General features: G+C 37.1%; 19 protein-coding genes across 27 annotated transcripts; 11 read left to right on the forward strand and 8 right to left on the reverse strand.

Moving 5' to 3' along the window:
* Window positions 1-25,812: 25,812 nt before the first annotated feature.
* On the forward strand, window positions 25,813-28,518 carry LOC137720369 (transcription factor MTB1-like). The gene is made up of 2 exons (XM_068459428.1): window positions 25,813-26,102; window positions 26,354-28,518. The coding sequence occupies exon 2, from the start codon at window positions 26,381-26,383 to the stop codon at window positions 28,220-28,222; it is 1,842 nt and encodes a 613-aa protein (XP_068315529.1). The 5' UTR covers window positions 25,813-26,102; window positions 26,354-26,380; the 3' UTR covers window positions 28,223-28,518.
* A 4,764-nt stretch (window positions 28,519-33,282) lies between these two features.
* Window positions 33,283-37,447, forward strand: LOC137721459 (protein DEFECTIVE IN MERISTEM SILENCING 3-like). Its single transcript, XM_068460555.1, has 7 exons — window positions 33,283-33,393; window positions 34,701-34,791; window positions 35,015-35,258; window positions 36,118-36,309; window positions 36,382-36,702; window positions 36,790-36,994; window positions 37,148-37,447. Exons 1-6 carry the CDS (start codon window positions 33,373-33,375, stop codon window positions 36,968-36,970), a joined length of 1,050 nt encoding a protein of 349 aa, XP_068316656.1. The 5' UTR covers window positions 33,283-33,372; the 3' UTR covers window positions 36,971-36,994; window positions 37,148-37,447.
* Window positions 37,448-37,535: 88 nt separating this feature from the next.
* Window positions 37,536-40,636, reverse strand: LOC137720927 (retrovirus-related Pol polyprotein from transposon TNT 1-94). Its single transcript, XM_068460047.1, has 4 exons — window positions 40,190-40,636; window positions 39,549-39,654; window positions 39,105-39,195; window positions 37,536-38,942 (listed from the first exon to the last, which is right to left on the reverse strand). The coding sequence occupies exons 1-4, from the start codon at window positions 40,487-40,489 to the stop codon at window positions 37,898-37,900; spliced, it is 1,542 nt and encodes a 513-aa protein (XP_068316148.1). The 5' UTR covers window positions 40,490-40,636; the 3' UTR covers window positions 37,536-37,897.
* Window positions 40,637-42,093: 1,457 nt separating this feature from the next.
* Window positions 42,094-43,875, forward strand: LOC137719775 (cytochrome P450 703A2). Its single transcript, XM_068458798.1, has 2 exons — window positions 42,094-43,014; window positions 43,237-43,875. Exons 1-2 carry the CDS (start codon window positions 42,094-42,096, stop codon window positions 43,873-43,875), a joined length of 1,560 nt encoding a protein of 519 aa, XP_068314899.1.
* A 761-nt stretch (window positions 43,876-44,636) lies between these two features.
* Window positions 44,637-54,805, forward strand: LOC137720024 (lysine-specific demethylase JMJ27). 4 transcript variants are annotated; one of them, XR_011066459.1, is made up of 14 exons: window positions 44,637-44,936; window positions 45,042-45,508; window positions 45,962-46,058; window positions 46,165-46,297; window positions 46,394-46,457; window positions 46,995-47,775; window positions 47,875-48,213; window positions 49,123-49,866; window positions 49,954-50,026; window positions 50,117-50,202; window positions 50,313-50,432; window positions 51,373-51,443; window positions 52,919-53,870; window positions 54,548-54,805. XR_011066459.1 is itself a non-coding variant. In XM_068459016.1 (14 exons), the coding sequence occupies exons 1-14, from the start codon at window positions 44,739-44,741 to the stop codon at window positions 54,576-54,578; spliced, it is 3,117 nt and encodes a 1,038-aa protein (XP_068315117.1). In that variant the 5' UTR covers window positions 44,637-44,738; the 3' UTR covers window positions 54,579-54,805. The 4 variants fall into 4 exon arrangements, 2 of the variants coding, with proteins under 2 accessions (XP_068315117.1, XP_068315115.1); XM_068459016.1 differs by lacking the exon at window positions 52,919-53,870 and having other exon boundaries at window positions 46,995-47,337; window positions 47,425-47,775; XR_011066458.1 differs by having other exon boundaries at window positions 51,373-53,870.
* A 6,763-nt stretch (window positions 54,806-61,568) lies between these two features.
* LOC137719681 (aspartyl protease family protein 2-like) lies at window positions 61,569-63,394 on the forward strand. The gene has a single exon (XM_068458726.1). It carries the CDS (start codon window positions 61,664-61,666, stop codon window positions 63,119-63,121), a length of 1,458 nt encoding a protein of 485 aa, XP_068314827.1. The 5' UTR covers window positions 61,569-61,663; the 3' UTR covers window positions 63,122-63,394.
* A 3,459-nt stretch (window positions 63,395-66,853) lies between these two features.
* LOC137721015 (UV-stimulated scaffold protein A homolog) lies at window positions 66,854-69,517 on the forward strand. The gene is made up of 2 exons (XM_068460139.1): window positions 66,854-67,147; window positions 67,524-69,517. Exons 1-2 carry the CDS (start codon window positions 66,968-66,970, stop codon window positions 68,481-68,483), a joined length of 1,140 nt encoding a protein of 379 aa, XP_068316240.1. The 5' UTR covers window positions 66,854-66,967; the 3' UTR covers window positions 68,484-69,517.
* A 2,249-nt stretch (window positions 69,518-71,766) lies between these two features.
* On the forward strand, window positions 71,767-75,027 carry LOC137720186 (E3 ubiquitin-protein ligase SINAT3-like). Of its 2 annotated transcripts, none has more exons than XM_068459204.1 (4): window positions 71,767-72,112; window positions 73,172-73,558; window positions 74,024-74,387; window positions 74,873-75,027. In XM_068459204.1, exons 1-3 carry the CDS (start codon window positions 71,912-71,914, stop codon window positions 74,381-74,383), a joined length of 948 nt encoding a protein of 315 aa, XP_068315305.1. In that variant the 5' UTR covers window positions 71,767-71,911; the 3' UTR covers window positions 74,384-74,387; window positions 74,873-75,027. The 2 variants fall into 2 exon arrangements, with proteins under 2 accessions (XP_068315305.1, XP_068315304.1); XM_068459203.1 differs by having other exon boundaries at window positions 74,024-74,354.
* Window positions 75,028-76,574: 1,547 nt separating this feature from the next.
* LOC137719777 (aspartic proteinase nepenthesin-1-like) lies at window positions 76,575-77,903 on the reverse strand. The gene has a single exon (XM_068458799.1). It carries the CDS (start codon window positions 77,901-77,903, stop codon window positions 76,575-76,577), a length of 1,329 nt encoding a protein of 442 aa, XP_068314900.1.
* A 6,094-nt stretch (window positions 77,904-83,997) lies between these two features.
* LOC137719778 (aspartic proteinase CDR1-like) lies at window positions 83,998-85,338 on the reverse strand. Its single transcript, XM_068458800.1, has one exon. It carries the CDS (start codon window positions 85,336-85,338, stop codon window positions 83,998-84,000), a length of 1,341 nt encoding a protein of 446 aa, XP_068314901.1.
* A 1,221-nt stretch (window positions 85,339-86,559) lies between these two features.
* On the reverse strand, window positions 86,560-87,579 carry LOC137719779 (aspartic proteinase nepenthesin-1-like). Its single transcript, XM_068458801.1, has 4 exons — window positions 87,336-87,579; window positions 87,151-87,243; window positions 86,833-86,911; window positions 86,560-86,755 (listed from the first exon to the last, which is right to left on the reverse strand). The coding sequence occupies exons 1-4, from the start codon at window positions 87,577-87,579 to the stop codon at window positions 86,560-86,562; spliced, it is 612 nt and encodes a 203-aa protein (XP_068314902.1).
* A 931-nt stretch (window positions 87,580-88,510) lies between these two features.
* LOC137719650 (uncharacterized) lies at window positions 88,511-93,832 on the forward strand. Its single transcript, XM_068458686.1, has 6 exons — window positions 88,511-90,910; window positions 91,282-91,910; window positions 92,169-92,378; window positions 92,739-92,956; window positions 93,080-93,139; window positions 93,284-93,832. The coding sequence occupies exons 1-6, from the start codon at window positions 88,576-88,578 to the stop codon at window positions 93,330-93,332; spliced, it is 3,501 nt and encodes a 1,166-aa protein (XP_068314787.1). The 5' UTR covers window positions 88,511-88,575; the 3' UTR covers window positions 93,333-93,832.
* A 261-nt stretch (window positions 93,833-94,093) lies between these two features.
* LOC137719651 (phosphatidylinositol 4-kinase gamma 4-like) lies at window positions 94,094-96,961 on the reverse strand. The gene is made up of 2 exons (XM_068458687.1): window positions 94,997-96,961; window positions 94,094-94,780 (listed from the first exon to the last, which is right to left on the reverse strand). The coding sequence occupies exons 1-2, from the start codon at window positions 96,368-96,370 to the stop codon at window positions 94,394-94,396; spliced, it is 1,761 nt and encodes a 586-aa protein (XP_068314788.1). The 5' UTR covers window positions 96,371-96,961; the 3' UTR covers window positions 94,094-94,393.
* Window positions 96,962-98,914: 1,953 nt separating this feature from the next.
* On the reverse strand, window positions 98,915-100,796 carry LOC137719780 (calcineurin B-like protein 7). Its single transcript, XM_068458803.1, has 8 exons — window positions 100,710-100,796; window positions 100,371-100,418; window positions 100,168-100,227; window positions 99,774-99,876; window positions 99,586-99,638; window positions 99,392-99,472; window positions 99,193-99,296; window positions 98,915-98,978 (listed from the first exon to the last, which is right to left on the reverse strand). The coding sequence occupies exons 1-8, from the start codon at window positions 100,794-100,796 to the stop codon at window positions 98,915-98,917; spliced, it is 600 nt and encodes a 199-aa protein (XP_068314904.1).
* Window positions 100,797-101,795: 999 nt separating this feature from the next.
* On the reverse strand, window positions 101,796-104,157 carry LOC137721135 (uncharacterized). Its single transcript, XM_068460248.1, has 2 exons — window positions 103,392-104,157; window positions 101,796-102,338 (listed from the first exon to the last, which is right to left on the reverse strand). Exons 1-2 carry the CDS (start codon window positions 104,103-104,105, stop codon window positions 102,177-102,179), a joined length of 876 nt encoding a protein of 291 aa, XP_068316349.1. The 5' UTR covers window positions 104,106-104,157; the 3' UTR covers window positions 101,796-102,176.
* A 1,884-nt stretch (window positions 104,158-106,041) lies between these two features.
* On the forward strand, window positions 106,042-110,668 carry LOC137721016 (phragmoplastin DRP1B). Of its 3 annotated transcripts, none has more exons than XM_068460143.1 (16): window positions 106,042-106,173; window positions 106,264-106,327; window positions 106,417-106,521; window positions 106,626-106,727; window positions 106,898-106,948; window positions 107,054-107,115; window positions 107,266-107,356; window positions 107,713-107,777; window positions 108,099-108,293; window positions 108,471-108,590; window positions 108,756-108,826; window positions 108,940-109,165; window positions 109,478-109,528; window positions 109,672-109,900; window positions 110,107-110,246; window positions 110,371-110,668. In XM_068460143.1, the coding sequence occupies exons 1-16, from the start codon at window positions 106,045-106,047 to the stop codon at window positions 110,497-110,499; spliced, it is 1,830 nt and encodes a 609-aa protein (XP_068316244.1). In that variant the 5' UTR covers window positions 106,042-106,044; the 3' UTR covers window positions 110,500-110,668. The 3 variants fall into 3 exon arrangements, with proteins under 3 accessions (XP_068316244.1, XP_068316242.1, XP_068316243.1); XM_068460141.1 differs by having other exon boundaries at window positions 106,045-106,173; window positions 109,496-109,528; XM_068460142.1 differs by lacking the exon at window positions 106,898-106,948 and having other exon boundaries at window positions 106,045-106,173.
* Window positions 110,669-114,796: 4,128 nt separating this feature from the next.
* Window positions 114,797-116,406, forward strand: LOC137719781 (uncharacterized). Its single transcript, XM_068458804.1, has 2 exons — window positions 114,797-114,859; window positions 115,768-116,406. The coding sequence occupies exons 1-2, from the start codon at window positions 114,797-114,799 to the stop codon at window positions 116,404-116,406; spliced, it is 702 nt and encodes a 233-aa protein (XP_068314905.1).
* A 1,667-nt stretch (window positions 116,407-118,073) lies between these two features.
* LOC137719515 (cytochrome b561 and DOMON domain-containing protein At3g61750-like) lies at window positions 118,074-119,984 on the forward strand. Its single transcript, XM_068458560.1, has 3 exons — window positions 118,074-118,354; window positions 118,618-119,307; window positions 119,597-119,984. The coding sequence occupies exons 1-3, from the start codon at window positions 118,097-118,099 to the stop codon at window positions 119,879-119,881; spliced, it is 1,233 nt and encodes a 410-aa protein (XP_068314661.1). The 5' UTR covers window positions 118,074-118,096; the 3' UTR covers window positions 119,882-119,984.
* Window positions 119,985-122,095: 2,111 nt separating this feature from the next.
* Window positions 122,096-133,496, reverse strand: LOC137719607 (protein REDUCED CHLOROPLAST COVERAGE 1-like). 3 transcript variants are annotated; one of them, XM_068458642.1, is made up of 25 exons: window positions 133,188-133,496; window positions 132,863-132,975; window positions 132,687-132,748; window positions 132,252-132,344; window positions 131,917-131,989; window positions 131,393-131,743; window positions 131,202-131,269; window positions 130,966-131,097; window positions 130,822-130,863; window positions 130,209-130,733; window positions 129,938-130,095; window positions 129,242-129,773; window positions 129,093-129,155; window positions 128,899-129,000; window positions 128,101-128,418; window positions 127,860-127,952; window positions 127,642-127,743; window positions 127,451-127,555; window positions 127,095-127,228; window positions 126,553-126,736; window positions 126,151-126,282; window positions 125,942-126,054; window positions 125,509-125,596; window positions 122,767-124,998; window positions 122,096-122,447 (listed from the first exon to the last, which is right to left on the reverse strand). In XM_068458642.1, exons 2-24 carry the CDS (start codon window positions 132,921-132,923, stop codon window positions 122,917-122,919), a joined length of 5,613 nt encoding a protein of 1,870 aa, XP_068314743.1. In that variant the 5' UTR covers window positions 132,924-132,975; window positions 133,188-133,496; the 3' UTR covers window positions 122,096-122,447; window positions 122,767-122,916. The 3 variants fall into 3 exon arrangements, with proteins under 3 accessions (XP_068314743.1, XP_068314742.1, XP_068314744.1); XM_068458641.1 differs by having other exon boundaries at window positions 132,863-132,980; XM_068458643.1 differs by having other exon boundaries at window positions 122,760-124,998; window positions 132,863-132,980.
* Window positions 133,497-138,598: the final 5,102 nt, after the last annotated feature.

Raw genomic sequence — 138,598 nt, forward strand, 5'->3', positions numbered from 1 at the left:
ATTGTGATAAGAATAGCATTATTGAAACTTTATTAGTTAAAGTTCACAACAACATTGGGTTATGCATCTATTTAAACTCTATCCGTCTCCTCCAAGGAGTGGTCCACGATTGTCACAAGTGCATATCAATACAATGACCAATCTACCCTTTAAAGCAAACATCATTATCAAATGCTCAAAAGGCTTAGCCATTGATTTTGGTTCCTATGTCCTATTGGTTTTGGCCGGTTTGCAAATCACATGGTGGATTAATCAGCACAGGATTTTGATGATTTTTCTAGCTTTTGTCCTTTTTTGTTAATTTAATTTTTTTTGGCACTTTTTAATATGGGATATTTTGCATGATAATTTGGTGCGTTTTAGTAGCTTTGGTGTGAGTTTTGACATAGGCCCAAGAAAAGTAGTAGAAATGCTCCCATCATGAAAGGGCGGTCCTCTAACTCACGATAAATGTTTCAATCCGTTGTGAGTACGATAATGTAGTCTAAGTTAGTACTTAAAAAAATTCATATATATATTATAAAATTTGATATACCAAAATGCGTACCATTATCCTCAAAAATATCTCTTAATTGATATCGATGTAGATAAAAGAGTTTGATTGAGGACCACAAATTTAATTGCACTGTGAAACTTCTAATCACAACTGCTTTATTTGATTACTTTTTTCATTCAATTATTATTATGATACATGTGTTGTCACAAGAAAAGTTAAGAAACGTAGACAATGTAATATTCATATGATACTTAACGCTATTTAGTGATACAAAAGTAGTCTGCCCTACAAGATGCTACTACTTTATCGGACATTTTTATTCCATCTTTAATATGACATAATGATCTCATTTATCAAAGAAATTATTATTAGCATTTTAAAAATTTCATTCGATATTCTTTATAATTGTATTTTTCTTTGTAATTATAGAAAGTTTGAAATATTAAATATGATTTTTAGAGTGTTAATAAGAATTCTCTATCAAAATTAAGAAAGACTATAATATCATTATCTTGATACATGGGAAAAGGTATAACGGTCTTGCTCCACATGGTTAAGGTTTTTTTTTTTTGTTGCTAAATTGTAAAATAAATTAATGTCATTTTTATTTCATGAATATTTCTTTTAAATTATTTCGCCCTAATATATGTTTTTTCATATTTATTTAGTGTTTAGAACAATGTTTAAAATATCAGTATATGCAATATACAAATTTATGAAAATATCAATAAATATATCGAAATTGATATCGGTTGCTTTTGGTGAAAATAATGAAAATTTAAAATGAAATTTTAGGAATTTTCAAGCATTAGTTTGAATGAAATATCAGAGCTTCTTCCCTATTTAACAGATGTGTCAGAAAAATCGTTAATATATGTCGATTTTAGCCTAAACTTAATAGTTTCTCCGATATAAGGTGAACTTTAGACTTTACCCCCTATTTTCATATCTTTCGACGATTTTTTGGATATTTCCATGAAAATATCAATTGGATCGAAGAAATTTTAAACCCTGATTTAGGATGTTTCTATTGCATAAAGTAATGCTTTTAGAGTTGCATTAAGACATGCACTTCTTGTTGTTCGTGTGGACTACTATTGTATCATGGATGAAGTTGACCTAAAAATAATATTAACTGTATTCAAGGAAAATGCTCTATTCCATGCTATGTTCCTAGAAATAGTTCGTACTACATTAACATTGTATTTGAATGAGGAAATTTAAAATTATTTGAGAATTATAAAATAACGGAAATTGAAATGACATAATATTTTTTTTTATTTGTGATTTTTTTTATTTGATTAACCTAAAAGAACAATAAAATTTAAATTTGTAGTTTAATGTGTGTATAGAGTCATTAAAATATAAATGAGAGAGAGTAGTTAGGAAATGTGCTAGTAATGGTGGTGGAGATGGTTGTAATGAAGGTGGCTGGTGGTGATGGCGTTAAGGACGGTGAGGACAGTGGGTGGTGGCAGGTGGCATCAGAGGGGGAGACAACAATATGTGGTGGTGGCTGTTAACGCATGGTTATTTTCGACCCTGATAGGCCCAAAGGAAAGTCAAAATCCGATGAGCATGGAAAGGTGAGGCCGAACGCTGCATAGAGCTTGAGGCCTCCGAGTGTTTAGTTGGCAGTTATGCCAAGCACTTCCAATAAAGCGTTTTCCGAGCACTAGATGGTAAGGTAGCCTCTGACAACTTTTAGGCATGGGGGTCTAGGAGCAGAGGAGGCAAGCCTACTCAGATGTCAACTCTGGGCTATGCGGTAACTAAAAGAGGAAACAAAAGACCTAAGAATTGGCATAACAACTGACATGTAGGGCACTCAGGTACGAACTCGTCAGACAAATTAAGAGAGAAAAGCATACTGTTATAGCATAGCGCTGTTTGTAACTCGATCCTCCATTAATATAAAAAATTCAGTCAACGTAACCCAGATTTGAGGGATGAATCACTTAAATGTGTTATTTCTATTCACTTGAGAAGCCTAAGTTCATCAAGGATCAACACTTGATTCATTCAACTTTTGTTAGCCTCACCATTTTTGAGTTCTAATAGTGTCGGCATCCATGATGGTGGTTGGTGGTCGCTTATAGTTGAGTTTTTTTTGTACTTTTTATTTTTACTCTCACTCGTGAATATTTGGGTAGTACAACTATTACATGGAATTTAAATTTGGAGATCCCAGATTTCAAGTTTTTCTTTTCATACAAGAGATCTAAATTTTTATGTTTATAAATCTAAACAAGAGAGTTGGTGCATGCCAATTTATAAATACTCATTGTTGTCCAAATCCAAATTTATTTTCCTCATTCAAACATAGTCTAAGAGAACATCATGTATTTGGCTTCTTTGTTTCAACTAGTCTAGCTTCGCCAGTTTCAAAGAGAGGTCGCGAACCACCAATGCATTGATATTGTTCCCACTTAATCATCCGTACAATTAATAAGTGTAGGTTTTTATGCCAAAGTCTCACTGTAATTAGAAGTAGAACCATTTAATATATGTTGTGATTTGTTTTGTATGATGGCCGATGTGAGCCTTTTTACTTTATTCAACGTATGCATTTGTTAACATAAGTGATTACTGGTTATGCACGAAATCTTGAATTCAATTTTTCGCCTATTAAGGTATCTTCTTAACCGAAAAAGGCTGGAGAGAGAAAAGGTTTCCTTGTTTTTAAGGTACTCCCGAGAATAAATTGTTCCGGCTTTCAACCTTAACCGGTTAGAACTAGGTTGTTTTCGCGGCTTCTCCTTGTAACACTCAAGCCTAACGAGAATGGAAAAGGTGTGGTTGATTCTTTTGTGAACAGAGACATCTTTCTTTGTATCATTTCAAAAAAAGTTGCTAAACTGGGTGGGTACGTAAAAGATATTCTTTCTTTTCCATCACTTTGGCATGTAGAAAAAAAATATTATGACATTTCATTTCTTACGGACTTTTCAAATTGACTGTTTTTTATATATCGTAACGGACGGTTCCAACGTTACTTTCACTTCATTTTCTAGGGTGGGAAGGTAAGAGAGTAGTATCTACGAGACCGCTCAAATTTCCAAGTCTCGTTTCAACATATATCCATCAGAAAACAAAGTAAGAAACAAAACATGAATTGGAAGGAAGTGCGAATCTCATGAGATCCATATGCAAACCAACAAAGAAAGGAACAAATAATATGCACTGGACAAATTAAGAAGAATCTTTAGGGTGAAAGAGTTCACATATCTACATATAATTGTACATCCATGTTGGAAATTTCCTGCTACTAAAATCTTATCCGTGCTTTTGAAGGGAATTTTTTTTATGGAAATGATAATTCATTATCACAATTAAGGTAGATAAAATAGTCCAAATACAAAGTTAAGCATTAATAAAAGATATAGACCAGCCAAACAACAAAATAAATGGTTCAAAACAAGGATTTAGGCCCAAAACAGAATAAATCCTAGGAAACCTAACTACTCTTCCGCCGCAAGAACCACCACCCCCGCCATCAACGACCGAGGAATACATAAAGAGCAAGCATGGACAAGAGATCTGTAGAGGTTTGAGGTTGGCGCTTCGTACTCGATTCAACCTGCGTCATTTTCAATCGATCCGAGCAAGGGTCAAAGTTGACCTTCGATCCACCTAACCGACCACCATAGACTCAGTGTACACAAGTGTGGTAAGAATAGGGATGAGCACCAACAACAATCTGAAGTAATGAGTGAGCAAAAATTGAAAAATCTAAGGCATGAGATCTGAGATTTTTTTTCCCCTAAGTGAGGAGTTTTCGAACTTGAGATATTTTCAAAAGAAATGATAAACATACACCTTTTTTCTCCTTCTTACACTCTTGTTTAATTCTATTAATTGTTTTCATTTTAGTTTATTCACATCAATGACCACAAATAAGGAGAGATGTCTGAGAGCTAAAAATAGTGAAAATCAGCTCTGTTTTTCAACACTGAGAAGCAAAATACCACCATATTATTTCTCCTAGATTAGTTACTAGCTTCTTATTATTAGGAAATGAATGAATTCAAACCAAGAACCTCGAGTTCCGAAGTAAATTTCTTAACGCTTGAGGTGAACTCCTTACACACATGTATATGCACATGTGAAGCTAAGTGTTATTATCAAAGAGGCTATGTGTATCAATCATATTGGTATACCTGCTTTGTCAATCCCTTTAGGTATAATTCATGGTGCAGCGACCAACTAGTTTCTAAACCACACCATCAAGATAGAACTAGAAAAACATTCATAAATGTCACAATTAATTAATACATGAACTAATCAATTATTAAACAGAAGGTAGCTAGAAAAACAATAGCCAATAGCTTTGCGGCTAGAGGCAGGTGTACATTGCGTGGATAACACTCTACAAATTCTATCGATATTACTCATCAAGTGTTCGACAAAATGCCTTAGCGAATAAATTGAAAAAAAAATTTCGCACTCTATTTTTATTTAAAAAATTTCGACCTTTAACACTAAGACCATCCGAGATTCAAATCCTAAATTCGCCATTTGCGGCCATCCACAAATTTGGTTACTTGATAACTGATTAATTTATAAGAAAATGTGACGCTCCTAGCTATGAAATGGTCCAGTTGTTGAAAGAGAAGAGTTTGGCTTCTTAACAACACGTCAGTACCGACCCTACATATTAAGATGTCGAACTATAAAAGCATCTTCAACAGAGATGTCAAATCTTCAACAGAGATGTCAAAGCGTATGTGGCATTTTGACATCTTTTAAATTTTTTATTGTCTATCCGATATGTCAAATTAAATTATTATTTTATTATATTATAAAATAAACCATTAAATTAATAAAAACTTAATTGCAACATTAATTGCAAAAGGGGACCGTTTCCCTTATATATTAACTAGAGCGTGTTAAAAATAAAAGAAGAGTTAACAATAACATTAATTGCAATGATGATTAAACTAATAAAAAATTAATAAAAAAAACATTAATAATTAATTTTGAAGCTGCTATTAAATTTGTCAACAACTCTCTTACTGCCAATCCATGTCATCGTCATATAGGATTTGACATTTCGGTTGGAGAACATTAGTGTGGGTTTTTTTTTATTGTGATAGCTTATATGGATATTTTGACATCTCATTTGAAGATGCACTAATATGTTTTTGTTATTATTTTTATTTATTATGCACGCGTCTCTACCATTAAACTCGAACATAGCAAATACATCAAAAGGTAATTGCAAAAGAGTAAATCAAGTTGTTTCACGCATGGGTGTTCAATGCATTGAAAATTAGATATTATTATTGAGATTGAAATAGTCTTAGTACGCATTCACTTAATACTACATCTTAGTCGTATTCTGTTTTACTTGTAAGTGAGATGTCTTATATTGAAATTTCAAGAATAACGTTGTTGTAACCAATTTATTCCCTTATTGTAAATGATATCATTATAAAAAAGAGTTTTAATACGTAAAAAAGCTAAAGTTTGTATGTAATATAATTTTGAAGTTGATGTATGGCTTTGGTAGTTACGGTCTTGTTATGCAATTATTTCATGGCGTGTGCTATCCACACACCTTTTTTTACTTCATACACACCTTGTTAATTTACGGGCGTCAAAACAACTAAATCAAAGAAGATTAAAGGATAAAAATTAACAAAAAGTGTGTTAGAAGTAAAAAAATGTGTATTGATAGCTCTCCCCTTATTTCATTTCATCAAAGTACTGATCCAAGCCCATTCAAAACCCTATCAGGACCCTCCAAATGTGATTTTGTTGACACTCATCTGAGTATTGGGCCTAAATCATCATCGGCACAAAATATGTGGGTCAGATCACGTTGATATGGTTCAAGATAAAAAGGAGTAATAAATTAAGGAATAAGATAAAATCAAGGGAGTTTTAACGAAAAGTTCGCGGTACTGTTCATTTTAATGAAAAATCACATTTTTACACTAAAAAGTCAATCCTGGTACTATTCACTTTACCCTTTATATTTTCTTTATCGTTAAAACTCAAGATTTTCAAATCATTTTCATTAGTTTTCCTTAAAATTAATTGGCTCTAACTAAGATAATATACCATCATTTTGTTGTCTTAATGCCAATTCAATCCAAACAAAAATCTAAATTTTAGTCAAATTACCATTGAGAGAAAAGCAGTAACAAGTGAGTATGTTTCATCTTATACGCGATACATTATTTCAAATAAGAAAGTTTGTGGTCGGATTCGGAGTCCATACGGAATTTAAATACGAAACTTCTAATATATGTACTTTGTTCGTATTGTCATTGCCACCGTCACTGCTCTTTTCTCGTTGTTGTATGCACTGACATTATCGTCGTGGTTCTCGCGAAATGACAAGCAGGATTGTCATAGTAGATTCATATCAAAACTCCAGCCTAAATGACAAGTTTGTACAGCTTACAAGATGTCAGGTGTCAAAAATTTTTAGGTCAATTTGTTATTAGATCTTGTGTTTTGTCCTTAATTAACACATTTGGAAACATAAATATGCCCTAACACAAATTATTAGACGACAACATGTCTACAATTTATTTAATTTTAATATTTTTGAAGTTCAGGTGGCTGGATCTGGATGTCACATGTTTAGCTAGCAATTAACTAGTCTCGTGGACTAATAAAAAAATTGAGCAAATAAAAGGTATCAATGCTACCTAATCTAAAGAAAACCAATCTATGAGAATTGAATTTACAAAAATGTCAAAATTTTGTAACGGATTATACCCTGAAAAGAATCCATGAGTATGTTTCTTGAACTTGCTGCAATTTATGGCAACGTTTTTTTATTTGACAACTGCGTTTAACTCTCACTAAAATAAAAAGTTTGAAGAGCAAATAAAGAATAAAAGACCTAATAAATTGCCCGAAATGGTCGTTGTTCAATATTGACGAATTTTTAATTCATATACTAGATCTCTAATTAGAACTGTAAATCAATTGACTAATTTTTTTTTTTTTTTTTTATGAATAAAATCTAAATATAGTTAGGCGGAGGGGGGGAGAGAGAGAGAGAAGCAGAACGTGGGGGATTCACACGATGCATGTTGTAAACATGCAGACTTTTCAATTACGTTGTGATCATCACCTTAGAGCACTTCCACCGGAAGCAAAAGAGGCTGGCACCTAGTAGAAAAAACAAGCTGAGACTCAGCCAATCCACTCCAGCCGGTGGAATAGAATGGCACCCAGTCCAAGCCAGTCCACAGGTCGGCCTAAAATCGACAGAGGAAGGAGACGGCTCATTTGACGCCTTGCTAACGTCATGGCTACAATCTCTCTCAACCCCATCCGACTCCTGGAACCCCACCCCGATCCCTGGAACCCATCCCAATCCCTGGAACCCCATCAACCCCCTTCCCCTGATAAATCCATATATTCAACACCATGTCCCCCTTCCAAATCATGATCCTCCTGCAACTCAGATCGTCGTCGATTGGTTGATTAACTCGAATCTTGCTGCAATTGGAATTTTTTTTCCGTTTTGTATATTTTTGATGAATTTTTGAATATGAAGGTGTTGATTTTTTGGGGTTTACGGTGTGCGCATGTCCATGTTTAGAATAGGGTAGATTCGATGATGTGGTGTACAGAGAGGAGAAAAAAAAGGAAGAACAAGAAGAAGAAGAAGATGGTGTACATAGAGAAGAAAAAACTGGGAAAAGTGGGAAGAATAAGAAGAAGAGGAAGAAGAAGACGGGAGGGGGTGTCAGATGAAGACAAAAATTAAAACACCAAATTATTATTTTATAATAAAAATTAATAATATTTTAATAAAATTGACTAGGCTATTTTTTGTTAGGGGTGGAGATGCTTTGGCCTATTACTGTTCATTATGGTCTATTACTGTTTACCTGAGTGGATAAATGAGCTGAGTGCTGGTGCAAAGTCTTTAGGGGTGGAATTGCTCTTATATCAGGCACCCACCTTCCACCTTCCACCTTCCACTGCATTCTATTTGGTGCGCATGAGTCCCATTGACCAAGCAAGGAGTTTCACCTTTTCCTTGCACATGCAAGCCACTAGGTACTTAGTAGATAGTTCGTACAAGTTTTTTAAGTAAGACTATGCATGAATTCTCTGATAGTTTAACCTATATTTTCTTATCAATATTATAAAAAATTATGCTTAAAACATGAAGTTGCAAAGAGTTCATGAAAAGTTTCACTTTTTAGAGAATTTTTCTTTTGAAAGAGTTTCCTTAACATTTGTCATATACTAATCATGTCGACGAGGTTTGATAATTTGTTCCAAGCATAACAAAACGTAAACAAGAATTTCAAATTTAGATTGGTTCGATTTAGGCCACAAACTATAGTAGCATGACTGAATCAAACAATCGATTTAGAGACAGATTTGGTTGTGTTATTTATCGTCTAAGTAATTAAGCAAATGTCGTATTGTATTACATATATCAAAAGGGAGGCTTCATACTGCAATGTGAACAATTGGGAAGAAAGCTTCGAGAGAAAACGTAAAATTCAAAGGGTTTATGGGTTTAAATTTTTAGTATCATATGATCGGTGTCAATATGTAAAAAGAAACACATTCAATTTGAAAATTATGATAAGTGTGTTCAAGGATTTGGACTTTCCGACTAAGACAAACCCTACAAATTACTCACTCAACACTCAGCCAATTACGCTAAGGCCGACAGTGGCAGTGGTAACGGTGACGGCTATGATTGCCTGCAGTCGATTGTTTGTTTAGTTTGGTTGGAGCCTCTCACTACTAACAAGTAGGGCCTCAACAACATCAACGTCTCTTTATGAGTACATGAACTGTGTAACTTTTGCTGTTGCACACCGATCCAGTTCGGTAAGGAAATTTTGTGCGGGTGAAGAGAAAAAATTATTTTTATTATTTGACATGAGTTAATAGACGTTTCACTTTCCAACATGTGTGAGAAATAATTTCTTCTTCAATTACTATTGATTAAAAAAAAAAAAATACAATTGATCAGATCAGTAACTTAATACACTGATTCTTAGATTATTATTTAAGCGTTGACAAACGTATTCATTTATATTAATGAACATTAGTTAGTTTGTAAATTTTGTCCTTCTAACATTGTTAATGAACATTTTTTGCTGCTTAGTATTACGGTCTAGTGGTGTTCCTCTTCACTTGTAAGTGAGAGGTCGTATGTTTGTTTTTTGACAAAGGCAAATTTGAATCACATTATTGATAAACCATTGTGAGACTAAGTTCACTCCTTAGTGTAGATAATATCATTTGCTCAAAACCCACTCTAACCCATGACCTAAACCTAACATAAAACTAACCCAAATACCAGCCCAAATTTAGGCCACAAAGCAAAGTAAACCCTAACAAATGAGATTGAAACCATGCTGTGAAGCCCACTGCCCAATTCATGACTTGCCCACGCGCCCACACGCTAGGCCTTTCCCATCAAAAAACATACCCATGTAGGGTTGTTCCCCCAATGTCAGATCCATAAGTAGGCCAACGACTACTTTTCTTCATCCAATGGCTCCATTTAAATGGGCCATTGGTTAATCCAACGGTCCATGTTAAAATTATTATTTTTTTTGTTTTATATTTATATGTTTATTGAATCCAACGGCTTAGATCGAATATAATCAAATCTAAAGGTCCAAATTTAAATCCAACGGCTAAAATAATTTTAAAAAATTATTTAACTTAAAATTCAACCAAAAACTCTATAAATACCTATGTATTTGTTCAAACATCCACAAAAAACTCACTTTTCTCCTACAATTCTTCCAATTTTTCTTTCTACCATTTCTTCTCATTTCCAAAATTTTCAAGATGGCAAAAGAGCATGTTAGAGGTCGTAATTGGACCTTTGACGAAAATATTGTTTTATGTTTGACATAGATTTCTGGGGTTAGAGGTCGTAATTGGACCTTTGACGAAGATATTGTTTTATGTTAGAGGTCGTAATTGGACCGTCGGCATGAATCAAAATAGAAAGGTTTTGTGGGGTAAAATCGTTGATAAGTTCCATGAAAACTCCAACGCCGGTTAAAGGGAAGTTGGTGGTGTTTATGATCGGTGGAAGATTATCAATAAAGCGTGCACTTTGTGGAAGAGAAGCTTGGAAAGAGCCATGGTTGACATGCCTAATGGAATGGGCGCCTCAGAAATTGTGAGTTTCTTTGTTGATATTTTATTTGTCATGTACATAATAGTATTTTGCAACTAATTGTTTTTATGTATTTGTTGCGTAGGGTGACAAAGCAATGTCAATTTACAAGACAAGAACTACACCAAAAAATCAAGTTTTTAAGTTGAATCATGCTTGGAACATCCTCAAGGATTGTCCAAGGTGGGGAACCGATGTGGACCAACAATGGAGAAGATTATTTCATAATGAAGCCCCACCCCCAAATGATGTCAATGAAGGTGTTGAACAAATGACCCCAACTTCTTTTGCAAGGCCCCTGGGTAGAGATAAGCAAAAGGAAGCAAAGAGAAAAGGGAAGTCCCAAGATCCAATACGTGCACAATTTGCTAGCAAAATGGTAAGAATGAATGAAAACCATATCTCTCGGCAAGAAGGACCGGCTAAAATGCATTTGGCCATGAAGGAACGAGGGGATAGAGAGCAAGAAAGGTTCAAAATTAATTTGATGATGGATGACCTTGACAAATATACTCCAGAGATGAAGAAATACTTACGTGGTAAGCAAAATGACATTTTACGAATGAATGCCACAAGGAGTATATTTTAAGATGACGATTCATCTTAAGACTATCACCCAAGTCCATCAGCAAGTCAAGATGGTAGATATCATTATTAAGTTTATATGGTTTATTAATTGTCTTTTTTTTTTCTTTTTTTTTTTTTAAGTTTATGTGGTTTATTAATTGTCATTTGTATTAAGTTTATGTAGTTTATCATGATTTTCATGTATTAATTTAGTGATTTTTCAAAATTTATCAGAATTTAAATATTTTTAGGTTAAAATGTTTATATAATTAATTTAGGATAGTCTACATAATTTTTTTTAAGTTAATTTAAAAAAAAAATTAGCCTTAATTCATTCTTTGATAATTTGGGGCTAAAATTTTAGGCCAGAATGATTGAAACAGAAAAAATATTTCTAGGCTAAATATTTTTAGGTTTTAGGTCATCATTGGAAATGATCTAAAAGTCAATAAAACCCAAAAAAAAACTCTAGACTTTTATTGTCACAAGAGTTTACGCAGCAGAAATCAAGCCACACGCCAAACACGTTATAACAAACATTTTCCTAAAAACCAAAATTATAAGAAACGCGGTCACGTGCGTCTTACATGCATGACACCCCCACCACCTTTTCCTCTCCTCGGTTCAAGATAATGTCACGTGCCCTTCACGAGCTCCATCGCTGTTCTCCAGCGCCTACTTTATCACCGAAGCTTTTATCTATTGTTCGATAAGACCGATGATCGATCAGACCAGGCCACGTGTTGTGCCGACATATATGTTGACACGTGCCGGGTATGCGATAGTTGGTGTTGTAGGCAAAACGCGTGAAAGGACGAGCTGGCTGGCGGTCTGCATGTTTAATGAGTGAATTGAGATTCTCGTGAGAGATAATAACTCACGCATGTGAGAGTGCGTGAAAGGTGTGAGTCCGTGAATGATGTGGCTATGTGTGCACCACGCCCTTCGAATGCGGCACTGAGTGTTTTGTTTTCTCTTGGTCCCGTTGTTTTTTCTCTCGTGCCAAATAGCGGGACCACCTCAATTTATTTATTTTATGTTCAGTAGAATACTCGTTTAGTGTTGTGGCCCATATTTAATAGATAGGGGAGAAGGGGTTGCCAGCATAGAAAAAATATAAAAAGAGATGTATTTGTAGGATTGTGTAAAGAATGTGTTATTTTCTGTATTTATTTATAATAATAAGAGAGAGAATAAATCATTCACCTCTGAGAAATACAAATCCTAATAGGATATAATAACTACAATAAAATCTAATGAAGTTTATAACACTCCTCCTTGAGTGTGTAAATACTCAAGTAGATTCGGTATCATGTAGAGTTAAGGAAGTCAACTGGTTGGCACTGATTCTAAGAACACGATATTCTAAGTCTCACAAAAAATCCTAAGGCTATGGTAAAAACTTGAGTAGGGAAAAAACGCATAGTCTAAAGAAAAATGTGTGAGTAATGCAAAGTCAAATGAAACGTCAACGGGACGTCATCAGGGATATGATCAACCCAAGGTGGGTGCCTCATCAAAACCTCGTTAAGTAGCAAAAACCCAATAGGAAAAATGCTCCTAATCGTAGGGAAAAACGGTCCATTAAGATCAAGCAAGTATACTTCAGGATTAGGATTGTAATTTTTTCCCGAAAATCCCAAACCAAATAAAAAACTCTCGATCCCATACCGAAAAAGTCCCAAATCGATAATACTGAAATTTTTGGGATCCATACCGAATCTATCCCAAACCAAACCAAACCGAAAATATATATATGTATATGTATATTTATTTTGGTTGCATGCATGTTGAATGTTGAATTTAAGTAATTTGAGAGTAGACTATATTAGAAATAAAGGTATGAAATTAAGTAGTCTAGAACTTTGGAACGTCAATTTGACTTTGTAAGAATGATTTGGTATTTCAATTTGTAAGAAATTTTAAATTGGTAAAGGTGAAAAGCCTAAATTTCAATTGATATGAAATTTGGCAACAAAATTTTAAGCCAAATGCTCAAATTTTAGCCCATAACCCAAAAATCTCAAATATCGAAAACGTAATCCCGATCCATCCTAAAATACCGAAATTTCAGTTCAGGATTGGTTTTCAAATTCTCGTCCCAAAAATTTTTGGTATGGGATTCGAATCCCATTTTCGGTTTAGGATCCCATACTAAATCACCCATATTCAGGATACTCTTCATGAGTTTGACACAATTCCAAAAAGAACTAGCAATGTTATAACTCATAAAGTTTACACATACCAATTCCTTGAACAAGATTCTAAAACATTGCATTCGGTAGTGATTTGGTGAAAAGGTCGGCCAAATTGTCTTATGAACGGATTTACGTGACTTCAATCTTCTGATACTCTTCTTGTTGATGTGAGAAGAAGAATTTCGGCGCAATGTGCTTGGTGTTGTCTACTTTGATGTAACCCTTCTTAAGTTGTTCGATGCATGTTGCGTTGTCTTCATATATTGTTGTCGGGACATTAATGACAAGGTAAAGATTGCAAAAGCTTCGAATATAGTCCACAACTGCTCTCAACCAAAAGAATTCCCGAGTTGCTTTGTGTAAGGCAATAATTTTAGCATGGTTAGACGAAGTGGCAACTAAGGTCTGTTTAGTTGACATCCAAGAGATTGCAGTGCCTTCAATGGTAAAGACATAACGCGCCTTTGTGCAGATCAGATAAATATTATTCGTCGGCATAACCAACAAGGTGATAATTGACTCGAGATAAGGGGTGAGACATCACTCAAGGATCCGTAGGGATAGAACAAGCTCAGATCCGTAGTACCCTTAAGGAAACAGAAGATGTCTTTAACACCAGTCGAGTATTTGCGTGTTGATGCATTACTGTATCTTGCCAAAAAATTAACAAGGAAAAAGATGTCAGATCTAGTGCATTGAGCTAAGTACAATAAAGCGTCTATCGCACTTAGATAAGGAACTTCAGCTCCAAAATTTCTTCATCATCCTCATTCGGATGGAAGGGATCTTATTTTGCATCTAGCGATCGAACGACTATATGAGTACTCGAAGGCTTCGTTTTATCTTTGTTAAAGCGGCGCAACACCTTCTAGGTGTAGTTCGATTAATGTATTAAGATTATATCCGAACGGTGCTCTATCTTGAGACCGAGACAGTATCAAGTCTTTCATAGAACTTTCAAATCAAATTCTGACTTCAGGTGCGGGACAGTTCTCGTGAGCTCTTCAGGAGTTCTGATGAGATTCGTGTCATCGACATATATTGCAACAATTGCAAAAAACCAGAATGTGACTTCTTAATGAACACACAAGGGCATAGTTTGTTGTTCACATATCCCTGACTAGTCAAATACTCACTCAAACGGTTATACCACATTCTTCCAGACTGCTTTAAATCGTAGAGTGAACGCCTCAGCTGAATTGAGAGCGTATTTCGGGGTTTGGAAATATTTGATTTAATCAATGTAAGTCATTCGGGAACTTTCATATAAATTTCCGTATCAAGATCCCCACAGAGATATGCAGTTACCATGTCCATCAATTGCATACTCAATTTTTCGAAAACTACCAAATTGATAAGGTAGTGAAAAGTAATCACATCCATAACGAGTGAATAAGTTTTGTCATAGTCAATCCTAGGGAGTTGTGAGAAACCTTGCGCAACAAGACGAGTTTTGTAACGCACAATTCCGTTCTTCTTATTACGTTTTTGAACGAAAACCCACTTGTAGCCAACGGGCTACACATATGGAAGAGTATGAGTTATAGGTCCAAACACCTTACGTTTTGCAAGCGAATCGAGTTTAAGTTGGATTGCTTATTTCCAGTTTGACCAATCAGTTCTATGTTGACATTCATTAGCAAAACAAGGTTCAATGTTATCACTCAACATGATCTCAGTAGTTACTGCATATGCTAATGCATCGTTGACGATCATTTCATTTCTACACCAAACATCATCCAAGCTAGCATAATGGATCGAAATCTCACGATTCTCGGGAAGTGGATTCATCTTTTCAATGACACTTTTGTAATCTAGAATTTCTTCTTGAGTTTGATAGAATGAATAAGCGACAGTCGGATTCATGATAGGCTCTTCAGGGGCTTGTGCCATGAGTTTCTTCATCCGGGGGTATGAATCCTTTGAACCAAGTGGTATTCCATGCTTATGTGTAGGGGCAGATGATTGACTAGCCGCTAATGTATGTGGATCGGCCAAAGTGGCATCTTAGGCATCCAGAATTGAGTTTTACATTTGGCACATCTATCTTTGCAGACACATTCGTAGCTGGAATATGTGATCTTATCACTCGCGCTAGATTTGTGAAAGCATCTGGCATGCTCTGAGCTACGCTCGGAAGATCTAATTTACGTTGTACTTCAGTTTCAGATTGAGCAGTGCGGGGGCCTAAATGAGACAAAGTGGGAGTCGTCCACGATAATTCGCGTCGTTCTTCTCTCCCCCTAATGGCGAGAAGACTGTCTCATAGAAGTGACAATCCGTGAAACGAGCGGTAAACAAATCGCATGTCAAAGGTTCTAAGTACCAAATGATCAAAGGAGAATCATATCCGACATAGATTCACATCATTCGCTAAGGCCTCATTTTTGTACATAAAGGCGGTGAAATCGGCACATAGACCACACAACCAAAAACACGCATATGTGATATGTCGGGTTTTTATCCGGTAAGCAATTGAAGGGCTTTATATGGTTGGGTAGCAACAGGCCTCAGGCGGACCAACATGGTTGCATGCAATATTGCATAACCCCAAGCAACTATCGAGATATTGATACGTATGACCAACGATCGAGCAATCATTTGTAAGCAGTTAATGAATGCCTCTGCCAAGCCGTTTTGGGTGTGAACATTGGGTACTGGATGTTCAACTTCAAAGCCCAACCGACATGTAATAGTCATCAAAAGTTTGAGATGTGAATCCTCCAACATTATCCAGTCAAATAAATTTGATCGGGTAATTAGGGTGGTGAGCCCTAAGCTTGATAACTTGAGCCAACAGTTTGGAGTGCAGCGTTCCTTGTGGACAACAAGCACACATGTGACGAACGTGTGGAAGCGTTAACCCAAACCATAAAATATCTAAATAGTCTGTAGGGAGGGTGAATCGATCCACAAATGTCCCCCTGAATCCTTTGTAGAAAAATAGGAGGATTCAAACGAATCTTGTCATAAGAAGGCTTAATAATAAGATTTCCCATAGAGCAGGTTTAACATGCGATTCCTTGAATCGAACCTAAATTTCGGGTTAGTGGATGCATGTGTGATGATTTGAGGATATAACGTATCGTTGTTCGTCCAGGGTGTCTCAAACGAACATGCCAAAGTGTAATTTTGTGCGCGGTCCTAGAGGTAGGGCCGACCACATAGTGGCTTTCTGTAGGACGTATGGTCGTAGTATACAGAACACTCAGGATATGCTCTATCTTATCTAGAATACACTTCTGGCTATATTCGTAGAAACTGATGCACATAAATTCAATTCTGTTTTCTACATAGGTTTTAGCATGGTAATTGTTATCTCTAATATCCTTGAAACTCGACAACGTTCTTCCAGAATGCCAAGAATAGATGCCTCATCAACGGTCAAGATTATACCATTGGACAACATTATACGTGTCTTACCATATCCTTCGATCATATTGGATGGTCCTGAGAGGGTTTCAAAGGTGCATTTTTAGGTATGAAGTTAGTGAAATAGATGCGTTCACACAAAACGGTGTGCATGGTTGCATTATCTGACAGACAACTAACTTTCCCACTAGTCATACCTAGAAATAAAAATTAATTTGAATCGGTCACATGAAAAAAAATTCTTAAAACAAATATCCATTCAAAATAGTTTAAGTATTCAAGGATGGTAATTAAAAAAAAAAAAACTTAATATCCAAAAAACAAATCACTAACAAATAATACAAACATAAAAGAAAATTGTTCAAAATTAAAAACAAGGGGGGTTCAGCCACTATATGAAATTCGGCCCCATTATTCTAAAATTTAATTAGAAATAGTTCATGTCTAAGATTCTAATCTTCCATAGGGGTGGTATCCTCCTGAAAGTCAAAAACCTCTATCTTGGTACTTTCTGGTTCATTCACTTGCACAAAGGTTGATTCAAACTTCTTACGACGAGAATGATATTCAGCAACAACCTTCTGGGGAGCACGGCAAACACAGGACCAATGGTCATTTGAACCACATCAGTAACACATGTCCGCATCTATGGTTTCAGGTGCTTTGCCCTTATTCTTGATGTTTGGGGCCTTGAGAGCAAAGTTATGGAGGTTATGGGCTTGGTTTCCTCCCTTAGATGAGCCTTAGCTCTGTTGACTTTGACGAGGTGGCTTCTGGCCGCCCCTACCACCCCTATGTTGGCGTTTTAGGCGTTGGTTTGTGCTATAATATGTTTCAGGCACATCAGTCACCCCAGTAGGTCGAGCTTGATGATTTTTCATCAATAGCTGATTCTGTTTTCCAACGAGAAGTAAAACAGAGATCAAATTTGAAAACTTAGTGAACTTCTAAGTCCTATATTATTGCTGCAAGACAATATTAGTAGCAGGGAAGGTTGAATAGGTCTTCTCCAGGAGATCCTCTTCGGTCAAGGTCTCGTTATAGAACACAAGAAGTGATCGGATTCGACAAACTTTAGAATTATATTCATTCACTGAATTTTAAAGTCTTGGAAGCATAAATGCTACCAGTCATGTCTTGCTTCATGCAAGAATATGTCATTTTGGTGATCAAAATGATCAACCAAAGCGACCCAGAATGCTCCTGGATCCTTCTCAGTAAGGTACTCGATTTGCAGTGCATCATAAATGTGTCTTCGGATAAAGATCATGGCAGTGACTTTCTCAGCTTCGCCAACCGTGTTGTCCATCTCATCTTCAATGGCGGGACGCAAATTCTTTGCAGTGAGGTGAAGCTTCACATCTTGGACCCACTTGAGGTAGTTTCTTCTAGAATCCTCTTAAGCGGTGAAGTCGAGTTTGTTTAAATTTAACATGTTCCTATCACAAAATAAATGGAGAAGATGTGGTTAGTGTAATGAAGAAAAAAAATTAGTCCATTCACATAGGAGTAGAACATTTAGGTTCTAATAGACATGTATTGGTTTAAATTTACATGAAAAAACTTCGGGTTTTCATAGGTGATGTTTTTAAGGAAAACTTCAGGTTTTCAAATAAGGCATGTTTCTAGAAACTTCAAGTTTCGAAATAATTATGAACTTCAGGTTCATATGTTCCTGCAGACAAACACAAATATATATATACACACACAGAAATATGCAACAAGAAAATATGCAAATAGAACATCAGGTCTACAATTATAATTGAATAATTATTTGGAGTTCGGGCCAAATTTAAAGTGTGGGGGAAAATAATAAAACCCATATGGCCTAACAAATAATTAGGCAATTAAATTTGGGGCCCAAAATAAGGGGCCAAAGCCCCCACGGGTGGGCTAATCAAATTTATACCGTGGACTAGGGCCAAAAACTGGGTTTAGATAAACGTGGGTTGATCAGGCCCCAAATAGAATCTGGGTTACGAGCCGAGTAGCAGCAAACGGGTTGCAATAACTGGGTCCAAAAAACAGAGGCCCAGGTGCACTGATGCACTAACTGTAGGCTGGGATCGTGTGTATGCGGAACATGGATGCACCATCACAAGGCTGGGATCCGGTACATCACGGGCGCAGAGTCACCATAGCCTTAGGGGTTGGTGTCGCCCTTTGGGTCAAGTCGTGAACTTAGGCCCATCAAGTGAGTCCAGTCTGAACAAATTTTCATTGCAGGCCAAGAAGGCCAACCCAATTAGGCTTGGGTTTCAACCAAAAGAACACCCTAGCTTCATTTGGTGTGGTCACCGGGGACGAAGGCCGGCGTCACCACTTCAGGCGACCGTGTTCTGGGCAAAAGAACTTGGTGCAAGTCAAGGGTTTGACATGGAATTCGATGGTGTGATGGAGAAAAAAGGGAAATCTCGACGTCCATAAACCAAAAAAACCCTCGGATTCAAATTTGGGGTTTTCGAATCCATGGAGATTCATACGAATCTCGACCAAAATCAAAGTTGACTACGACTGCAAGTCATCGAGGATGGCAAGGCATGGCTACAGGCCATGCATGGGATGCCATAAAGGGTGTCAAAGTTTGGCAGGTGGACGACGTCGAAATGACATCGTGGATCTGGGTTCCAAAGGCGTGGAGCTTCTAGCTCCAGTGTAAGCTTAGGTCATGGGTTCGAAAAACCCTAAAAAAATTTTGATTTTTTTTTCAATCAATTCAATGTATATTTAATTAAATAATTTAATGAATGAATATATATATAGAGGATGCAATTCATGTTATTCAACAATTATGGATATAATGCATACATAGTTTATGTAGAATCTAAAATTTGAAAAACATAAAGTTGGGTCATGCATTATGATGAATGTTCAAGTTATCATGGTTACAAAAATATCGAGATAAAAACCGTTGTTTTGAAAGAACCTGATTGCATAATGATATTGGTGAACTGGTTTGCTGTAGAAAACTTCCACGTCAGATCCTAAGCGCAACGGTATAAGCGTGTTGATAACGTATTGTGGCCTATATTTAACTGACAGGGGAAAGGGGGTTGGCGACACAGAGAAAATATAGAGAAATATGTGTTTGTAAGGTTGGTAATAAGAGAGAGAAGAAATCCTTATCCTCCAAGGAATACAAGTCCTAATAGGGTAGAATAACTAGAATCAAATCTAATCTAGAATTTACACAATCACACTTCAATAAAAAGTTTATAACATTTAGTTTCTTTTTTATATAATTTTATGTTTTATCCAAAAGTTTCTTCGATACTACTTGAGAATAATGCGGAAATGAATAGGTAGGATTCAAAACCAAAGATTTAAAGCAAGTGGCCCTTTATCATGGTGGTGGAAATGTGTTAAGTCCTTACATGACGGTGTGTGTTTAAATTTCATCGATAACTAATCTAACATCTAACATAACAAAATCTATTTTTTTTACCAAAACCAAAAAAACCAAAAAGAACAAAAAAAAAAAAAAGACAAAAAAACAAAAAAAACAAAACAAAACAAAACAAAACAAAACAAAACAAAACAAAAGATTTTTAAACAATTATGATACTCAAGACTTAATATAACAAAATTTATCTTTCGACAAAAAAAAAAAACAAAAGATTTAAGCAATTATGAAACTCAAGACTTAACATCTACAACACTCAGTATTTAATTACCTACAACATTTGCATATGTTAGATACAATTATTATCTGATGGTCGTATATAATTTTTGTGAATATATATATAGTTAATTATTTGACCGTCAAGATGATAAGTATATTAAATACATAATAATGTAGTCAAACCCTACGTGGCATTAAAAACACACCTATTTTATTCATGGATTTTTGAATTAAAACTCATTTAACTCTTGTATGTGGTTCAATATCCTAGTAAATAGAATGTTCGATTTTTGCCTATGCATTATGGATTCGAAACTCCTCCTCTTCTAATGTAACAGTTTCAAAGCCTTTCCCCTTTTGTAATAATAATAAATTTTTTAAATAAAAAAAATCTCGTTTAACCCTAATAAGCTAATTAATTGTCTCCAGTTCACATGACATTATGTTGAATCCAGTAAAGTAAGATTGTAACTAAGTGATTGGTTGCATGGTTGAGTTTGGCTCTAAGCCTACAAGGCAAACCCTAGCCACCATGGTTCGGTAGCAAAAAATCACAGTACAGTAGTACTCATGCTCTCTCCTTTAATTGTTTGGTACACCCTAATAAGTTCCTCTACACTACATTAAGGTGCATTTGTATTAGAACCATAAAGAATGTGGAATTGATTTTCTGTGCGACTTCGGAGTAAAAATTGTAGAATCGAGTTTTGTAAATTACGTGTTTGATATCAAATTATTGTGATTGATCTATTGTGTAAAAAGAAAAGGAGAAACAGTGACAATAAACCCATCATTGAGGTATTTAGCTAGGAATCGCTTTCAATTTTCATCTTCCTTTGATTCTACTCAATTAAGGCCCACCAACGTCATTATTGTGCCTCCTAATCTTAATAAACCTTATAACCTCAATCGAATGAGGATCCTCTCTGGATCATCTTTATGAAGATTTCAAGGATTTTCTAATCACATACGCTCATTGTACATCGTGTGGTTAGAAATCATTGTAAATTATTTTTATTTAAAATTAAATATAAACAGTACATGACAAAAAATGATCGCACGATATACAATAAATGGATGTGATTGGAGGATCTCTGGAATCCTCACAAAGAGTATCCTCATTCACCTTAAACATATAAAAGAAATCATTATGAATATCTGATGCCCAATCACGAAACACAATCCAATGATTTTGTTTTTCGTAAAAATAGTCTTTGATATTAACATAACTTCTCACTTTGATTTTTGAGATTGAAAGTCGATAACTATTTTGTTTTTCGTAAATGGTTATTGAGTGTTCATCGACAACTATGTTGGTCCCTCCGTTTAAAATCTTTGTTAATTGATTGTATCTTTGTCTAATCAAACCCTCCACTTGCATTTCCATTTAGTGAAGATTTTTATAAACAAAATGATTGACAATAGAGAAACTCAAGAACCACTTCACTAAAGTAAATTTTTTTTTTTTTTCAATCTCAAAGATCATTTTGATTAAAAAGCCAATCAAAACAACCAACAATGTCTGCTTTGAAAAGTCGATCTACTGTCCCCCAACTATCAACATGTGCGAAGAAGGTAATGGGTCCTCTTTAAGAAATGTGCATCATGAGAACAGTCATTGCCTAGGGTGGATGGAAGACTATAATTTTATAAGGTTTCGGGGGCCGTGCGTTGGTTTTTCCACTGTTGGATTGTGCTTTCTTTTGGTAATGAGAAATGTTAATGAGACTCTCTTAATAGTGGGATTCTCCTTGACATCTCTGTCACTTCATGTTTTTGACACAATATTATATAATATCGCACGAGAATTGACTTAAATAATAAGGTGGAGGTAATTTTCTTGTGTTGTTCATGTCTTGGGGGACCTACACGCGTCAACCTCCTTTAACTTTCTTGATGTACCCCACTAAGAACTGTTAAGCACATGAGTGAAGATAATTTAATCGCATTGGAGGAGACAACATTGTCATCACACACCACACTTTTTTCCTTAAAAATAGTTTACCTATGATATTAAAGAAAGTTTTTACAAAAAAAAAAAAAATTGATATTAAAGAAAGTTGAGTTTCATGCCTAACTACTTATAAACTTATGTGATGTTTTTCTTTTCTTTGATATGGAATTGATTTTCTCAACAAGCCTCTTATGTGTGCGAACTTTCAAGCTTAGTACGTGGACAACATAAATTGAGTGTTGTGGAGCATGTGTGACCATTGAACTTCATACACGGGACAACCTGCTCTGATACTATGAAAACAGTTGAGTTTCCACCACAAAACCAAGGCTATATGACGAATAACCCAACTACGTATAAGCACATATAATGTCACTCCCTTTTCAATTTGTGCCATAGATATTCTCAACATGTACTTATATCAATTAATTTCAAAGTAAAAAATGATAATACCTTTTCATTCTATTTTGTCGCTCTTCATTACATCTTGAAATATTACACGATAATTAAACTGTCTATTGAATCTCAAGTCCGAAATCCTTAACTATTATCTAGGTTAAATTTAGTTTTGTAACTTATAATATGTCTACAAATTTTAATGAGTGGCTCTAATAATTTATTTGTTTTGATAATGTAGACACGTCTATGTTAAGCTAAGGACGTAAGGACTTTCAACATGATGAATTTATTCATTTGTGTTTTATGAAAAACAGAAAAGCATGATGTTACTTAAGACAAAGACTCCTAATGCGATTGAAACTTTCCACCTGATTCGTTTCATATCACAGCAGAAATCTTTTAAACCATAATTTTTTTATTTCCCAATTTTAAATTAATAACGGAAGGTGACCAAAATTTTAAACCACAATCACCTTCTTCAACCTCCAAAAATGTTTTTCTAATCATTGGTTTAACACTAACCACAACAATTGACTCAGTAGAAAAGTGTGAACAACAGCTTTTTAAAAAGAAAAAACTGGAGGTGTGGGTTTGATATTTTGTAAGCCGTGAATTTGCTTGATTGTGATCACATGTATAGTGCAATTCCCAACTAATCTCATTCAAACTCGGAAGAGATAGATAATTGTGGTTCACCAGTTGTCTCCTTTTTTTCTTTTTTTTTCTTTTTTTTCTTTTCAAATAGAGTAAATTGTAATAGTGGTCCCTTAACTTTAACTCAATTAGAGCAACGATCTCTCAACTGAAAATCCATTACCATTGATTCCTCAACTCATCAAAACGTGCATTCATGGTCCCTTAACTAAAAATCTATTACCATTGGTCCCTCAACTTTAATCCAACTGGAGAAATGATTTTTCAACTTTAACCCAATTGTAGCAAAGGTCATTCCAACATAACTCATTTTGACTCATTTTGACAAAATTCTGACAAAGTTGACGAAAAAGACCATAGCTAAGTTAAGGGCTCCCAATTGTAGTTTGACAAAATTTTGACGAAGTTGACAAAATTACCATAGCCACACATTTTGATGAATTGAGGGACCAATAGTAAAAGATTTTTAATTGAGAGACCATTGCTCCAATTTAATTAAAGTTGATGGACCATTGCTACAATTTACTCTTTCAAATAATAATAATAATTTTTGAAAACTAATGTTTAATCTATGATATAAATTAAACCTATTGGCATATTGGTAAGTACCTAGAAGTCAGTAAATCCTGAATTACAAGATTGACAATGGTAAAACAACCAGATTAATATGGAAAATAAGTTTCGATTCAGGTTTATCTTAACCGTTGGATCACGAAGTCACGTGTATAAAATTTCATGACGGTGCACTACACGGTAAGAATATCAAATAATAAATCAACAAATATATAATAAATTATAAGCTCAAACGTCTTAGTTCAACATACATATTGGTTTGTCCAACATGTCGTTGATTACTTGGTTTTTGATTAGTCCTATTGCAGTGGATTATGTCACATCCCGGCCCGGAGCGGATTACTTCCCGATCCCGCTTCACCACCGTAGCACGATATTGTCCGCTTTGAGCTTACCATTCCCTCACGGTTTTGTTTTTGGGAACTCACGAGCAACTTCCCAGTGGGTCACCCATCATAGGATTGCTCTAGCCCCTTCTCGCTTAACTTCCCAGTGGGTCACCCATCATGGGATTGCTCTAGCCCCCTTCTCGCTTAACTTCGGAGTTCTTACGGAACCCGAAGCCAGTGAGCTCCCAAAAGGCCTCGTGCTAGGTAGAGATGAGAATATACATTTAAGGATCACTCCCCTGGACGATGTGAGATGTCACAATCCACCCCCCTTAGGGGTCCGACGTCCTCGTCGGCACACCACGGCCAAGGTTAGGCTCTGATACCAAATTGTCATATTCCGTCCCGGATCGGGATGTGACAGATTACGAGGCAAGAATATCAGTCGTAAAACAACAAATATAGAATAAGTAGTAAGCTCAAACGTCTTTGTTTTCTGCATGAATTTATTTCATATATAATGAGATAAGAATATCCTAGTAAATAACTAATTTAATATAAGTAGTAAGTTCAAACGTCTTCCTTTTGTGCTTGAATCTGTCTCGTATGTATGCATTGTCAATAATCACATGTGCAAACACTATCACGAAAATAAATCACGAGATATAAATATCAATAGTAAAACGACAAATATAAAACAAGCAGTAAGTTCAAATGTCTTTCTCTCAGGTCTTATCTCATATAATAATAGTAAAACAATATATGTAGATTATTTAGAAAGCTCAAACATTTTCCTTTCGAAAGCTCAATCATTTCTATCGTGTTTTTTCCTTTGGACCAAGAAATTAAAAGCTGTTACTAACTAAACTTACCATAATTAATTACATGAGATAATTGTAAATATAAATAGATTAGCTTTAAGTCCTTTAATTATAAACAAAATGACTTATATAAAACGGATTTTAATAGACATGTTACAATTGAATAATTTTTTGTTAAAAACGATATATTATTAGACCAGAACCCAAATAAGTATAATAAGCTTGTTTTTGTAAATTAGAAATATAACCAAAATTTGAACATCATATAAAATATAGTCACACTTTTTGAGTTTTTGATATTAATAACTAAAAGTTGATAAAAAGAAAAAGTATTAATATACCCTCAAAGTTCAAAATGGATAAATCGAAAGTTGATATGAAGTCATCGCTTGCAATTATATCAGTAATTTCATATTAACTTTTAATTATGATTAATACAACTTAAAAGCGTGACTTTAATTCTATCAGAAATCTTAATTTTTAATTATTTTCAAATTTCCCATTCTTTTGCATGTGCTTCTCATTTGTCAAACATACACACACAAAAGAATCTCTGCCGACTACTTCTCAAACCCTGAAGCCGAAAGCTTCAACCACGGTTCAAAACTAACCCCAAATCAGAGCTTAAGCTTTTAACCACGGTTCACTCGTGCTGTTAGGATTTTGGAGGAAGAGAGTCCAACAACAAAGAAAACAGAGATCAAACGTTGTAAAACCCAGTTTCTAATTCTCTCTCTCTCTCTGTCTCTCTCTCTCTAACCACCACACTTTTGCTTTTACACAAACCAAAGGCCGAACCTTTTTTTATGGTATTTTTTCTGGGCTGTCGTTATTGTTCGTGACATCGCTGCCTGTTTGGTTTCCGGGAAAATTTTTGTTTTTTCTCTCACTTTCCGGGAATGGTTGCTGTGCCCAACACTCTTCTTTCTTCGCTGCCTTGCGCAATCATGTCCTCATGATCTCATTTGTTTTGCCGAAGCTGGTGTGTGTAGTTTTTTCCTAACCCTTTGTGTTTTCTGGATTTATTTTGTTGTATTTTTTCTGGGTTTTGCTTTTTACTTAGAATTATCGGCTTTTGAGATTTGAAATTGTAGTCCTGGTGGGAGTGTTTGATTTGGTTGAATGTATAAAGTTTTGGTTTTAGTAAAAAAAGTCGGGATTTTTCATGGTTTAGGGGGTATTTGGGGCTGAGATTTGATCTGGGGTTTGAAAATTTTAGCTCGATTTTTATAGGGTGGTTGATTTTTCTGGATTTTGGAGATGAAGATTGAGATGGGTTTAGGAGGAGGGGTTTGGGATGATGAAGATAAAGCCATGGTTGCTGCAGTTTTAGGAACCAGAGCTTTCGATTACTTGATTTCGAGCGCGGTTTCCTCGAATGAGAATTCATGTATGGGTATAGGGACTGATGAGAATTTGCACAACAAGCTCTCGGATCTCGTGGAGCGTCCGAATGCATCGAATTTTAGCTGGAATTATGCCATTTTCTGGCAGATTTCTAGGTCCAAGTCTGGGGATTGGGTTCTGTGTTGGGGTGATGGTTCTTGTAGAGAACCTAAGGAAGGTGAAGTGTCCGAAACCACGAGGATTCTCGGTCTTAGGCTTGATGATGGGACCCAGCAGAGGATGAGGAAGATAGTGCTGCAAAAGTTGCACAATTTGTTTGGGAGCTCAGATGAGTATAATGGTGCTCTTGGATTAGACCGAGTCACCGATATGGAGATGTTCTTGCTTGCGTCCATGTATTTTTCGTTTCCAAGAGGAGAGGAGGGTCCTGGCAAGTGCTTTGCATCTGGGGAGCATGTCTGGCTCTTGGACTTGTTGAAATCAGGGTCGGAGTATTGCGTTCGATCGTTTCTTGCTAAGTCTGCTGGAATTCAGACCATTGTTTTAGTCCCAACAGATGTTGGTGTAGTTGAATTGGGTTCAGTGAGATGCATAGGGGAGCGTTTAGAGTTGTTGCAGTCCATAAGGTCACTGTTCCCTACACAGTCCTCACACATGAGGGCTAAGCCAGTGGCAGGTGTGCCGATGATTGGAAGGAGGAGAGATGAAAATGTCCACCTAACTAATCTGAGCCCTGTGGAGAGAGGGGAAGCAGTTCCCAAGATTTTCGGGCAAGATTTGAACTCAGGAAACTCAGTTCGGCCTCGTTATAGAGAAAAACTTGCTGTTAGAAAGTTGGAGGAGAGGCCCTGGGATGTGTACTCAAATGGGAATAGGATTGCATTTTCAAGTCCTCGAAATGGTATTCATGGTTCGAATTGGCCGCACAATCATGATGTGAAACAGGGGAGCCCAACTGAGATGTATGCTTCGCAAAGTCCGGTGAATAATTTACAGGAGCTTGTCGATGGGGTCAGGGATGATTTTCGTCATAACCATTATCAACCACAGAAGCAGGTGCCGATGCAAATCGACTTTTCAGGGGCCACTTCAAGGCCTTCCGTGGCTCCCCGGCCCATTGGTGTGGATTCTGAAAATTCAGACGCTGAAGCTCCATGCAAGGAAGACCAGCCAGGCACAGCTGATGAAAGGAGGCCACGGAAAAGGGGTAGGAAGCCTGCAAATGGAAGAGAAGAGCCACTCAATCATGTGGAGGCAGAGAGGCAGCGGCGGGAGAAGCTAAATCAGCGGTTTTATGCTTTAAGAGCTGTTGTGCCCAATATATCCAAGATGGACAAGGCATCCTTGTTGGGAGATGCCATTGCTTACATCAACGAGCTCCAGGCGAAGCTTAAAGTCATGGAAGCAGAGAGGGAGAACCTCGGGGGCACTTCAAGAGACGCTTCAGCCTTGGGGGCTAGCTCAGGTATGGAAATTCAGAACCAGGCACCTGAGGTTGATATTCAAGCTGTTAATGACGAGGTTATTGTAAGGGTGAGCTGCCCTTTGGATTCACACCCTGCATCAAGAGTCGTCGAAGCATTCAAAGAGGCACAAATCACGGTTGTTGAGTCAAAACTTGCAGCAGCAGACGACACTGTGCTCCATACATTTGTTGTCAAGTCTCAAGGATCGGAGCGGTTGACGAAGGAGAAGTTGATTGCAGCATTTTCCCGTGAATCCAACTCGTTACAGTCATTGTCATCAGTCGGGTAGTGCGAGCACTGCAGTTAACATAGTCCATAGGTATAGTACTGAAAGAACCCATTTAAAAGTTTCTTCAGATGTTTTTGATATACAGCAGGGAATCCGAAAAGGAATCGCATTGCTAGCTAGAATTAGAGACAAATAACTACCTAATGACCAAGTAGGGGACCAAATTCTCTGTGATTATTTTATAGCATACATAGTTTGTGATAAGTATTCATGCAAGTTCGATTACATTTGTAAGTTTAACCGACCCTCAAATTGTTGGTTATGAAGAAACTGATAGATTTATTTTGTTTCTTGAATCTTAGTTTCATTGCCTTCTCTCCATTTGCATTCTTACCATCCATCATCACTACTGTTTTTTTTACTGGATGATATCGTCGATATATATATATATATATATATATGTATATGTATATGTAGTATATTCTTCTGTTGTCTGAGGAGGATTAGATGAATTCTTACCCAGATTCGACATTTGAATTCAGTTATCTTGTTTAGGCTTTTGGCCCTCTCTTTCATTTTCCTTTCCTTTTTGAACTGTGAATCGATACGATGAATAACTGTGATAGAAAGTTTTGAGGGCTTCTCCATAAAATTCTTGGTTGAATGCATCTGAAACTTAGAGCTAGTTTACTTTCTTCTTGCTCTTCTTCCAAATTTTGGGTTACCTTGTTTTCTGCATGGGGATTGTAACCCATTATCTACCCCCTGTCAGTATCTCTCTCTTCTCGTGATGAGTTGACAAATAACTTGATTTGAGAGATACGGAATGAAAGATAAATATCCGGTTACACTTCAGATTTTTGCCTTTTCCGTGGGGGCGGAGTTGATTTTGGGAGATTTTTCAACGGGAAAAAAAAATAGACGCATGTTCCCTTGTGCCATGTGATTTCCTATGCGAATTTTTCAACATGGAGAAAAAAGTCTTCAAATTAGAATTGTCAATTGGTGGGGATGTGACAATACGTGTGTAGTCTTGTGGTTGAGGGACCAGAGCAGAGGTGGACTCTTGGTATGCATATGTTTCGTACTTGCATAATTGAGATCACATGGCATTGGTGTGGTGCCTTCACAGCCCTTGTTCACATTTTCCTTGTTTGTTCCTGCAATTGTAACTGCTGTCACGGGTAGGTACCTCAACACGCTTTTCACAAGGGGCAGCTACTCAACTGTTTTCGTACTTATTTTCAGCGTTTTACTTATGTAGTTTTTAATATCTGGCCCACCAATGTTGGGAGAATGGTGGGTCAATTTGAACACAGAATTTCCGGTGCAGAGATGAATGCTAGCCAGTGCTTAACCGCTTTTAGTTTGGTTGTTGGATGACGGTGGTTTTGATTTGTATTTTGCAAATTGAATCTACTGGATGCAACTGCCTTAGCAAAATGTAGGAACATTCTTAGATTTAGTTTCTCATTTTTTTCTCACTTTCCTTGGTAGGGATTTTTTAGTATGCTTCCAAGTATATTATACACTGAGATTTTTTATTGTTAAATATTTAACATGGAGTCCAATATCAAAGATTTTAACTGCTAAATACATCGAAACATAATAGAACTTTGATATCAGCAAGTCGAAGTGAGATTTGCATAAATGCACATGAAAAGGAGCAAAGGAATAGATCATGTCCTCCAAATTTAGGCCATCCCTTTTCACACTTCTACTTTCTATAAAGCAATTGAGGTGTCTAAACCTTTACCATAAAAGAATTTGAGGAGAAAAAAAGCAAGAAAATTGGGGCCATGGATCCAATAAATCAGCATACATAATTAGCAAAAAAACTTAGATGAGTAAAAGAATAAAAGTCACTTGGTTCTCAAGAGTAATAGAACAATGTGGTCCAAATGGTATCTGAATTCTACAATTGGCTTGACCAGTGGGCAGTGACCAGTGAAGCAGATTTTGACAGAAGGCATGTGCTCCATGCGTGCTGAAAAAAAGGCCACGGACTATGAAGAGTTAAAAGAAAACTTAGAGAAAAAGCAATAACAATGACATCAAGGGGAATTTTTTGTGCGCTACTGGTTTGTAGTATCTATTTCGAATGTTTAGTCGTTGCATTCTTGTTGTTTAGCTTCTAAATTGCACATTCAATCATGCATTGCTTTGGTGCAATGTCATACACAGGAGCACAATAAAATTTTCAAACATTGTGATTAATCACGTCGAGAACAAATAGTTTTAATGAGAAACGCTCAAACAATCTAACAGTTAGGTGCAATGATAATAGTGAAGTTCACAAGAATTTTTTTTTTTCAAAACAGATATTAAAGTGTGTTTCTTTTTCACTATAATATTAAATGCCATCTTCCATGGTTAGGGTTAGGAATTTGGATAAATTTGAACCCTAAAACAGAGACACACCCCTGCCCACTTTTGTGCTTTTATGTGCCTAACTTGTTCTGCTTTATATATAATAATATATAGATATGTAATATGTATGGTTGCAAAATGCAAAAATACTAAAAACATGTGGCCAAAAGCGGAGGATTGACAAGAAGTCCAACCGCCCATGTGTTGTTTAGGCATTTCCTTTTGTGCCCATTTCTCTTTGGCCTTTGCAGTGTTTGCCCCAAATTTGGAACTTGCTTCTCTGGCTCCCTCAAATGTATTGAAAGTTCCAAAATAACAAAAGCATGTCGTTTGTGGTGTGCTTGTAGCATTTTTAGAGCATTTAAGAGGCAGTGCATGTCTTGTGAAGATCGTGGTGCATGCATGCTGGTTAAGTACATTTGTTTGAAGTAGTTTGTGTAGGGACGGGATTATGCATGCAACTCCCTTATGTATCACTCACATCACGTGATGAGGTCCGGGAGAGTGGAGTTGCATGAACTTGTGAAAACTTACGTGAAACGATTCATACAACTCATCTGTCTATCGATTTCATAGTGTCGAAGTTGCACTGATCTTCTCGTTATCACTCTCTATCACTATCATCACTTGAGTAGAAAGAACGACTAGGAATTTCAGAAACCCGTAAATGGTAAGTTTTCCTCCTAATTATGTGGTTCCACTTGATAAAAACAAATGGAACCTACTCAATTCCGTCATATGTGTCCTGCATAGTCGTAGATTATATTCTCACGAGAACTTGTAGCTTGAATTCAATAGTCAAATGCATGCATGCCTACCACTGGTCCACAAGGCAATTGGTTGAGAGGAATAAAGAAAGGGCTACCAAATATTTCAAAGATATTGAAGATTTTGACTGATTTCATCCAGACTTTTACTTAGCAACTAAGTTGAAATTTGACGAGCAAGTTTCATACTTTTTTACTTATCTGCCCCGTTAGCGTGTTTGAACTGTTTCCACGGTCTGAAAAATAAAAAAAATATCATTATCTTGATTATACTTAAAATACTAAACACTTAAATACAAAATGGAAAATACCAATTTTCTTTCAAACTAAACGAGGATAAAATTGACCCCAAAAAGATACGCATTTTGAGTTCTCTCATAAAGAGGACACATTAGCATCTCGTGCGATGCTATAATGTTGTATTATTGATAGGTCGAAACATCTTTATAACAAACATCACGATGATAGTATACACGAACCATAGAAATTACTCTCTTTGGTAAGAGTTACGACCTTATTAGGATTAGACTAGGCCAAGCTTTCGAATTTCGAAGAGTTGGTTGAGTAAAGCGACAAAAGTTTGGAGCCATGAAGAGATTGTTCAAATGACCATTGCATTTTCTAAATTGAACTGACCACCCATGAAAGAAGCTATGAGCCTGTAAAATGCTTTGGGCCCAACTATAAGATTAGAAGCTATGGGCGGCCTGGGCCTAAGAAGTAGCGTCCCTTGCCTTGCCCGACCCTAAACATTTTGGCCGTAAGAGTAAAATTGGCTAGGCCGGACTGACCCTTTATGAAATTTGTAAAGCCCAAGCCTAGCTGAAGGCCCAATTCAACTCGAACCTATGAGGCCGACCCATGGCTCAATATGCAGAGTCCAAGCCCTACCCATTTTGAAAAGGGTCGAATAAAACCTGGTCCAATCATAGGGTAGGGCCCATAGACATTCGGAGACAAATGTTGCAATTAGTTATGACAGATTAAAGGAGTTGAAAATAAACTTATATTTGGAAATTTTCTTATTTTTATTTTCATTTTTTAACAAATGATATTATCTATATTAAAGATTTTTTGGTGGGGGGGGTGTTATAGCTTCACAATGGGTTAGTAATAATGTTATTCATATCTGCCTTTGGTGAGAATCGAACTTAAAACCTCACACTTACAAGTGAAGAGAATTACCACTAGATCGTAGTACTAAGTGGCTATATTTGGAGATTCTTGAATTGGCCAAAGTTTTAAACTACTTAATGGGAGACAACACTGCAAGTTGAAATACCTTAACAATCGCTGGAACAAGAAGTAAAATAAAAGATGGCTAAATTGTGAAAACAGAGTTTTAAGGGAAACAACAAAAGCATTGTGGGAACAATTGTGATGCAATTAAGTGTTCTATCATTGTCTTTTACTTATTTTGATTTTAGAATCTCATTTATTACAAAGCTTTTAAGTTTTACTCGCACGTTTAAACTCGATCAAAACTCGAAAGTTAATAAACGATACTTGTTCAAAGTAAATACTCCTAAACCATACTTATTCTTACATTAATAAGCTCTAATGATCACTAAATTCATTGACTTGAGCGTTTTAATCTCTGACATGATCTTGCAGCAATGGATGCATTGATTTTTCTAGATCGTCGGTCTCTATTAGCATTGTTTACAGACCTTTGTTTGCGAGTATTTTTTTTCTTTAAAATAATGCTCTTCCTCTGTATGAATTTTGTATCTGTAGCTTTTCATGAATTTAGCCTAAACTATTTTTTGAAAGCACAAAACCCTAAACTGTTATCCTAAAAAAACATAAAATAAAAAAACTCCAAAACATTATTTATTAAAAAAAAAAAAAAAAACAAAAAAAACAAAAAAAGCCAAATGTTGAAGGAAATTTGAAAATATATAAATTGTGGGAGGAAGTACAAAATTCACAACGTCCTTATATGGCAGATATATTAACAAAAATGCCAAGTTCCAGAAAACCCACAAAGCTGCCATTCTGCTTTGATCTGCCCGAGACCTCCAGAGAGCAAAAATCAGAGAGCCGCTCTCAGTCAGCTTCTTCGCCGCCGGCATGTATAAACCGAACCACCAGGTTATATCTCTGCCACATTTTGTTTCTCTTATTTCCCATTTCTCCACTGCTTTCACTCTTGAAGCTTGCTGCGGCACAAACTCTCAATTTTTACTGTGAACTGAAGTAAAAGCTGTAGTTTTTGGATTTTTAACTGCCCAGATGTTTCACTATAATTTTAAGCTGTAATTGGTCTCGTGGTAGAAAATTTTTCTGGGTATTTGCCAATTTGAAACATAAATGTGCATAGAATTCCAAAATTTGGGATTGAGTAATGCTTAATTGTACCATCATTCGTACCATCTCTCTGACAGAGAGAGGGTCCGCCAACGCTTATGTGGGTCCTATCTTTATCGGAGAACTGGTACAACTAGATGGTAAGAGTAGCATTTTCGTTTGGGATTCGTTTATTTGACTGATTTTGTTATCTTTTGGACAATGTAAGGTGATTTATTTACATGGTAAGTAAACCCAGATAAAATTTGGAATGTAATAGCAGAAATATTGTCTGATTGCATGGGTTTTGGTTTAAATATTAAAAAAAAAAAAAAGGAATATTGGTGAGCAAATGGAAGGTGAATATATACATTCACCGTCTAACGGTCAGATATGGTCAGATATGATATTCTCTCTTTTTGGTTGCATATATGACCGTTAAATGGTAAATGTATTAAATAAATGCCAAATCCGAAAGGTAGCATGGTGTAAGAATGTGGCAATGTAATGTGAATTTGTGATATGTAAAGTTGTGTGTATGTATATTTGTGTTACTGATCCTTGAGTTTGAGTCGTCGTTGGATATGCACAAGTGATTGCTACAAACGTCTGCTATATGGTCAGCAAATGGAAGGTAAATATATACATTCACCATCTAACGGTCAAATACGGTTAGATATGATATTCCCTCGTTTTGCTTGTATATATGACCGTTAGATGGTAAATGTATTAAACAAATGCCAAGTTTGGAAGGTAGCATTTGTAAGCATGTGGCATTGTAATGTGAATTTGTGATATGTAAAGTTGTGTACTTATATATATATATATATATAGGGAATTATTATTAGCATTCCAAAAATCTCATTCTACACTCCTCATAAGTGTATTTTTCTTTCTAATTATAGAAAGTTTGGAGTGACAAATGAGATTTTTGGAGTGTTAATAACAATTCTCTCTCTCTCTCTCTCTCTCTCTCTATATATATATATATATATATATATATATATATATTTGATCCTCAAGTTTGAGTCATTGTTGGAAAAGCACAAATGATTGCTGCAAACTTCTGCTATATGCTGAATTGATAACAACTAATTTCTCAAATTCTTCAGAATAATCTAGAAATCAAGCGGCACGAGGATAATATCAAGTTCCTTCAGAATGAGATAAACCGCTTAGGTGAATCTTTACTGGAATTGCAAGGTAAACCCCCTCCCTCCCCTTCTACTTATCCATCCAAATCGCATTTTGAAGTATGATGCTTTCGGGTAGGGCTATTCTTTTTTATTTTATCAAAAGGTTAAAGTTTCGTCACATTGAGTATGTTAAACTAGCAGGACATTACTGTGTTCTACAAAATTCTTCTGTTCTTTTATGTCTAGTATGTTCTAGATATGACACTACCAAACCTCGCGTGTCTTTCCAGGGAGTCTTGCTAAGCATCAGTCTGCCAATGGTATTGCAATAACAAATGAAAATGGTCCTGCTACTGAGGAGGAAGACCAAATATTGCGGCATGAAAAATCTGCGGCTGGTTTATTGTGTAGGCTGAAACTGTTAGAATCACAGCATGCAACTCAGGCTTTGAATTTGGCTCTGACAAAGGATGTGCTGGGTATTGTTGGCATTGTTGCCACACTTGGCAGAGTCGACGATGACAACCTTAGCAGGTCACATTTTCTTATTATCCATTCCTTTCTCCTGGTAATATTATTAGGGGTGTGTGAATGTGGCAGAGTCGACGATGACAACCTTAGCAGGTCACATTTTCTTATTATCCATTCCTTTCTCCTGGTAATATTATTAGGGGTGTGTGAATGTGGCAGAGTCGACGATGACAACCTTAGCAGGACACATTTTCTTATTATCCATTCCTTTCTCCTGGTAATATTATTAGGGGTGTGATATTCACACCTTTTTACTTCTCCCACATCTTTTTAATTTTCGGCCGTCAAATCGGATGAATTGAAGAAGATCAAGGGACGGAAATTAACAAAAGGTGTGTGAGAAGTAAAAACGGGTGTGTGGATAGCACACCCCTATTATTAAACAGAATGTTTTCGCTGGATGAAGTCAAAATTTCTTCAGATCACACTTCCTGATTGGCTTTAATGATCATCCAAATTAAAGGCTTCATGAAATGGGTTAGTAGGTTGCATTTTTGAGTTTATTCCTGCATATAATTTCTGATTTAAAAAAAGGAAAGCTAATGAAAATGGCTTGAAAACTTTGAGTTTTAACGATAAGGACAAAATAAAAGGTAAAGTGAATAGTACTAGGTTTGACTTTTTAGTGTAAAAATGTGGTTTTTCATTAAAGTGAACAGTACCGCGGGTTTTTCGTTAAAACTCCTTTTAAAAAAACCATTGGTCTTGTTTAGAACAGACAAATTATATGCCAAACTAGTATGTGGGGTGCATATGAGGCCTCTTGAAAGCTAATGGCCTGCTTTTATGATTAATCTTTGACCCATAAAGGCCATTATTTACAACGTTGTCTGACATGCACTTCCCTGTAACTTTGAATTAGGCTTCTCTCGGAATACTTGGGACTGGAAACTATGCTAGCAATTGTATGCAGGACAAATGAAGCTGTTATGGTTCTAGAGAAGTATGATGGCGATGGGACAATACTCACCAGCGCTGGCATACATGGTCTTGGAGCTTCTATGGGGAAGAGCATAAGAGGGCGGTTTCTGGTCATATGTCTAGATGAATTGAGGCAAGAAACCTGTTCAATGTTTTCTTTCAAGTTGCTATTACTTATTACATTCTAAGTGTTGTTTGTTTTTAGTCCATATGTTGGGGGGTTTGTAGCTGATGATCCGCAAAGGAAGCTTGATATTCCCAAACCACAGCTACCAAATGGGGAGTGTCCGCATGGCTTTCTTGATTATGCAGTGAACACGATCGATCTGGATAGCAATAACTTGGTTAATGTTACCAGCAGTGGGCATGGTCTGAGAGAGACACTATTCTATAGTCTCCTTTCTCGCCTCCAAATGTACAGAACCAGAGCGGAGATGCTTCTTGCTCTCCCATGCATAAATCATGGAGCACTGTCTTTAGATGGCGGGATTATTAAAAAGAGTGGCGTGTTCATCCTGGGAAGCAGGTTAGTTTGGAATTAAAATAGAGCTCTTGAAAATTTCGTTGAAAGGTAAATACTGATTTTTCTTATAAAAATGTTATCTACTCTCAGTAAAGATATAGAGATCAAGTTTCTTGCAAAATCTGGAGAACCTAGTATGACTGTAAACGACGGCGAAACTGAGGATATGATCAAGAAGCTGAAATTGAAGCGAACACATGTTACTGAAGATATGCAAAGAGAACAAGAATTGTTGGACTTCGCTTTGTCAAACTTGGCACGAAAAGTGTGATTCCGAGAATTTTCCTTTTCGCAGGTACTACCCCGAAGGATCTCTTGAAAACTGTAAAATAATCCATGGGCTTCTGTCGTTGCAAATTTATCCATTTATACCGCCATGATTGGTGTCCTGAACTTGCCATTAGACTGAACGTTACTCTTTAACTTTTTCTTGTATTGGTTATAACAGATGCATGATGGCCAAGATGGCAGGCATCGGCAGATTGGTCGGTTTTTAGGCCACGATGGAGGCGTCAGCCGATCAGCTGGATTGTTTTCTTTTCAATTGCTGCTTCTTGTGCCTTCTTTGTATCAAATTGGAAAAGCAGCATAGTGTGTTGATTTTCTCCATCTGTTGCTTATCGGTTGGCTTGAGCCTGTACTGTTTTCATCCTCAAGCCATGTTTTGTTTGTGTTGTAACCTTAGAAATTTTAGCATGAAGAATAATACATTCAGGAAGGTCGGTATTTTTTGCCTGATTGGATGCATCTCAAGTACATTTTCGTAACTCCGTTTTTTTCGTTGAAGCTCCAACTTCTACTTTCCTTTCCCTTCAGTATCATAAAAATCACTCGCATGACAGAAGACGAGTTCCTATTAGAGAAGCACTGTATAAACAATATGTATATAAGAATTTACAACATCAAACCTCGATGAATCTCAAGCACCTGAATCGACAATCTTTTCGGAAAGAATGGTATGCATTTACAATAATTTGAAAGAAAAAGAGCGTACGGTACAAAATCACAATCGATTTCAAAGCCTTGCACACAAGAACATGTCCTCTAAAGCAGACTTGGACCTTGTATCAAATTCAACAGAACATAACCCTCAAGGACCGCCCTTGGAACTATAACACACTTTGTACCTGCCAACTCTATAAAAGGTAATAATGCTGTTAGTGAAAATGAGATGGGAGGGGAGCTCTACGGAAACTAGCTATTCCGCTGCCCTCTCAGACACGTTGAACTCCACGCTTGTACGCATAGATCCATCTCCGTCATGCTGCTTCTCATTAGCTTCCCTGTCAAAAGCCTTCTCAGATATGTTGACCTCCACACTTGCAGGCAAAGATCCATTTCCCTTGTGCTTTTTATCATTAGCTTCCCAGTCGTCCTTCCTGCTACGATAACGACAATGTGAAGCAATGTGCCCTTTCTTGCCACAAGCATGGCAAGTAACTCTGCCATTTGTCTCCACTTCTGGCCTCTTCCATTGCATGCTTCGTGGCTTCTTATCTCTTTGCCTCGGTACAGATTTCCCTGGCAGATCGCTCGTCAGGTTAAATGGTACTCTCTGGTTACCCCCAATACGGGACTCTTCCTCAACCTTCAAACGATCCATTAGCATTGAAAAAGGTAGATGCTCCTCGCACAACAACTTAATGTACACATCCTTCCAAGATGAGGGGAGTTTGGAGATGATGACACTGACATGAAATTTTTCCTCAACTGTCATCCCAGAATTTACAATGGAATCGGCAATTCTATTAAATTCCATAACTTGCTCCAAAATTGGTCTTCCTTCGAGCATCTCAAATTCGATGTACTTTTTAACTAGAGTTCTATCTGTTCCAAACTGCTCAAAGAGATACATATGTTTTAGATCTTCCCACAGTTCTCTAGCAGTCATAGTTTTCTTTGAGTAAAGATAAAACAGATCATCAGATAGAGCATTTAAGATTCTGCGACGACAAACTAAATCATCATTCACCCATTTCTGTTCAGCAGCTTTTGAATGAGCAATTTCTTCACTAGTTGCTTCCGGGCCAAGTGTACTGCTTGGGCGTGGCTGAAATAGCACGTATTTAACCTTTAATTGCTTCAACAGAAGCTCCATCTGTTGCGCCCAGAATGGGTAGTTTTTCCCATCATAACGGCTAGTCTCAACCGTAGCAAGTTCTTGAGGAGCAAAATCATTCAATGAATTAGACGTGTCTTCAGCTTGCTTACAATGTTCAGTCTGTTTACTCTCAAGTTCAGATCTGCATTTGTATTATTAGAAGTCAGTCAACCATTTTACAGCGACAAAATAGTTATCAAGGAGAAGCCTACAAATCCACTTGCTCAAGATAAAGCAGAATATGAGAAGAGACTTATTAGAATGGGTTTAATATTTATTCAATTTATCAACAGTTTACTCTCACCTTAACTTTGACTCCAACTTTTTAATGGCTTCCTCTATTGCAGGGACGCTCTTTTTGAACGTTGCCCATTGTTCGACCGGCAAACTAATTCCTGAAAAGATATTATCAACACTCACTACTGAAACAAAAGCATTGGAAATAGAAAAAGATACAAGGCATTAATTCCAACCCAAATCTAATAGCTTTTGCAATGTGTGCACGTTTGTGACGTGCAGAGAGAAGTATGGAGAATGGATTTCAACACAGAACATACGTGTGTGCGATCTAGCAAAGCAGTGGATATTGTTAGGACAATAATCAACTCAATATTTAAAACACTTATCTCTTATCAATAACAAGGAGACTGATGCAAATGATGAATTGTTTCAATGAGACCAGGGAAGAAATGTAAAGCAGTTTCACCGCAGCTAAATTAGATGCAACATTTAGCTGAAAGGTGGTCACCTCTGGGAGCACGAATTTGCTTTCCATCTTTTTGATAAAAATCTCTAATTGACACGTAAGTTCTCTCTTTGAAATCGTTAATCACCACACTTCTCCTGCTAGACAGCTAATCAAACAAAAAACTTGTGATCAGAAATCGAAACAGACAGACACACACGATATGATGAAAATACAAGAAAACACACAACTCGGAATTTTCTTAATCCAATGAATGTATCCACTTCAAAAACTCAATTTATCTTGCCTGTTGGCCTGTATATTTCCATAAACCTTACCAGAATCTAGTGTTCTAAACCCAAACAAATGTTTTCAAAGATGAATCAAATGTAGATGGCGGTTAGGCCAGTAGGTCACGGTAGCGTGTGAAACCCTAAACGCTATTCAATTAGAGTAGTTTAGAATATCGTCGCGTAAAAAGAGAAATGAATCAAATACTTACCCAGAAAACACTAAATTTCAATCCTTTACACACATTTGAGAGTAAAAATCAGTAAATCCTCAAACCAACTAAGCCAAATAGTTACATTCACCTCACTTTACTAAAAACTCACCTAAGTGCTAAAACTGATTAATAAAGATTCAAACTTTCCCTCCGTTTCCCACACTTTCTCAGTAACCAAACACAAAAATTGGGGTTTTACCTTACAAATTAGACGGCCTCCGTCCTCACTCGCCTCCTTCTTCAACCTCGCGCCTTGCTCTTCTCGCACATTCGTCTCCATGGGCTCCTGCTCAGCGTTCCCCTCGGGCTCCGTGGCCGACATCAGAAAACTTTCGATCACGCTTCGCACGAAGCTCTTGTACTCCGTATCCGATAGCTCAATTCCGAGTTGCTCCGAGGTCATCTCTCGGACTTTGAACTCGGTCATCTCCTCCAAATTCGTTTTCTTCAGTATACACAAAACCGTTTCTTCGATTTTCCGTCGAGTGTCGGAATCCATTTTTGCTTGCTAATTTTCTCGGGAAAATTTTTGCTGAGAAATTGAGAGGAACGAATTTTGATTTTTGAGGTTAAGTGGGGGGAGTGGAGGTGGAGAGTTCAGACTCCGATAGACGGGCCGGGCGGCGTCAAACGACTCCGTTGGGCCTTAAAATATCAGAGGTAGGGTATTATTCCTTGTTAGTGCTATTCAAACACTTTTTTTCTTCTGACACTAAAAAGTTTTTTATCGTCGAGTAGAATTAATTGAAGAAAATCAATAGTAAAAAAAATTATCAAGGATGTAAGAGATGTAAAAATAGATGTGTGAATAGTAGTATTCGCATTCCTTTTGATATAATTTTTTGGGCTTGGTTAGAAAGCTTTCGTCATAAGCGATTTTGTTACAAATGTTTTTATTTTATTACACATTGAAGACACTTTAGAACACGGTATAATGATATTACACTAATATCTTCATAAGCAATCTCATATAAATTGTGTTTTGATAAACAATTTTATGTGATTATAAACACCTAATATCTTCATAAGCAATCTATGAACAATTTTATGCGATTATAAACAACATGTTATGACATATAAGACTCATTTGGAAGTGTTTTTAAAGTGAGTAAAAGCGTTTTAGGTGAAAATATTTTTTAAACTAATCCTTAGAAAACTACACGTGAATCCTATAAAAGCACTTAAAGTTATTCATGCAAGATGTATTGCAGAATGTACTTCAAGTGTTTTTCGAACCCAATAATATTTTCTCGTCTTTAAAATTGTTTGCGGTCATTTTAAAAGTATTTTCAAATAAGTTCACGGAGTTACAAATGTACAAGATCACTTGAATTAAAACTTGTACGTACACAAATTAGTTTAAATATACTTCACTCAACATGCCATGTGGTGTATATTCGTTATGGTTATAATTTTACAGTATAAGTAGTAAGTTCGTAAGTGAATTCGTAGCACATCGGCATATCACATTATATACCGTCAATACACAAACAATTGGCAGGGTAGGATGAGTGCTTTTGTTTGATAACCAACTCACTTGCAGAGTTTAACCAAGAACAAAACATGAAAATATACTCGTGCTTGACGACCTTAAGACATAAGTTTGCCGACCTCATACCTAAATGAAAGAATAATCAGGTAATCGTAAAGATGCGAAGTGTGTCTAACATCGGAAAGTTAAGAAACATGCAAAGGTTTACGAGTTACGTCATATCGTATCAGACTATATTACCCCACGTGTGAAGATCAATGACCGCACATTCTTCACATTGCCCAGTTAAAAATTTTCACATATTACGCTTAAAATTTCATTACGCGTGAAGATGCCTATAAAGATATAAAAAGGTGTTCCACATCAACAAAGTTTAAGCTACCAATACACTCCCTAATTAGTCCTAAACTCCTAATTTTTCACCTAATTTAAAGGCTCATATTCTTGGCACTCCTTTTTTCTACCTCTTATCTACTACCAACATATACGCATGTAAAGAGCATGCTTTGACCTAAAAAATTTTGTTCTCCAACATTTTCCCTTCCCATTGATTCCTTCCTTATATATACACAAACTATAATCTCAAGTTTTTTCATATTTCAATTTCCTAGATGGATTTCAAAACCTTTATTTTTGCATCTATTTTTACTAGCATCATATACCAATGGCTAAAATGTAGATTTGCACCCAAGACCAAAACCCTTCTTCCTCCGGGCCCACCAAGATGGCCCATCTTAGGCAATCTTCTTCAGTTGGGCTCACTGCCCCACAGGGACCTGGCGTCTCTGTGCAACAAGTATGGGCCTTTGGTATACCTTAAACTTGGGAGCATTGATGCAATCACAACCAACGATCCAGATATAATCCGAGAAATACTTCTCAAACAAGATGAGGTCTTTGCATCAAGGCCGAGAACCCTAGCTGCAGTTCATCTAGCCTATGGGTGCGGTGACGTGGCACTCGCTCCTTTGGGCCCGCAATGGAAGCGAATGAGGCGGATATGCATGGAGCACTTGTTGACGACGAAGCGGCTCGAGTCGTTCGCGAAGCACCGGACCGAGGAGGCCCAACATCTCGTTCGGGATGTCTTGACCGCGTCCCAGACGGGTAAGGCAGTCAACTTAAGGAAGGTGTTGGGTGGGTTTTCTATGAACAATGTGACTAGGATGTTGCTTGGGAAGCAATATTTTGGTGCTGGGTCAGCAGGCCCACAAGAGGCCTTGGAGTTCATGCACATAACCCATGAGTTGTTTCGGCTTTTGGGGGTGATATATTTGGGGGATTATTTGCCAATTTGGAGGTGGGTGGACCCTTACGGGTGTGAGAAGAAAATGAGGGAGGTGGAGAAAAGAGTGGATGATTTTCACACCAAGATTATTGAAGAACATAGGAGGAGGGCAAAGGAGGAGAATGGGAGGGGAAATGGAGAGCAAGATGGAGGAGAAATGGACTTTGTTGATGTGTTATTGTCTTTGCCCGGTGAGGATGGGAAACAACACATGGATGATGTGGAAATCAAAGCTCTAATTCAGGTAATACTTCGTAAATTGTCGAAAGAATTTTGTTAATATCAATCGTCCATACAATACCAGAATAATTTATTCTTATTGATAAAATATGGATCACACATCAATCAATAGTTAGCAATTGCTCATGCACATGAGAAGTTGACCATAGTAAACTTCGTATTAATATTTTGTTTATTTTGTTTATTGCCTTAGTTTTAATTGAAAATGTATTGTTGGGTTTGTTAGGATATGATAGCCGCTGCCACTGACACGTCAGCCGTGACCAACGAATGGGCAATGGCGGAGGTGATCAAGCATCCACGTGTACTTCGCAAGATTCAAGAAGAGCTCGATTCAGTCGTTGGTCAAAATCGAATGGTCAACGAATCGGACCTCCCCCACCTTAACTACCTACGTTGCGTTGTACGCGAAACCTTTCGCATGCACCCAGCGGGCCCCTTCCTCATCCCGCACGAATCCCTTCGCGCCACATGGATCAACGGTTACTACATACCCGCCAAGACACGTGTCTTCATCAACACTCATGGGCTGGGCCGGAACACCATGATATGGGACAACGTGGGCGAGTTTAGGCCCGAGAGGCATTGTCTGGCTGACGGGAGCCGAGTCGAGATTAGCCACGGAGCCGATTTTAAGATCTTGCCTTTTAGTGCCGGGAAGAGGAAGTGCCCCGGCGCGCCGCTGGGAGTGACTCTGGTTTTGATGGCTTTGGCTCGGCTTTTCCATTGTTTTGATTGGTCACCGCCGGAAGGGTTGAGGCCTGGAGATATTGATACCCAAGAGGTTTACGGTATGACGATGCCCAAGGCCTGCCCTTTGATGGCCATTGCTACGCCTCGCTTGCCTAGCCATATGTACCATTAAATAGTAATGCAATATTTCATGCCTCACTTGTGTAGTATAAGTTTAATTAAGCGAAGGTTTTGTTGCCCAAACAAATAATAATTAAGGGAATGGTTAAGGACTTAGGAACCCTAATGGCTTGTTTACTAATTCGTAATCAGAATGAAAGGAATTGAATTGAGAAGGAGTTGTAATTGAATTCCTGTTGAAACTGTTTACTTAAATTTTTTGAAATCGAACTAAAAAAAGTACTGAGTATATATAAGTGTTTACTAATTCACTAGTGACTCGTTTACTAATCCGTAATTAGAATGAGAGGAATTGAATTGAGGATGAGTTGGAATGAGGACCAACTAGTGGTTTCGCTACTGCATTCCACTTTTTCAGGAGCCCACCACTGCATTCCACCTTTCGTGTGACAAAAAAGACTTACAAAGACATTTCAAATTATTTTTTCTAATCATTATCGTGCAATCTACTAGCACCAGTAGGTAGTAATCAAAACCAAAATTTACCGTCTGAAATACAAACATGTTATTCATCATCAACTAGACCATCCCACGGTGGTTATATGTCTTCTTTTAATAGGATATGAAAAAATAAAAATCCATATTCCTAATAAAGAAAACGGAAAAAATGCAAAATGAAAGGGTAACTTTTATGGCCCCTTTGGAACACGTGGCATGCTGTGCGATTAGAACACGCGTTACAGCTTACACGTGACTTGGTGATATTTGTAGCGGCAAAGCATCGCATAAATACTCCAACCCTTCGCATTTCGGGCATTTCATGCCTAACCGGAAAAAATCTGACGCTGAGCACAGTTGCGTCCCTCCCAGACCAATCACAGCCGTCCATTTCCCATCGAGATCATTCCTTCGTCCATGGAACCGCCGGGCCGCTGCAAGCGCAACGACGGCCAGAAGTGGCGGTGCAGCGAGATGGCGGCGGAGGGGAAGTCGTACTGTCAAAAGCACTACGATCAGAAGAGAAACAATGCTATGAATAAGAAAACCAAGACGGGAAGGTCAGATGGAAACAGCGGTTCCGATAATCTCACGAAGAATCGTCGATCCAAAGAGGTGAAACATCCAAAATTTAAACTTTTTTTTGTTTCCTCTGAAATATTCAAAATTTAATTGCTAGGAATCAACGGCATTGAGGCTTCTCGATTCTGCGTTTTGCAGGACAAATCTGGCAAAAAATCGGAGCAGCGTGCTTGCTCGAAGTTGCAGGAAAAACCTACTAAACAATCTGAGGAGCGTGCGAGCTCGAAGCTGCAGGATAAGTCATGCAAGAAATTGGAGCAGCGTGCAAGCTTGAAGCTGCAGGAAAAACCTAGCAAACTATCAGAGGAGCGTGCAAGCTCGAAGATGCAGGATAAGTCTAGCAAGAAATCGGAGCAGCGCGTATGCTTGAAGTTGCAGGAAAAATCCAGCAGAAAATCGGATCGGCGCGTGGGCTTGAATGTGCCGGAAAAGTCTAGCAAAAAATCTGAGGAGCGGGAGAGCTTGAAGTTGCAGGAAAAGCCTGGCAAAAATTCGGAGCAGCGCGTGTGCTTGATGTGCCACCAGTGTCAGCGGAACGACAAGAGTGGCGTTGTCTTCTGTTCTAATTGTACAAAGCGATTTTGCTTTGAGTGCATCGAAAGATGGTAAGTAAAAATTTAGAATCGTTGAGAACTTTAATTTCAGCGAGTTCATTGTTTTTTAGTAATTTTGTCTAATTTTGATTCGTACCCATTTCTAAAATTTAGCTCTGCATGTGTTGAATAATTGGGATTGTTGTGATTTGTTGATGTATTTGTTTCAAATTTTCAAACGATAAGGATATTCGTTAGTACCCAGTTCCGAAATTTTGCATTTGTACCCAGTTCGAAAATTGAATTTTGCATGTCTTGTATAATTGTAAGTTTTGTATTCGGTGATGCATTGGTTTGAAATGATTGGATTTTCGTTAGTACCCAGTTCTAAATTTTGCATCTTAACCAAGTTTTCAAATTTCTCTCCATGTTTTGTGTAATTGCAAAATGTTTTTATATCTTGGTGTATTTGTTTCAAATGATAAGGATGTTCATTGGTTTTTTCATTGTTCAATGTTGAGATAGGTACCCTGGGAAGACAAGAGAGGAAATTGGGAAGAAATGCCCGTTTTGTTGTCACAACTGCAACTGCAAAGCTTGCTTGCGTGCGTTTATTGAGAAAGTTGGTTCTTTTTTCCTTTGTCTCTTTGTACTTTAATCTGAAACTAGCAAGTTTCTAGTCTAACGTCTCTCTCCTTTTTCTCCATATGGTATAATTGTTTTGGCAGCCTCACACTAGAAAAGTTGAACCCAGTGTCAAATTACAGCGGCTCAAGTACTTGCTCTATAAAGCTTTGCCTGTTCTGAGGTATATTCATAAGGAGCAGAGCTCTGAACTAGAGATTGAGTCCAAAATACGAGGTGAACTATTACGATATTCGAATAAATGCAGTTTAGTTTTTACTTCCTTGGCAAGGGGACTGTTTTTAATCTCATTTATGGTTTTTTCATTGGTAGGTGTTCAACTGACTGAAGGGGGCATACAAAGAACTGAAATAGACCCAAAAGAACGTATTTACTGGTATGTCCAGGCTCCCTTCAACTAAACTGAGAAGTACATTTCTTTTAGCATCTGTGTTGAATACCTATTGTCGGTCAGTCTATGGTAAATTTGCAACTTCTAGATACAAGAATTTGTACTGCCTGGTTTAAACTCCTTTCATTTCAATGATACTACAAGAAAGGATTTTAAGGAATGGAGAGGGCTTGGGTGTCAATATATGGGTTCTGAGGATCCATAAGCAATTTTTGAATTAATGGAAATAGTGGTCTCAGCTATATAATATTGTTGATATGGTGTATCTGGAATCCCTGCCTGTTCTCAGTAAGCAGAAAGTTAAGTTGTGATGTCGTGACTGGCTTCCCATATAATACATACATGTAGCAATTTCCTTTTTCTTGATTAGTGTCGTCTTTCAATTTCTTTTCTATATGCAGCCCATAGATCATGCACATTATTTAGGGAGAAAAATGTTCATTGTGTTTTTATTTATACAACCATCATTACTATTAAAAAAATTCAACTTTTCATGACCATGTGTGTTGTCTTATATGACAGCGACAATTGCTCTACATCTATTGTTGATTTCCACAGAAGCTGCACCAACCCCGATTGTTCCTATGATCTCTGTCTCACTTGTTGCAAAGAGCTAAGGGAAGGTTGTCAACCTGGAGGTTGTGAAGCAGAAACATCTCACCAACAATCTGTAGAAAGAGCTCATAAACAAGTGAAAAATAGAGGCAATACTAACATGAAAAGGAAAAGACATGTGTGGGAGGGCCAGATTACCCCTGCTTCGGATAATCCTAAAGCTGATGTGCCTTTTACTCTTCCTAATTGGAAAGCGAATCCTGATGGCAGCATTCCTTGTCCTCCAAAAGAGTGTGGAGGTTGTGGCCAGGTAAATCTGGAACTGAGGCGCAAATGTAAAGCTAATTGGGTAATGCAACTGTTAAAAAATGCTGAGGATTTTACTATTGACTTCAAGATGCAAGACACCGATGTTTCTCAAGGATGCTCCTTGTGCCAGCCAAACGATTCCAAGGAACATAATAATATACAGTCTGAAGTGAGGCAGGCGGCTTTCAGGGAAAACAGTGATGATAACTTCTTATACTGTCCAAATGCTATTGACATTCCAGATGATGAAATTGAACATTTTCAGAGGCACTGGATAAATGGGGAACCTGTGATAGTCAGAAATGTTCTTGACAAGACATCTGGTCTTAGTTGGGAACCTATGGTCATGTGGAGGGCTTTTAGAGAAACGGGGGCCAATGTAAAGTTTAAAGAGGAGACACGAAGTGTGAAGGCCCTTGACTGCTTTGATTGGTGTGAGGTCAGTTATAGAAAACTAATTGAATTACTTGTAGATAATGAGAATAATCTTAAAACATCTCTATGAGAATTAAAACTCCTGACCCTCACTTGTGTGCAGGTGGAAATCAATATTCACCAGTTTTTCATGGGCTACTTGGAGGGTCGTATACATAGAAGTGGGTGGCCTGAGATGTTGAAATTGAAGGATTGGCCTTCATCAACTTTATTTGAAGAGCGTTTGCCAAGGCATTGCTCTGAAATTATTGCTGCACTCCCTTTCAGTGACTATACTGATCCAAAATATCCAGAAGTGGGTTGTCTTAATCTTGCCACAAAACTTCCTGAAGATTCATTGAAACCTGATATGGGACCCAAAACATACATTGCCTATGGATTCTCTGAAGAGCTTGGCAGAGGTGATTCAGTGACAAAGCTACACTGTGATATGTCTGATGCGGTAATGTTTTCCCACTAGTATGTCTGTTATTATCTGTGCAAAAGCTTTGCTTAAGTTTTAGAGAGTTTGATTTGCTCATGCTATAACTTTGTTGTCCTCTGCTTGATGTGTCCAACATAATTGACCTTGTTATCCAAAATACCACATTGTAAATTTTCCACTGTTATCATTTAAAACTTATTTAAAAATTGACACTTATTCTTTATAAATCATCCTTCTAAACATCTGGGTGATTCATTTTTTACTATGATTTGTAGGTCATCTCTTGCTTAATATTCTTCTGTTTTGGGGTCTTAAGGACACAATTTTATGTCCACCCATGTTGTATAGTGCTTTGTATGTTTTAAAATAAAGTACACTCATTTGCGTGGTAATGGTGCACAATTATCAGTTGAGCCTTTTGTCAAGAAAATTATGCGTGGTTATCGTTTCTGTTGTTATCTCAAAAGGCATGGTTCTTTTACAAGGGAAGAATAGTTTTAGAAAGATACTTTTGGAAGTTAATGTTTCAATGTATATGTGCTTTTGTTGCATTGGCTTAAGCCTTAATTCTGATGTTAGCATCATTCCATGAAACTATGTGATATCATGGCTATTTCCATGGTATTGCACTTTCTTATGTTGCCTTAGTAATGTCTTGGAGAAGTTGTGGTCCTTGTGGACCTGAAAACTATTCAGTTTCAGTATGTAATATTCGTCCCATCATGCCTTAACAGTGTACACTTATGCCACACTACATTATACATGCTACCTGAATTGAAACTTGGGGGTGGGATTAATTAGTTGAAGTTGTAATTGTACCTCAATTTTCATTGACTATGGTCTACAGTTTTTCTCCATCTATTAAGTTTTATTGAATTGTATATATTTAGTTACAAAGGGTTGACAACAGTTATTTGATTTGGATAGGTAAATGTTCTGACTCACACAACAAGAGTGAAGATCACTCCTTGGCAGCACAAAAAGATAAAGGGTTTGCAGAGGAAGCATGAAGCTGAAGACTTGCGTGAACTGTACAAAGAAAGAGATAAGGATAAGGGGACAGTTGGAGGAAAATCATCAAACAAATCTTGCGAAATCCAGATCATGGGTGCTGAATGTACTGAAAATGAGAACATTGTGGATAATGATCATCTAATGCAGAAAGATGGGAAGAAAAGAAAAATGGATGACGAACAATCATGTAGGATTTCTCAGTTGTCAGATTCCAAGTATTCAGATGATACTGTTGAATATGATAGAACTGAGTATGTTCCTGAACCTCCTGATACTTCTGAAATACATAAATTAAAATTTCCAACTCTCGACCATCAGAGGAATGAATTGATACAAACCACCTTGCCTCAAGCAAATGGAGTTGAAGCAGAGCAAGAACACGCTCAATGTTCCACGGACATGATGATTGAGAGATCTGGTGGGAAAGATTCTTCAGGGGCTTTGTTTCCAGGAAATGATGCGGTTCATGATATGAACGTGAAAGAGTCAAACCTGACACAAACAAAGGATTCTCTTGAAAGTAATGACAGTTTGGATGTTGCCCAAGGTGGTGCTGTTTGGGACATCTTTCGCCGCCAGGATGTCCCCAAGTTAAGGGAATACTTGGAAAAACACAAGAAAGAATTTCGCCACATTAATAATCATCCTGTAGATTCTGTAAGTTTCGATGTGTGTATTTGTCACTATGCCATACGAACATTGTACATTAGAGTTCCTTTACATGTGTTGTGGACGTTGTCTCAGGTGGTTCATCCTATTCATGATCAGACCCTTTACTTGAATGAGAGACATAAGAAACAACTAAAGGAGGAATTCAGTAAGAATCTTATCTTGTTTTTCCTTCAATTGGTCTTGATAAGTTGCAGTGTTCTGCTACAATATAGTTAACGTGTGATTTTATATGCAGATGTGGAGCCTTGGACATTTAAACAATACCTTGGCGAGGCAGTTTTTATTCCCACAGGATGTCCTCATCAAGTTAGAAATACACAAGTAATTACTAATACATCTGAATGAATTATTCGTTTTAGGAAGTTACAGATTTCTGTTGTACGTACAGAAAAAAGTTATGGGTTTGTCCTAATCTTCAATGTTCCTGTCAGTCTTGTATAAAGGTAGCACTTGACTTTGTATCTCCCGAGAGTCTTGAAGAATGTCTTCGACTGACTGAAGAGTTTCGTTTGCTCCCAAAAAACCATAGAGCCAAGGAAGACAAATTGGAGGTATCTCAATTTACTTTGATGTCTTTCATTGCATTATAGATTTTGTAATTTTAAGTATTGTTTATTTAGTAGTAACTGTAGAATACTGTTAAGGAGGCTGCCAAATGCAGTTGACTGTGCTGGTCTTTTCTTACTGAAGTTTCATGAGGATTGTGGGACATAATCCAGAGTTTCAAATTTCGTGCATTTGTTTTACCTATACTACTATAAAGGGAGAAGTTTCAGTTTTGGTGTAAATTTTGAAATTTCAAATAGGCCCTGCTAGAATAAAATTGTTAAAAGTAATCTGACTTAAGAAGGGTAAAATACTAAAAGAAATTAAATACATAATACATTTTTTTCTGCCAACTGTCACATCGTTTGCACAGTAGAAGAAAACACTCGGCGCATGTGGAAGAGCTATCTAGTTTTAGTCCACTTAGTTGACACTGTAAATTATCCACCGGTTAACTCATATAAGATTCTTTCTAAAAGAAAACTCATATTAGACTCAAATTATTAGGAGATATCAGGCATTCAATATTTACTACTCAAATGCACCTGAACTACACCATCAGATATAGCGTTTCAAATATTTAATTTAGGTTGGTGGGCGTCTATCACATAGGCCAGACTGCGTGATGACCTCATTTTACCTCTTAGGTTCTATTGGTTTGTCTTATGTTCTTTTTAATTTATAAATAACGGGGTACCAACCCAAATACAGAAGCTCAAATCAGTAAAAGACATGACGAGTCTTAACAATCCTAAAAATATCATGCATAAGAGTCATTCCAATCCAGGCAGGAGGCTCATCAAACGTGAAGACCTAGATCCATGTCATAGCTCCAATTTGCCAACTGATCAGCCACACAATTCTTCTCTCTGAAGATTTGCTTTAGCTCACACCTCTGCAATTGTCTCATAAGATCTGTTGGTTTTTCTTTCCTTGTTTTAACAGGTGAAAAAGATGACACTCTATGCTGCAAGTTCAGCTGTAAGAGAAACCAAAAAACTGATGTCAGGGCTCAAGTAAGATTCTTTTTCTTTTCTTTTCTTTTCTTTTTATATGTGTTGCTAAGATTTCGGTTGTGGTTACCATCTTACCTCCCTTTATTAAGGTGCGACATGTTGGTTTCACATTGTGTGTTGTGTGAGCGGGTGCACACAAATATTCTTGCTTTTCTAACATGTTTGCTAGGCTCATGAAGGAAAACACACATATATAGTTATCCTACACTCACTGTGGAGACGAGGAAAAAATTATTAATTAACTTTTTTGGAAAACATGAATATTTGACCTAGCTTCTTAACTTTCAGTTCCCTTTTTCCCCAATAAGAAAATTTAGACCAGAGACCTACCTATGTCTTGTCCTTTACACTCCTCTACAAACACCTCAGATAAGACCCTTGGCTTGATTACTTCTCAAGTCTATTATTTGTTCTAAGTTTTGAATTATATCTTGGCTGGTCCTTGGTGAGTACTTTGCTGCTGCATTATTCATGGTATATAGATATTATTTGGTATATGCCAAAGGAATATTATATCATGATTTGCTTAATTAAAGTTGGAACGTGAAACATCTCCCGGAATCTTTCTGGTGAGAGATTGTGTTCATGCTCTCCACCAAATGGTTGGTATAAAGTGGTCACTCTTAAGAATTGAAGACACATGCTTGTGTTTGAATGCATGAGATGTAACATTCTGCTAGATAATGGCCCATCTACAACAAATGAAAGAACAAAATTAAGGGATCACAACACCATCCTACTGAGTAAGGGCGTAAATTGGTGAAGAAGTTCTCTTGCGTTATGAATTTTTTGCATCTCCTAGAGGAGAATATGTGATCATTTTATTATCTTTCTCAAAGACTTTTCTGAAAGGAATTGTTAATATTTCGAGTAAAATAGAAATTAAAACAGCACATGAATTTAGACCTATTAAGATGGAAGAAGCTGGTGAGTACAAGCATACCATATGTAATGTAGAAAACTTTTTATTAGATGGGCACATACAAATTAGTAATTGTAGGTGACACTACTACAATCTAGTCGTGTTTCTTTCAAATTTTAAGTGGGAGGTCTTAGGTTCAACTTTCGTAAGCAAAATTTCGATGCCGAATTATTATGGCTGCCTATTGTGTGGCTTAGCTCAGATCCCCACTTCGTAATGTAAATATATCGTTGTGTGTATTTCACATATTTGCCAAATTTAAGGCGTCTATGGGATTGCTTCGAGAAGGGCCGAAAGTTCTTTCTGACAACCAAAAGCGCTTTTGAACCACGTTTCGAGAAAATATTAAAAGCGGTTTTGGGTTATGTGCTCATGGGTTTTTACTAAATTTCTAAAACACTTCTAACGAAACCGCTTATGGGCAAAAGTGCTTCATGTAGTAGTCCTACACGAGCCCCAGGTGCTCCTTCGGTGGAACCTTTTGTGTGTTCCAAAAGCACTTTTGTGTGGTTGGGGTTGTATCATGTTTCTAATTTGTCTGATTTTTTGCAAGATGATTTTTTAGGGAATACCTGAAAAATAAACGGTTCTGATCATCCATAGTGGTTCCCACAAGAAGTCCTTCAAAGGATCCCTCAATAAAAGGAAACTTTTGTTCCAATTCCATATTTGTTTTCTCCATCCAAACTCATTGTATCAACTCGAGTTTTCTTCATCTAGAGGTTCGATTGCAAGAGGTTTTGGGTTTGAAATCTCTAAACGATGTTCCTCACTTGTTTGCCAATTTGCAAGGTGCTCTTCTTCAACTATATTCTTTTCTATGTTTGCACTTGTTTGCATGTCCATGTGTTGTAGGGTGGAGCTGCACACAAAGAACCACGTGAAGATGGGTGTTGGCTTGACATACATTGTTGACTCATTCCTAATCGTCTAAGCTTTTGGCTATTAGTGGTTTTGCAACAAACTACTTAAGAACAGGCCGAGCAGCCAAACGATTGTTTGGTTGTGCCATGTGTCTATTGAAGTGCACGTCCAAAGGGTTGCAGTTGTGGTGTGGAGGCTTCATTGACAATGTTGGAGTTGCTTCGCGAACAACCTTTGTTTTGAAGCCCACAACAATGTATTGACAATTACACCGAAGGCAAGAAAGATTGGCCTCGTTGTCTAAGGTTGGATTGGATTGGATAACTCACTAGATTCACTGGATGTTGAAGGAAGTAATGGATGTGGTAGCACTTGGAGGGATAAGTTTCCTTCATAACTAATCCATCTTCTACCTTTAAACTGGACGAAGTTTGGGAGTTGCATCCATTCATTTTTAACATAAATTGGAATCTAGCGGGTTATTCTATACAATCCTCGAAACCAAACTACGTTATTATTTAAGAAGCCAAAATGGAAAGTATCTACACTAGACAACGAATGGGAGCATATGGTGGCAATCAAACACAAACACATCATGAAATTTACACATTCAGCTGCATATGCGCAGAAACTTTGCCATTGTAAGTATACTCACTTTAATGATATTTTGCACCTAAATTTCAGTCCCATGGTTTTCAATGCTCTTCTTTCAAGGGAAGTGATGAACACATATCCTTTTTACTCCTCTTATACACCTCTGTTTAATCTTCTTGTCCCTTTTTTCTGTTTGTTTTAATCAATTTGATGGCCAGAAATAAAAAAAGGGTGTGTAGAAATCAGCTCCCGGTTTCAGAACCAATTTTATTTTTTGGTCTCAAATTCAAATGCTGTGATGTGTAATAGCCATTCAACCGTATGATGTTAAGATGTTGGCAGAAAAACTTGTGTTTGGTCGCCATGGACAATGTTGAGTTGATAAACAGTTCAGTTAAAAGATCGCATGTGTTCAAACTTCATGACTACTTTTATACATCTCATCTTTTAGGGAACTTTTTATACGCCTCATCTTTAGCGAACTTTTTATACGTCTCCTCTTTTAACTAGACTGTTTCTCCACACATGTTATGACACATTTTTCTCCTTGAAAGTTCCAGAGTTTATCACAATTTTCTAGTGACCAACATGCCTCTGACTCTGAATTGTGCTCTATTTGATATGCCTGTTCTAAATTGATTAATTTGTTCTTCCTTGAAGATTTGTGTTCTATTCTTTTAAGTTTTGTTATAATCGACTAACGAACAGTATGGCCTTCTTGTAGTGCATCGGCCCATTCGAAAAATGAAGAGTAGGAGCAACCGGTTGTGCTAGCACCACAAAAGCTTCTTAATCTACAGACTACAGCAAATTCAAAGGCATTTTGTCCTCTGCTTTTGTATGATCCCATGAAAACTAACACCGAAGTTAATGTATGCTGTCTTATGAAACGTTCGCTGATTCAATCTGCATGGAGATTATATTATAAATTAGGGAAGTTTAACGAAAAGCTTCCGGTACTGTTTATTTTAACGAAAAATCACATTTTTTCATCAAAAAGTCAATCATGATACTAATCTCCCTTCTCTCCCACTTCACACCTTGGAATGCATCGTTCTTATATAGAGAGAGGCTTTCACATCTTAATCGGAAACAGTTGGGGAGAGGAAAGGTTCCTTTTTTTGAGGGTACTCCCAGGAACAGATACTTTTTATTTTATTTAAAACTCAAAGTTTTCAAGTTTTTTTCATTAGTTTTTCTTATAAATTATTCTGGGCTTTTGGTTCTTGGACATGGATATAAGTCTGCATTCCTTAGTTTCTTCTCACATTGCAGCTGAATTAAAGTTTTCTTATAATTTTGAGGATTTTTTTTTTTTGTTAAAATAAGGTAAGATTCATTTCAATTTCGATTTTTCAAATGAGGTTGCACGACAAAGCAACAAAACAAATTACTTGAATTTGAGGCGCAACTTTGCCTTGTTAAAAGCTTCATTCGATTGTTACTTAATACTATGGTTTGATAGTATTATTCTCTATTTATAAGTGAGAGGTTTTAAGTTTAATTTTCGCTAAAGACGAATTAGAATACATTATTGTTAATTTATTATGAGGCTAAACTTACCTCCTCTTCTATAGATTATATCGTTTGTTAAAAAAAAAATAAAATAAAATAAAATCCCTTAAATTTACACTCATCCTCACACAAAAACCCTAGGCGTTCGATTTTAGCACAAAAAAACTCATAAGGCGGTGGATTTTATCGTAACAAACCTAGGTGACATTGAGGATGAAAACATTCTCATATATTAACTCTATGAGAAGTGTACTATAAAATTTTTAAAATGTCAATAACATTGTAAAAAAATAAAAAAAAAAATAATTATACTTCGGCCTGAAAGAATTAGTAGTTGGCTTCTCTTGGGCCATTTCGTGATGCCCATTTGGCAAAGGCCACCGAAACCGCGTTCTTCGCCAGTCGATGCATTCTCTTCCTCTCAGTCTCAGGTACGTGCTTACAACATAGAAGCGAACATTGAAGCAGCGACATTGAAGCGGAAGCGAGTTCAACAGGGAAAACTGGGGTTGAAATGGAAGCAATGACAGCAGTGAGTGTTGTTGGCCTAACAGTCCATGATATGTGCAAAGCTGCTTCGAAATCTATACGGATCACGGATATTCGACTCGAGAGTAAAACCGGTGGGAAGAGTGGGGACTGGTCCAGGGAGGAGTAATGCTGCAGTGGTGGTGTGTATGTAGAACATTAGAGTGCAGGATGTCACTATCTGCAACTTAATGCTTTTGTGCAAGATGCCACATTGTATTGAAAGCACTCCATTTTTGGATGAAGTGGATGTGAATTGGGTATGTATCCCTTCTGAAAGCCAACTTGTGGTGACCAAATCAAATGAAAAAAATAAATGGCTTGCCTTTTCTGTTCTTATCAAGAATGATTGTGTGGTTACAGGTTACCTTTAACTAAAAAAGAAGATTAGCTGCGTTTCTCGTACACGAATTAGAGTTTGATATGTGCGTATAAACTTTATCTCTGGTGTTTTTAATGAGATTTTTTTATTTGGCTGAATTGCATTAATAATCCATCTAGTTTACTCGGATTTTCACGTACGTTCGTGTAACTTTTCTGTTGTTGCACTTTCATTGTTCTAGTTCCATCCGTCAAATGAGACAATATTCCTTCCAACTTGGGCTTTTCATATGAGAAGATGTCTACCAAATTGAATGGAATAATCAACCTAGTTGAAGGATTGAACTAGTGTGAAAACAAAACGAAACTACAAAGACGAAAAATGAGCAACCCAATAAACTACAAAGTGAAAATCCGAGTAAATTACATAAACTATTAATGCTATTAGACAGTATTATTTGTGTCAAACTATGATTTGCAACTGAAAGAAGTATAATTCTTATCAAATTGAACTTGAGTGTATCAAAAAGCTTAGTAGTTAATAGTTAGTATGCATTAGACTATAATTTTTAGACGTGTCTTTTGTTGCCTAAACTCAAAGTGTTAATATGTGTTGGACTATGATGCGGCATGCTAACTAGTATGTGGCTTTAGTCAACAAAAGATACATGTACAAATTATAGTTCGACACATTCTAACTACTAACTTGGGTGTTTTAGAAAGCTGAAAGAAGTAGAGTTCTTGTTGGGTATGCAGACCTGTCTTTTGTTACCTAAATTTGAAGTGTTGGAATGCTTTTGTCAAGTTTCTGCCACGCTTTAGTGCTTTTTCCAGTTTCCAGTTGATGATTCCTCTTTTTTCTCCTGCTCTTTTTAGCTGTAGTGCTTGCATTGTCGGCCCCCACACGGTTTTAGTATGTTGGCTTCAATTATAAGGTGATGCTCTCATATTCACGAGAGGAACTTTACGATAAATTACACAAAATTATCTCAATTATGGGTTGAACCATAATCTCATATTTATATTTTAAACATTGAAATGTCATAGCTCAATTAATTAATTCATTGAAATGTCATATCTCCTTTAAGTTTTTTTTCAATTTAGTTGTTAAATGATGATGTGGCAGGAGCGGGGCTCACTCCTTCCCCACGTCATCATTTAACAACCAAATTATTATTTTTTTATTAATTAATTAATTGTTAATTATTGATTTTTATAAATAAACAAATAAATAATTTTTTATTCCAGTTGACGAAAGGGCTCCTTCTCCTGCCACGTCATCATTAACAACCAAATTGACAAAAAAATTAATGGAGGTATAACATTTCAACGAATTCATAAATTGAGGTATGACATTGTAATGTTTAAAACATTATGTATAAGATTGTGGTTCGACATATAATTAAAGTAATTTTTTGTCATTTACTCAATATTATTATAACGTTGTACCTGTGTCACACAAATAATTCTCCATATTCATAGAGTCCTACTCTAAAGTCCTCAATCAGCCTACAACCCACATCACAAGGAAACTTTCTTCACATTATTTTTAGATTATAATTTATTTTGTGGTACTTTTCTACCTTATTATATATTAGCCTTTATGCACGCGCTCACATGTATGCATAAGGTATTTTTTAAATTACACTATGCGACGCACAAATTACACGTTTTAAATGATAATATTTGACCATGCTAGAAGAAACCTCTCATAAACCAATCAAAGTAGCTGAATCCATATAATAAAATCGGTATTTTAATTTCGATCTACATTCTATTAAATTTACATTAAGAATAGAGAAAATAATATTTAGTCAACAACTGATTGAATCACATTATTGCTAGCCTATTGTGAGGTACTAATTATAAAAATTAAAAATTAAAAAAATAAATACTGTGCAGAAAAAGTTAAATATTAAAAATACTATTTATCACTGTACAATAAATAGTTAAATATTAAAAACACTATTTATCACTGTTTATATGACGAAAATACCCCTGTCACATTTGATGCATTATTTTGGACGGCTTTTGAATTTTTTGTTTAAGGGGCATTTCTGTCCACTTAATTTTAGTGAAGCATGTGACCCCACAACCACTGTTCAAAATCCCTGCTGGCTTTATATATAAGAAGATTATTGCAAAGATATGAAAAAGGATCCTCTCCAAATCCTTTTTGTCGGGATCCATCAATCACAGTCATTCATCGTACATTGTGCAGTCAGTTTTCGTTAGATATTATTTATATTCAATTTAAAATTTAAAATAATTTATGATTACACGATATACGATAAACGGCTGTGATTGATGAATTCCCTGTATCCTCATAAAAATGATCAGGGGATGATCCTTTTTCCAAAGATATTCACACAATTATATCCAAAAGTCCCTCTGTCTACAGTGCAGTGCAGACAAAGTTTTGGTACATGCTTTTCCCTAATTTAGACAAACTTTTGGTACGTTCTTTTCCCTAATTTACCCTCTCTTTTTTCAGTTCACAGACCACATTACCCAAAAGTTTAAAGGTAAACACCTTCTCAAGCAAATTTTGTCCAATCCACCCAAATTCTTAGTTATGTATTTATATAATTTTAGTGGCGTCATCCGTCCAATAAATATGAGCCATATATTCCAAAGTGAAACCTCTATCCAATTCGCTTAGTTGCATGATAGTATCTCTGTTGTAGAATCACATCCTGATAAATCTAGTACCAATCAATGAATATCAATTGTGTTACACGATGTATTTCTGCAAATGTTTTTTTATGTATATATATTTTTTCAATTTTCTTAAGATTTGCATAACTCTTCACTTTGGTTCCTGAGATTTGAAATCAATACAAGTAGTCCATGAGATTGTCTAGCATCAACCATTTTGATCATTTCATGAAAAATTATGTAAATAAGGACTAAAATGACAAAAGTACATTCAATTTAATAAATAATAGGTCAAAATGATTCGACAAAATTGTGGGTATTTCTATCATTTTATCCTTATTTAATAGAGATTTTTCATGAAATGACCAAAATGATTAATAGTTAACAAACTCAGGGACCAATTCTGTAAATTTCTAAGTCTTAAAGACTAAAGTAAGAAGTTATGCAAATCTCAGGAACCATTTTGACTTAAAAAACTATATATATATATATATATATATATGTGAAGTAAACCTTATGCCTCGTGGTGCTTAGTTGTAGCTATTCTTTTGCGGACGACCGAATTGATCTAGCAATATTTGATCTCTAGTTGGTTAAGGAGGTTTTATAGACTCGTAAGAATGTCATTACGGTATATATTTGTAACGGCCAATTATAGAACCATCCTATATTATGAGCAATAAATCTTGATGATGTTTAGATTTCGTTGTAATCTTAAGTTTATCGTGCATAAATAATAAGAAAACCTAATGAAAAAGGTTTGAAAACTTTGAGTTTTAACGATAAGGACAAAATAAAAGGTAAAATAAATAGTACCGGAATTGAATTTTTAATGTAAAAATATAATTTTTCATTAAAATGAATAATTATGTGTACTTTTTGTTAAAACTTTCATAATAATAAGAGAGAGAAGTACAATCACGGGAAGCACCAAAATTTGTTTTTCAACTTGCAAAAAGCTACAAGAATAAAAGTCAATGGCTACACGGGAACTTCTTGCTTTTTTTTCCCTTTTTTTTTAATCCTCAAATAAATAAATAATGAACAATTTGTGCTGGGTCAGGTTGCACGAGTCATGTATATGATGACAAACCAACCAACATCAAATCTTGCCGAGATTGTTGGATTTTGGCCCCGCGAGTCCACCATTTGGAGTATTGTAAAGGTGGCAGAATTTCAAATCGATTGATAAAATCATCTTTAACAATCCTCGCGTATTTAAAATTAGTTGAAAAGTCGTCTAATATTTTTCAAAATGCTCTTTTAAGTAAAAGTAATTGGGGCTAAGTATTACGCTTATTTCTTCATTTATGAATAAAGCTTCTCTCGTACCTTCAAAATTATTAAAAATAACTACTTTAGTGCTAGTCCGCACGTTTTAGCTAAGGATAAAATAAAGAACAAAGTTTCCTCATGTGCTTAAAGCAAAGATAATGAAAGGATTTTTGCTTTTTAGTGAAAGAATTTATGAGTGTGTTATCCGCATATTTTTTGTTAATTCTTGTACTTTGATATTTTTTTAATTCAGTGGTTTTGACGGTCTCATATTAAGAGATTGTGTAAGAAATAAAAAGAGACGTGGAGATAATAAAATCCAAAATTTAATGTGATATAAAACAATACCTTAAAATAAACATAAAATCTAAAATCATTATTCACTAATAAAGTCTCATTAGTATTTCTGGCCAGCTGAAATCAACTCAATTCCCCACCAATTAATTATTCACTAACAACCATTAATACAAACCCAACTTTTACCAACACTTCCGAATGGACTTTAGCCTATTTGTTCACCCCACCTAAAGTCCAGGTCACTTCTGTCTTTTTAAATTACTTTCTTTTTGTTAGAAAATAATTAATGGTTTTTTTTTTCTTAAATATACCAAAAATAGTAGGAAGATAGTTTTATTTTACTTTTAATTTAATAATACTATACTTACTACTTAGTTGTATCATCAATTATACAATTTTTCTAATGGAGAAGGGAACCTACATGCATTTGTAGCCCTTATCTCTATAAGAAGTAGGCATATTTGTCAATTTGCCCCTGAACTTGTATGGAGCTGCCAATTTTTTTATAAACTCTAATTTTAGCTAATTGGTACCCTTCAACTTTTATAATTAGCCAATTTTTTTTATTGAACTTTAATTTTAGCCGATTATCACCTTGAATTTTTATAAATAGCCGATTTCTCCCCTGACGTTAGATTTTAAAAATTTCATCCAATTTTCCATCCATCTTGGTCATGGAACCAACTATACGAGGGCAAAAAAAAAAAAATGAAAAAATATGGAAGGATGAAAAATTGAATGAATTTTTTTTAAAATCTAATTACAAGAAGAGAATTGGTTATTTATAAAAGTTTTGAGAGTAATTTGCTAAAATTAAAGTTCAAAGAGAAATTGACTAATTATAAAAATTTCAGAGGTAATCGGTTAAAATTAAAATCCAAAGGATAAATTGACAATTTTATACAAGTTCAAAAGGTAAATCAATAAATACCTCTAAAAAATATGATACAAATAATAATACTAACTAAATAGTAAATGTACCAATACTCTGGTAACATTTTTTGGTTGTTTCATTCATATATCTCCTAGATAACATTTTAGATCTGACAATCTGACATCTCTACCCTCCCACCAAAAACTGTTTTAACTTCACTCCCTCCAATCTCATAACTGCCTTTTTCAGCATTCACACTCTCAGTCAGTATCACTTTCTCACTCCAATTATTTATACTCGTCCTCTCTCGCATCTCTCCCTTCCCTATAAACTCCATTTCCTTTCTCTCTAAAACTCCACAACTTCTCAAAAATGGAAGGGAAGGCAACACTTCCCCTTTTCTTCCTTTCCCTCGCCGCCATTTTCCTCTCCCTCTCCTCCGCCCTCGATCACCAGACCCTCCTCCTCAACTCCCTCCCCACCCCACCCACCACCCTCTCATGGACAGACACCGTCTCCGAATCCGAAACCGCCCAACTCGACCCCAACTCCCCCTCCGCCGCCACCACCCCAACCCCAAACACCTTGTCCGTACAGTTACACCACATCGACGCCGTGGCGCTTAACAAAACCCCCACCCAACTCTTCAACCTCCGACTCCGGCGCGACGCCTTCAGGGTCAAGACGCTGACCTCCCTTGCCGCCTCCCCAAACAGAACCACAAGAGGCGGCGGTCGCGTGCCTGTTAGGGGCTTCAGCAGCTCCGTTGTCTCCGGACTCTCGCAGGGCAGCGGCGAGTACTTCACGCGCCTCGGCGTGGGCACGCCTCCCAGGTACGTCTACATGGTCCTCGACACCGGAAGCGACGTCGTGTGGCTCCAATGCGCCCCCTGCAGGCGCTGCTACAAACAGAGCGACCCGATTTTCGACCCGAGAAAATCCAGATCCTTCGCCACAATCCCTTGTGGGTCCCCTCTGTGCCGGAAACTGGACTCCCCCAGTTGTAATTCCAAGAAGACCTGCCTGTACCAAGTCTCCTACGGGGACGGCTCCTTCACTTTCGGGGAGTTCTCCACTGAAACGCTGACGTTTCGCGGCACCAAAGTGGGACGCGTGGCAATCGGATGCGGTCACGACAACGAGGGCCTGTTCGTCGGCGCGGCGGGGCTGTTGGGGCTCGGCCGGGGGAAGTTATCATTTCCCGCCCTGACCGGCGCCCGATTCAACCGGAAATTCTCCTACTGCCTTGTGGACCGGTCCGCTTCTTCCAAACCATCCTCGGTCGTCTTCGGTGACTCCGCCGTTTCCCGGACGGCCCGGTTCACTCCCCTCCTCGCGAACCCTAAACTCGACACGTTTTACTACGTCGAGCTCATCGGTATCAGTGTCGGTGGGACACGTGTCCCGGGAATCACGGCATCGCTGTTCAAACTTGACCAGGCAGGAAACGGAGGGGTCATTCTCGATTCGGGCACTTCCGTGACCCGATTAACCCGACCCGCTTACAACGCTCTCCGCGACGCTTTCCGGGCCGGTACTTCTGGTCTGAAGCGGGGGCCGCAGTTCTCCCTATTCGACACGTGTTTCGACTTGTCCGGAAGGACCGAAGTCAAAGTCCCCACCGTGGTGCTGCATTTCCGAAACGCCGACGTTTCACTGCCGGCAACGAACTACCTGATCCCAGTGGACAGCAGCGGCAGCTTCTGCTTTGCTTTCGCGGGTACGATGGGCGGGCTGTCCATAATCGGTAACATCCAGCAGCAAGGTTTCCGGGTCGTGTATGACCTGGCAGGCTCCCGGGTCGGGTTTTCTCCACGCGGGTGCGCATAATTAATTTTGGTAGCGGCGTGATGGGAAACGATAAAAAACCCAATTTCCCTGATTTTTATTTTTGGCTTTCGGCTTTTGGCTTTTTTATTTATTTTTAATTTGATATGAAATGAAAGCGGGAACAGCAAACCTTCGTTGCTGGAATTAGAGGTGTTTTGTGTTGGTTAGCTTATTACAGGTTACAAGTTACAATGTTCACGTGGTGTTTATTTTTATGTAATATCTACTGATAAATTATTACTCTCTAATATATAAAAGGGTAATTCAATTAAATATTGTTTAAATTGCTTTAATTTTGATTTATTGTAAGATTCGATTAGCAATGATTTTTTTTTTTTTTAAATAATTTTCTTGCCCGATTGCTCCTCTTAACCCCACCATGTTGACTCTTATGTTTGAAAAATGAGGAGTGACAATAAGTAAATGATATGATGACTAGGCTTGACAATTTTTACACGAGTCCGACACGAAAATAATATGTTCCAGTCCCCCGTTTACGCGTTAGATCATTGTTGAATCACCGTTAAAAACTTGTTAACGAGTCGAGTTGTTATTGGATACCTGTCACACGTTAAAAATCTATTAAGATAATGCGTATGACACATAAATGACAACAATACGAATATTTTGACAGGTATAGACATTAGGCATGGTAATTATTTGCATGACAATTAACCCGATTGAAATGACAGAAAATAACAAATTTCGAGTCAATCCGTCAACCGGTTGGGTCGTTATCCTGTTAAATCCCCGTTAAGTTAACATGTTTAACATGACACGATTTGTTAAAATAACAAGTATGACACAAAACCTATACAAACACGACCTGCTTCCTAGTCTAGATGCGACTACTCTTTTAATGGGCCATGGGATTGAAAATCGTGTTTCAAGGGTCGATATGAGCTAGTTCTTAGTACAGCAATACTACAACCCAAATTGGCTAGCAAAAGCTAAAAGAAGGTTCAAGTTTGAAATCCCCACTACTTGTAAGATAAATTAAACACGATAAATAACTTAATTCTTAGTGTAGTGATACTCCTTGTTATCCAGCCAAAATGGGAAGAAGTTTCGAGTTCAATACCCCTCCCTTTGATAGTGAAAACCCCTTGTATAATGTGCATTGATTAGGAATTGAGTGTGTTGTAAAAGAATTGTATAAGGTTAGAAGTAGGGAAGATTTATTGGACAAGAATTGTCTGTCCTCCCATTTCCGATATTCACCTGTGCCCTCCTATTTGTGTGATCGCGGTTAAGTCACGTCAACATTTTATAATATTATTCATTTTTATCTTATTATTTCTATAAAAAAAAATATTGATACGATTTAACCGTGATCATACAAAATAGAAAGGCACAGTAGAGCACTGGAAGTAGAAAGGTATACAATTCTTATCCAAATTTAATTGGGATTTGGCAGTTTGGGGGTGAGAAAATGAGGGACTGACAAAGTAAGGGCAGTGGCCTCAGTGACCGAGTTCCACACGGCCAAGGAAGTATCATTTTTCTAAGTCAAAAGAGCAGCCACATGGATGCCTGTAGCCATTCTAGTGCGAGAGTAGAAGAAAAGATGGTGTCATTTTCCCAAAAGAGAATATGTCGGTTTACTACAAATATACGATCACGTACGGTATATATATTCGCCTTGTCTCCTTGTGTGCCACCTTCCTTTGGAAAATTGTCCAAAAAAAAAAAAACCCTGAGTGGTGGTCAGTTAGGAGAAACTTTTATTCGGCAAACAAAAAGGCATACCATATAATATTTCACTTGTTATGATAAAGTTAGACGATATTATGCTATATCTTAAGTGTATTAATAAAAAAAATTAAAATAATAACGTCACGTAAATGTACATCATGATAAGAGATAAGAGATAAGAGATAAAAGATAAGATAGAGCAAAGTAAAATTTTATCCTCAAAGATATGTTGGGTGTTTTTGTAGCTGTAAAACAAAATTAAAAAGTTAAAAGTGGCGTGGAGGGTGGGTGGATGGGTGAAGTGTGAAATGGGTAATTGATTGGATTGAAATTATGTCACCACTTTATTACCCTACGCTTGATATTCTAATGTTGTTGGGGATATTTTTCCAATAAAAGGTTGAATTTTGTTGGGGCCCCCCTTCTCTAGTTGCAAATTGGACCACGGCCTAAGTTAGTAGAGGAAGGGATCATTTCCGGATCTCTTCTTTCTAATTCATGTTCGAAAATTCAGACTATTGAAATTTGATCCAATGACTAAAGTTATAATTAAAATGGACTCTTGTTTGTAGCTGTTGAATCAAATTTAATATCCCAGATCTCCAGACTTGGTGAATTAAGAAGAAGAGATCCGGAGCATATCCATTTTCTAAGTTAGTGACACTCGTTGTAGACCGTACCAAATATCATATAGGTTAATCATTAACCCTAAATCCTATCTTTCAAAACCAAGCAAAAAAAAAAAAAAAAAAAAAACTTGAGTATTATCTAATTTTTGTTATTTGATCTTTTTTAAATTCATTCTTATCTGATAGTAAAAGGATGTATATAAAGTAAAAAATGATGTATGGATAACACACCACTTTAGCCATCTCTTCAATATGATTGCACATGGTTTTTCTTGGAGTTCTTTCAACACCATCATCATAATGTTGATATATTAGGGACCAAATGAGGATTAGACTCATGAAGATCTTTCAAAAACAAAGAACTAAATTAACACTTTGTTTTATTTATTTTTTTAGTTTCTAATATTGTTTATTACAGAAACGTGGAAGAAGAACTAGAGAGGAAGCTACATGCATCCTAGTTTCTAAGCCATTCATCATATCAAAAGGCAACACCGATGGTTGTTTGGTGGGTTATATGAGATTTGGCCTTAGAGATAGAATTGGATTGACATAAATTTGTGAGATAGAACTTGTAACCCGTATATAATGATATGTTAGAAAATCCACTTTATTGTGGATTCATAACACATCATGTCCAGTCTTGTCTATCTCACATTTTAACACAATAAACAACGGATTGAATTCAAGTCCATTTTAATTGCTTCGGCTACTTAACATCCGTAGATGATTGCCAATTACGGTGGCTTTATGTTATTTCACTAGAAGTGGAAAAATTTGAAATAGTTGGTGAGGGTGCATTTTTTTTCTACGAGTTCTGTTTGTTCAATCGTTGATGCTTGCAAAATGACTAATTATCGTTATTGAATATGAAAGCTATGATTTATCGAGTGTAAAAAACCATTGAATACGAACGATTACAAACTATTAATGCATATTGAAGTAACAATGCATCAACGGTAAACAAACACTAAGGAACGCACGGTAACTGATCTCACAATATATCAACCATAAAGAAATCACCAAGGGAGGTGTAGATGACTGAACTCAATATATATCAACGATAAAGACATTCTTTTGATTATGATGGGCCTAGATTTTATTGGGTCAAAGAAAATATCTTTACAAAATTAAGGGAACTGTTATTAACACTTTAAAAATCTTATTTTACACTCACTTACAAATAAATTTTTCTTTTTAATTATAAAAAATTGAGAGTGAAAAATAAAAATTTTGAAGTGCTAATAACAATTTTCAAATTTAAAACCCAAATGCAAGTTTGGTTTGAAATGGAATATCAATGTGGGCCTGGCCACTGAGGGGGTTTTTGGATTTCAAAAAAATTAGAGGGTCTAAATAGAAAACTCTCTTTATTTCTTGCGTCCCTCATAACTTCAGATTGTGACATTTGACCCCTTTCTTGCCCAGCGCGAAAATACCCAAATCCACAAACTATATATTATCCTCAAATTTTGAAAACTCAAAGAAGCTTCCAACCTCTGCTTGGTTGAATACAGAAGCAATGGAAGAAGAGGAAGGAGGGAAGGTTAGGGTTTTGATAGAGAACGCCACGACCTCCATCGAACCGGAGGTCGACCCACGCCTCCTCAAGGCCATCAAGTCGGTGGTCCGTTACTCCGATTCGGAGCTCCGACTCGCCGCCCGTATTCTCATGGATCTTATGAAGCGCGAGCACTCTCAGGTCCTTTTCATGCATATAATAACTCTTTCTTCCGTGAAAATTTGAATCTTTATATTTCATTTCTCTGTTTCTGTTTGTAATTTGTAGTGTATTTTTCGAGGGTTTATTTTCTATCTTGTGTTTCGTTGCGAGAAAATTCGAAAGGGAAAGTTCGATTTTTGAATCAACATCTTTTTAAATTGCGTACCCTTTTCATTTATCTGAAATTGTAGGAAATAATGGTGAAAAATAGGATAGTGAGTTATTCAATTTGGTTGGAAATTGTTGTTTAATCTCTCTGTTTGTTTGCGTGGGTATTATAATTTAGGGTTTCAGATTGCTACTGTCAGATGAGTTATGGGAGAGAAGTTTTTGCTAAAATATATGAATTTTGCAGGTGCGGTACCTCACACTACTTATAATTGATGAGCTTTTTATGAGGTCAAAGCTCTTTAGAGCTCTTGTTGTGGAGAATTTGGATCAATTGCTGACTTTAAGTGTTGGGTTTCGTATACGTTCTTCGCTCCCACCTCCGGAAAATGTTGCAATTGTTCTGCGTAAGAAAGCGATTGAGTTTCTGGAGAAGTGGAATTCTTCATTTGGGGTTCACTATAAGCAGATTAGATTAGGGTTTGATTACCTTAAGAACACCCTTAAGTATCAGTTCCCAAATCTACAGGAAACTGCGACTCGGCTTGAGCAGCAGAGAAGGGAAAGGGAGAGGAAGACGAAAAAGATCTTACTGAACAAGTTTAAGAATTTGGGAAATAATTTTGCATCAATTAAGGAAGAAATACAGTCAACTATTGATGAGATTGGGGAGTGTTTAGAAATTGTACGCCCCAAAGAGGAAGGTGTGCCGTTGTGTCCTTTAGATGACAAAGATATGGAGGAATTTCATTCTTATGAGTTTCGGCAATTGCGCTTACATGCATTGGAAGAAGGAGAAAAAGTTCATGAGAATAGTGAGAACAAAGTGGTTTTTGATGCCCTGCGGGAGCTTTACAAGATATTGGTAAAGCATTTGGCTGCAGTGCAAGAAGGGGTCCTTGTTCTTGTAAAAGTTGAACTGACTGATAACAGGTCCAGAGATTCGTATTTGAAGGAGTTCATTGATATCCGGAATGATATTCAATCAGTGAAGAAGAAGTGTGAAGAAGCGGGATGCACTCTTTCAAACACTACAAATCATGAGGAAGAAGATTTTTGGGAAGAAGGCAAGATTGAAACAACTGAGGGTGGGAGTTCTAGTCTTCCCAGTAACAAACCGGGAGGTCTTGCTGTGGCATCAACACCCAAGGAAGTGCAAGGTAGACTTCCCAAACGCTATGATAATCCTAAACGCCAGGATAATTAGAGCGATGGCAGTAAAAGGCTCAGTTGTGAAGGTGGGGGAAGCAATTCAGACCCTCTGAGGAGTAAGCTTCTGGCTGAAGCTCCAGAGGTGAACTGGAGCACTCATTTGGCCAGTTGGGGTTCAAAGAGGGATGTTTTGGCTAACCATTGAGGGTTGGAGGTTGAAAGTCATTGGGGCAGGGTGGATCAGGATGCAGTTATTCCAGCAGAAAAGATTGCGGAGTTAAATCTTCAGGCTACTGTATACAAAGAAAAGCAGGTTGAAATTCAGCCATGCCGAGCACCATTAAGCAATGGAAAATTTTGTCCGAGAAGAGACTTGAGAATTTGCCCATTTCATGGACCTATTATACCCAGAGATGATGAGGGAAAGCCACTGAATCAGAACCCTCCAAAAGACGAGAATTATTTAGGGACCAATTTGGTAGAGCAGTTAGTGAAACAAGCCGTGCAGAATGTTCGTGAGAAAGATAAAGAGTTTTCAAGGAAGAGAGAAATAGATAAAAAGGCACTGAAGAGTGCCAAGCTTGCCAAAATACGAGAACACAATGAAGCGATTTTACGAGATGCTGCAGTCGCTTCAACTTCTAAATCTGCATTTATTGGAGAAGATTGGGAGCCAAGTACTAGTAGGAACCCATCATTCAGAAACAAAAAGAAAACCCTTGCCTTCTTGCTGCAGAAGAAAGAAACACCAAAAGATAGACTAGCTCGGAGGATTTTGAAAACACGAGCAAGCGCTGCCACTGGAAGACAACTTACATTGGGCGAGGATGCAAATTACCGAGAAGCCTTCCCGAATCAGTGGTAATTGGACACTTTCTTTCTCTGCTTCTTGGCTAATTGAGAGGGTTGTCACTGATTGGTTTACTTGCTTTTTTGTAAAATTGTTAATATACATTTTCTTGACTTATAGCAATTAGGGACTTCCAAGCTGTCTTTCGGCCGGTTTTGTAACATATGTTAATTTTCGGATTTAAATTCTTTCGAATGTATGCATAAAAGGGAGGTCAATAGATAAGAAGTTTGATTTTATTTCATGTGTAATTTTTGTTGTGGTTTGTTCTTGATAGAAATGACTTATATAGCACAGGTATACCGTCGATGTCACATGCCAATAACATAACAACATGTGGTTAGTTTTTCTTTACGTGTTATTGTGTCATTGACACGAGAGGTTACCATGACAGCCCGTGTCATACAAGTTGCTCTCGAAGAAGAGGAATTGCAGCTTCCCGTGAATGCTGCTGCATATGATAGACAATAACAGCTAATACAAAAATGTGTAAAATGTGGCTTGTTCCAGTTTGGTTACGCTGTCTACAGACAAGAATCAATGAATCATAACCAAATAGAATATTCGGCTTCACCTACTTTTTGGGTGGTTACTTGTCATGGCACAAACAAAACTGCAAAGAAAATGGCAGTAACGTTGAGGTCAAGTAATCTTTTACGCCATTGTCAATTTATCTAATTTTGATAAACATCGTGTATTTGTCTTTTCCTGTGACAACAGACATGTTGAGCGGTTTTCACTTCATCAAATAATTTGAAATGTTATGCTATTTCATTGTAAATTGAACCGTTAAATTAAATGAAATCGTGTATGATGGTAAGATTTATAGCCTAACAACAGACATATTGAGCGGTTTGGAAAAAAATAAAAAAAATAAAAAATCTTCTGACTAAATAATTTCAGCTCGATAATAAGTTTGATTTGATAACTTCATAAATGAGATAAAAATGGCTTAGAAGCTTTTGATGACTATGAATTTAGATACTTTCAAGTCACCTTTGCAGGAGTAAGTCCTAATTTATGCAATAATGTGAAAGTATCCATGGATTAAAGTAGGATCCAATTCAACCTGGAAGTGTTGGATATAAGTTTATAACATGTTTGTGTTGTAAACACGATTGGGCATTGAAGAAGTAATTCCTTTGTTCATGTTGGATATGCGAAAGTTTTGTCGTCGGAGAATCAGAGATCACTAAAGTCGGTTGCTAAGGCAATGGCGTTGCCGATTGCTTTACTCGGTATGCTCTTCATAATCGTCCTTAAGCCAATGATGTTGTCCACTGCTTTGTTCGTTATGCTTTTCACATTGGCAATTCTTGTTTTTGGTTCCAAGAACCTTTCAATTTTAGTTTTGAATACTTGTTTGAGGATTGTAATAGCTAATTGGCTGGCATGTTTGGCTATTATTTTGGTGTTGTATTGTATCTTTGTCAATAAAACTCTACTGATTCATTAGAAAATTGTGAAAATTCCACATTCCGTATTCAACAAATTATCACTTTAGAAGCCAAAATCAGCTCATGCTTCCAAATTAATCACAAAACAATATGTCAGCAAAACCGCCACCATAAAATCTGGCAATTTTTATTTCTCTCACGCTTTTTTCAATTTTTGACGTCAAATTGAATGAATTAAAGAAGGTTAATAACAAAAAATTAATATGAATGTGTACGAAGTAAAATGAATGTGAAATAACACTTTCCAAAATCTATATATAAAAAATGTCATCATAAATTTATATAAAGTTGTGCCTTAATGAATCTATATATTAAATTTTCTTTAATAAATAATACAAACAAGTATGCAAGTTTTATATGGATAAAATGAGACCCACATTTTAAAAATTCAAAAAAATAGATCACAATAATACTACGCACCACATACACCAGATGGGCATCCATTGGAAAGAGATCTTCTCTGGATCTTTCTCTCCAAAACACAGAAATCAAGTGATTCAAACCTTTAAAATTTGATTCGATGACTAAAAACAGAGAAATTAATAAAAACTTTTAAAAGTTATAATAATTTTTAGCAATTGAATTAAATTTTTAAAAGCCCAGACCACTTGGTTCGTGGGTTTTAGAAGGAGAGATCCGGATGGGATCTCCTTCCGCATCCTATTATCTCCCCCTGGTCTTTTGCTACTTACCAAAACCCATTAATTCCACAGTAACAACAGCTAATTACCAATTACCAAATACCAAATCAGAATTGTTTAAATAAGCTCCCTAAATTAACCTACCCTTTTATTAATCCCCCACTATTCTATTAACCTACCAATCAAAACCCTTAACTGAATCTTTAACGGGCACTTGACACCCGTCTGATCTTAATCAGACGGCTGATATCATCTGGACGGTGACCCATCTCTTTCTCTCTCTATCTGTAAACCGACGATGAACAAGCACCCCTTTTGCGAAAAAGCAAAATAAAATTTTGGGTTTCATCGCACAATGCATTCCAAAATTTTCCTTTTTTTCCTCTCCAATTTTCTATACGTTTTTGTATAATTGTGAATTGGGAAATCTACCCATCAGTCAAAGAATCGAAAGATTTCATCTTTTTCCCCAAATTTTTGTTTTTTAAATTTTGGGTTTCCAAATTTTGGGTGTGGGGTTTGTTTCCATTGAAGAATGGAATCAGACATCATTGAAAGTCTTGCGTCTTTGGATTTGATTGACGATGATGAGATCCATGGCCGTCCGATTCATCAGTTTGTTTCAGTTCCGAAGGCGCACAGCAACACCGGCAATAACATTCCCGGCACCACCAGCGTCCACGAGCTTCTTGAATGCCCTGTTTGCACCAATTCAATGTACCCTCCAATCCATCAGGTTCGCCCCTTCTTGCAATTTCCTCAATTGGGTTCCTTTGTTCTTTTCGTTTTTGAAGATTTTGACTTTTTTGGGTTAATGCTAGGAATGATGATTTATTGAATTGATTATTTTTTTTGTGGGATTTAATTTTAAGTGGTGTTTATGTTTCTGAGTTTTGTTTGGTAGGTTTATTGAATTTATTATTAGAAGGTGAAATATACTTATCAGTTTCTGAATTTTGTTTTAAAAATCAATCCTTGTTAATTAGGATTCTTTTACTTATTTATCCTTATTAAACAACAATCAACAACAGTTCTAGTTTTGCTTGTAACAGGATTTGAAATTTGCTTCACTTGTAACAATCTACAACAATCTAGAATAACTTGAAGATTTTGAAACTTGCTTCACTTGTAAGTGCTTTTCTGTAGTTCCGAGTAACAGGAATACCAAAGCACAGAATCAGATTTCGTTCTAAATATTGTGTTTACGTGATAGTTCCTGGGGTTGGTGAATTTTGCGTCAAGGATCATATTAGTTTGAAAGGGATTAATAACAAATAAGAGCTTTCGAAGTTCACAGATACCTGGGGTTGGTGAATGTGCTATTGTGGACGTATTTGGCACTTATTTTGAAAGCAATTTATCACTTATTTTGTAAAGTGAAGCCGGTTAACAGGTGGGAGTGTGGTAACACTACCACCAATTGATAGAGATGTTTTGTGTGCTTTATCTGCGTAAAGGTATTGTGCTTGAAATTGGGTGCACCGAGTTCAGACTATTTATTCAATCCATTCAGTGCTGCTTAGGACGGAAGTTTTATCAGCTGTTTTGTTAGAGTGTGTGGCTGTATGAAATTACTCCGCCTCTCTTACATACTCTTACATCATACTCTGGAAAATGGAGTTGTATACCTTACAATATGCTTATTGAAATCAAGGGATGCTCGTTGACTTGCTATCCTTAGATTTATTTGGGATGGCTAAGCATGGGGATTCTATTGATAATATGTAGCTGCGTGTAAAATTCATCTAGGATTGGTTGACCTTTATGGCTTATAAATCCAAACTTGTCTCTGCAGTGTCACAATGGGCATACCCTTTGTTCCACCTGTAAAGCAAGGGTGCATAATCGGTGCCCGACTTGTAGACAGGAGCTTGGTGACATAAGGTGTCTAGCACTGGAGAAGGTTGCTGAATCGCTTGAACTGCCCTGCAAGTATTGCTCTCTTGGGTGCTCAGAGATATTTCCCTATTATAGTAAACTGAAACATGAGGCTGTCTGTAACTTCAGACCATACAACTGTCCATATGCTGGATCAGACTGCTCAGCTGTTGGGGATATTCCATTCCTTGTTTCTCATCTCCGGGATGATCACAAGGTGGACATGCATTCCGGATGCACTTTTAATCATCGTTATGTAAAGTCTAATCCTCGTGAAGTAGAAAATGCCACGTGGATGTTAACTGTAAGTACATACGTGTTTCCTCCTCTTTGTATAAAACTGGTGACTGAATGAAAATTGCTTGGTTCACTCACACTATAAATTAGTGGGCATTGCATAAATCAAGAAACCATCACTTTAACTATGGGGGCAGTAGGTGAAGTTAATACTGGAATTGGATCATTAGCCATTGAAAATAAGACTTTGTTTGGTTTAACTTTCCCAATTAGAATATAAATACTTAGTTGAGTAGTTTAACTATCCCAATTAAAAATGCATGATTTAGTTGATTGGTTTAACTTTCCCAGTTTTTTTTTTTGGTTAAAATTCAACTTTCCCAGTTAATATGGGACTATAGGAATCATGGGACCTTTGATAGCAATACGTAAGACTAGACTAGATCAACTGTGACTATATAGCAGACTGAAGATGTATGCTTTGGTTTTTTTATGGTAGCGAAGTAATTGTCTTATTTTTCATCCTTGATAGGTCTTCCACTGTTTTGGTCAGTACTTCTGTCTACATTTTGAAGCCTTCCAGCTTGGTATGGCCCCTGTTTACATGGCATTTCTCCGGTTCATGGGGGATGAAACAGAAGCTCGGAACTACAGCTACAGCTTGGAGGTTGGTGGAAATGGCCGAAAGCTGATTTGGGAGGGCAACCCAAGAAGCATAAGGGATAGCCACAAGAAGGTTAGAGACAGCCATGATGGCCTCATAATACAACGCAACATGGCACTTTTCTTCTCAGGCGGGGATAGGAAAGAGCTGAAGCTGCGGGTCACAGGACGGATATGTAAGGAACAGCAGAACCCAGAAGGTGGGACCTGCATACCTCTCTGTAGTTAGCCTGGTTGGATATCTCTTTCCCTCATCTGTGTGTTAAACATTATCTTAATGTTATTAGTGAATTTAGATTTTAAGGATTCTTTTATTGGATTATAAGGTTTCAATGCTGGAGGCTTCGTACTTAGTCTGTTAAGCTTCCGGTTATCCTCTTAAAAGCTGAAATACAAAACTTTTGTCTTTGAGGGAATTTTGGTTACAGTTTGATATTAGGATTAGATTAAAAATTTATGACAACCGTCTATAATCTCTGAAAAACCAATTGAACTTTGCTCAATGGCATTATAGTAAAAGCATGGCTCACGCCGTTGTTGTTTAACTGGAGTGATAAGGAAGTGGGTGAGACAGACAGGTATATCCTAGGGTAAAGCTTGTTAAGGTAAAAAAGAAGGGAAAATTATGATGATTAGAACCTTGACAGATTTCACTTTAGTTCCTAAGTTTGAAACAATCCACTGTATCCCCTAGGCTTATAATTCTTTTACATTTCAGGGGCGAAGGTTTGTGAAGTAATGCGTACGATTGCGGTTTAGACAGATTGATAAAGAAGTTGGTGAGACAGCTGGTGCTTGGGGTTTCAGTTTATTTACTTGGTAGTGTTGAAGTATGTATCAATGTCAAATATATAAAAACCATAAGCTTTTTCATGCTATGATCTACAAGTACTCAACAGGGAAATCACTCCTTTACTTGTCTTGGAATTACTTTACTTTATTTGATGTACCAAGCTCAACGTTGAATCAAATGAAACCTAAACAAGTAGATCGGTGAGGAGCCGTCGTTTCATCCATCGTGTTTGCTGTGAGTCGGGGGCAAAACAGGAGATAAGATAGGCAATCTTTAAGTCTCTCCAGCCCTCAGCCGGATCAGAAACAAAAGACCACTCCCTCTTGCATCCTTTGGTGGTTGCCATTGCGGTCGTTGATGGCTCATGATCATCTGATGATGCTACTGTACAGTAATGGACCGGATGGGGTTCGCCGGGAACTCCTCTATTCCGAGAGTGTTTTCCTTGCCATTTTGATGACTGTTTCTTTTTCCATGAGAGGTTGAGGGAAACAAGAAAAAGGAACTTGAAATGTCTGTACGTCTCTGTGAGGTTTGAATTTGTATCTTTTTGCTGGAGCACATTAGGCTCATTACCTCATAGAACTGAAATGTAAACAGATCACAAACATTTCAAATTAGGTCACAACTTTCATGATATTCGGACTCAAGTCATTTTTAAATTTCGATTTGTGATAACACCAAAGGCTCACATTTCTCTCTTGCTTGTAAGTGAGAGATTTTAAGTTCAATTCTACATGATGACGAGTATTATACCAAATTGTGAACTCCAATTATATGTCATACCTCAATTCCCACCCCCAATATAATTGTATTGAAAAAAGGGTCAACGTTCAAATAGTATATAGAAGAGTCTGCTCCATCTTCTTTGCCATTGATTGGAGAGGAGCCAACATATGATACAAGGTCTTCAAATCTCCATCCTTCAATTGGATCACAAACAAACGACCACCCGATCTTGCAGCCACGGTTGTTGGGATCATCGTGGTCGTCAATGAGCAGTACTTACATGGTTCCAACATATCAATCTGTGATCGGCAGATGATGATGTTAGTGCGAAGGCAGATGATGGTCTAGTACGCACCAGAGTTTCTACAACGGAAAGATATTATTGTTAATATATTGTTAAACCAAAATTAAAGGCACAATAGATAGCGAGGGACATGAAGCCTTACCCTAACACAATAAACATGGATGAGCGGAAAAAACTATGGCCTCGTGTCAAACCAACAACGAAACTCAAATCTAAAAAGGAGAAATACATTAAGACAACTCCTATAAGAAGCACAAGTTTTGAAGCCCTAAAAGGTTACGATCGTTTTATTGAACCATACCGCAGAAATATGATGTCTTTAATGTAGAAAGTGTGTTCTTTGTAGGGTCTAAAATTGATCTTTTTCCAGCATACTAAGTTCATTAACAATCACAATTGCTGGAAAAAGAAAAAAAAAAAAAAAATTTCAGTACCCACCACAAAATATTTTTCAGTCCCAAAAAAGGAAACAACAAAGGAATTCTTGAATCTTCAGCCCTAATATATGGTACAGGGATGATGATCATACCGATGGAAGTTTTTGCACCACATTTTAGACCACATCACTAATTATTTATACCATGCACACTTTAGTTAGGTATCCCGACAGTCATCAGTGTCCTCAAAAGTTACGATGTTATTCTGAAAGTCGATCCCGACGTTCACATTCTCAAGCTGGTTTATTCCCAACACAGAAAGGCCATGATAATCTGGTTTTATAGTCATGCAGTTATCTTCATTCCAAACATTATTCGGATCCAATGTATAATCAAACCCTAGTCGGCGATCATCTCTGAAATGGAACTCTATATCAGGTGCTATGTTCATATGAAAGCCATCATCCGAATCATAACACAGCAGGAACTCCGAATGGGGATTTATCTTGTGTTTGTAATTCGGTAGCGCATTTATCACCGCGCTCTGGACTGCGTAATAAGCTTCCGATGCAAGGTGAGTATATGTTGTTCCTGTATCTATGACGATGCCTCCTCTTCCCTCTGGCCTCCATCTGAACACATCCTCCGAAATGTTGAGCCTAGTACCTTCAACGCTAATACCTTCTACCCCTATATGGTACCAACCGTATCGGCCAGGAAATAATGGGGTCTGATTACCCTCATGGATCACTGCCTTTGAACCGAATTTCACATTGCTACGGTTACCTCGATTAAAAGGCGAAATGCAAAACGAAAAACGAGTCCGTTCTCTAATTAATTGCGCAACAAGTGAACTTGGTTCTCTACCTGCACCAACAACTCCTGGCGGATTTTCATCCGGATCCGTATCTGAATTCTTCAGACCACACCCGAAAGTCATATCAGGGATTGTTTCACCTTCGAGCATGAATGTTTCTTTGGAAGCGACTCCTTCGGAAGACCCTCCATCTTCATAAGCCGTAATGTAAGTACATGAACCATCCTCACTTGGGCAACCGTTATCTGGGACTAGGCCACACTCCAAACGGTCATCGTCACACATCAGCTTTCGGTAGGAGGATGATTTTCCAGGTTCAAAGATTGGTATACTTTGATTGTAACATTTTTTGCAGGGATTACACTGCATCCAAATTAAGGTGCTAGCAGTGTCAAAGTATCCATATGTGTCGATTGGAGGGGTTCCAATTTTGTACCTCATTACGTAGACTCCATTATCGTAATCAATGCGGGCAGTAGCGTTGCTTACTGCTGCTGGTGACATTCGCCTCGTGAGGTAATTTTGTCTGGCTATGCTTCTGCGACGAGCTGCTTCTTTGCGTTGAGCACGAGTGAGACTAGGGTTGTATAGCGGAGATTCAGGCGAGTCGCGATGAATGAGACGTGTCTCGAAACCTCGGAGTGGTGTTTTAGGAGAGGACATGCAGAGGGGGATGGTGATGGCTATTGAAATTAGTGCAATGAAGGAGAGTACAAATGATGAGGCCATGGAGGGCGAGAGTCAAATTCTCAGCTTGCTATTGAAACTAAATGTTCTTGCACTAAAACTATAAACTTTTGCAGATTCTACCTACAGTTTACACATGAACAATTGGATGTGTACTAACGGATCAAAATGATTAAAGATTTATAGTAGGGTGAATTTAAATGTAAATTGTAATGACTACGAAAGAGAAAATACGTGCATGGATCATGTGGTAAGTGACTCTGCATCGACAATAGTATTTTTTTTTTCTTTCTGTTTTTGCTGGAATGTACAAAAGTACAAGATAGTCCCTTTTTATCAGTACGTGTTTAGACATGAGGGTAGGTTCGTGGTACTAGATTTTAGACACAAGTTTTAAGTCATTAGATTTATACACTTTTAATGGTTAAAATACAATTTAATTTTTCAATTTAAATTTTCTTTACTAAATACTTATACATTAGGAAGATGATCCTTAATTTAGATTTTAATTATCAAAAATGTTATTCTTACCACATTTTTCATACCACATTTGTATCACTTTCTAATAGATATGAGATCCATATGTAGACTGTTTTTAGAATACTAGAAGATCTTATATTATTTGCAAGGAAATAAATCTTATCTAGTTTACTATAAATAAAGGCACTCACTTTCTCCCTTCAGTAAAATAGACCACAACAGTTCACTATTTGTGGGAGTGAACAATCGTATTAAAAAAAAAACTACACAATTATAATTTTTTAATAAGAAAATAATTTACTTGTACTTTTTATATAATTTTTGTGACGTTAATTAAGCATTTATTATTACATACATTAGGCATTTTTTATCGTTATTATATATTAGGCAATGAATTTATAACATTAATATTTTTTTATCTTTTTTATGTAAAACAATTCATTCTTCCTTTTAATCCATGGAATTAATTGTGCACATCAACCATTCAAATAGGGGTATTTTAGGCATTCAAACAAATTAAAATACTTCAAGTTCAACATAATTGATGAATTTGCTAAGTTTCAAGGGCTGAAATCATATATTTCATCAAAGTTTCTGGAACAATTTTGCGGTTGTGCAAAGACTGAATTGCAATCCAGAAACAACGAAGGTGGTTTAACGCGTTAATATTTTGTGATAACATAATCAGTAATTTATCAAAGATCGACTAATAAAATCCGAACAAAAACAAAAATTCCACTAATAAGATGCGAACAAATTCAAGGAGATTCCCCGCGTGAAAATGGCCCTCTGAAGTTTAGACTCTCCCCAATGATGGAGAGGTCATACCCCAACCAATTTATTAAAGGGAACTTTGATATAAATGATTTGGGCTAAGTTTATTTTAATAAAAAATCATGCTATAATTTTATTTAATTAAAAAGACTTAAATTTTAATAAAAAATCCTTAAATTTTAATAAAAAGGACAAAAGAACTTAAATTTTAATGAAAAATATATAATTTTAATATTAAAAAAAGAAAAATCTGACGTGTGGATCCACGCGTCCTCACATAAACTGTTTATGAAACTTTCTACACTGTTTATAAAACTTATTATACTGTTTATGAAACTTAAGACATTGTTTTTAAAACTTATTAAACTGTTTATGAAAAATTACAACATTGTTTATGAAACTTACTATACTGTTTATGAAACTTAACGGTACTACACGGTTTATGAAACTTTAGGTACTACATTCTTCTCTCTCATCTTCTTGAATTTTCTTGGCATATTCTCACCTTCCAAACACATTTTCTTCTTCTAATTTTTTTTTCGATACTCATCAAATTTTTTTTGTATCTCTTCAATTTCTTAACTTTCTACACCAATTACTTAATTTTCTTCTATTGTCTGCCCATGTGCGGCTTCCTCTTCTCCTCCACCTACAATCTTAACTTTCTACACCATGTGTTATTATGTAAGTGGTGGGAAAATTTATTTTTTAACACAAGAATCTCATCACTTGTATAGAGACGTGGTATATCACTCTGTGTCCCGGGCACATTGAAAAATCTCTCGTCATCTTGACTACTATTGGGAAACAACACCACAAAAATAAAATTAGGAAAATGTAATTCAATTTGAAATCTTTCTATTATTCTAAGCAACAAAATAATAATAATAATAATAATAAGGGCTTAATGTTAGTTGACAATAGGGAGAAAACAGAGTGGAAATGGGAGGTGGAGTGGGATGTATATATGCGCGCCAGCGCATGTGGTGTTTTTTATATTTTTTTATTTTGTACCTTATTATTAAATAAAGTTAGTTGATGGTTTTTTTTATTTATTAAAATGTAAAAATTTGAAGCCATTTTTATTAGTTTTTCCTAAAAAAAAAAAAAAAAAAAAAAAAAACCTAAACTTGTCCATTGTCCTCAGTGTGAACAGTCTTTGGGAGTCTAGCATATCAAGTAATCCGGCGTTTTAAATAATCTTCACCGTTCAATTTCTTAGAAGTAATATTAAAATCAATCTTTACTATTTATTTGAAGCCGATACTAAGGTGCTCAAACCTCAGCACGACTCAGTTTCTCTAACTCAAACTTGGCTCGAATTATTTGGAGCAAATTTATAGTCTCTATAATTAAAGTCTATTAATCACAAAGTGAGAAAAAAGAGGACCTAAATTCACTGTATTGTAAATATAACTGTAATTTTGGCATTACACGATCACATCAACATGCATAGACTGCTAGTAGGTGAAACGAAAATCGAATTGTAATTTTGGTAAATCAAATTGAAAAGGTAAGTTTCAAATTGGGAAGCAAAATCCAAAATCGAAATGGATCCTATCACATGCATAGACTGCTAGCTAGTAGGTGAAACCAAATGAAATGAATAATATGTATAGTGCTAGTAGGTGAAGCCGAATGCAATTACTCTTATTTTGTAGTTATTTTTCCATTAAAAAGGACACCTCTTTGTGTATAAAATGGTTAAAAGTTAAGGACAACTAATTAAAATTAGAGACAATAATCGGTGAGATCGTCTCACTAGGACAATCCTCACACCAAGTGTGCCGGAACCGCATGAGGTTGGAGTTGAACCATATTATTGTTGATGCAAATTTTCACTCGTTGGGGGGGGGGGGGGTTAGGTCAACGGATCTCTGATGCCTAAGTTAGTTTCTCAGGAGAGTAAAGTGTTTAGGGTTTTTTTAAGGTTGCAAAAGCTCTGAAAATTTGGTAGAATATGAGGTATTTATAGGGATAGGGCTGGCCGTAGTATTTAATGGAGATATATTCTCTAAATATTCTCAAGATATTTAATAGTAAATAATATCTTGAGATAATGGTGTAATTATCCCTAATTTATTTAAATTAGGATTACTTACTTGATTGGAATCAATCTTCAAATGGGAATATATTAAAAATAGGATTTGGGTAATTAATCCTTATCTTTAATTCCTTGCCAATGGCATGCGAGCTGTGGGTAGTCGTATTCAGCTGCTAAGACCTTCAGGGATGTGAGTTGGGCGTGAGAGCATCTGAGAAGCCTACCCATTTATTGAGAGCAATCTTGTCTTTCTTGAATAAAAGTTCACGTGTCACATCTAAAATTTTTGAGATTATTTTAGACTCCATAATTATTACTAGTTCATTGTGAGGCTTAAGCACTCCCTCACTCCTTTAGTGTAGATAATGTCGTTTGTTCAAAAAATAAATATGTAAAAGGTAGGGTTTATTCGAACTCGATCAAAAAACGAAATTATCAAATCACCATCACGCCATGCACATAATCGGCATGAAGCTAGTGCAAGCGAGTCCAACCCTAGAGCTAACTGTGATTGTGATATGGGGCACCACAAGGAATTAAATTGAGAACATTCTTAATTAGTTCATGAAAATGTCAATATTTACCGATAAAACAAATAGGAATACATAATTATTATTGGGAAGAGTTATCTACATATATATTTTTATCTTTCACATCTCTCTAAATTTTTGATCATTGGATCAAACGCATTGAAAAAATCAATGGACAAAAATTAATAAGGATGTGGAGAAGATAAAAAGGGATGTGTGAATAGCACTACCCTTACTATTATGATTATACACGCATTACCTAATTATGGCGACTAAGCAAAGAGGCCTTTCCACTCCCTTATAACCTAAAGTTGACATTGTTTGACGAGAGAAAACTTAAACTTGTCATTGTCCTAATGTAAACAGACTTGTCTTCGGTAGTCCAGCCTATCACGTAGTCCGACTCTTTAAATAATATTCACTGTTTGATTTCTTAGAATCAATCTTCACTATTTATTTCTCAAACTATTGAGCAGTCCCAAGCTATTGAAGAAAACTTGCAATGTTAACTTGTTTAGAAAATCTCTGAACTATTTTATGCTACTTGTGAATATCATACAAATAAAAATAAATAAATTGTGAGCAAAACGTTGCAATTGCAGTCAAATAGCTGGTGATTCTGCTTGACTGGGGCCACGGGCAAAGTGAAATTCCCCATAACCTCTCCAGACCAGAAAGAAGTAAATAATCGTGGCTTGCCACCAGTTGGGAACCCCCCCCCCCCCCCCCCCCAACCCCTGGCGGCCCCATTTTTTTTTTTTTTTTTGTAAAAAAAAGTATCAAATAAATTGCAATGGAGTGCAAGATTCACTAAATCAAATCAGGCTTCAATCAGTCAATCAGTGGAGATTTGATCGCAATTAGTGGAGATTTGATCGCTGGAAAATCCAAAACTTGTAGATCAAATTTTACTCACCAGGTTGATGTGGCCCATAAAATGGCAAATACACATCATTGAGAACAAGCCATTTATATAGAATTACCCCACTCTAATTATCACCGAGACCTTTTGGATTACAACCCCACACCTGACAGATTGAGCAGGTGGCCAAGTGGGGACAATATTGATGTTGTTGGAGTGGGCCCATGGCCGGTGTACCTGAAATTTAAGATAGTATCAGAGTCAGGGGACGGGCCCATACATCCACGTGAACAAGTGGGTCCCCCTTGACCCCGTGCGAATGGGTGAGCCCCGACTTGGCTCCACGTAGGCCAAGAGACGGCAGGTAGACGGACCATGGGCCCATTCCAACAACACCGATATTATCCCCACTTGCCCACCTGCTCAATCTGTCAGGTGTGGGGTTTTAATACAAAAGACATCGGTGATAGTTAGAGTGGGGTGATTCTATATAAATGGCTTGTTCTCAAGCCTTCTAGCCGATGTAGGATAGAGAAATGTTATTGGTATGAGAGATGGACATATTCTCACCATTGAGGATATGTAGTAGGTCTGGGAGAAGGAAAATGAGGGATGTATTTGGGCCAAGCTGGTGCATAGTCTACGGGGGCAGAGAAGGCTGATTGCTGAAAACCCCATGGCTGAGTTTGGGGCTGCTGTTGGTGAAATCCCCACTGCTGGGATTGGGGACGTTGCCAGCGTCAGCCACCGCCTGTATGAGTGCTCCCATTGTTGCGATAATTACCACCTCCGCATCCGAAATGATTTCCACTAGTACTACGCCTTAACGAGGAGTTGCGAGAGGAAGCTTGGCCCGCGGGAGAAGGAGCAGATGCCATGAGAAGAGCCCGCCCGGAATCGAAGTTAGCAGAGGGCTTGGTGTTTTGCTGCTCCAAGGAGAAGAGTTTGTGGCGAAGAGCTGCAAAAGTAGGGAGCGGACCATTGAGGATTGCCGTGTTGAAACATAAATTAAGAGAGGAATCTGGAGATGAGTTGCAAAGTGAACCCAAAAAAAGAACAAAAATTTACTACTATTATATGAAAAGCCTCTCCAATGTCTCTGGAGTTCAACAAAAACCCCACCAATTTTCAATCTATTTATTCTCTCATTTATTGCCAAATTTTGCATCTTAATTCATAGACATAAAGAAAAAATATTACAAAATTTCCAAGAAGGGTTGAGACTGAGACTCAAATTCATAATCCTTATCCCATTAGAAAACCTTAAATACCTAACCAAAAAACCTTAATAAAATTATTAAAAAAAAAAAAAAAACATGTTACTAACTTGCTAACTTACAAAGCAAAACACAATCTCCTAACCGTATTATTTTCCAACACAACCCTATTGCAAGAGGGTTGTGAAAGCAAAAGTATAACAGTCCTCCTCTCCTTCTAATTTTCTTTTCATTCACAGTCACGGTACTTGAGGGATACAATATTGTTGTCCAAGTCATATCCAACATTCACGTTTTGTTGTTGGTACATTCCAAAAATGGTATAGTCTGAGCTTCCTTCATTTAGGCTCATGGCCAAGCAGAGATTTCCCTCAGAATTCACAATCCAAGTGTTCTCGTCTCCCAACGGAAAGTCTAGTCCTGTGAAATGGAACACAATTTCCGGCGTTATATCCAATCTGAAACCACTACGATAATCGTAACATAGTGGGAAAAGTCCATCCACATCTGTCACTGGTTTGAAATCCGACAAAGCATTCATCATTCCCAACTTGAACTCAATAAAAGCATCAAATGCAAGCAAAGTAAAAGTTGTTGCTGAATCCATGAAAACTCCTCCTCGGTCCGCTGTCATGTCAAACACTGACCTAGAAATATTCAGCAGTGTTCCATCAATACTAATCCCTTCTAAGCTTAGCTGGTACAAACCATATTGACCGCTCAAAAGCGAAGTTTGCGTCTCTTCTTCCGTGATTACTGCCGCTGAGCCAAATCTCACAGAGCTATGGTTACCTTTATCTTTAGAAGGTATGCAATATGAAATACGATGTAATGGAATCTGGCTAACAAGTGAAGAAGGTTGTCTACTTAAACCGACAATTCCTGGTGCAGGGTATCCTGCAGTTGTGTCAACATTAGAGTGACCACAACCAATGATTATATTTTGGAAACTAATGTTACCACTTAATCCATCATCTTCAAGCGTGACGGTTTCTGTGGCAACGTCTCCTTCGGTGAATGATCCGTCCATATAGTTAATCTCATACTTACATTCGCCGTTTGGATTAGGGCAGCGGGCACCTGAGGCTGTGTTGCACACAACCGAGCCACACATTGCCTTCTCGTAGCTTTGTGAGCTTGCAGGATTGTATATTGGTATGGTTTGACTGAAACACTGGTCACAAGGCTCACACTGCAGCCAAGTCAAGTGGCTGCCAGTGTCAAAGACTCCGAAGGTGTCAACTTCCGGGGTGCCGACTTTAAACCTCATGATGTAATCTCCTGGGCTTTGATCAATAGGCGCCCAGACGTAACTGCTCGAATAACTGCTCCACGTTTTATTTGACATTAGCCAGTTGAAGTAGTTCTGTCTCGCTATGGTTCTGCGGCCGGATGATTTTATGAGATCAGCACGTGTTGCCCTAGGGTTGTAGAGCGGAGATGCGGGGGAGTCGCGGTGAATGAGACGCGCCTCAAAGCCTTTAACGGATGCTTTAGGAGAAGACATGGAGGAAGGGACGGTGATGATTGAAATTAGTGCAACGAGGGAGAATATTAGTGTTGATGCCATGGTTGGTAGACATGCAGGTCTAAAATTTTAGAGCATTGTTTTATAGCAGGGGGAGGTAATATATAGGGTTGGATCAAGGTCTGTAAAGTGTAATTGATATTTGCTTCTGTGTATGGTAATTGGAAAGAAACCTAGATACGTAGTAGATCAAGTAAGTATTGTGTATTAACCCTATTTAAAGTTATCTTGTACTCCAAGACATTTATATTTCCTCAAATGCATCGAGTAATTGTTTGTAATTTCTTATAAGAATCGAGTAATATTTGTGTAGTGGCAGATGTGGAATTGGGAGAAATCAGTTTCGTTACTTGGAGAGCAAGATGTTAGGACTCTTGTATTAAAAATAAGTGTAGTCCCTTTTTCAATTTTATCAATCAAATGAATATTCGGCCAAATCAAACTTAATTAGTCACGTGTTTATCTGAAGGGGAAAGTCACATGTTTATTCGGATTTGTCAATCTACAAGTTAAAGAATATATAAATTATAAAGGGGGTGTGCTATCCATACACTTTTTTTTACTTCTTCTACATTCTTTATTAATTTACGTTATTTGATCTTCTTTAATTCATCCGATCCGACGTCTGAAAATTAAAAAAATGTGAAAAAAGTAAAAATAAGTGTGTGGATATCATATCCCATTATAAAGTACTACCGTTTATTGAATACATGGATATTGAAGTGACCATGGCAAAGACACGCAAGCAATCGCATGGAGAGAGAGTTTGAGTTTCCTTTTCTTGCTTGATGAGAGTGGGTCATAACCGTAAATTACTTATAAAAAGAATTCACCTAGCCAGTCTGGGTACCCTATGCAATTTTTTTTAAGTACTCAGGAATTCGAGCCAACCATCTAGATTGTGTTTAGAACACTAACCATATGCTGCATATAAATAAGGAAAAATGTCTAATACTACTTGGAGAAAATGAGTAGATAACAACTCAGATATCTCATGTTACTGTTGAGGAGGGTGGGAGAAAAGACCTTGCATGAGTTTATAAGTAGAATTACCCTTTATATTGCCAATAAATTTTATGGTAGAATCTCAAATTTCTTCATTTACAAAGATGATGCCAATGAAAATTACAAGTACCACATATTTAGGTGCCATCATCACTAATAATCCCTAATAAAGCTAGAGTCCCTGCCTATGTGTGTAAATTTGTCCCACGTTTTTAAGTATACCGACATAAATTTGTACACTTGAAGGATGTGATGTTGTTAACTGAAATCATACCCAACATTCACATTCCTGTGCTGGTACATTCCAAAGATAGTAAAACCTGCAAAACTTGGCAAAATAGCCAGGCAGTAGTGTCCTTGAGAATTCACAGCCCAAGTGTTATCCGCACTTACCGGAAACTCCAGTCCCATGAAATGAAGCACAATTTCCGGCGTTTTATCCGCTTGAAACCGACTATCATCGTAACAAATTATGAAAATGCCATCATAATCTCCCACTCTATGGAAATCTGATAAAGCATATATGATTACCTTCGCAGCTCACTAAAAGCTCCAAATGCAAGCATAGTATGAGTTGTTGCCGAGTCCATGAAAACACCTCCCTCTCCACCTGCGGTCATATTAAAAACTGAACTCGAAACATTGAGCGTTGCGCCATCGACGCTAATGCCCTCTAAGTTTAGATAGTACTGACCATTTTCACCGCTCAACCAAGGTGTTTGAGTTTTTTGACTCAGTTTCAGTGACCACTGCCAGCCGGTAGTAACCCAATTTTCACGTTGCTGTTATTGTAGATGCCATTATTTTTGGAAGAAATGCAATACGAAAGGTGGGGGTACGAAATCTGACCAACAAGTGAAGAAGGCTCTCTCCTAACTCCTATGTCCCACAACTCCAGGTGGGTGATGACCTGCTTTTGTTTCGACATTGGTGTGACCTCAACTGATAATCATGTTTGTTAGGTTAATGTTACCACTTAATCCATCCTGTTCAAGCATGATTGTCTCCGTGGCAATATCTCCTTCGGTATCCACCTTGGTACGCAATTTTGTACCGGCGTTCGCCTTTCGGATCAGGGCAATGGGCATCTGAGGTTGTATTGCACTCGATGGAGCCGCACATTACCTTCTGATAGCTGTCTGAGTTTGCAGGATCAAATGTTGGTATGCCTTGTTCGTAGCATTTTTCACAAGGCTTACACTGAAACCAAATTAAATCGCCGGCCATGTCGAAAATCCCAAAGGTGTCAACTCTTGGGGTGCCAACTTTGAACCTCATGATGTTGTCTCCATGGTCTCTATCAATCGGCGTGCTGAATGGAATTGCGCCGTGTTTTACCTGACATTAGCCATTTGAAGTAGTTTTGTCTAGCTATGATTCTGCGGCGAGCTGATTTGATGCGATTGGTAGGTGTGGCCTTGAGGTTGTAGAACGGAGATTGAGGAGAGTCGCGATGAATGAGACGTGCCTCGAAACCATGGACCGGTGTCTTAGGAGAAGACATGGACGATGGAGGTATGGTGATCTTGATTGAAATTAGTAAGAGGAGGAGGGAGAATATCAGAGTCGAGGCCATGGTTGCTAGCCCCCGCCTAGCCCTAGGTGTGGAGTTTATAGGGCAGGTTCAAGGTTTATAGTTGGTAATTTTTTGGGGTTGATCTGTATACGATGAAGCAACCTAAGATTGGATGAACTGATATATAATTACCATACAAGAAATACATTGTATTCTCAAGTTTCTAAATGTGTGGAAAGTATAGATGGTAAGACAACCTAGACATGAATGAATTGTGTTGTGATGACCCTAACAGAAAAATATGTGTGCACCTGCAATCCTTCACATGAATTTTGTCATCGTCAGTTGTCCATATGAGTAGAAAAATTTAACTTTTTTACATTGTGAGTGTTACATGCATAATTTTAACGAGAAAAACTTGCATGCAACGGAATGTCATTGTGACGGTATTCCAAACTAATCATGTAAACGATTATCAGTAAATAATAAACTTAAAATATCGCTACAATATTAATCCAGTTATATGTAAGTACTTACTACTACTATTACTTCTCCGCATATGTGGCATGCTAATGTGTAGAGCATCATATTTGTTCACCCAAAAAATGCTAGCCTTTGAAATCTTTAATTAGTACGACATATGTTACATGTCGTTCTCCTTCATGAACGACGTGTCATAATATACCAACTGACAAATACTGAAAAACCCCTCCAAAATCTCCGCGAAAGCTCTGAATGTAACCTCTCAATCTTCATCCATGGAGGTTCTCTCTCTCACTTCACCTTTCCCTTCCAAATTTCCCGTCAAATCTCCGAACAAGAAAACCCCATTTCGGTACAACATTCGCACCTTCGATTTCCACAAAAACCCATCATTTTCCATCTATTTACTCTCCTGTAACAGCAGAAAGTTTCGAGCTTTCGCTCAGTTCGGTGGGCCCACCAGCCGCAGAAACTCGCTGAGGAAGAAGCTCACTGACGGGCAAAAGGTGAACCAGAATTCAATTCCTTTAAACCCAAGTTCTGAATTTCAGTTTTTGAATAGTAATTTTGTTGATTCTGAGAGTCAATTTAGCAATTTGGTTTCTGACGATGGTGCGAAAGAGAGCAAATTTGGTAATGGGGTTGCTGATGATAGTGTAGCTGAAACGGGTAATGTAGAAGAATCGAATTCGAAACGTCTTGGTGATTCGGTTTTGTTGAGTAAATGGGAGAGTTGGATGGAGCAGTATAAGAGGGATACTGAGTACTGGGGCATTGGTTCGGGTCATATTTTTACTGTTGTCCAAGATTCTGATGGTAGTGTGAAAGCAGTTTCGGTTAATGAGGATGAAATCTTGAGGAGAAGCCGGGTTGAGCGAGAAGAATTGGAGGGCTCGGCGGAGGTGAACCTGAAAATTTTGCAGGCGGAGAGTTTAGCTAGAGAGATGGAGAGAGGGAACAATGGGATTCCGAGGAATAGTTCCATAGCCAAGTTTGTTAATGAGGGTGAGGGTGAGGGTCTTGTGAAGGCGATTCAGGGTTTTACTCTTGGACCTGAGTTGATACCAAAGCTATCTCGAGTTGGGAGATTGGTGTTGTATGGTGTCATTGCGTTGTGGGCATTGAAGAAGTTATTCACTTTTGGAAATAAAGAAGAGCGGTACTCGGAATTGGAGAAGGAAATGATGAGGAGAAAGATCAAAGCAAGAAAGGAGAAAGAGATGTTAGAACCGAGCAGTGTGGAAGTTGTTCAAGCAGCTCCAGAACTGCCACTGGGTTCCTTTAAAAAGCCTAGCCTTGACAAGCAAGAACTTATGAAGGTTATTGTGAGAGAAAAATCATCAAATGGTAACCTGGCTCTACAAGTTTCTCCAAGTTCCATGACTGCTGCTGTGAATACAGATTTTGATGATAAAGTTCATGAAATCAGAAATATGGCCAGGCAAGCGCGAGAAATTGAGAGCAGGGATAGGGATAGAAACGATATTCAGACTCTGAATGATGAAATTTCAGATGGAAGTGTGAATGAAAATTCGGATGAAATAGAAACTGTCAAACGGCATGGAGAAGGGGAAGCAAATATTCTAACCAACCTTGTAAATGGAGATTTCAGGCAAAGTGAGGGTCGTGATGATACTTCTTCTATTAAAAAGTTAGACTTTGTTGAGGACGGGCATAATCAAACTTCTAGTATTTTGAATATAGAAGTTTCAGATGATAGGGAAAGCACTAACCGGGATGTAACAGACTGTAAACGGAATTTGCAGTTACCAGACAATGCTCCTTTTAGGGAGTCCAGCAAGTCCAGCAATGGTACCCGTCAAGTCAAACCAAGGGTTATAAGATCAGTGAAAGAAGCTAGGGAGTATCTTTCCAAAAAACATGACAAAACAAAGCTAAATGAAGAGCCCCGATTTGAACCTGTCCCCAGAAGTGATGTTCTTGGAAGGCTACGAAGTGATAAAGACTTTGGTAACAATGGAAGCCAGGGAGGGTTCGTGGTCAACAATGTTTTAGCTCATGTGATTCCAGATGAAACATCAGATCCTCCATCTACCGAAAATGCTTCTGAAGATTATGATCTGAAGGATGAAAAATTTGAAGCTATAAAGAGTGATAAACCTGATGAAACCGAGAAAAGACACTTCATGGATGATGATCAAAAGGAACAGGTTTCTTTAGATCATGAAAGTAGTAACAGTGATTCAATGACAGAACCATCTGTTAAATATGAGAAGTGGATGGAGGAAAACTTTAAGGAATTTGAACCTATAGCTAAGAAGATTGGAGTTGGTTTTAGAGATAATTACATGGTTTCAAAAGGAAAAGCAGATCAAGAATCAATTATGAGTTCGGACATGACTAAGCTTGGATCTAATGAAGAAGATGACAGTGAACATGAATGGATGAAAGATGATAGTCTTAGGGAAATTGTGCTTCAAGTCCGAGATAATGAATTGGCAGGACGGGATCCGTTTCATATGATGGATGCTGAAGATAAGGATGCATTCTTCAAGGGTCTTGAGAAGAAAGTTGAGACAGAGAATAAAAAGCTGACAAAACTGCATGAGTTGCTCCATGCGAACATTGAAAACCTCAATTATGGTGCAGGTAATTTTTGGACACATACCTATTGATCTACTTTTCAGAAAGGGTCAATTTAATTGTACAGCATTCTCACTATGGTGAGATATTTCAAGTTTTTACTGCAACCAGTTCGATAGGCCTCGTAGGTTTTCTGGTGGTAGTTTACTCTTCTCTTTGTATTTGTTAGCTAAACCGGTTCCTTACATAACTAGATCCATTGACCGCTTGTTAGGCCGACTATTTGTTAATATAATCTTTCTCTTGGACATGGAAAATGGAGGGCTGTAGTTATGGTAGCTTTTAGGTTTAAATCTTTCCAACTAATGAGAAGATTGGATATTTGATTTTTCTTGAATACATATTTTGCTTGGACTAATATTTTGCTTTCCTTGTAGATGGTATCAGCATCTATGATTCACCAGAGAAAATTATACCCCGCTGGAAAGGTCCCCCAATAGAAAAGAGTCCGGAGTTCTTGAATTATTTGCAAGAGCAGCGGATGACAATTTTTGCTGAGAATAGTGAGATTTCGGTGAATAAAGATGAGCAGAACTTTCTTCAGAACTCAACAGGATCCCAATCCCATGAGAGTATTGCTGCTACTTCCATAACCAATGACCCAAATAAGAAGGATATTAGCAGTTCAAAGACAATTATAGAAGGGAGTGATGGTTCTGTTAGAACTGGCAAAAAATCAGGAAAGGAGTTTTGGCAACACACGAAAAAATGGTCTCAGGGGTTTTTGGAATCCTACAATGCGGAGACAGACCCAGAAATTAAATCCACTATGAGGGACATGGGGAAGGGTTTAGATCGATGGATCACTGAAAAAGAAATACAGGAAGCTGCTGATCTTATGGATAGAATGCCTGAAAAAAGTAAGGAATTCATGGAAAAGAAACTCAGCAAGCTTAAGAGGGAGATGGAATTGTTTGGGCCACAGGCTGTAGTGAGCAAATACCGTGAATATGCAGAAGATAAGAAAGAAGATTACTTGTGGTGGTTAGATCTGCCTTATGTGCTGGTAAGCTAGATATGCACTTCGACTTTTCTGCAATTTTTTAAGCTTGATTTGTGCTGTCAGTTCATTCCCCAATAGTTTCATCTTCTGGAATTAGTTGTCATCTAACACTATATTCAAGTTCCAGGAGGTCCTGGGTTTCAAACCTCTAATCCTTATTCCACATCTATTTGGTTTTTAACATCCGCCTTGATTTTAAGCTTTATGTAGATATTTTTCCCCAATACTCAACCAGTAGTTAATTCTCTCTGTACTTACCAGTGCATTGAGCTGTACACAGTTGATAATGAAGAACAAAGGATTGGATTTTATTCATTGGAGATGGCTGCGGATCTTGAATTGGAACCGAAGCCGTACCATGTGATTGCTTTCGAGGACAGTAATGATTGCAAAAATCTCTGTTATATCATCCAGGCTCAAATGGAAACACATGGGAATGGCCATGCCTTTGTTGTTGCCCAGCCACCTAAGGTAAAGAATTAGTTTGTTTTCAGTTCTGAAGATCAGCATTCTTCAGTTGCAGCTGTTGAAAATTTCTTGCAATTCATGGTCTTAGCAAATTATATTCTCTCAAGAGAGGCCAACTTGTGTGGAATGGCCATTTTATGTTTTCAATATCACTCAGTTAACAGGACTCGTAAGGTTTTTTCATTTTAAGACGAGACTTGAGATGTGAGACTCTATGGTTTTCATATGCTATCCCACTCACAGATTAAATCTCTTTCCCGACTGCTGTTCAATTGTTCCCCTTTAATTGTTCAGTCTAATCTTTATTGATCTGTTGAGGTGGGTGACCGATTTATCTGAACTGTCCACTTATCTCCTCTCCAGGATGTTTTTCAGGAAGCCAAAACAAATGGCTTCGGTGTAACTGTCATTAGGAAAGGAGAGCTTCCGCTCAATGTGGACCAAACTTTGGAAGAAGTGGAGGATCAGATCAGTGAGATTGGCAGCAAAATATACCATGATAAGATCATGCAGGAGCGCTCTATGGATATAAGCTCGTTGATGAAAGGTGTATTTGGGTTCAGCGGCAAACCTATTATGAAGTAATTTCTTAACTTTAATAAAGTTGTTTCCATACAATACTTACCTGGTTTATGGGACACGATTTCATTGTATTCTGTTTTCAAAGTAGTCACATTTTTGCATCCTGACTGTCTTGATCACAGAAAAAGACCAACACAGACGATGAAGAGTGCAATTGGTTTCAGCGGCAAGCCTGCTAAGAAGTAAGTCCGTCAATCTGATGGAGTTGTTTCCATGCAATACTTAACTAGCACGGAACACCAAAGCATTGATTTGTGTTATTTTACCACAGCATTTTATTTTCTTAGTATGAACATTTTCTTACGTCTTGAAGTCTTTGATTGCACAAAAAGATCGAAGAAAATGCTGAAGAAGCCCAGCAAGAAAGAAAGGTGATGCTTCATATGTATGCTCCGAGAGACAACAGTAATCGAGCATGTAAGAAGTTCATGGTAATGTCAAACTCCGCATGCTTATTCTGGTCGCTGCACAAACGCTGGACAAACTCTGTACAAAGTACCCGGAGCTCCATGATTTGGTGCCAAGCATTTACCTTTCAGGTTACCTATTACCGAAGTCAACGTTACACCGGCGCAGAAGTTGCAATAGTCAATTGTGCATGTTGCCCATTCTTCTCACCCAAAGACTAGCCATTGCAGCAGTTCAGCTAGCTCCCAATTCCGACTCCGAGTGGTCACTTGCAACAACACGTCTTCGGAGCTGGTTCCTTAAATATTAATTCCTATATATTTGCTTTAATTTGTGAATAATTTCCAACCTCATTGGATTTTGCCCTTTTATCTTATTGTAATTCCAACTTAATTTAACAAGCCGGAAAATGCATCGACTGAGTGCACCGGAGTATTAATGGAGTAGGTGGAAGTGACGAGTGTATACGATATGTTTCACCGTAGCATTGGATGCAACGTGGTATTGTAGATTTTGCCCACAGTACATGTGAGTTTCAACGTACCTGATGGGTCCAACAAATCAAATGGCTCATTTAATTCATTAAAACCGAAACATTTCCGATTGTATCAACCACCAATGCCAACAAGTTGCCATTTTCCTATTTTATTCTTAAACATTTATCAAAATATAGTTGTCTGATATGCATTTTTGGAACATGCAGTATCCAGAACAAAAAAAGCATCCCAAACCTAACAAATGAAATTTTCTGTCTTCAAAACAAACTTCAGTGCTATTACAAATGGATTAGAAATTGTCACGAAATGAACCACGAACTTCACTACAAGTCAACCGAAACTGGATTTTGGTCTGTAAGGAAAAGCACGAATACAAAAGAAACTGCGGTCTATAATGAAAAAACGGATACGAAATTGAAGGTGTATGGGCAAAAGGAGGGCTAGTCCTCTTGCTATACAAACATATGTACGCTGATCACATGGTCATACACATTTTATGTACCTATGTTCTCCACATGATTCAGCATCCCGTTACGAAGGTGATCTTGCAATCTCATCAAGGCGACGGTCCATAATTTGGGACACGGCCTCAAGAAAAGCATCTTCACTTGAATCAGGGAGCACAGAATCCTCTGCTTCTTGCACTATCTCCTCAATGACGGATTCCTTGTTCAAGGTTTTTCTGCACATTATGTTTCCTATGGCAAAGGGAGTGAACTGTCTCTCTGCCCCTTTCTTCAACAGCATGGTTGAAATGCGTAGTGTGCGAGCACATTTGCGGGGCATGTACCATCCATGGAACTTCAAAAGGGCAATATCTTCTTCTGCATCCAGTGATTTGATGTAATCAATGACCTCGTCAGCATAAGGCTTGCGTGCTTGTGGCCAATACAACCAGTCAAATGTAATGTCTTCAAACTGCAGGAACAAGACAATGCACATGAAATTAGTATTACAATATCAGAAAACAAAAATGAAAATAAATCTCCTAGATAATGTCATGGCAATGAGCTGATGACTATATGATGCAGATAAATTTCAGGAAAACGAGAAAAGAAACGCCAAAAACAATAACAAAATGGCAACAAGGACAAATCACTGCCAGTTAATAAAAGTTTAAGTGAATGTACTTACCGTTTCAGGTAAGCAGTACCCATGATCAATTGGAATCAGCACAGTCCGGCCATCTTCACCCTCTTTGCCCAGCAAAATGTTTCCGGCATGCCTGTCCGCATTTGCCAATCTGATATCCAAAACAGAAATCTTATGCACTTCCTCAGTTGGGAAAGCTGTAGGGCCCATGTCTTCACAACTTCCACTATTCTCCATGAACTTCTGCAAGGACCCGACCTTAACAGTAGCATCCCCAGGATGGTTGAACACTTTATGAAAGCACTTGACAATAAATGTTGGGGGGACCCCAGCAAAGCCCTTTGCATTACCAAACAGCATGCGATGCCCACCCATTGGATGATCCAAGAGGTAAGCAGCCACTTCTCTAAGTGCTCCTTCTCCAACTCTTGTTCCCCTTTTCAATCCTTCACCATCCAATGACAATGGCAGCCCCCTCGGATTGTTTTGAGCCATAGGCTCCTCATCAATTGGCTTAAAAACAGATACATACTTTTGACCTGAAGAGTCTGGCATAAAATACGCTCCTCCAGTACCCTCCATGGACCTAATTGGATAACTCCCACCATGTAGTCCGTCAGACGTGTCATTAACCATGTCCCAAATCTGGGAAGGTAATTCAATCTTGGGGTTAACAATGACAGGCTCCAACAAAAAACCCCTGTCAGGAGGTTTTCTCGGCACAACTTCATAACCTCTCTTAAAGTCATGCTGACCAGCATCATACTGTCGCTTCACATTATCTCCACCAACTTCATAATTTTTTCCATCATCCAACTGTGATGCCACAACTGACAATTCAAAGTTCTTCTCAACTGGTCTGGCCCTAACTTTTGCAGACTTCCGAACCAACAGATGTAAGACAGCATCATTATGTTTACATAAGTCATCAATAAGTCTCTGATCTTCAAGTTGTTTCCCATCACACACAACTTCTTGTTTTTCTAGATCAACAAACTCTTTATTCTTCTTTGCAATCTTTTGTTTCACATATCCAACATCTTTACCACGTTCGACATGGAAGGTAAACTCTTTCCCGCAAGTTGTTTGGACATTGATCTCTTGAAGGTCAGAAAGCCTAAGGACCAAATGTAGAATATTCCCATCCGTTACCCCGTATTCCCGGAGTATGGAATTGCTCCTAGCCAGTTCTCTACCTCCACAAACTAACTTTTGCTTCTTAGCAACAAACCCTTTGTAGGTTTGTATCCTAAGCTTCACTGACTCAATAGAGTCCGATTCCAAAACACTCATGGGAGTAGTTGACCCAGACACAGAGAGATATATCAATATCGATTCATCCAAAGACATACACGGTTGGGGAAACCCGGGCTCACAGTGAGCCGGAGTAAGAGTAGCAATACCGGCGGACGACATTATGCTCTTAATTCGAAATTTTCCAAGAAGGTCAAAAAGCTCTTCAAATCAATGCAGAACCTTCAAACCCTAGGAAAACTATACACATATTTACAAGAATGCAGCCATATCTAACCCTAAATTGACCACCCGATTAATACCCAGATGATCAAACAAACCCTAGATTCAATTTTCACAAACTATACAACAAAAGGAACAAACTTGAATACCCTCCTCCCCTCCAAAAGAAAAGGGAAAAAGTACCCACAGATCCAACCCCTATAAATCCATCACCTACAAACCGAAATTACAGACCCCAAGTACAAATCCAAGAACCCACAAACCAATCGGCAAAACAAAATCCTACAAATTGGACCCAACAAATTACCAATAACAAGTTACAGGGGCAAATCAATAACAAAGATCGATCACGATTCTTACCGAGAAGGAAGAACCGGAAAGAAGGGAGTGACTGAAGAGAATTCAGCTCGATTGCGATTTGTCGTGTAGCAGCTTAGGGTACGTAATTCGGGGGAAAATGAGAGAGGAAGGGGAAGGAAGAAGCGTGTAGACGGTGAGATGTGAGGAGTGGAGAGAGGAGAGGTGAGGTGTTGGATTTTGACGACGAATAAGTAATTTATATTTTTAATTAATTAATTAAATTGCCGTGGGAATGTTCGCAGAAGCAACGCGACAGACAGTTGAAGTGCTGACCAAGTTAAGGAGAAAGACGGTGGGAAAAGTTAAACGCCCTTTAAGCAGCGTGGCTTGCCCAATTAGGAAAAGCCACGTGTCTAATTGCTGATTAATCGGTGTTTAATTTTGTTTGGAATTATTAGAAATGACTGAGTAAAAAAAAGGAACCAGCCTTTTCGACCAAACAAAAAGAATATTCTTTTTTACTGAATGAAAGAAAGTAAGGATCCGATTGCCACATTTTGAAATTTTAAAAACGAAGTTGCTCAAATGCCAAATTGTAAAGGAAATATTAGAATATAATTTTTTTTTTTTTTTAACAAGCGATATTATCTAGACTAGGGGATGAGTTTAACCTCACAATATGTTAGTAATAATATAGTTTAAATTCGTATTCTGAGAGAATCAAACCTAATAAAAAAATTAGATGGCTTAATCATCCTGCTGGTTCACAGAGACCAGCATGGCTTGCAATTATTGAGAAAATATTTTTTTTTCCGAAAGTTTTAAAGATGATAAAGTAGTTTTTATTCTCTAATTCTTGTATATGTGGCGCTCTTATGTTTTTGTTTTTTTTTTTTTTCGTATTCTGAAGTTTTATTCCATGTGATATTCTTCAACAAGATTTTTTATCGAGCTCTGTATTTTTAGGGTACAATGTTGGTCTATTTGTGTTGTTGTTTTGGATTGCATTGTATATATTTTGTTTTATATGTATTTTTTCTTGAGAATTGTTATTGGCGCTTTAAAATTCTCATTTTACACTCGGAGTGCTAATAACACTTCTCTTTTTCTTTTGTGAACAAGCAATATTATCTACACTAAAGGGAAGGGAAGAGGGTGTACTTAGCCTCACAATGAGCAAGTAATAATTTGTCTAAATTCGCTTTTAGCAAGAATCGAAACTAAGACCTTTGTTTTGTTTTGTCTCATGATAACTTATTTAGGAACATGTCTTTTTAAGACACAACTTTTGTTCCTAATAGTTACGTTTGAGTTTAGGATAACTTTTTATTTTAAAATTTCTACTCTTTATTGGTGTTTGAATAAAACATTTTTTCCAAACAAAAAAATTGGTATAATTACCCTTTTGGACTTCGCAATCAAGGCTAGTTGAGTCGTATTGGACCAATTTTGGAAGGTTGGGCTTACACGAAGCAAGTAAGACACTCGCTCTGCTTCCCTTTCAAAAAGTCTATGTGAAGAGAGAGAGAGATAAATTTAAAAAAAAAAGAAAAAAAAGAAAAAAAAAGGGTAATAGTCCTAATTAGATCCAAAATTTAGTTGTTTCCGTCCTTGTTTCCATCTCAACATGTGGTCTCACGACTTTGTAATAACCTTCTTAATTATATTCTAAGCATTCTCGAATCGGTATCTTTACATTTAAACTTAATTATCTATAATGATGCATATCTCTTTACACCTAATCACGTAACGAGAGAGATATAAAAAGGGCTGTGTGCCGTTGTTAAACCCGAGGTTTTGCCATCTTGGACACACTTCCAACACACAAAAATTGTGTTTGCATTATTCGTAATGCTTTCCATTTGAAAACATCCTAGTATGACCTTACAAATAAGTGAACTTCAACAATTAAGGCAGACGGAACAGAGCAATTAGAACCTCCTATATCCATGGTGTTAAGCATGCCGCCAGCTCGAACTCTCCATGAGATTCATGGTTGCATTGTACAGTTTTTGTGTTCGTATACAAAGCGGACTCGGAATAGTCTTCTACTCAAGCCATGACTTGTAGGCTAACAGATATGTTCAGCACAAAGCTAATTTTTTCCACACTCCAAGCACGCTTCTGCAAATTCTCTATATTTCCTGCAGGGAGCAACCTTTCTGGTCTCTTGCCTATTTTAGGTCATGGTTTAGATCTTTCTGCTTTATTGTTCAGCACAAAGCTGGGAAATGCTAGAGTTATGTCCCTGCAGAGAGAACGTACGCATACGGACATTGTTAAAAAGCCAAGCAAAACCAAAAACTTCTACGAAAACTAGAACACCAATGAACCGGCATATCAGACACATGCTTGTGGTGCAAGAGATAACGAGGATGACCTAAAATATGCGATACTTGTTCAGCGATTTACAAAACACTAACTAAAGTTTGCAGAACGCAGGTTTAGGTTTTAGGACGTACATTAAGTATGGAAGAGTCATGTTTTTCAGCAAAGAAGGGTTTTGTGCTACGTATTCCTTCCACTCTTCCTCGTCAATTTTACCATCCGCTTTTCCATCTGCATCCTTGATTGTCCGAAACATACGAGAAAGTTACAATCATCGAGATCACAAACTGGGGAAGTGCAATCATCAAAGATAAACGGAGTCAAAATCCTTACCTTGTCCACAATCATTTCGACAATATCATCTGAAAGAACGAGATCAGACTCGTCTAAAAGCGCCAGCACCATCTCCTTCAACTGTTTTAAAAATTGTATCATTTGAAGCAAAATCACGATTCATGAAGGAGCAAGCAAGAACTTAAACCTCAAGGACTTTTAGCTAAAGGAGAAACCAAGTCGAGTGGACTTACCTCTTCGTGCTCGATGTAACCAGTGCGCCTCAGATCATATAACTTAAAAGCATCTGCCATATCAATGTATGTATCAATTTTAGTGCCTACACATTTAAGTTAAGACATGCTAATGCTACTGCCAATTGAAAACTGAAAATTTTCGAACACATGGGAATTGGCGAATGCATCACGAGTCGAGTTCTTACATGTAGTTTTGACTGAGTCAGAGTTTTTGGGTGGAAAACGCTCAATATTTGAACAAATTCTGCAAATACGGCCATTGTCGTCGACATAAAAAATATCAAATATCTACAAAGCATGGCAGAACAAAGAAATTTTAGGAATTAGAATCCTAATGCAAACACTTCAGTATACATTAGCACATGAAAAATCAAAATCATGCATTTTTTTTTTTAAATGAATACAACATTATTTACAAAAGGGGAGGGGAATAGTTTAAGCTTTACACTGAGCTTGCCATAATAATACTTTGACGAGAATCGAACTTAAGGTCTCTTACTTACGAGTGAAGAAGAATATCATTAGATCGCAAAATCATGCATGTTAAGAGAGTGAATTAATTTAAGACCACATATTTACCTTGTCTAAAAAGAGGTTCCTCTTTTTGTGATTTTGGAAAAGGGCAAGCTGGAGCTCTTCCTGTTGATAATAAGCATCAAATTATAAAAGCAGTAGAAAAAAAGGTCAATTTTTCCAAATTATTCTTTAGAATTAATGCAAAGTAAAATCAAATATTAGTAAACAAATACTTCAAATTCTGAAGAAAAAAGAGGGAAACAGACCTTGTGTATGAGCCCGTCTTTAACTTCAGAACTGCTCACTCTCAGAAACTGCCATTTCCCAAAACATCAGTACAACATCAGATTATTAAACTTAATTATAACAAAATCAACCCAATATATTTTCCATCGATGAATGTTTAAATTAAGAGGCTGTTTGATAACCATTTCGTTTTCAATCTGAAAACTTATTTAGTTACCAACTTCAATTACGAAAACTTCAGGTCGATTTTTTATAACTAAAAAAAAAGCTTTTGGATTTTGGTTTTCAATTTTCAAAAAGAAAGTAAAAACGAAAAACTAAAATGGTTATCAGGCGCATGGGGTTTGGGAAGCAAGAACAGCATGATGCTCGTCCAACCCAGATGATCCTGAACCGGCATTTTGGCCAGCTTTTGCTCTCCTTTTCTTTGAGATGGAGGAGCCCATTAAAATAATGGAACTTCCTCTTCCTCCTCTTCTTCTTGTTTTACTTCTTCCTGCAGTTTCTGGATTTCAACCTTTGGTTTTTATTTTCTCGTAATTTGACTTGGAGAAAATATCTGTAGGGTTCTTCAAATTTTCGTATGGATTAAGAGGCAAAGATGGAGACGAACAAACAATTACAGGTTTCTTGTTCGATTCAATCTAAGGTTGTAAGCAAACGGTAATCAAACTCGTGTCAGCTAAATGCGAGGGTCAACGTCGTACACTTGTCGATCACGGCTTCCTCATCATCAAAATATAAAGAACAGAGAAATGCCAAGAGACTCCAAGAAATGGATTCTCAGGATTCTCTGTTGCTTTATCATTTTATATTAACTTTTTAGGTTAATAATTATTGTATCAAAAATATGAGATTGAAGAAAATTTCACTTTTGAGAAAATCTCTTTAGCATTTCTCTAAAAGATAAAAAATAATATGAATCCTCTCCGGATCCTCTTTATGAGAATCTCAATGATCCATAAATCTTGTTCGTTTATTATACATCGTACGATCAGAAATTATTTTTAAAAAAAAATTATTTAAAATTAAATATAAATAGTACTTAAAGAAAACTAACCGTACGATGTACGATGAACCGACAGAATTTATGAATTCTCAGAATCCTTACAAAAAAGATCCGGAGATGATCATTTCTCAACAAAAAAGAACCTTACTCTCAAGTTATTTGATATCTTATGTTTCGAGAATTTACGCTTCCATCACTCATGAGCTCTTTCGTGATGTTTATGATAAGCGATATTACTATTGTTACACTGTAAGTTGAAATAAGAAGAGAGGTGAGCGTTTAAATTCGAGATGCAGTAAGTTAAAGAAAAGACCCAACTCAAACAAGTCTAGCTAGTAGCTATAGCTCGAACGAAATAAAATCAAATGCTTGATTAATTACTACTCTGATCCATTTTTCGCAAAGACGAAAAAATGCCAGCCGTGTTGGTTGAAGGGTAAAATGAAATAATCTTGCAGCTTCTTCTATGGAGACAAAGCCAAGGTCGTCAACTATTCACAGAATCATACACAGATTGTTTACAGAGTTACAGCAGTCCCCTTTCAAGCCAAATTTCAGGCCAACTTCTTGGGAATCCTGAAACATCTTACAACAAATTTCCGGCCCTGTGAATACATTTCTGAAATTTGTTCATAGTCAGTGAGGGCCGGGGATCGGTTTTGCGAGGGACAAAATAACATTGCTATCATCAACTTTTTTAACCAATGTCTCTCTGGTTTTGAATGAAGAATTAAAGTACAATGACTTATCTGGCCATGTCAACACCAGAATGATGTGTGTCAACAAAAATCCGACTGAAATTACCTGCAAGGTCGGTTCAGGAGGCAACCAAGCTGCCCTGACAACAAACGAAAGCGACCACAATGCCGAGGAGAGCTCCACCAATAACCTGGGAGGGAGTGTGGCCAAGGAGTTCCTTGAGCTTTTTCTGGCTGATGGGATGCCCTTCGAACAAGTACTCAACGACTATGTTAAGGACCTGTGTCAAAAGAATTAAAAATATATATGAAAATGTATATACAACACGGCAGCAGGAAGTAATAACTATCAAAGCCCAACATATATGCACAGAGGGTTTTCTGGCGAAAAACATATTGAAGGGTTCAAAGATGACTAAAATGGCATGAGATTGCTCGAGATTACAAAGGATTGTCCCCTCATTCATACATACTATAGATATTAATACCGCCTTAAATTTCTCTTTCAGTTCTATGAGAAGTTAAAAAAACGAAGGTTTCCTAGTTATTGAACCTGACCTAAAGCTACATACACTCCCCAAAAATAAACTTCGCCGGAAGTAAAGCCCAAAAGTTCAAGTTTTCTATATTGTTTCAGCTTTCAAATAATTTTTAGGATCAACTGGGAGCTGCAAAAAATTCTCACAATATGCCCATATGCCCTTGTTTACAGATGATCAAAGCGTAGTATTCAAACGCATTGCACACTCAACAGGCCAGGCAGAGAAGAAACTATTAAAACTTGCTGAACTTGTGAATGCATTGCAGGAGGACTGCAACTCGAACGTGAAACAAAAAAGAGGAAGGATGTTGCATTGTGCTTTGGCACTGCGCTTCATGAATTGTTCACATAGATGATTGCTTCAACACTACCTATCAGCAACCTCATTAACTCTAAAACCCCAATAATCTAAAACCAAGATCATCCCCGATCCTATCCAACTAAAGGCCAACCACACCAACGTCTTAATCGATTAACTTTAAACCTCCATACTCGATAATCACATTCAACTGTATGATCTAGATTCTAGTCACCCTTAATCCTCAGTAAAATATTAGCTCCTAATTTGTAATTATATTTCATTAACTTCATTGTGCTCACCTCATCCATTGGGACCACTAGAAGTTCCATAACTCCTTCCTACCAATATGCAATATTACACTAATCAATCATACCAAAAGTACCTCTTGAAACCAATAACATCTCAAATAAATTACAGATATATGCAAAAAATAAAAAACTACATGTACAACACTTGGAACAAAAATAGAAAGAACGGAAATTTACTGCTTACCTCTGCTTGCATACCAGCATGCCGTCGAACACCAATAGCATCATACATAACAATGAGACTGAACCCCAAACTAACCGGAAAAAGCGAGTCCGCGACACCGTGACAGAGCGCCACAGACGTCGTCAATGCCGTGCACAACGCCGAGTGCGACGACGGCATACCTCCGGAGGAATACAATATTCTGAAATCCCACTTCCTCTCCACAAAGAAGTTCAGCAAAACCTTCATTGACTGCGCCATAAACCATGCGAAAAACCCCGAAACAAAGGTCGGATTCGCAGCCAATTGCGCCACGAAAGGACTAATTTTCACCTTGGCATTGGTCGTCACGCTCAGCAGCGCCACCCCAATCCCGCTATTGTGTAAAAAGTCATTGCTTTTTGCTTCCACGAAACTCTCTGGCCCTCTGTAAGCCTGTAGGAAAGAAACCCACTTCTGGGTTCGTGAGGAGGCCAAGACTCTGATGCTTTGGAGGACCGGGACCAAAACCCAGAGGGGATTTCGGGGGAAATTATGAGATTCCCATCTGGGTTTTGGGTATTTTGGATTGGAAGGCGGTCTGTGGGAGCAGGAGATTGAAGACGTTGAAGTTCTGAGTTTTCTGGAGTGAGAGAATCTGAAGAAGGAGAAGGAGGAGGTTGCTGCGGCGGTGGTGGATTGAAAGGGGCTGAGATTAAAGGAAGTGAGAGAGTGTTTCGTTACAACTGAGTCCATGAGAGGATTTGGGTTTCAGTCAGCATTTCACAGAGAGAGAGAGGATGTGAGAAGGTGGTGGAAGCAGAGTCTGGGAATAGTGAAGGAATGGTGAATTTATATGGGACGAGAATTTGTGGCGGAGAAGAAGGCGTATGGGTTGATTTTACGGTATTGCCATTGGACGTCCAAATGGGGAACGAATATGCTAGAGAGTCTTGAGTACCTTTTTTTCTCTTAGGTTTTTATTTTGGACTTCTTTGGAAATTGATACACGAATGTTCTCGCACTTACGTCCTGTCCACTCTCACTAACGGGTAATGGGACCAGAATTTGAACTTGTACAATACTTTTGTTCACTCAATTCTAAGGCCATTTTGTCAGTATGTCGGGAATACAATCAGTACATTAAGAATCATAATTCAAGTAATTAGATGTTTAAATAAAATATTTAATTATTTGTATTATGATATTTGATGTACTACGTCATACTGAAATAGAGTCAACGCACCAACTTAACCAATTTGCACAAGGTGGAGCCCAAGCACAATGTTGGCCCATACCTACAAAGTAAACTACATTTGGCAAGCCCGTTAAGTATATTGACATTGGAATTTTATTGGAGATTCCCGATTATGATGAGTTTAGGATGAAAACGGAACATTTTGGGTTATTTGGCACTCCATTAAAAGTGGCCGAATTAAGATTGTTTTTCTATTATTATTAAAGGATTGCTTTTGCAAACCAAACTGGAAATTACTAGTCTTTTGTATATATTGAACAAATCGACAGTTTTTGCAACTAGTAAATTTTGAGGATGAACCATTCAATTATTTAATATATGTAAATAATTAAACGATCTCAAACTTGATTGATTTTTCTTGCAGAGAACTAAACATAAATGGTTATAATTATGACATTTATATAATAACAATACGTTAATCACATGTGGATGGACAAGAAAATGTGTTATCCTTTCTTAATAAATAAGTGGAGTTCTTATTTAATCGACTAAAGTGGGGTTGAGACTTAGAACATGTGGCTTTAGTGATAGAGAGCAATGTGGGACCATGATTTTTTAGGGCCGAAGTAAGATAGATTGGGAATGGTCATGCACCTAATAGTTCCAATCGGATTGAGCTGCTCAAATGGACCAGCGATGCCACCATATCTTGCTATACTTCGTAAAGGTAAGCGAAGTCCTCCTACTTTGCTAAGATTGACTATTCTTGTTTCACAAGACACGAAAATCTGATTCGATTAGGGGTCATATGGGTTTCCTATATTTTTCAAGATTTGTACAATCTATGAATTGACATGCACCACAAATAATCACACTCCTGAGAAAACATAATATCTAATCCTAGGGAGCGTTTGACTAGTACCCTAGCGGTACCTTAGGTAAATTGTGGTTGTTTGTTCTTTTACAGGTAGTCGGATTTGCCTAGCTTCTCTGTCTACGACAGTGTGCAAATTTGGTTCCGACAAGCAGTTATACACTTGATATTATAATATATTTATACTACAATTTATTTACACTAAGGGAGAGATGACAAATAAAATTGAAACTGAACTCATAAAACCTGTCACATACAAATAAAAAAAAATATATCACTAGATTGTAAAATTTGAATAGACCATTGAATATGGAGACGAATATAGGAAAACCAAATTTTGCCAGGCGGTTTTCGATATGGTTAGGAGTTGGGCTTAAAAAATGAATTCGTTTAAAGCCCATAAAAAGGTTTAGATCCGGTAGAATCGGTCCACGCATCTCTTTGGGCTTTTAATCTAAAACTTGCCCAATTTTCAAACTTTGGACGCATCGGAAATTTTCGCACCAACGACCCGGAATTCCTCCACCCCTCCAAAATTCTGTTATTTCTATCTCTCTCTCTACGCTCCCACCTCCGACCGATCCTCGAAACGACTCGACTCAGCGATCCGAAACGTCCGTCCGATGGAGAATCTGATATCGCTGGTGAACAAAATACAGCGGGCATGCACAGCCCTAGGCGACCACGGCGAGGAGGGCGCCATGCCCACTCTCTGGGACTCCTTGCCCGCCATCGCCGTCGTTGGCGGCCAGGTCTCTCATTTCTCATATCTCCCTCTCAAATTTCACGCTTTCTTGAATTCAATCTCATCGAGTTTCTCGTTTCCTTTCTTGATTCGACAGAGCTCCGGCAAGTCTTCCGTGTTGGAGAGCGTCGTAGGCAAGGACTTTCTTCCTCGCGGTTCAGGTACTGCATGAAACCCCGTCGTTTTGGGTTTCTAACGTGAACGCATTGGTTTTCCGGTTCGGGTTTTGATTCGAATACGTTGCGTTCAGGAATTGTTACGCGGCGTCCTCTGGTTTTGCAGCTGCATAAGATCGACGAAGGAAGAGAATACGCTGAATTTATGCACCTCCCGAGGAAGCGGTTCACTGATTTTGGTAATTTCCTTCTTCTTCTTCTTCTTCTTCGTTGTTCCTGCAAGTTGTTTCGGTTTCTTGACCTGCATTGCAAATGTTGATCTTGTTTCTTTGTGTATGTGTAGCTGCCGTGAGGCAGGAGATATCTGATGAAACCGACAGAGAGACTGGCCGCTCGAAGGCAATTTCTACCGTTCCTATCCATCTTAGTATCTTCTCCCCTAACGGTGAGATAGAATTGTCGAAAACTTTGAATCGTTGGATTTGACATTCACAAAAATCAGAACGTAGCTAATCGGTTTGATCGGTTTGGAGCTCACAAAGTTTTTCTAGTCGTTTTAGTTCTCTTTCACTAAGTTTTTCGCAGTCATCTTTACTATTTGTTTAATCTTGTCAGTTGTGAACTTGACATTGATCGATCTTCCTGGGCTCACAAAAGTCGCTGTTGGTGAGTTAAATTCCTTTAAGAATTTTCATGTAGGGTTGGATAAATTCCCTTGGAAGTTGGCACCTTATGTAAGTTGACATTGTGTCGATTTTTGTGGTCTTGTAGATGGTCAGGCGGAGAGCACAGTGAAGGACATTGAGGATATGGTTAGGTCCTTCATCGAGAAAGTAATCTTCTTACTGTGTTGTTAAGAACATTTATGAGCTATTAGATTACAAGACTTGTATGTTGGTGTTTCTATGAGATGTTCAGTGAGTTTATGTTTCATCTCATGAAATATGCTTAACTTATTGGAACAATATGCCTTTTCTTGCCAGCCCAACTGTATTATTTTGGCAATTTCCCCTGCCAACCAAGATCTTGCTACTTCTGATGCAATTAAGATCTCTCGTGAAGTCGATCCTAAAGGTAAGATTGCTACATGGTGGGGATGATTAATAAGCCTACTTAATTCCAAAAATTAAAAAAAAAAAAAATGGAATAATAAGATTGAGCAGGTGAACAAATTTGACAAGTTGTAAACAGGAAGGGTGAAGATGTGAAAACGAACGAAAAAGATAAGAAGATGAGTTTTAATTTGTAGCAGTGAGGTGAAAGCAGGATATCAAGATTTCATATGTTTAAGTTTTGTTTCATCTGGTTTTGAGAAATGCTCTCGTCTTCGGATGACCAAAACATATGCCATTTCCAAAGTGGCTGATTTCACTAATTAGGAGTATTTTCCATGTACACACATTTATTTTAAATTTGGTACCATTTCTCAGGGGAGAGGACATTTGGAGTTCTGACAAAGATTGATCTTATGGACCAGGGTACAAATGCAGTTGATGTAAGTCACTTCTGAATTCATAGCCAAAAGAGGAAAAAGGAAGAGAAAAAAAGAGCGCAAACCTGTTTGCCTTTAAGATGTGGAATCAAAGCAGTTTACCTGCTTGGTGACATTTTATTGTCTTGTTTTAGGATCCCTTGTTTTAGGTCTGTGAAACCTAATGTTATGAGTAAATTGTAAGGGCGATGCTCTGAGATCATCAATGCTGCACGCATGTTTTCACGATCTGTTTTGTACTCAAAAAGTCTCATTACAGTATCGTTATGGCTGCCTACATGAGAGTTTCCAGTTCCTAGGGTTTATTTTACTTTTACTTTTCAGATTTTGGAAGGAAGATCATATAAGCTACAGTTCCCCTGGATTGGCATTGTCAATCGCTCCCAAGCTGATATAAACAAGAGTGTTGATATGATTGCTGCTAGGCGTCGAGAGCGTGAATATTTTTCTAGTAGCCCAGAGTACAGGCATCTTGCAAACAGGATGGGCTCTGAGCATTTAGGCAGGGTGCTTTCCAAGGTATGCAATTTGCTCTTATAGATTATAAAGTTAGAGAAGCATACTTAAGAGATCCAGTCTGCTTCCTTTTAATGATACATTTGCAATGGTGGTCAGTTTTTTTTTTGTTTTTTTGTTTTTTGTTTTTTGTTTCACTGATAAACTTCTTACCTATCACTCAACGTAATCAAACTTCAGCATCTAGAAGTTGTCATCAAGTCTCGAATTCCAGGCCTTCAGTCTCTTGTCAGCAAAACTATTGGTGAACTAGAGGCAGAACTAAGCCGACTCGGGAAGCCTATTGCTGCTGATGCTGGAGTAAGGATATACATATACATAGTTCCTTTTGTCTTATCCTTTCCTTTTTTCCATGATAAGTAATGTATACCCAGCCAAGTTTTCTTGGGTGGTCTATATTGTTGTATTGTATGTATTACAATAAGCATTGCTAATGTCAGTTTGATCGTTTTTTTTAACATGCAGGGAAAATTATATGTGATCATGGAAATCTCTCGTACTTTCGATCAGATATTTAAAGAACATCTGGATGGCGTGTATGTATTGTGCTATCATTGTCTTTTTTGAAGTTAATTGGAAAGTTTGTTTTCATCTCATTCTGGTTTCCCTATTCAACCTTGGGATTTATGATAATTTTCAATTACTCCAGGCGCTCTGGTGGTGAGAAAGTTTATGGAGTGTTTGACAATCAATTTCCAGCTGCTTTGAAACGGTTGCAGTTTGACAAGTATCTTTCAATGGATAACATCCGAAAGCTAATCACTGAAGCAGATGGCTACCAGCCTCATCTAATTGCTCCTGAACAAGGTTACCGTCGCCTCATTGAATCTTCCTTGATTTGCATCAGAGGTCCTGCTGAGATGGCTGTTGATGCGGTATGCATGCATATCTTCGCATGTAACTCCTTAGGCAATTAAACCATGGGAATGTTTTTCTCCATATAGAACTGATACTGCACAATATGAGACGTTTTTCTCCATATAAAACTGATACTGCACAATATGTTTTTCTCCATAACATGAGATGTTGATTTTTGTATTTGCATTCGGCACAATCTTTTGTTTGTTTTAATTCTCCAACTGTTAATTCCAGCGCTGGTGCTAGCATCAATTTTTTCCATTACAAACATGTATAATGTGTCAGTGCTTCGAATCATTTTGCTTAATAGTCTCTCATCATGATTTCAGGTTCATGGCATATTGAAGGATCTGGCTCAGAAATCCATCAACGAGACTACGGTAAGTTCATTACCTTGTATTCATGAATTCTGTCTGTAAATTAGGAATCTAGGATATTTTGTCAGCATCGCTTGTCATTCCTTATTTGTCCCTAAACATGACTAATCTTTTCTCTTAATATATGGTTCTTCTTTGGTATGTAGGAACTAAAGCAGTATCCCACTTTAAGAGTAGAAGTTGCGAATGCAGCATTTGAGTCGCTGGAAAGGATGAAAGAAGAAAGCAAGAGAGCAACTCTACAACTTGTAGATATGGAATGTGGTTACCTAACAGTTGACTTTTTCCGCAAGCTTCCTCAAGATATTGACAAGGGAGGAAATCCGACACACTCACTCTTCGATAGATACAATGATGCATACCTCCGGCGGGTTGGTGAGTTGCTCTCTAGCTCTAAATACCTCTATAATCATATCCAAGATTTGAATCACTTAAGAAGAACTGGGAGACACAATTTTAAAACGATACATATTCATGGCCCGTTTGACAACCATTTCATTCTACCGTCACTTCATCATTAGATTTATCAGGTTATGTGGTTGCATTGATGATCACGGTTTTTTTGTGTTTGAAACAAACAGGACACAATGTGTTAAGCTATGTCAACATGGTTTGTTCGAGTTTAAGGATTGCTATTCCAAAGTCCATCGTCTACTGTCAAGTACGAGAGGCCAAACGCTGCTTGCTCGATCATTTCTTCGCAGAGTTGGGTGCAAAGGAGGTGAGGATTGTTCCCTACAAGCATGAAATTTTACAAAAAGCATTGAAAAGAACAAAGAAACTAAGCTAGGTTGAATTAGAATTATACTAATAAGATTTTCAAAACTATTTACTTTTCGTTGCAGACAAGACAGTTGGCTAAATTGCTGGACGAGGATCCGGCGGTAATGCAGAGGCGTACATTGCTTGCAAAGAGGCTAGAGTTGTACAGAAGTGCCCAGTCTGAGATTGAAGCAGTTGCTTGGTCCAAGTAGGAAGAGAAAAAGAGGAGAGGTGAATAATTTCTTTGTTAGGAGTTAGAATTTAGTAATTAGGATGGCAGTAATTCTTTTGATTCATGATTAGTTACTAATTCTTTTTTCATTAATTACCATGAGGAGTGAAAAAAAGAGCGATTAGCCTTAGCTTTGTTACCTTTGCTTCGTGGCTTAGGTAATTTCTGTCATCACCTTAATGACGCCCATTCTAATTATATTGGGTTAACTTTCTTGTTAAGAAAGAGCTTATTAAAGGTTTCTTATCATTTTCTATTCAGGGAAATAGTTTAGACAATTTTCTGCAATTAAAGTTAAGTTAGACAAACTTAATTACATACGAAAAATTATCAAGTCAGATACAAGAGTATCGTAATTATGTCCTAAATATGCAAACTTGTCTGTGGTCGTATTAATTTCTCAATAAAACAGAATTAAAGGGTTTCATGAGCATTGTGAAATTTTGAAGTGCGAATAACAACACTCATGTAAAATGCTTGTACTATTTCATTTTTCTCCTTTTAGATTCAACTGCACGAAAGGGTCTGAAGGGGAGTTCACGCAATATAGGAGGGGTCTCAAGAGGAATTCGAGCATTGCTAGAGAGGCTTTGTTGAGAGTATAAATCTTTTGCTTATAAGAAGTTGTGTTACTCTCCAAATTGTCAATTGGTTATAGTGGAACTTTAACTTCTTGCATGATCTGCACGTTTCTCCATGCCACTTAATTTGTGTTGTCCACATGTTATTCCTGAAAATTCACCACATGCGAGCAAGTGTATTGAGAGTATGAATCTCTTGCATGTGCTTATAAGAGTTGAGGTACTTTTCATATTGTCAATTGATTTTATGACGGAATTCCAACTTGCTTCAACTCCAACACTGCTCAAGGGAGAAACCTGTTACGCAACTAAAATGGGAATTTGAGATGAAAGATCCTGGGAAAACTCAACGCTATCTTGGTTTGGAGATAGAGCATTGTTCAAATGGTATTCAGGTCCATCAATTGAACTACACCAAAAAGGTGTTGCGACTGTAGATGCAAAATGAGAACAATTTCGTCTTAAAAATGAGGATGAAAAGGTCTTGGAAACCGAAGTTCCATACTTAAAGTGCAATAAAAGATTTATTGTACTTGGCTTAATGCACTAGACTAGAAATCTCCTTTGTGTGAATCTTTTGGCAAGATACAATAGTGCGCCTACACACAAACACTAGATAGGTGTTAATGACATCATGCATTACCTTACTGGTACAATGGATATAGACTTATTCTATCCCTACACATCACCAAGCGGATCAAACCCTCCTAATCCTTGGAATAATATCCGCCTTGTTGGTTATATATTGACGTTGGTTATATATTTGACCCGCACAAGGCTCTTCCTCAAACAAGTTATGTCTGTAGCATTGGATGTACTGCAATATCTTAGAGATCAATCAAACAACAATTGGTTGCTACGTCTTTAAATCACGCTAAGATTCTAGCCCTACACGAAGCATCGCGTGAATGTTTCTATATGAGGGGCCTGATTGATCACATAAGAACCTCATGCGGTTTTTCTTCCATTGTTGATGTTCCAACAACAATTCATGAAGACAACGTTGTAGGTATTGACCAATTAAAGAAAGGATACATCAAAGGCGGCAATACCGAGCATATTGCCTTGAAGTTTTTCTTCGCTCATTAACAACAAGAGCATCAGAAGATCGAAGTCAAGAAGATCCGATCCAAGGACAACCTTGTTAACCTATTCACGAAGTCACTGTCAAAGTCTACCTTTCATAAACTTGTTCAAGGAATTGGATTGCGTAAGCTTTCAAATTTGCATCACCGGTAGCTCTCTTGGGGAGTTTTATTGAACTTTGGGGGAGTTCCTAAAGCATACTCACATGACCTTATAGCACTCTTTTCCCTACGAACAAGAGCATTTTTTCTATTGAGTTTTTGACATCTTGATGAGGTTTTGACAAGGCACCTACTTTGGGTTGGTCGTACGCATGTGTTTGCTGATGATCATCTTTGAAATGTGAGACAACAACATCTTGCATTAACTCAAGGGGAGTGTTATTCATGAAGACTTGATGCAACTATTTCTTAAGTTGTACACACTCAAGGGAGAGTGTTGTGAATAATATTATTAATTAAGAATGTAATTGTGTAAACTTAAAGTAGAATCTCAAGGGGGGAGTGTTATTGATGAAGACTTGATGCGACTATTTCTTAAGTTGTACACACCCAAGGGAGAGTGTTGTGAATAATATTATTAATCAAGAATGTAATTGTGTAAACTTAAAGTCGAATCCCAATTGGATTTGGAGATCAAATCCTCATACGTTTTGTATTACATGTAAGGCAAGTAAGCCCATCATGATTAATATAAATAATATCCGCCTTGTTGGTTATATATTAATGTTGGTTATATATTTGACCCGCACAAGGCTCTTCCTCAAACAAGTTATGTCTGTAGCATTGGATGTACTGCAATATCTTAGAGATCAATCAAGCAATAGTTGGTTGCTACGTCTTTAAATCACGTTGAGATTCTAGCCCTACACGAAGCATCACGTGAATGTTTCTAGTTGAGGGGCATGATTGATCACATAAGAACCTCATGTGGTTTTTCTTCCATCATTGATGTTCCAACAACAATTCATGAAGACAACGTTGCAGGTATTGACCAATTAAAGAAAGGATACATCAAAGGCGGCAATACCGAGCATATTGCCTTGATGTTTTTCTTCACTCATTAACAACAAGAGCATCAGAAGATCGAAGTCAAGAAGATCTGATCCAAGGACAACCTTGTTAACCTATTCACGAAGTCACTGCCAAATTCTACTTTTCATAAACTTGTTCAAGGAATTTGGATTGCGTAAGCTTTCAGATTTGCATCATTGGTAGCTCTCTTAGGGAGTTTTATTGAACTTTGGGGGAGTTCCTGAAGCATACTCACATGACCTTATAGCACTCTTTTCCCTAACAGAAACGTTTTTTCTACTGAGTTTTTGCTATCCTGATGAGGTTTTGACAAGGCACCTACTTTGGGTTGGTCGTACGCATGTGTTTGCTAATGATCATCTTTGAAATGTGAGAAAACGACATCTTGCATTAACTCAAGGGGAGTGTTATTCATGAAGAGTGCGACTACTTCTTAAGTTGTACACACTCAAGGGAAAGTGTTGTGAATAATATTATTAATTAAGAATGTAATTGTGTAAACCTAAAGTAGAATCCCAATAGGATTTGGAGATCAAATCCTCATACATCCATCATGATTAATATAAATAAAGATACAAGGCCTCGAGGTGAACATAAAATTCTCATACACCTGAGCCTTTCTCTCTTCGTGTTGTCGCCTCTCTCTCTCACCCAATTTCATATATAATTTAGTTTACAACATTTACAAGTTATATTGTAATTGTTTCATTTCAATAATATTATATAACTCATTCTTTCTTTTTCTTTTTCTTTTTCAAAAAAAAAACCCATAAAAATGTGATTTATAAAGGTTGTGAATCAAATCTCATAAACGACATTTGTTGATTAATACAGAAAAATAAAAATTAATGAGACTTTGCTCTACTTCATTACCTCCTTCACCGTTGGAAGGTTTCTACACAATAATTAAACATATTGATCCAAGTAAGTTCACAATAAGTTTTTAGTGTGTACCAAAAATAGGGAATTGGATCCTCTCCGAGGCAAATCCTCGGGATCCTCTTGACCCAATAACACGGGCTGTTGGATTTTGATCTAACAGCTACAAACAGAGGGTTCCTCTAAAAGTTATAATAATTGTAGCTGTTAGATCAAAATTCAATGGCCCGTGTTAGTGAGTCAGGAGGATCCTGAGGCTTTGCCTTGGAGAGGATCCAATTCCCAAAAACAGAAGCATCTAGTCAAACTATGAGTTTCCCAATTATAGACAAATGATTTTCCCGCATATTTTGCTCTAGGATTTTCCGGCATTAACACGGTTTGACTACGGACGTATGATCACCGCATCAATAACCAGCTCCAATCATGCTTCATTGCTCCTGAGCTTCTCCTCTTTATATTTATATCGTCACCAACAAAACGAAAACCAAACAAACAAAAGAAAAGACAAGTACATACATCAACTGTAGAACACAAACAAATCCAAGGCTACAATAAACGATTTAATTCTTGTCCTGAACCCGAACAAAACCACGTTCTGATGCCCCGGTTCTAACTGTTTTTATTCATCTTCTATTTGCTGTGGTTAGTGCGAAGTTTCGAAGAAACAAGTTATAATACTCAGATCATAGGGACTATGAGGATGATGGAATGGTCTGCAGAATCTGCTTTAAAAGCTTATTTTGATACCCTAAAACTGGTATGTACGTTTCCTGCTCCCTCTTTCTTTCTTTGTAAATTTCTCTGTTTTGTGTTTTCCTCCAATTTGTTTAAGAGTATTAGAACCAATGATTGATTCTACTGCTCCTTTGGGTTTCTTGGTTCATATTTTTTGGAAATGGGTGTAACCATGAAAAAACATTTGTGTTTCTTAAGGTTTTGTTGCCTTTAAATATCACTACATAAATGGGACTTAAAATCGTATGAGTCGTTTGACCATTTTTCTTTTCTTTTGGTAAAGCGATAGATTTTGCATGTTAAATTCTCTGCTAAAATGTTACTTCATCAATTATCTACATTGATAGTTTGACTTGATTTAGTAAAACGATATATTTTGTATGTTATATTTTCAAATTGCTAAAAGGTTACTTCATCAATTTGTTTAAGAGTATTAGAACCAATGATTGATTCTACTGGTCCTTTGGGTTTCTTGGTTCATATTTTTTGGAAATGGGTGTAACCATGAAAAAACATTTGTGTTTCTTAGGGTTTTGTTGCCTTTAAATATCACTACAGAAATGGGACTTAAAATCGTATGAGACGTTTGACCATTTTTCTTTTCTTTTGGTAAGGTGATAGATTTTGCATGCTAAATTCTCTGCTAAAATGTTACTTTATCAATTTTCTACATTGATAGTTTGACTTGTTTTAGTAAAACGATATATTTTGCATGTTATATTTTCAAACTGCTAAAAGGTTACTTCATCAATTGTCTAGACCGATAGTTTGACATGCAACATGTGGCGAAGTCAAATGAAACAACATTTTTCATACATACTGCCCTCATTTTTCAATTTTGTACCTTTTTTCGTGTTGTTCAAAGGCGTAATGAAGAATGTAAGCCAATGTTTCCAATGTGCTAACTCCAATTCGTATTCATTTCTGCAGTGCAATGACCGTGGGGGACAATGTGTCTCGTGGAAAACACAAGAGCCAGGCAGCAATGAATTTGTTTCAGCCTTAGCTGCCGGCATGAAAGCCAAACTCATGGTGGAGGTGACCTCGACTGTTTCACCATCAACGATAGCCTTAGCAGTTGCTGCAAAACACACAGGAGGAAAACTGGTTTGCATTCTTCCCGAGCCAGTCCTCAATGAATCAAAGAAAGTAATCAGAGACTTAGGCCTTAAAGACTTGGTGGAGTTCAAGACCAGTGACCCTTCTGAGCTGTTGTCGAATTACAAGAACATTGATTTCTCTATGGTTGATTGCAAGAATGATGATTACACAAGGCTGCTGAAGTTGCTAGATGTTAACCCTAGAAAATCAGTGGTTGTGGCTAATAACTTGGTTGGTGAAAGAAAAGGGTTGGAAGGGCATTTGGGAGTGACGGAAAAGAGGGCTCCGGTGAGGTCTACGAAGAATTCCATCGGGAAAGGAATGGAGGTCACCATGATTGGGAAGAACACTGAGGTTGGCAAGGGATATTGGCGTGGAGGAAGTAAGAGGAGGAGTGGTAAGAGTAAATGGGTTGTCAAGGTTGATGAGAAGAGTGGTGAGGACCATATCTTTAGGGTGCCTGGCTAACGGCTAAATCACTTTTCATGTTTTCTTTCGCTATCAAACTTGCAAGGGGGAGAAGAATGATGAGGATATCTTTTTAATTTATACGTGAACTCTCCAAACAAATCTGTGCAGTGATCAGTGATATCAAGGTTAAAAATGTCACTGTATCTATGGATGGAGTTAGAAACTTTCTTTAGTGGGGGCGACCTTAACCTCTAGTTATACTAGAGGAAAAAAAATCATGATAGCAGAGTTTCTTCTATAATTGCTTTTCTTTTTCTTCTCAAATTTCATTAAGCCAACTTGTAGGCATTTTTTCACAATAATAGCTTTCTGTACATATTATTTAAAATTTCAACTAATCATTTAAAGTACTCAAAAACGATAAATTCAAGTTCTGTAAGCCTCGTGATTGTTTTTCCTCTACACAAAACTTCAATGTAGGCAGCTGCCCCCAGTGGGCCCTAGCGGCCTGTCCTTGATTGCATCCCATCATGAATGAGCAGGGTGGAGACTTTGGATGTGTTCATTCATGGCTGATACTGCGGTGCACCCCCTCAATTGTTGCCTCAGTGTGCAGGTTCTAGCAAGGAACTTTGCATTTGAAAGCTGCCTGAAATTTATGGGAGAATCTTAGTCATCTCGGTTCTACATCTCTTCACGTATTAAGAGAGATAACAGAGGATATATAATCGGTTACAGGGCCGCTACCTGACTTTGAAAAAGTAACTATTACTTGTCATCATGTAGCAAAAAAGAGCCCAAGAGATCTAGCCATTAAGTTGTTGACTCACTTTTTGTATGAAGCCTCTAATTCTTTGCATTGCTTAAAAGCTCATCAATAATCATTGCACATCAAGTGAACTTCTTTACCCGTTTTGCACTTATGGTGTAGTTGTGCCTGTTACATTTGGTTTAGGGCGTGAGATGTTTTTGAATGCAATTATAGGCCCTTAATTATGGTATCTTGTAATACACAAGAAGTCGACTTCAAAGTTTCATCTCATTCATATGCAACCATCATATATGGTTTACAAATTCTCGTATACGTTTTTGTCTTACATCTAAGTAATAAAATTGTATTTTTTTAATTACATTGGAGGCAATCGAATATTTGATCATCTTAATTTTAACCCACTATTCCGCTCTCTCTCACTGCTTGTTATAACTTCTACAGCAAACAAAATGGTACTTTTTTTTTGTTACATTAGAGGGTTCCGAGACTCCTAAACTTAGTATACTCCTACGTCCATCACCCTTCCCAACCTCACTACAGGACTAACCCTTGTGGCTTAACATACTATTTGCAATATAATGACATACTATTTGCAATATAATGACATATTATTTGCAATATAATGACATACTATTTGCAATATAATGAAGTCCCGCCCAACAAAATATTATTGTGTGTGTGCGTGTGGGGTGGTGGTGGGGGTTGTTTAGTTTGCAAGAATTGGAAGAAATGGTTATTACTAAGATATAATGTCTTAAAAATTTGGTTAGAATTAAACCACTGTAAACACTTCACATCTGCCAACACCAACCAGCATCCCCACCACCACCAACCACTTTCCATTTTCCTTCAAACCCAAGAGACTAAAACCTGCCAACCTCCTGAATGCGCCTCTCTTTCACAATTTACATCGTCCATGGTATTGTCACTGCCTGTTCTAGCCTTAGATCGCATTCCTAGTTCTTGGTCTTTCCAATGGTGAGCTTGGGGTCTTGGTCGGTTTTTGCTTCGAGGTTTGCTTTCAGGCTATGTATTCTGATCCTTGTCTTGGAGGCCAAGTTTGATGTTATGGCTGCTGATGGCAGTTATGTTCCGGGGGTTAATAGCGCTGGTGGGGGCAATGAAGCGTCGCAGCTTTGTGACAATGATCTGAGCAGTTTTATGCTACCACCATATAGTAATTCATCATCTGATCTAGTCTGCAGACCTCTTTGGAACACTTTTGTTTTGAGAGTAAGTTTATCCTCAATCTTGATTTCATTGTTAAGTTGGTTCTATAGAGAAATAATTTATGCACGCCTGCTCTCTTTCTGCACACTCCTGTTCATTTTTGTCCTTCGATTCTTATTTAATTTATTCAATTCGAATGTTAGAATAAACAAAGGTGCACGGGAAGAAAAGACTTGCGCGGAAATCATTATACTTTTCTAAACTACATTTGCAAACGTATAATTAAATCAAGCTAGCTATTTCTTTCATTTTTTTGGTTGTTGCAGTACTCTCAGACAGAAGATCACGTCGTGAACATTATATTATCCGCTGTATACACTACAGGATGGGTAGGAATAGGATTTTCCAAAGATGGAATGATGGTTGGTTCAAGTGCAATAGTGGGATGGATTAACAAAAAAGGCGAAGCAAGAATTAAGCAATACTATTTGCAAGGCTCCAAGGTGTCACTAGTCATCCCAGACAAAGGTGAATTGCCACTCACTGGCATTCCTGCTTCTGTTGTGCTTCATGGACCTAGAATTTACTTGGCTTTTCAGATGAAATTCCAAGCTCATCTTGCTCGTCAGCCAATCATCTTGGCTATCGGAAGTGGTTACCCAAAGCACCACCACCTAACCATACACAACGATAAAACAACCGTCATGTTCGATTTCTCTGCAGGCTCCGCATCTGTGCGAGAGGCACCTAGTCATCTTGGGCAAATGAAGAAGAACCATGGAATATTGGCTATATTTGGATGGGGTCTAATAATTCCTATTGGGGCAATTGTGCCAAGATACTTGAAGCACAAGGAACCTTTGTGGTACTATCTCCATTCAATTATTCAATTTGTTGGATTTGTGATTGGGCTTGCAGCTGTGGTACTTGGCCAGAAACTCTATACTAAAATAGGAGCCAACTTTCCAACGCATAGAGGCATAGGGATTTTTGTTCTTGTACTTAGCATCCTTCAGGTTTGTCCCTCACCACTAAATCTATTACATACGATTTAGACGCACAAAACTAGCACACACGTTGACACATTCTCCTACAGAGGGGGTCCTATCATTGCATGTGAATTGACCCAAAAAAATATCATTCCACGTGGGACCCTTATGTTTTAGAGAATGTGTCAACAAATGTATCAAGTTTGTGTATCTAAGTAGCACTATAATCAATTCATTACGCGTTAAAAATATTTCATGTTCCACAAAGGAATTGTAATTTGATATTTCTGAGTTTCTGATTAGAGGTAATTTTCAGATATTGGCATTTTTCCTAAGGCCCAACAAGGATGCCAAGAACATTAGAAAGTACTGGAATTGGTACCACCACTGGCTTGGAAGGTTTGCACTCTTCTTTGCAGCCGTGAACATAGTTCTGGGGATCAAGATTGGAGGTGAAGGAAATGACTGGAAGATTGGTTACGGATTTCTTCTCGGCGTAATTCTTGTCTCAGTAATTCTGTTAGAAGTATTGGCAAGGATGAGAAGAACAGAGAAGGATGATATTACTCCAAACTTCCAAATGAATCCAGTCCAATTATAGGCAGCGAGAAAGATTCAAGTTCTCTAAGTCTCTAAGAGGTTTCTCTCTCGTTTTTCTTCCTTTTCTTTTCTTCGTTTTTGTAATGCATGATATCACAGTGAGTAAAATACAGAATGAAAAAAAAAAAAAAAAATTGTATGAAATAGCTACGCGTATTTTTTGACATATATGAATGACAAATACATGTATAATATGTATGTACAATTGAGGTGCATAGTAAAAGCTAAGAGAAAAGTCGGAAGTGTTTTTCAGCATGATCCACTATCAATATCACCAATATTATCCTAACTTAATCACATATTACTAGCTGTTGGGTTTTATCGTAAAATGTTTCGATGATATTAAATGTGGAAACGCTTCATATATTAATTGAATATTATTTTGTCATATGACCAATATGCGATCATCTTCTCAAACATCTGTAAAGTATATTGTTGCTCTAGAATAAGAACGATCTACTTTTTTATCACATCTACCTAATATTATGATCTCTGATTCACATTGGTATGCATGAAAACATCAATATGAGAAAGGCAATATTGGGCGTTTGCGACCTAAACTCTAAGCCATAACATAAGCGATTAATGTGATGTAATTATTGACTTATAAGTTTGAGATCTTAGCTAAGGTGCAATCTACGTGAACTAGGTTTCGGAATTGGAAATATTACATTTCCTACGTTTGGTAAATTTTTATATTTATTTATGAAGGATTTTTTTTTATTTTTTAAGTACTTTATTATAAGCGTAAACTCGTCTTTAAGGAGTGAACTGAACATGAATTAAAATTTCAGTAAGTGTTCATGTAATTTCTCAAACTTGGAGGGAATTTTGTGTTAGTGTAATTAGATACCAGTTTTATTTTTTTACAAGTAAAAATATCTCTCATGTGAATTACATGAGAAAGAAGTCACTCAAACATCCAAAAAAAAAAGTATGAAATGTGGCTATATAATGAAATGGCTTTGATATTTTGCAGCAAAAGTATTGATGTTTCCTATCATACCTTACAGTTTTATTGTATTTTGATTTAAGGTGTTGGAGTAAACTAATTTAATAGGATACAGCCGGATAGCTTTACTTTTCATAGATACTAGTCTCTTACCACATGCGCATGCGTGTATCAATTGGCTTTTTTATTATTATTTTTTTTAAAAAAGTTATAATAAAGTTAGTTATGGGAGAGGTTTTTTTTTTGTAAATTTCTTATTTTATTTGAAAATTTAATGGGAGAGGGCAATTTTGGGATTTTGAATTTTTCACCATTTTAGGGCTCGTGGTACCAAGTTGATTGGAAGATAGCTTCGTGATTTAGTCCGTTAGCAAACTTAATCTAAAAATGATTTTTTCGTTTATTGTCCCTTAAATGGAGGGTAAAAATATACTTTGACGTGTGCACCTTCTCCTTCTTGTCTATGTGCTTCACAATGTCACCATTGAACAACCAATCAACTCCGAGAACCCAAAAGACGTCTTTCTCCCAACTCGCTCAATTTGTCTCCGACACTCCTCCCGCTCTCGTAAAAAATTAATATAGATTCCACATAAAAAAGACATAAAAACAGACTTTCCACTCTCTACTGAAACACTTCAAACCCTATTCTAAAACCAAGTTTCCCACTCCTTTTCCTTATGAGAGAGAAAATGCTATGCAATCCTATGAACTTACAATTGTACACTTCTTAGAGATCAAATCGTTACACCCAGAAAATGCCATCAAAATAATGGGCTATCTTCTCATTCAAGATATTGCTGAGAAGGATTTGATTCGCTTAGTGTATGGTCCGGAGACTAAATCCAGTTGGTACTTTCATCAAACAAATCGTCTGCATATTCGACTCCCTCAGTGCTAAATCCCATAACCAATCATAGGCACTCTCAATGACGAAGCGGCACTCTCAATGACGAAGCAATGTCGGAAGTTCAATGGCGGTGCCTAGAAACGCACAAAGACAAAGAAGAAGGTGCATATGTCAAAACAAAATCCCATCTAGTACAAAATAAGCTTTTGATAAGTTCACTTTGAAGAGAGTTTAATGTACCCATATTTACACTCAGTTTGTTCATATTCAAAAATATTTAGATTTAAAATTTAATTAATTTTTAGTGTTTAAATCCGAATTATAAAAAACTTTGAACCGAAAAGATGACACAAACAATAACATCAATCTTTCCAGAGAAAAGATTTGTTGACTGAATTGAATCAAACAAGGCATGGTGAAAAAATTATATTGAAAAATAAAATAAAATATCTGAACTTTTGACGGTGGTTTCACTACATTATTGTAAAAACAACAATATATCACATGTTAATAAAGTTAATACTCATCTAAAATTAGATAAAGAAATGAAGAAAAAGAAATAATAATTAGGTCATATACAATTTATCCAAATTAAAAATCAAAATCCCATTTATTGTAACCAAAATAAGAACTGGTATCAGTTTTGAATGCTGTGGTCCGATAATCCAAAAGTAACAAAATTTCTCATATGTGATGAATCAAAATTGTCACCCCATAAAAACCCTTCCCACACAAGTCGCAAAACATAAGCTTCCTACTGCAAACCTGCACATCCACAGTTTCACAAATGTATATACGTTCAGTGAGAAGACATTCTTACCTTGCCTACAAAATACTAACAAGACAGAAGACGAAAAGGAAATACGAACAAATGGAACCGGTTATGAACTTTTAACCGAAAAATAGAACTGGAAGCACACTGGATAGACAATAAAGAGGCACTAAACCATGTTATATATACGGCATATCGTCTATTTTAGTGTTTCCCAAGTTCTAGTTTTATTAAAAGGTCGTATCTATATATGCATATTTCATGAAGAAAGAACTATAAATTGTTAGAAGAACGTATAGCCAGACCTCTAACCTGAATTCATTTTTTGAGGACCATGTGTAAGCAGAAACTAACGTGCTTTGTTAACAAAAGAGCCACAAAAGATCAAGTGATTCTTGTCAAGAATCCAGCTTTTTTCTAGAAAATCCGGCTGCCCTGATCGGTAGCAAAAGCAAATTGGCGTTAAGTAGCAGTAGCTGTGCAATTTTCACTTGATGAACAGCTGGTGGCTTTGGTAGCATCATTCCCTCTGACTACTCTGTTACATATGACTTTGAAGGACTGTGAGCCATACGGTCGACTGAGCAAACTGATAGGCATTCGCAGAGTCTGCTTTCGGTTTCTCCTACCCCTCATCAAAATGCTGAAGGTTTTCTCTCCATCGTTTGTTCGTTCACCGCTACTTGCAGCATTTCCATTTGGGTTGTCAGTTGGTTCGCTCTGAGCATGTTCAACCCTGCAAAGGTTTGAAGGACCATTTTCCTTTACACTTTCAACTGCATTGTTCATTGCCTCTGACGTCAGAAGGCTCACTTCTTGCTTAGTTTCCTCCAAATTGTCAATGGTCGCTGGCAGAACTGGAGCAGAATCATCATTGTGAAATTTTGGCTCCACTGTCGGTTCAGAAATTGGCTCAGCAACAGGTGTAGGGGCAGAGAAATCCATTGGATGACAGCCAGGCCAAACTGGACTATGAACAAACTCGGGAACATGGGGGTTCACATTATGCCATGCAAAATGATTTGGATGAAACCCGCTGGTAGGAACGGGAAAGGCACTGGTTCGGATTACTTGGGGTTGACTGTAAGGAGGGTACATAAAAGGCAATGGTTGTATGATGTTTGGGGTCGCAGGAGGAGAATGGTATGGGTGGTGAGGGGAGGAGCACATTGGATTGACCGTGGGTAAGACAGTACCAGGCCCTGGATGAAGATTCATGTTTACTGGCCAAGGTGCAACAGTTGGGACATTACCCGCACCCGAAGGTATGGCAATGTTCAGGGAAACCGGAGCAGCACGTGCAGCAGATGGTGAGGGATTGAATGGAGCTGCTGAGGCAGACAGCTTCTTACTGGGCAGTCCCCGAGTATCAACTGAACTCACAGCATCGTCTACACCTTGCATGGTAGAGTTGGAGTCATGCAGTTCACAAGTACCAGATGGATCCGTCTCACAGATTCCCTTGGGAGAACCCAAAGATTTTGGCACTCCGTCTGTCAATAAGTTATCTTCTACCACTTCATCAATCTTAACACCGCTGGATCCGTGTCCATCCAAACTCTCAAATACCATCAGTGAAGACTTATCTTCCTTTGCATCGTTTGAAATAACTTCTCCTTTCTTCTCAGCAGCTCCGGTTTCCTCTGGTACGTGGTCTGTCGTAACCAATACAGAGTCCAACACAGAGTCCTTTTCTTCAAGTACATTTCCTAACTCAGTTGTGTTTGGTTTGGAATCTCCTTTGACTTCAGTTGTTTCTTCTTCATGAACTCGGACACCATGTTCCTGATTATCAGGAATGTTGTACTGGGTTTGAAATTTCCCAATAGTACCTGGTGGAGCCAATGCTACTTCCTTGTAAGAAGGAGACTTCCCAAGACTGACTACGGAATTTTTTACTGGGCCAATTCCATGTGGTGAAGCGTTTTGACTAGGTTCTGATGGAGAACTCAAACTTTTGCCACCGTTAGAGGGCTCTTCGGTATCTACTTTGGTAGACAAAGGCATAGACTTGACTCTGTATGTTACACCTTTAACTATTCTCCGTCCAAACTTAGTACCTTGGGAGGGTTTTGCAGTGTGATTGTCTGCATAACTTCCGTGAGATGTTGGCCTTTTCTTTACAAGATAATAACTACTGTTTTGATTAATATTCTTCACTGAAGAATAGTCCACGTCACTTTCAACATACTTTTTCTGGTAATTATAGACCTTCCCAATAGTTGCCCGCCGCTGCTTTAGACGCCGCCCATATGAGCCAGCTGATCTAGGTCTTTGAACTGATTGCCACCCATCATCACCACCTTCAATGTATGTTTCAGAAGATATCTGATCGAAAACATTTGAATTTTCCTCTGCAACCTCTTCCACAACGTGCTGAGGTTCAACCAGAGGAGAGCTGTTCTCCTGGATAACATCTGTTCTATCACTTGGTTCAAGTACATTCGCCTCCTGACCCTCTTCGTCTGAACCCTCTTTTGTGGTTTCTTTTGAAGACTCATCAGAACTAGCTGAGCTGATAGTTTGGATGGATTTTTCCTTCAACTGCACAAAAAATTGAAATAGTTTGCTCATGTGCATGACAATGAGAATAGGGAGCGTAAAGAAAGTGTGTCTTCTAGCAGGGCATGGTATCTCTATCTGAACACTAGAAATGTTCCTTGAAATTTCACACAAAATGGCCAAAATGGGGGCGGGATAGTTCTTATTCGGTTCAAAGTTGAATTAATAATTTTTTTTTCCCAGTAGGTGTGCTTCAGCTTGTTACCAATGATGAAGACCTTGCACACAAGCAGGTTTTGTTGGGGTTTATCCATTTTAATAAAGGCTTCTATCAGTTCCAAGAGTAACCAATTTTCCAACAACAACAATTTGGATATTTCTACTTACACTTGTTAAGATCCCAGATTTCTTATGAACCAAGGATGGGTTGAACCCATAACCACGACGAAAACTCTATTTTTCAAGAAGGGAAGAAATAACAGAAACTGAAAAAAGATAAAAGAATTGGCAAACAAAACCACAAATGAAAATGGGTCTGAACTCCAAACGTACCTTTGTTAAGTAGCTTTTCCTCTTTCCTGCCATCGCTCTCCCTTTGGCACCATGAGCTGGACTAATGTAGTCAAGCAAATCTGATACACTGCCAAGTTTAGAACAATATGGTATTAGAAAGGATTTAAGGCAAGAAGTCCATAGCGGCAATGCATGTAAAGGATCCACTAATTCATCTTAGCCAGAGTAATTGTCTCCCGACCGGAAAATTCAAAAGGAATAAATTCAATATCAAGGCAAGTTTCTCGAAGTGGCATGCAGGCATGGAAAAGGGTCACCTCTTACCATCAAATCCTCATTTTCACACTTCCAAATCAACAATTCAAGTGCATAGGTAAATGAAAATTACAGCCGTGTGGTTAGGCATAAAAACAGGAGCAGAAAGTGGATTATAACTTCAGCGATCCAATTAACGTTAACAATGCTATCAAACCTTAAGTGGCCTTTGCTGGCAATAGATGCATCAGGCTTTCGAGTCCCATTTCTTGCAGCTTCTTGCTGTTCGAAAGCCTTGGACTCAAAGTACTCAAGCCAAGCAGCAGCATCCTGCAGTGTTTGGTAAAACATTTTTGAATGGTTAATCCTTGAGGAGGTAAAAGAGTTTTAAGAGAAAGGATGGGCTAAACCAAGATGAGGGTATACTTGTGTCCGTAAGTCATCTGGGCCAAGCTTTGCTCGCAGAATTTGCAAAGTTGTCTGCTCATGCTGAACGCTTAAAGGGTAAGCTTCCATCAAAGAGAGAGCAATTGCAATAGCGTGGTAACTTGCTGCTGTCTGGAGAGATTTAACATTAAAATGGTTAAATTCTCAAATATACAAAATAAACAATTTACAATTTACTATATTAAATCAAATTTCCAGCGGTACATCTGTGAAGGTGTTAAGACGTGAAGTTTCACTGGTTGTTTACTTGTTAAAAACTGAGTCCTCATTTTTGGAGCTAACTGTTTAATTACCGCAGCATCTGACCTTGAACATTGTGATAGCTTATAAGCTTTAGGACATAAATAAATTAAACAACAAACAAATGAACGAATACACAACCTGAATATGGTCCGGGCCGAGTAACCTTTGATTACACTTCAAAGCTTTGTGTAGATATCGAAGGGCAACATGTACATTTCCCAGGCCTTCCTCCATCATAGCCACATTGATGTATGTTGCAGCAGTGTTTGGATGAGATGGTCCACATGTGAGATGCAAAAGATACAGAGCACGCTTTACATACCTGAACAGCAGAAATTGTGAGCTTGTACTTGTGAGTAATTTAAAAAATAACGCGTATCCTAATGAATGTACAGACTATGCAGCATGCAGCTATGACTCATTACTAATTTATCTCCCTGTTTTCTATGCCTTTAAATGGAAATACATCAACAATGAACAAGAAAAGGGACAGAGCAGGTTTTCTGCCCCAATAACTAGCCCCATAGGTTGGATCTGTGAAACAAAAATGGCAAACAGCTTGCATCCACAAGATCGAGAGAGCAACCCATTCACATCATCACTTTGAAAATTATTCCCCTAAACACATAAACTGTGATGTTATATACATCGGGATCACTTTGAACAAGGAAAAAGCATACTTGAGAGCCAGCTCCGTATGTTGAAGTCTGTAATAGAACACAGCAAGATCCCCATAACTCTTCATGGTGTCTGGATGGTCAAGCCCTAATTCTCTCTCGTTGATATCCAGGGCTTTTTGCTGATAAATTGTAGCCTGTAATGGGAACACATCATTGGTCATCCACAACATAAAACCTTTACAAAATGAAAGACAAACTTTCCATATTTTCCACACTTCTGCACATTCCGTTCCACCTTCAACAATAAAAATAGGAAACCATATGTAGCCAATCCCCCAATTTAAAATCTGCTTGACCCAGAAAGTAACAGTTATATATGTCCCAGAAACACCAGAACAGAAGGGATAGGAACAGACCTGATTAAAGTCTCCAGTGTGATATAAAACTACAGCAAGGAGGCTGTAAGCTCCTGCTGTCATTCGATGGTATGGACCACAAACTGCTACCAGCTTTGCAAGAGCCTGCAAATTTCACAGTACAGCCAGTAACCAACTAGAATATTAATATAAAAAGGTGAAAGAAAACCTTCCAGCACCAGTCTGCATACCTTAGTGCCAAATGCAACTGCATCTTCAAGTTTTCCCTTATCTAAAGCTGTTTTTGATGATTCTAGGAGTTGCCTACCATCTGCCGAAGAGCAAGCAGCTTGCTGAAAAAAGTAGAAGAAAAGGTTAAATTACTAAAGATGGACAATCACTCTTATCCCTTCTAAAAATCGAAAGAAAGGAAAACAGATGCTTCTAATATTTTATGCCCAGTCGTCACCTTATGCACTGGGACTAGGCTGACAATATCTGAACTTTGGAACGGATTTGGAGAATCCATATCAAAATCCCTTGGAACCATCTCAATACCCACCTAAATTTGGGGGGTGGGGGATAGGGGGAAGAGAAAGCAAAATGTCAGTGTAAACTTAAAAATACAGTATAATAAAAGTTAGTGTAAAATTACAAATCAAGAATGTGGGCGATCTCCAGAATCTAATATGCAGTGTCATGATATATACCTTGTGACATAATCCACGTAGAATCGCAAATCTCCTCACATCTTCATAGTTGAAGCTGTTAATATCCCATCCATATCTCTTTTGCAAGAATACCTCCAGCCATTTCCGCACAAGAGAATGAACATTGCAAGACTTATTTAATTCTTCATTATCCGAAACCCCCAGCATAAGATTTAATGCAGCAGCAATTGAAACAGCCATTTTCTCAGTGCTACCAACGGCAGCAATCACTGCCTGAAGTATGTGCTTAAAAGCTCGCACTATCATCTCATGAATGCAAAGGGACTGCACATGGGATAGCTTCTCCGAAAGCTTGACCTATAAAGAAATAAAAGTCATTTCGTTCAATATGATAACCTATTTAAGCAGCATTCCACGTATCATCTACATATAGCTTTTCAAAATTTTCTTAAGAGTTTCAGTTTGGAGATGAGAGGCAATGCAAGTTAATATCTTCTATTAGTGAAATGCTTAAAGAAGATTAGAGCTTTGATGCCTTATAAATAACGTGACTGGTTAACACTGTCTAACAGTCACCAGTGCATAATAAAGGGAGGGCTAGCTCGAGATATTCTGAAAATTGCCATGATCTTTGTTCATTTTTGTTTCTTCTATTACATCAAAGCCACCTAAACAAACTACCCCCACAAATCTGACTACAGAATATAGTTAATGAAGTTCAGAAGGGACATAAACACCAAGCAAAACTGAGGACACAAAAGAAATTGATTCTTAGGTAGATGAATAATATGAGACATGTATTAAAATATGAAAACCCTAAGTTAGAAGCACACTTACAACATGCCCCAGAGAGCGCATCCGAAGACCTCTAGTATGCATGAAATCAGTCAAGGTCCGACCATCAACTGGTGAAAGTTCCAAGGAACCAAAATCTGCTACCTGCATTATACGAATATTTTATAGAAACAAGAATCATCAAACATTACTTCCATGCAAAAAGATAACAAGCTTTAAGAAAAAAAAATCTTTACCAGTTTGGGAAGAGCAACTTCAGAGTAATACTTCTGAGACAAGTCGATCAGTTCTTGCAGAGACTGTCAAGCACACAATACATTAGTACACAATGTGTAGTACAAATAAGTAAATTCTAAAGCCTCTAGTGAAACCTATAATGTATTACCTTGAAGTGAAGTCCAGTTTCTGAATCTTTTAGTCGAGCAAAGGCAGCATCAGACAACATCTCTGTCAACACAAGCTCATTTTCTTTGGCATTAGTCTCAAGCTTTGATTCCAAAGAAGGGGATATACTAATTTCAACTTCTGCAACAACACCATCTGCATGAGACTTTGAGCTTTCAGATTGCAGCTTGGTATTGCCTCCATCTGATTTTTTCTTGCTGTTCTTAAGGGATTTAAGAGGTGTCCCAAGTCCCTCAACCTTCAACTCATTTTTAGCCTTCTCGTTTGATGGTTTCTTATCTTTGTCTGCATTTTTTTGGTCTTGCAAGTGTTGTATCCAGCAAGCTCCAAGTTCCCATCTCACAAAATTATCAGAATCTAGCTCCTCTTTCTCAAGCTTAGCAAGACTCTCTTCTAACACCCCCTCAACAAAAACACACGAGGCTGAAAGATCTTCGTGTTCCAGAGTTTGCATAAGTGATGCCGGTTTATTCTGCTCTGAAGGTATTGTCTTGTGAAGTAGTAATCTTAAACTGCAAAAAAACAAGATACTAGTTAGGCTCTTATACTGAAAACTCCTTGACAAAAGGTTAGTAGCTTTACATAATACTGACACATTATTGGGCTCTTATACTGAAAACTCCATGACAAAAGGCTGGTAGCTTTACATAATACTCACTGACACATTATTGCGTACCTGTTGATATTAAGGGCATTGGCACCACCTTCGGGTTGATCAACAAATTCAATGCTCTGAGATGGAGAACCAACTTTCTTATTTTCTTTCCCCTCAACCTTGACAACTGCAATGTAACCACAATATCTGACATTGACAACACCTAGAGTGTTGACATCCTGCACACAATATTTAGCAAGAATGACCTCAACCGCACCAAAGTTACAAAATAAATCGCATACGGTAGAGACAAAGATTATTGATCAACAACACTATTTCAGAAAGAACTTACGTGGGCGGCAGTATTTTCATCTGCAGTGATCCCTTTCAGAAGGTTTCGTTGCGCTAGATTCGCTTTATCCACTCCAGTTGCTTGAATTCCATCAATTTTAGTATCTACCTTACAGCTTGCATTAGAAACATCTTTCATAACTGTGACATTCAAGTCCCCTACACTCTCGGAGTAAAGAATCTCACTGTTTGGAACTGAACAAGTCAATTCCGGTTTTCCCATTACATGCTGCACAGCCTTAATGGCTCTAAAAATGGAAACATCGACGAATAGGCTGTGAAGAAGGAATGCTTTCCTATCACGAATCTGCCTCTCCTCGGCTGTCTTGCAAGGCATGGATGCAACATGCCAAAACTCATTAGCCCAAGGGATCAGATCAAATTTCCCATCTCTTCCTAGACCACCACCATTTCCACCCCAAGTTTCATCCTCCACGGGGAGAGCAGGGAAAACTGATGGTGACTGCGCTGAAACAGGTGGTACAAGCCACGTGTTTGCTCTAAACCCATAAGGAAGATTCCCAAACTGCAAAATATCAAAGAAAATCAATTACAAAATACAGAAAGGATAACACAAAGACTCATACAAGAAAGCATAATGAGTGATCCCATACCTTATTCCGTTCCGAAAATGCTTTCAAGAGCTCATCATAAGCCTGAAATATGAGAAATTAAATATTCACATGTTCAATACACAAATGAAAAGTTAGAAATAGAATAAATGCAAATCACTAGAGAAACTCAAAAGCTTTACTAACATTGTCGAAGGCTCTACTAAGCTGCCGTAGCAAATCAACGAGGTTGTGACACAGAACCCGCTGCTTCCCTACGCTATAAAACCCCTTTCGGCAAGCTTCAACAAGAACCACCTTCCCATTGCAAAGCTTCACCTGAAAAATTGCCAATATACACAATGTATTTCGATGATCAGACCCAAAAATAGATAAATAAATTGTCTTTGGGTGCCTGTGGATTGTGCAGACGAAGGTCTTACCTCTAGAGAAAAAATGTGATCATCCGCCGCTATCTCATCGACTTGCCGTTTCGCCGCCCTTCGAATAACTGCAAAATTCATAAGCATTTACACTCAATTTTTCAAAAATTCAAAATTCTGCTTCCAAATACACAGATAAATACGTACATACGTATACACGTAGAGAGAGAGGGAGGGAGGAGAGAAAGTACATTGCAAAGGGGGAGTGAGGTGGGAGAGAGAGAAGAAGTCGTAGAAAGAACCAAGCTTGAGGCAGGAGTGGCTCATCTCGGTCTCCGAGTCCCCCGCCACGTCTCGCTTATCGGTTCCGGTAGAAACTTGAGACTTGGAGGCGTTGACGGCGGCGGCGGTCGTGGCGTTGGATTTCTTGGAGATCTTATCCTGCGCAACCGGCGCATTTTTACCGGAGCCAGTTGAAGGAGCATCGAGCTTCGAGCTTTGGTCCTTCGCCGGCAAAGACGACGCTCCGAAGCTCGTCGTGCAGGCAACGATGTCGAGCAAGCGTCTAACGTGCGCCGTGGCGCGCTGTTCATTGTAGTCCTCTGAGAAAAAACAGAGCACAGAGAGTGAGAAATTTGACTGAGGAAGAAGAAGCATAATACGACGACGTTCGGACACTCTGGCCCAATGGGCCCTCAATGGTCCAATTCCAACGGGCCATAAAGATCATAAAGAGTGGAGATAAAACGACGTCGGAATACGTTTTGACTATTACCTTCCATCAACGTCAGAACGCACGGCTTCAGTGCGGACACGTCCACCGTGTCCTTCAATTGTTGCCCTCTTACCTGCCATGAACGACAATAACATTATGGTCGTTTATTCTCCTTTTTTGCTTTTTTGGTCACAATGGTCGTTTATTCTCCTTTAGCAACGACCGTAATGCCTTCTGATTTGGTCTTGTACTGACACTAAATTCTAACAAAATGCAAAGGGATTGAATTCCTTCAACTACATCCCATTTTTGATACTTACCTAAAAGGTAAAATCGAAACTTTGAAATAATAATGATAAAAAGAAAGAAGAAATAATGTGGGTAATGGAAATTACCTCATGAGATAGTGAAAAGTTCGTAATGTTACAAGTTTCTGTGTTCACTGATAACAGCTGATGAACATCGATAATCCTATCTGTCGATATTCCCTGCTCAAAACTATCCTGTTATTTTACATATATAAAATCCTGATGCATAAATCGATCTTTATAAAGAATATGTAATCAGTAAATATAGTAGATTCAATGTCAATAGATACAAAATAATATAACTTTTGTCATTACATTCTAGCCCTAAAAAACTAACTTCAATCATGGGAAAGTAGGTGAAAGTGTTTAGGAGTTCGTACATATTCAAATCCAACCAATGAACAAGTTTAAGAACGAATCATATGCTCTTAACCAATGTCTTCCAAAGAGTACAAGTAACATGACAGACAGAAACACTTAGGAATTTAGCTTTTTTAAATTAAAAAATTATAATCCAACAACCTTCAAAACGATACTGTTTTCATCAGGAAGGTTCACAGTGATGTCCATAACAACAGGAAGAACTGCAGAGCAAAAAAATAAAACGACAAATGATTAATTAGTTAACTTAATCGGTGCTTAACTTAAGTAATCCAACTTAGCAATTTGAATAAGAAATATAAGATAATGATAAATACCCTTCTCTTCTTTCTTCTTCTTGTCTCCTTTTCCCTTTCCACGGCTGTTTCTGGGCGCCATTTTTGCAGCTTGTTCTTGAATGAATGAGCTTAAACTTGAACCTGCTTAATTACTATCCTAAACATATATATTAATTCATTAAAACAGTGTTAATAAGATTGGAAAAAACTAGGATAAGGTTTAAAGCATAAGGCAATACTAACCACAAATTAGTAATCCACTAATCCATAAACTCATAAAGTTAGCACAAAAACATATAGCCAAATCGAAGATTAAGTGAAAAATATATAATTAAAGAAAACACTGAAAACTTTGAACATTTACCGAGTATTTGAAAAGAAAGTGGAAGACTTTGTTTTTCTAAGTGTTGAAAACAAGGGGCTTGTTTCACCAATTAATAGCCATGCATGTAGAAAACCATAATTAAGATAATAATTATGCAGAAGAAGAAGAAGAAGATATGGAGGAAAGCTTGCTCTTTCTTTCTCTTTCTATATCAATTTCTCTCTCTAAATTTGGAGCTCGAGAGTTTTGGATAACGAGGAGAGGAAGAAGAACACAGTGGAAGATAAAGGGGAAATGAAGGAGGAAAAAAAAGGTGGAGAAGGATAAATAAAAGATATGGAGAGAGATGGTGTGATAAGGAAGGAAGGGCGGAGATTTAACAGTCAGAAGAATGTACTTGGCATTTTATGCCAGTTTTCTGGCTTATACAGAAACAATTATCAATTTGTATCCATTTGTTTTGTGGGATAAGTATTTTCATTTTCTGTGTTTCTTTTTTAACAAAGCGATATTTTAATTAATTTAAACAATGAAATGTAGAGAATTCGAACTTGAATGCAAAATGGGTACATTGTCCGGCTAACTTGATTACAAGCAGTCTACAATTGCTTTGTCTTTCATTTTACATGATGATGTTCGATTTGAAAATGTAGAAATTTGGATAAACACATATAACATAAGTCAATTATATTCCATAATAATTAGGTATAAACTCGTCAAGTAGGTTTGCATTTTGGTTTTCTTTTTAATTCAACTAGCTAATTTTAATAACTTAAATTTATTGAGGCGTAAATTATTATTTTTATTATTATTAATATTATTATAACAAGTATATATCTAATGGGGAAAGGGTTGGCAACTATTTGGATGTTTATGCTGCACTTAGTAATTTAGGGCAAAAGTTGGGGCCCAGCGCATTGATGGGTCCACTCAGAGTTGGTGCCATGTAAGTAAATCACAAAATTATTGAGCCTGTTTACTTACCATGAAATCGGAATGGTTTTCTTGGTAAAATGATCGTAATAAATCAGTAAAAGTTCAGATTTGTGGAGGTAAATAATAACAATCTGTCTCCCATGGAGTTGTAGTTCCAGTGGGCAACAGTATTTTTCTTAACAGTTCATATCTTGTGTTTGATTTCCCCTTTCGAGATTTCTCATGTTCGGTTTCTTCTTTTTTGTTATTGCTTGTATTATAAAATTGTAAGTGGAAATGCCGTCTGAAAGCCGTTTCATTTTAAATTCATAGCTTTCACCTTTTTATTGATAATAAAGAGTAAATATGATGGGAGAAAAAAATGTATGAGCAATGGTGGGAAGAAAATGGAAAAAAATATATATACATTAAAATAGTATTAAAAGCGAAAATACATTTTCATTCCTTCTATTTATAACAACAAGAAAAAAATCTTTGAAAAATGGTACTTTAAAACCAACCCTAAGAATGTTTGAGGGAAAAATCACCACGGGATGACTCAGTAGTTGGAGACGAATTACATACCCATATTCCGCATAGCACATCTTGAATTCGATTCTTGATGCTGGTGAATCACACGATGGTGGCCAGGAGATGATGAAATGTCTTCGTGAGTCTTCTGGATCTTGAAAAAGTGGATCGCTGTGACGAATCTGCTAGCTGATCCATTTTTTTTTTTTTAATGAATGTTTTAGGGGTGGAGCCAAAAAAGTAATGAAATGATATAAAAAAATTTAAAAAAAAAATATTAATCATGTATACGTCTCTAGGTTAAAGAAAAAGTACCAAAATAGTTCACATACAATACAACCAGACATATATGGATGAATGTCTCGAGTAAGCCGCCACTCCAGTCCTTGAGAATCATGTTTTGGTTTGTAACTTGGACTAGACCTTTGAATTGTTTGGATCCTCATATTTTAAATTTTATTTTCTTTGGGTATTACAGTCGCACCGTCATATAATGTTGTTGATTGATATAGTATATAAAATTATTGAGAATCATGTTTTGGTTTGTAAGAGTGTCTCAATAAGGGACTCTATATGGAACTAGAAAAGTAGTGGATATAACTCAATTTAAAGCTCCGAGAAATCTTTGAGGCTCTAAAAGAGAATTTCTCCCAATAAAGGGCTTTATATCTTTCGGGCTCTATATGGAGCTAATATATTTTATTTTGTTGTAATTTGATTGCACAGTAAATTTATTTTTGTCTTAACTTTTCTTAACTTGATTTTTGGAGCGCTATCTTAAATTTTAATTTATGAATTTTTTAACCTAAAAAATTCAAATTCTGACAAAGTTAGATTTCATCATTTATGCACTGTTGTAGGCTCTCTTATCTCAATCTCATTCGTTGGTTTATTTCTATGAAATCAGATAAGATAAGATTTCATTTCATAACAACTAATGGATGTGTTTATCTTATATCAATCTCATATGTTGGTTTGTTTCTCTGATTGACACGTTCTCCGAAATCAAACAAGATTTTCATTTCATAACAACCATTAGATAGGCTTATAATCTAGAAAATTAAACACAAAGCACAACATTTTTTTCTAATCAATCACACAAAAAATAGTCGTTGTTTGTATGTGTTTTCTTAATCAAACAAACAGTTGAAAATAAATCCTTAAAATCCTAAACGGTTGAAAAATAAACTCTTAAAATCATGTTTTGGAATTAAAAATGGGGCTTACCCATTTCTAAAATATATAAAATAAAAATAAATAAATAAAAGATTGGGCCCTCAATTTGGTGTGGATCCCCTTACTTTTTGAGACTAGATGTAGTCTAACTCTTTGTTACTCAAGGATTGAAGTTACTAGCTCATGTGGTGAATGTAGCTTCATTTTTCAGCCCATTGGGAATGAAATTTTTCATTGGAGCAACAAATGTAGTAGCCGCAAGGAGGATAAAGCTCTCATTAGAGATGCTCCAACTTGGACTAGACCTTCGAATTGTTTGAATCCTCAAATTCGAAATTTTATTTTCTTTTAGTGTTACAATTGCGCCATCACATAGTGTTATTAATTGACATGCTATATAAAATTATTGAGCAACGAGGTCAATATTGTATGGAGTTAGGCTATAATATTTTTTTTTTAATGAACAATATATCTATACTAAGGGGGTGAAAAAGTGAGTTAAGCCTCACAATAGGCTAGCAATAATGTGGTTCAAATTTGTCTTTGGCGAGAATCGAACTTAAGACCTCCGACTTACCACTTACCAGTGAAAATGAATACCATTAGATCATAATACTAAATGGTTATAATATAATAATTAAACACACATATCATAATATTAGTAGATTGATAACATTACGTATAATGTGATAACTACACTAAAAAAAAATTTACAATTGAGCGCCCGTATTGAATTAAATTAAGTCCGTTCAATTGTATTGTGTTGGTAAAAGATTTGGGTTTGTATTGATGGTTGTTAATAAATAATTAATTGGGGGGAGTTGAGTTGAGTTGATTTCAGCTGGCCGGAAATACTAATGAAATCTCATTGGGAATGTGGAAGTGGATTAAACCTCATAATAGGCTAGCAATAATGTGATTTAAATTCACCTTTAGCGAGAATCGAACCTAAGACCTGTCACTTACAAGTAAAGAGAAATATGACTAGAGCATAGTACGAAGTAGCACATGTCATGTGCATTTTAAGGTATCATAGAACCTAGGTATTTCTATATAGGTTACTATATTTTTTGAATTAAAAATTAAAATTTGTAGTTGTTTATATTAAAGAGATTTAAATAAAACCCATAATTTGTGAGATTAAAAATATTAAAATTTAAATTATTACTCTTCAATATATTTTTGTGTGTGTGTGTGTGTGTGTGTCTATATATATCCAAAACATTCTTCAAAGCCACACAAAAAAAAAAAAAAAAAAGATTAGTAAATTTCTTCGATTAAACTTGACATGAATACATTCTCAAATCAACAAAAAAAAATGAGCCTATATTTAGCCATTTTGATTGAAGATGACCGAATTCTCTTCGTTGTTTGCATGGTTCATAATTTTCCAGCATTACTTTTTGTTACCAAAAAAATTGTAAACGAACCACCTGGTGTACTTTCCTTATACCTACTAATCATTTTCCACAAGATTTGGACCTCTTTTTTTTTAACAAAGATTAGTATAGTATTTCTTTCCTTGACAAGAAAATTTGTTCAGTCTATATATACTTATAATTGACTTTTTTTTAACAAAGATTAGTATAGTATTTCTTTCCTTGACAACAAAATTTGTTCAGTCTATATATACTTATAATTGATTTTAGAGAACCTTTACGGCACGAGGGAATTTTTTTTATTAATAATCATTAAGCAAGATACAGTAAAAAGATGTATGGTCAAATCCATTTAATTAGCAAAAATTCTCAACGAGCTAGGGTGCTTGAATAAAATCATGTTTACCTTAGCTTGCTCAAAACAATCCGAAGTAGACAAAGTGAAATATGCAAGTCTATACTATAATTATTCAACAGACAGAGTAATGGTGATTTTCGCATGCCCCTTCTTCTTCTTTTTCTTTTTTTTTTTCTTTTTTTTTTTCTTTTTTTTTTCTGTAAACTTTTTTTGTTTGTTTTTGTTTTTGTTCTCTTTTAATTTACTTCTTCCAACGAACATAAATTAAAAATCACTTACTCAGACGGTTTAGTCGACGATGACGTAGCTATTGTACCATAAATGGCATGAGCCTAGCATTTTTCAGTACAACTTACTTCTCAAGATATTATTTTTCAAATGATAATTTAATAACAAATTAATATAATGAAGAATATAAAACTATTTTCATCTCAAGCATTTTTGTTGCTTGCTCTTCTCCCACGACATTGATTCTCCCTTTTATTTTTTTCTTCTTTTTTATTTATTTAAACAAATAATATTATCTACACTAATGGAAAGGGATAGACTTAACCTTGCAATTGCTTAATAATAATGTGAATTACACGTGCATATCATAAAATGCGATATATATATATATATATATATATATATATATAGAACCTTTAAGACCAAACCCAACTTTGGGCTAAATGCTATTTTTAGGTTTTATTCCACCCCCAAAACCCAACTCAATCCATGCTAAATGTGTGGGCTAAAAGCGAAATTTCCCTAGGATTTAGCCCAGAAAATAGTGTGGGCACCACCAGCAGGACCTCACCCACATGGGCATGTCTCACAAGATTTATTGAATTCAACGTTAAGATCGAATATAATCAAATCTAACAGTAAAAAAAAAAGATTTAAAGGTCCCAATTTAAATCCAATGACTAAAATAATTACAAAAATTATTTAACTCAAAATTCACCCAAATTTAGTAATTTTTCAATATTTATCGGAATTTAAATATTTTTAGGTTAAAATGTTCATAAAATAAAATTATGATAGTGTACATAATTTTTTTTTAAATTACTATAAAAGAAAAAATTAGTCTAAATTTATTCTTTAATAAT

This window comes from Pyrus communis, chromosome 16 (genome assembly GCF_963583255.1).
Source record: "Pyrus communis chromosome 16, drPyrComm1.1, whole genome shotgun sequence".
Lineage (NCBI taxonomy): Eukaryota > Viridiplantae > Streptophyta > Magnoliopsida > Rosales > Rosaceae > Pyrus > Pyrus communis.

What these genes read in the sequence shown, in the direction of transcription:
- LOC137719780 (XM_068458803.1), bottom strand. Translation starts at nt 100,796, where the DNA reads ATGGGCTCCTCCATCTCAAAGAAAAGGAGAGCAAAAGCTGGCCAAAAT. An exon ending in GGAACCTCTTTTTAGACAAG is followed by an intron (nt 99,877 to 100,167) that starts GTAAATATGTGG and finishes CATGCTTTGTAG; the next exon opens with ATATTTGATATTTTTTATGT. An exon ending in TCGAAATGATTGTGGACAAG is followed by an intron (nt 99,297 to 99,391) that starts GTAAGGATTTTG and finishes CGGACAATCAAG; the next exon opens with GATGCAGATGGAAAAGCGGA.
- LOC137721015 (XM_068460139.1), top strand. Translation starts at nt 66,968, where the DNA reads ATGGAAGAAGAGGAAGGAGGGAAGGTTAGGGTTTTGATAGAGAACGCC. An exon ending in TGAAGCGCGAGCACTCTCAG is followed by an intron (nt 67,148 to 67,523) that starts GTCCTTTTCATG and finishes TGAATTTTGCAG; the next exon opens with GTGCGGTACCTCACACTACT.
- LOC137719651 (XM_068458687.1), bottom strand. Translation starts at nt 96,370, where the DNA reads ATGTCGTCCGCCGGTATTGCTACTCTTACTCCGGCTCACTGTGAGCCC. An exon ending in GGTACTGCTTACCTGAAACG is followed by an intron (nt 94,781 to 94,996) that starts GTAAGTACATTC and finishes TTGTTCCTGCAG; the next exon opens with TTTGAAGACATTACATTTGA.
- LOC137719681 (XM_068458726.1), top strand. Translation starts at nt 61,664, where the DNA reads ATGGAAGGGAAGGCAACACTTCCCCTTTTCTTCCTTTCCCTCGCCGCC.
- LOC137720927 (XM_068460047.1), bottom strand. Translation starts at nt 40,489, where the DNA reads ATGGATTCCGACACTCGACGGAAAATCGAAGAAACGGTTTTGTGTATA. An exon ending in GAGGCCGTCTAATTTGTAAG is followed by an intron (nt 39,655 to 40,189) that starts GTAAAACCCCAA and finishes TTGTTTGATTAG; the next exon opens with CTGTCTAGCAGGAGAAGTGT. An exon ending in GCAAATTCGTGCTCCCAGAG is followed by an intron (nt 39,196 to 39,548) that starts GTGACCACCTTT and finishes ATATCTTTTCAG; the next exon opens with GAATTAGTTTGCCGGTCGAA.
- LOC137720369 (XM_068459428.1), top strand. Translation starts at nt 26,381, where the DNA reads ATGAAGATTGAGATGGGTTTAGGAGGAGGGGTTTGGGATGATGAAGAT.
- LOC137719775 (XM_068458798.1), top strand. Translation starts at nt 42,094, where the DNA reads ATGGATTTCAAAACCTTTATTTTTGCATCTATTTTTACTAGCATCATA. An exon ending in AAATCAAAGCTCTAATTCAG is followed by an intron (nt 43,015 to 43,236) that starts GTAATACTTCGT and finishes TGGGTTTGTTAG; the next exon opens with GATATGATAGCCGCTGCCAC.
- LOC137719650 (XM_068458686.1), top strand. Translation starts at nt 88,576, where the DNA reads ATGGAGGTTCTCTCTCTCACTTCACCTTTCCCTTCCAAATTTCCCGTC. An exon ending in TAGATCTGCCTTATGTGCTG is followed by an intron (nt 91,911 to 92,168) that starts GTAAGCTAGATA and finishes TGTACTTACCAG; the next exon opens with TGCATTGAGCTGTACACAGT. An exon ending in AGCGGCAAACCTATTATGAA is followed by an intron (nt 92,957 to 93,079) that starts GTAATTTCTTAA and finishes TCTTGATCACAG; the next exon opens with AAAAAGACCAACACAGACGA.
- LOC137721459 (XM_068460555.1), top strand. Translation starts at nt 33,373, where the DNA reads ATGTATAAACCGAACCACCAG. An exon ending in GACGATGACAACCTTAGCAG is followed by an intron (nt 35,259 to 36,117) that starts GTCACATTTTCT and finishes ACTTTGAATTAG; the next exon opens with GCTTCTCTCGGAATACTTGG. An exon ending in GTGTTCATCCTGGGAAGCAG is followed by an intron (nt 36,703 to 36,789) that starts GTTAGTTTGGAA and finishes ATCTACTCTCAG; the next exon opens with TAAAGATATAGAGATCAAGT.
- LOC137719781 (XM_068458804.1), top strand. Translation starts at nt 114,797, where the DNA reads ATGAGGATGATGGAATGGTCTGCAGAATCTGCTTTAAAAGCTTATTTT. An exon ending in ATTTTGATACCCTAAAACTG is followed by an intron (nt 114,860 to 115,767) that starts GTATGTACGTTT and finishes TCATTTCTGCAG; the next exon opens with TGCAATGACCGTGGGGGACA.
- LOC137720024 (XM_068459014.1), top strand. Translation starts at nt 44,739, where the DNA reads ATGGAACCGCCGGGCCGCTGCAAGCGCAACGACGGCCAGAAGTGGCGG. An exon ending in CCAAGGAAGACAAATTGGAG is followed by an intron (nt 50,433 to 51,372) that starts GTATCTCAATTT and finishes TTGTTTTAACAG; the next exon opens with GTGAAAAAGATGACACTCTA. An exon ending in AAACTGATGTCAGGGCTCAA is followed by an intron (nt 51,444 to 54,547) that starts GTAAGATTCTTT and finishes GCCTTCTTGTAG; the next exon opens with TGCATCGGCCCATTCGAAAA.
- LOC137719515 (XM_068458560.1), top strand. Translation starts at nt 118,097, where the DNA reads ATGGTGAGCTTGGGGTCTTGGTCGGTTTTTGCTTCGAGGTTTGCTTTC. An exon ending in GGAACACTTTTGTTTTGAGA is followed by an intron (nt 118,355 to 118,617) that starts GTAAGTTTATCC and finishes TGGTTGTTGCAG; the next exon opens with TACTCTCAGACAGAAGATCA. An exon ending in TTGTACTTAGCATCCTTCAG is followed by an intron (nt 119,308 to 119,596) that starts GTTTGTCCCTCA and finishes GGTAATTTTCAG; the next exon opens with ATATTGGCATTTTTCCTAAG.
- LOC137719778 (XM_068458800.1), bottom strand. Translation starts at nt 85,338, where the DNA reads ATGGCATCAACACTAATATTCTCCCTCGTTGCACTAATTTCAATCATC.
- LOC137721135 (XM_068460248.1), bottom strand. Translation starts at nt 104,105, where the DNA reads ATGGACTCAGTTGTAACGAAACACTCTCTCACTTCCTTTAATCTCAGC. An exon ending in ATGCTGGTATGCAAGCAGAG is followed by an intron (nt 102,339 to 103,391) that starts GTAAGCAGTAAA and finishes CTTTTGACACAG; the next exon opens with GTCCTTAACATAGTCGTTGA.
- LOC137721016 (XM_068460143.1), top strand. Translation starts at nt 106,045, where the DNA reads ATGGAGAATCTGATATCGCTGGTGAACAAAATACAGCGGGCATGCACA. An exon ending in TTAGGTCCTTCATCGAGAAA is followed by an intron (nt 107,116 to 107,265) that starts GTAATCTTCTTA and finishes TTTTCTTGCCAG; the next exon opens with CCCAACTGTATTATTTTGGC. An exon ending in CTGAGATGGCTGTTGATGCG is followed by an intron (nt 109,166 to 109,477) that starts GTATGCATGCAT and finishes TCATGATTTCAG; the next exon opens with GTTCATGGCATATTGAAGGA.
- LOC137719779 (XM_068458801.1), bottom strand. Translation starts at nt 87,579, where the DNA reads ATGAGGTTCAAAGTTGGCACCCCAAGAGTTGACACCTTTGGGATTTTC. An exon ending in AGAGCCTTCTTCACTTGTTG is followed by an intron (nt 86,912 to 87,150) that starts GTCAGATTTCGT and finishes ATATGACCGCAG; the next exon opens with GTGGAGAGGGAGGTGTTTTC. An exon ending in GCTTTTAGTGAGCTGCGAAG is followed by an intron (nt 86,756 to 86,832) that starts GTAATCATATAT and finishes TTACGATGATAG; the next exon opens with TCGGTTTCAAGCGGATAAAA.
- LOC137719607 (XM_068458642.1), bottom strand. Translation starts at nt 132,923, where the DNA reads ATGGCGCCCAGAAACAGCCGTGGAAAGGGAAAAGGAGACAAGAAGAAG. An exon ending in ATCACATTTTTTCTCTAGAG is followed by an intron (nt 131,098 to 131,201) that starts GTAAGACCTTCG and finishes GCAATTTTTCAG; the next exon opens with GTGAAGCTTTGCAATGGGAA. An exon ending in CATACGGAGCTGGCTCTCAA is followed by an intron (nt 126,737 to 127,094) that starts GTATGCTTTTTC and finishes TCTGCTGTTCAG; the next exon opens with GTATGTAAAGCGTGCTCTGT.
- LOC137719777 (XM_068458799.1), bottom strand. Translation starts at nt 77,903, where the DNA reads ATGGCCTCATCATTTGTACTCTCCTTCATTGCACTAATTTCAATAGCC.
- LOC137720186 (XM_068459203.1), top strand. Translation starts at nt 71,912, where the DNA reads ATGGAATCAGACATCATTGAAAGTCTTGCGTCTTTGGATTTGATTGAC. An exon ending in TGTACCCTCCAATCCATCAG is followed by an intron (nt 72,113 to 73,171) that starts GTTCGCCCCTTC and finishes TTGTCTCTGCAG; the next exon opens with TGTCACAATGGGCATACCCT. An exon ending in GGAACAGCAGAACCCAGAAG is followed by an intron (nt 74,355 to 74,872) that starts GTGGGACCTGCA and finishes TTTACATTTCAG; the next exon opens with GGGCGAAGGTTTGTGAAGTA.